This window comes from Dasypus novemcinctus, chromosome 22, assembly GCF_030445035.2.
Source record: "Dasypus novemcinctus isolate mDasNov1 chromosome 22, mDasNov1.1.hap2, whole genome shotgun sequence".
NCBI classification, from domain to species: domain Eukaryota; kingdom Metazoa; phylum Chordata; class Mammalia; order Cingulata; family Dasypodidae; genus Dasypus; species Dasypus novemcinctus.
This window is the reverse complement of record NC_080694.1, coordinates 73,874,302-73,996,197: the sequence shown is the minus strand read 5'-3', so window position 1 is coordinate 73,996,197 and position 121,896 is coordinate 73,874,302. Positions and strand designations below refer to the sequence as shown.

The 121,896-nt window shown below is 46.1% G+C and overlaps 1 protein-coding gene and 2 long non-coding RNA genes across 3 annotated transcripts; 1 reads left to right on the top strand and 2 right to left on the bottom strand.

Moving 5' to 3' along the window:
* Nucleotides 1-9,476: 9,476 nt before the first annotated feature.
* Nucleotides 9,477-12,469, bottom strand: LOC101422917 (patr class I histocompatibility antigen, A-126 alpha chain-like). Its single transcript, XM_058285478.2, has 8 exons — nt 12,319-12,469; nt 11,904-12,173; nt 11,309-11,584; nt 10,912-11,187; nt 10,690-10,797; nt 10,271-10,303; nt 10,067-10,114; nt 9,477-9,903 (listed from the first exon to the last, which is right to left on the bottom strand). Exons 1-8 carry the CDS (start codon nt 12,380-12,382, stop codon nt 9,899-9,901), a joined length of 1,080 nt encoding a protein of 359 aa, XP_058141461.1. The 5' UTR covers nt 12,383-12,469; the 3' UTR covers nt 9,477-9,898.
* A 1,855-nt stretch (nt 12,470-14,324) lies between these two features.
* Nucleotides 14,325-72,348, bottom strand: LOC101440916 (uncharacterized). Its single transcript, XR_011647116.1, has 3 exons — nt 72,178-72,348; nt 46,508-46,602; nt 14,325-16,214 (listed from the first exon to the last, which is right to left on the bottom strand). It is a non-coding gene; the product is annotated as an uncharacterized lncRNA (long non-coding RNA).
* Nucleotides 16,150-18,194, top strand: LOC131275374 (uncharacterized). Its single transcript, XR_009182825.2, has 3 exons — nt 16,150-16,284; nt 16,879-17,080; nt 17,642-18,194. It is a non-coding gene; the product is annotated as an uncharacterized lncRNA (long non-coding RNA).
* Nucleotides 72,349-121,896: the final 49,548 nt, after the last annotated feature.

Here is a 121,896-nt window from a genome sequence, read left to right as displayed (position 1 = left end):
CCACAGCAGAAGAGGACAAAGAAACAAGACGCAGCAAATAGACACAGAGAACAGACAACCGGGGGGGGGGGGGGAATTAAATAAATAAATAAATCTTAAAAAAAAACAGGAGAGAATTTTATATCTTTAGCATTTCTAGGAACTCTTCAATCTTAACTGATGGCACGAGAGGTTTTTAAAATCTTGATTACTATTCACACCTTTTATAGGCACAACTGAGGTTAAGCTCAGAAGGCTGTTTCTAAAAGGAAGTTAGTTGGAGTTTGAGGTTTATTTTCTCATTTCTTTAAGGAGACATGGCATGAGGTTTCTGGGCCTCAGATCTACCTGTTCTCTTTTCTTACGCTGGTTTAACTGGAATTCAGGGTCCTATACAGAGGCTGCTCTCAGCTCTACTGTTGCCACATGGACCAGCAGTAGGTAGAATTTCCTGATTCCTGAGAAGAGACTCCTGTGGGGAGTTTACTGGTGGGCTAGAGACCATGCCCATTATTCTAGGAAGAACAAAGAAGCACCTTTTTAGTTGACTTAGCTGGCATCCCAGAATCCTAGTTGACTAAAACATTCACCACTCCACATAATCTGGAGGTGATGCTCTGTCCCCGTGTTCTGAGAATTTCAATTTTCAGAGCCTGCTGGCTGACAGGCATGCCTGTGGGCTGGGGGATATGTGATACTTCCTCTGGTGGTCAGATCAGTGCACCAAAGCCAAGTTGGTGGGAGACAAGCAGTGGCCCCAAATCAAAGCCCCTGAGATGTCCATCTCTCAGGGGATATTTGGCTGCTGTCTGAGTGGATGGGCCCAAGGAATGGGAGCCATTCAGTTTCCTGCTCTGGATCTCGGCACCCCTGACCATTTCAGCATCTGAGACTGGCTGTGCTGTGACCCAAACAGAAGTTCCTGAGTTAAATCTCAGGAAACATTTGGCTGCTCTCTGATTCCCACCACCCCAGGGAATCACAGAGGCCCTGCCATCGGACATTCCCAGGGCTGCATTCTGGACTTGGAAGACAGGCTGAATAGATTTCAACCTGAGGCTGCCAAGCTGAATAGTGCCTCTTCCTCAAATATTGCTCCTTCCTCAATATTGCTCTGTCCTTTGAGAAGGGGTAAGAAACTTCTTCCTATTCTTAGTGCTTCTTAAAGCTATCCTGGTTTTATGATTTTACTGTCTGGTAGTTTCCCAGTTAAGCCATCCTTCAAGAGGTCATTAAGTGGTTAGAGTTTAATTGTCCTAGCTAACAGCCTTGGGGACCTGAGGCAATAGCTTCCTTGCTAGCAAAGGTATTTTCCCATTTTCACAGTTTTTAAGACTTTACAAAGCATCCTAACCCAAACCTGTAAAGAGAAATTCAGTAGCAAGCAGTAGGAGGGTAGAAAATGGATTCAGGTTAGATCAGGGGTATCCTGGCCTGTGGCCCCCTGGGGAAGGGAACTCCCATGGGATCCATTGTGGCTCCACCTGCTGCCTTCCCACCTCATCCCCCAGGTAGCTGGCTGTGGTTGGACAGGAAAGCTGCTTGCAAAGGCAGGGACCTGCTGGGAGGGGCAAGTCCCACAGGCTTTCTGCCATTGCCACACTGTCCCTGAGGGGAGAGGCTGGAGAAGGCAGCAGCAGGCAGGCCCAAGGGCAAAGACCCCAGCTGCTAAAAGGGCTTGAATAGGAAGTTTGTAGGGCCTGGAGCTCTCCTGGGGAACCTCCCTCTTGGCAGAGCTGTGATTTAAGCCACTGCCCTATCACCCAGCCATCCTGGCTGGGGTCAGATCTCACAAGCCTGGGCCCACGCATGGATGTGGAGAATTCCTGTGCCCTGGCCCCTTGCCTCCCAGAATTACATCCTTTGGGGGCTTGTAGGTGAACCCATGTAAAATGGAGAGCCAAAGGAAGGCATTAAAAGAGTTGTAGGCCATAGTTTTGGTTATGCTGCAGAAATGAATTTCAAGAACACATCAGGTGAGTTAGGCCAGTAATTTATTTAGGTAGGGAGGGCAGAGAAATGGGAGAAAATATCAGATCAGGGGTTCCAGGTAGAGAGGAAGGGGCTGAAAAGTGATAAAGAGGGCTGTTTTACAGGCTACAGTTTCCCATTATAGGTTATAAATCCCCAGGTTTACTTGCGCGGTGATCCAGGAGGGGGAGAAGGCAGCCAGAGTTGGGGTCCAGAGGCAAGAGAGTGAACTCAGGCCTGGCACCACTCTTTGAACTGTTAATTATCCACCCCTTTGCTAATGGAAGGGGAGGAGCTCCAGCTGCTCACCATTCTGATTGCTTATTATTCCCATCTCTCTCCCAGGAGGGCCCAATGATAATGTCCTTGGGGGAATATCCCGGGCTTCTCCTGGCTTCCAGAGGAGGTCTTCTTCTGAGAGGCAGAACCTTGCGGAGGGCCTTCTAGCAGACATCTTGAGGGTTATTGATGTCTTGTGGACTCTCTGCCAGGTTCCAGATCCATCTATTGATTCCCTACCTTACTGGCCTGCTTCAATAAGAGGAGCTTTCTCACCAAGTCAGCTACTGTGGATCCTGGTGTGTTCCCATGTGGAGAAGCAAGATGGCGCCCATCTCTGTGAAGTTCCCTGCCTTCCCCTCCAGAATCTCCTGTCCCCTGGAGCTCAGCTGTGAGTGACCAGGCACAGGACTTGTCTCCTTCCAGGCCTCCTTTATTGTTCTCCACTCTTCTGCTCCCTTCCCAAGGTCAGCTATTCTCTCAGGCACCCAGCAGCTCCTCTCCTCCTGAGCTGCTCCCTGGACCAGCCTCTTGGGGGCTTTGTACTTAAGGAATCCTTACTCTCACATTGCAGAATCAAGTGCCTGCTCCCTTTATTCTCCAAGTCTCCTTTTACATCAGACCCAGTAAGAGGGCGGAGACTCAATGTGAATCACGCCCCCTGATGTAATCCAGTCAAATGGGTCTCACACCCACAGGAATGGGTGCGTTTAAAACCTAATATTTCTCTTTTTGGGATTCTTAATGATTTCCACAGGAATGGCTAGTTTAAAACAATATTTCTCTTTTTGGTATTCATAAAATGATTTCAAACTGCCACAGTGGGCATCCCTGTCTTGTGCCTAATCTTAGGGGAAACTTTCCTATCTCTTGACATTGAATGTGATGCTGCCTGTGAGTTTTTCATATTGTGCCCTTAAGCATGTTGAAGAAGTTTCCTTCTATTGCTAGTTCTGTGTACTTTCATTAAGAACGGATGTTGCTCAAGTGATTTGTCTCCTGCCTACCTTATGGGAGGACCCGGGTTCAATCTCTGGGCCTCCTGGGGAAACAAAAAAGAGCGTGCCTGTGCAGTGAGCTAGTGCCCATGCAACCGCCTGTGTGAGTGCCTGCACAGCCAGCCAGTGCCCATACAAGTGGGTCACACAGTAAGATGATGACACAACAAAGGAGAAATGAAGGGGAGAGTCAAGGCAAGGTGCAACAGAGTCCAGGAACTGAGGTGACACAGGTGACAGGGAACCTCTCTCCACATCAGAGGTCCACAGGATCGAATCCCGGTGAATCCTTGAGAAGAAAAACAGGAAAAGAAGATAAAAAGAGAAATAGATACAGAAGATCACACAGAGAATGGACACAGACAGCAAAAACCAGCAGCGAGTGGGAAGCGGAGGGGAAGGGAGAACAGGAGGGGAGGGGGCAGGAGGGGGAGGGAAGGGAAAAACAACAAAAAAGAAGGGATGCTGGATTTTTTTTCAATTGCTTTTTCTGCATTATTTGTGATGATCATTGTTCTATTAATGTGACAAAATACTTTCATCAGTTGGTCCTTATTTTGAACCACTCTTGTATGGTAAGTGCCATTAGGTGGTATTTCAGAATTCTAGTGGGGACAATTAACAACAGAAATTATATACAGGTAGATAGATGTACATACCACACACAAACACACTTCCTGTCCATCCAAAAGGCTTCTCAAAAATTACTTCTAATTCAGTATTGACAACAATGACTTCTCTCTTTTTGTTGATCAAACACAGGGGTTCTTAACCCTTTTTTCCCACAGACCCCTTTGCCAGTCAGGGGAAAACCATGGACCCCTTACTAAGTCCACACTATCCTGTGTGTTATTTAATAAATATACCACACCTGCACCAACACATCCCCACAAGAATAATGTTTTTTTTTTTTTACAAGCTCATGGACCCCCTTTTAAGAACCCCTTATCTACAAGATCCTTTACAGTATAATTTTAGGAATAATGATTTTCCAATCCATGAGCAAGGTCTATCCCTCATATTTTCAGGTCTGCTTTTATTTCCCTTTGCAATGTGTTGCAATTGTCAGTCTAAAGGATTTTCATCCTTTTCATTAAATTTATTTCCAAATACACTTTTCCAATTTTAAATAAAGATTTTTAAATATTAGAATAATTTTTAGTTTACAAAAAAGTTGATTAGATAATACAGGCAGCTGCAGTTATCCTTCACCCAGTTTCCCTGTAGTTAGTACTTACACAAGCATTGTAATTTGTTACCACTAAGAAATAATGATTAGTTTATTATAATTGTTGAAACTACAGGCTTTATTTGTATTTCACCAGTTTTTCCACAAATGGCATTTACTTTTTCTGTTCCAGGATCCAATGCAAGATACCACATGGTGTTAGATAAGGATTTTACAATATTTGTAAGTGTTGATAAATATTTATAAGTGGAAGATATTTAAAATTTCATTTTATGGTTGTCATCATTATTGTATAGTAATAGCTTTAATATTTATGTAATAACCTTCCATCCTGTGGCCTTGATGAATTCATTTCTTTATTCTGATAATTTGTGGAGATTTTTTAATGGTTTTCTCTCGTATACAATCATGCTGGTTGCAAATAATGGCAGTTTTACTTCTTCCTTTACTATCTATAAGTCTTTCATTTCATTTCTTGCCTTCTTGCATTGTTAGTACACCAGTTTGATATGGTTATGAATTCCAAAATTAGATATCAGATTATGGCTGTAATCTGATCTGTACCTGGGTTGATTGAGTCATGATTAGGGTGTTGAGTCCCCACCCCTTGGAAGGTGGGGACTTACAAATGAAAGGCACAGCAAAGAACAGGGTTGAGGATTTCTGATGTTGGAGTTTGATGTTGGAGTTTGATCCTGAAGACTTAAGCTGGAGCCCTGGCAAGTAAGCTCACAGAGGAAAGAGAGGCAAGACCCAGGAAGAGAGGGACCTTGAACTCAGAGAAAAGCAGGCCCCAGGAAAGGAGGAACCCAGGAAGCCTGAACCATCGCAGACATCAGCAGCCATCTTGCTCCAAATAGACTTCAGTGAGGGAAGTAACTTATGCTTTATGGCCTGGTATCTGTAAGCTTCTACCCCAAATAAATAACCTTTTATAAACACCAGCCAATTTCTGGTATTTTGCATCAGCACCTCTTTGGGTGGCTAATACCCTTAGGATGTCCAGAATGAAGTTAAAAAAATGGTGTGAGTGGACTTCTCTAACTGGTTGATCTTAGGAAGAAAGGGTTCAGCCTGTCATCATTGAGTATGATGTTAGCATAGGCTTTCACTGATGCCTGGATCCACTAAAGGAATCTGCTTTCTATTCCTAGTTTGCTCAGAGGGTTTGTCTTGAAAAGGAATTGCATTTTGGCAAGTGCTTTTCCTGCATCTGCAGTATTGGTGACATGGTGTTTGTGCTTTATTCTATTTAATTTGGAGAACAGAGATAAGTTGCAGATATTAAACCACCTTTGCATTCCCAGCTAGTCCAATTTGGCATGATCTACAATACTCTTTATGTATTTTTGCATTTGGTTTGCTCCCTCTTGTTTCGTTTGGATTTTTAAGCCCAGGATCATGAGGGACAGTGTTCTGCACTTCTCTTTCCTTGTGATGTTTTGCCTGGTTTTGAATGAGGGCAACGCTGGACTGGAACAGGAATTGGTAATTGTTCCTCCTTTAATATGCAAGAGGGTTTGCATAGAAATGATACTATTTCTTCATTATGTGTTTGATACAATTCAGGAATGAGAACTTCTGGGCCTGGAGTTTATTCTATGGGAAGGGTTTCAAATACTAATTCAATTTCTACAACTGATACAGGTATAAGCAAAATTTTCTCTTTCTTCATTTGTAATTTGTGTTTTTCAAGGAAACTGTTCATTTCATCTAGGTTGAGAAGTCTATTGACATGTTCCCTTGTCCTTATACTTTCTAAAGACACTGTATAGATAACCTTTCTTTCATTCCCGATATTGGTAGTTTGTGTCTTTTTTAACTTGATCAGTCTAAACACAGGTTTAAAAAAATGTACTGGTATTTCCCCATCAAACAAGTTTTGTGAATCATTCTTGTTCTCTATGTTCTATTTTCCTGATTTTTGGTCTTAAATTTATTATTTCCCTCCTGCTGTTTGCTTTGGACAACTGTAGAACTTACCTCTTTTGTAATCCTCATCTTAGCCAATAAATCCTCATCCTATCTGTTCTCCAGTGTCTGAAAAATATTGTTTTTTCTATTTATTTGAATTTGAAGTTGTATATGGCAGGTTGCTCTTTCTACATCATAATCCCAAGCACAATTCCCAACTGAGTATCTAATTCAATTTATGATATTTTTTAACTTCTGAGAAGTATATCTGGTTCTTTCAAAAATCAGCTAGGTCATTTTTAGTTTCCCATGTTCTGCAGGAATAGTCAAGGTAAGCGTTTTCTCTTTACACTAAATAATTTGGGTTATGTTATACTCTACATCTCATAATTCCAACATCGAAGTTTTCTGAGCCTCTGTTTTTGATCTATTCTTTCTCATTATTGATCATGTTGATTTTTTTCTATTTCATTTATCTATTTCTTGCTCTGAGCTCCAAATCTTCTTTTTGAAATCATGTAAAATCTTTGACACAGAGGTCAAACATGGAATTCTCTGGAGGCTCTTGTTGCCTTCTTCCAATTTTCAGATCACCACCAATCCAGGATATTGCAGGCTAAATCCATAGCTTGAAGTTACTTTGTTCCACAGGTGAGGCACATCTGGACAACAAACCACAGGGGGTCTGGCTGGTGGTTATAATTCCTTAAAAACTGTTGCTTCCCCCTTCCCACCACTCAGCCCCCACCCTTGGCTAAAAGGCACATTTCCTCAGAACACTCTTCTTTGGGGGAGAAGACAGATTCCTTACTCCGAGGCTATGAACCTTTGGGTTCCTAGATTTCCAGGGTGGTGGACTGACTGACTCTTTCACTCCCCACAAGAACAAGGTTTGGAATCAGCTCCTGTCTACTTCAGCATGTGAACCCAGGAAATTAATGATACAATTTTCAGATTTGACTCATGATCACAGGATGAATGCAATTTCTCTTTAGATGTCTCTCCATGTGGATATTTTAGGCTGAATGATTACTCTTTTTCTATAATGCTAATTAGATGCTCTTGTATTTTACCTATTATTTTTAGTTCTCTGCAGTGGAAGAGAAAGCCTTATAAGTGTACCTACGTTATAACTCAAAATGGAATCGCTTAACTACCCATTGACTCCTTCCTGGCACTGGACACCAGGGCAGGTGCGGGAACACGGTCCATCTCCACCAGCGCTCCTCAGTGTGGTCAGGGGCCAGCGCTGCTCTGTGGACCATTTACCAGCCACAGTGAGATCCAGATGGAAACTGAGCCTGAGAGCAACAAGGAGCCTCCACCTTATCGCGTCCCAGAGTGGAGACATGCGAGCAATGGAGGAGCGTTTACATCGTGTCCTTGGGTCTGCTGAAAAGGTTGCTGACCAGCTGGTCATGACCAACCTGGAGTAGCTCAGTGTCTAAACCTGGGGGGTGAATTAGACTCTTATGGGGTCACATAAAAACTAAAGGTTTGGTCCCTCTCCACAGAAACGTTCACGTACAAAGAAATATAAAATGTATATGAAATCCCAGTGCACACGTGATCCTTGAATTCTTAGAGATCTGGGTATTTTTAATCCTACTATGAGAAGAAGACAGGGAGAGATCTTTTCAGAAATCACTTATCCATCCAGCAATGCCCCTCTTATTATTCGTGAAGATAATCTGACATAGAAAAAAAGGTGAGATCATAACAGACTTTAAGGGAATGAGTGGAAAGATGTTGTTTATTAGTCACCCACTTGTCTAACCAAACCTGAGTGCCCACAATGTACCACATTAACTTCCATTAAGAAATAGAGTCACATAGCAACAATTCAGAGCTTTAATTTATGGAGAACTTTGAACCACTTTATAAATCCCCACCTGGCTATACCCCATCGTAGAGAAAGCGCATTCATTTCCCAACACACCCTCATAACTGATGATAGATTTCCTCCTTTTCTTTCCAGAAAGGACTTTATTACATGGTTTAGGCTCCACGTGGGGCACTACGCTCATCACTAGAGAACAAGCTTCACTTGAGCCAGGACGGCCTGAGGGGCTCATGATGAAGCTCTCGGGCTTCTCCCCAGACCCCCGTCTCAGGACATGGGGCGAGAGCCCAGAAGGCACATTCCACCACCCCAGGGAGCTGGAGCACAGACACGGGGCCTCCCTGGTCTGGTTCTTGCTGTAAAGATGGACCTGAAACCCAGCAGCTCAGCACCCCCTTGTTATGGACACAGAACCTCGTGCTCCCCCAGACCTTCTGGACCCTTGTGGGGTGTCAGGAGGTTCCTGTGCAGAGAAGTTGGGGCTCCCTGGTCCACGTGTCTTCCAGACATGGTGCCAGAGCTATGCGGTCACTCGAGTGTGGTCCTTGGATCACTGAGCTCCACTCCGGCCTCCTGCCCTCCCAGAACCACAGGCCACCCCTGCCCATCATGTCGCACTGCCCGGTTCCTTGCCTGGGAAGACCTTCCAAGACATCCTCAGGGACACGCCCCTCATGACCTTCAAGCTGTCCTCAAAGGTCAAAACCTCAGTGAGGCCCACACTGACCCCCAAGTTCACACAGCACCTTCCCTGCACCGAGGACAGAGATTTCAGCTGTTTTTAGTTCACAAATGTTCCCCAGAAGCTAAAAGGGGCGTCCTGCACAGTCCTCCACCAGCACCAGGTGCAGGAGTGGTCAGTGAGGACCCCCCAGGGCCTTTCCTAACACAGCTGTGGTCTCCTGGCAGCCACGGCACAACCTCCACTCAGGTGACACTGAGGCACCAGGACTGTCCTCAGAAGTGCTGCTCTCCCCCCTCCCCTCCACCCCCATGACTACAGCACAATTTCAACTCCCCCAAGACAAGAGCAATCCAGGCTAAGACCCCACTGCCCACCTGTGGGTCTACACTAGGGTCTGCTCTACACATCCATGGGCTTGGGCTGCAGCCAGCATTGGGGTCAGGGGAGCTGGGTAAGGGCAGAGAGGAGGGCAGGCGGCAGAGAAGGACCAAACCTCCAGGAATTAAAGTCAAAACATCGATCCTCCTCAGTGTGAAGCCCAAGTGGACAGAGCACCGACTGGACACAGCCCTGTCCACCTTGCTTCCTCAGTTAACATTTAGCACAGTATACAAAAAATTCTGGAAGGTTCTCAGTTCTTTTTATTTCCTCTTTTTTAAGAATCTTCCTTTCCCTCAATTGAATCCTTGATCCCACCTAATAGCAAGAATTTGTAAAAGCAAAATCATCCCAGGTTCTCATTCTCAAGGGAAGCAGGAAGGGGCAGCTCCGGGCACCATGAAGTAAGACAGGGCTGTGGACGCTCCACACCCAGCTCTCCTGAGCAGGACGGTCGGTCGGGGCAGGGAACACAGGTCAGTGTGGGAGACGTGGGGGCAGGGGCGAGCTACCTCCCCATCCTCCAGGATACAACAGAAATGCAGATACACAGATGCCAGCTGAGGAAGGAAAGTCTTCACACCCAAAAGAAGGGGGTCTTGAGGTCACACGAGGGGTACGAACAGCTCTGGAATCTCTCTGTCCCCCACGAGGCAGCTTTGTCACGCTACAGAAGAAAACAATCAAGAGCACGTTCAGGTCGTCTCTGTAAATGCTGACGTCGTGACCAGCCCTCCACAGTCCTCATGTCCACATCCAAGGAATCCCCAGGACCCAGGCATGTCCTCTCGGCCCATCCCCTCTCCCCTTTCCGGCCCCCAGGGTCTCACCTTTAGAAGCCTCGAGAGACACATCAGAGCCCTGGGCACTGTCACTGGCTGGAGAGGAACAAACACAGGGTCTGGTCAGAGCCACAGGGAGATGTGAGTCAAGGAGTGACGGGGTGGGCTGCCCCGTGGGCTCCGTCTACACTCCCCAAAGCCTCAAGTCAGCCTTGACCCTCCACACCGCCTCCCCCTCCATCCCCCACTTACAAGCAGCCTGAGCGTAGCTCCCTCCTGTTCCACCTGTGGAAAAACAACTAGTGAGAGCAGGACATGAGGTCCTGAGAACTAGTCCTGGACCCAGGGAAGATACCAGAACCGTGACTGCAGACCTGGGGCAGGATCAGGAAACACGAGGTGGGGGATGTGTGGGCTGGACCTTCTGCCCTCCTGGAGGTCTGTCCTCAGCAGCCCCTTCCCTCTGACTGCTGGGAACAGGGGCCTCCACGTCATCACTGGGGACATTGTCCTACTCTCATAGGTTTATAAAGTAAGTGTGGTAACAGGCCCAGACTGGAGGGGCACGTGTGTGAGGAGGGGCTTCACGGCACCAGGAAGGGGCAGGGCACATGGCTACCTGGGCTGGAAACCCCCCTGGACAAGGAACCTCAGACCTGCCCCTTCCCTACCTGAGCTCTTCCTCCTCCACATCAGAACTGCAGCCACCACGGACACTCCAAGGATGACCAGGGCAGCCACGATTCCCACGATGAGGATGGGGGGCTGGGAAGGCGGCTCTGAGAAGGGGGGAAGGTCAGCGGCCCTGACCCCAGGCTCAGCCCTGACCATGCTGGCGCAGCTCAGAAGGGCTCCTGCTTCCCTAGAAGAGGCCCCCACCTCGTCCCACTTACCCCATCTCAGGGTGAGGGGCTCGGGAAGTCCCTCGTGCTGCACGTGGCACGTGTATCTCTCTTCCTCCCCAGAAGGCACCACCACAGCCGCCCACTTCTGGAAGGTTCCGTCCCCCGCAGGCCTGGTCTCCACAAACTCCATGTCCTGGGTCTGGTCCTCCCCGTCCCGCTGCCAGGTCAGCGTGATCTCCGCGGGGTAAAAGCCCAGGGCCCAGCACCTCAGGGTGACCCCTCGGTCAGGGATGGGGTGGCGGGTCACGTGTGAACTTGGGGGGTCTGCGGGAAGGTCAGAAACTTCAGGAACTTTCCATTTCTCTCCTGGCCATTCTAGCAGCGCTCATGGGACCACCAGGAATGGACAGGACATCTGGGGTTGGGGCGCACCGCCCCCCTGTACCTGTGCGCAGCAGCGTCTCCTTCCCGCTCTCCAGGTGTCTCTGCAGGTACTCCACGCACTGCCCCTCCAGGTAGGCTCTGCGCTGCTCTGCCACACCCCCCTCCTCCCACTTGCGCTGGGTGATCTGCGCCGCCGTGTCCGCCGCCGTCCAGGAGCGCAGGTCCTCGTTGAGGGCGATGTAGTCGGCGCCGTCGTAGGCGTATTGACGGTACCCGCGGAGGAGGCGCCCGTCGGGGCCCACGTCGCAGCCAGACATGCTCTGGAGGGTGTGAGACCCTGGCCCCGCCCCCGCGGTCAGCCCCGCCCACAGGCCCCGCCCACGACCATCGCACTTGGCCCCGCCCCGCGTTAGCCCCGCCCACCCCCACCCCGCGGCTCCCCCCCCCCCAGCCCCCGCTCTCGGGCTAGTTCTGCCCCCCCCTCCCGCCCGCCCCCGCGGTGATTGGTCTAAACTGAAAACGAAACCGAGGAAAAGCCCCTCCCGGGTGGGGTCCCGGGTCCCGCGGCCTCGGGGTGCAGTGGGGACCGAGCCTCGGGCGACCCCGGCCCGTCCTGGGGGTCCCGGTCGTGCGCGGACCCCGGGCCCGGGGCTCACCCGCCGCGCTCTGGTTGTAGTAGCCGCGCAGGTTGCTCAGGCTCCGTCGGTAAAACTGCGCGTTGCCCTTGGAGATCCGCGTCTCCCGCTCCCAGTACTCGGGCCCCTCCTGCTCCACCCACGGCGCCCGCGGCTCCATCCCCCGGCTCTCCGCGTCGCTGTCGAACCGCACGAACTGCGTGTCGTCCACGTAGCCCACGGTGATGTAGTGGGGGTCCCCGCGCTCGGGCCGCGACACGGAGGTCTGGAAATACCTGAGGGAGTGGGGGCCTGGGGAGACGGGGGGGCGGGGGTCGGCGTGGGGATCGTGGGGGTCAGTGGGGGGACGCGGCTTCGGGGGTCCTACCCCCCAGGTCCCCCCACCCCCTCCGGGGCAGCCCCCCACCCCGACCCCCCACCCCGCCCCCGCACTCACCCGCCCGGGTCGGGGTCAGGGCCAGGGCCCCCGAGAGCAGCAGGAGGAGGGTCCCCGGCGCCATGGCCGGACCCCGGGTCTGGGGGAACCTGAGTCCGGGCGGGGCGGGGCGGGCCCTGGATGGGCCGCGGGGCCGCGATTGGCTTCCCCAGAACCGGGCCCGCAATGGGAGGCCGCCCGGGCCCGCGTCACGAGTGTCGGGGCAGAAGGGCCCGACTCGGGTTGGGAGAAGAAGTGAAACTGCGGGGACCGGGGACTCCCCCTCGGCCTCCCCCCCACACGCCAGCCTCGGGGGACCCTGAGAGCGAGACCGGGTCCTGGACTGCCCGACCCCTCCCCTGCCCCGAGCACTGTCACCCCGTCAGTGAGACCTGGTCCTGACTTCACAGCTGACAAGTTAGAGAGATGTGGGTGACCTCTACTGGTACCGACCATGCTAGAAATTAAAATGGAATTAAAATACTAATTCCTGTAGATGAGTATTTATACCAAAACTCATGACACGTTGATAACTAATTCGAAAAGAAAACAACGTAATAAAAGAGTGGATCAATTTACAATTTGGCAAATCTTTCTCAGCAGTCTCAATAGAGCACCCCTGGACTTCCGTATCACATTCAATCTGGTATTTGAGTTTGAACAAAAATTCAGCCTCAGATATAGATGTTGGAAAAGAGAGGAGTATTTTTAATAGCCTTTTCAGGTGAGCATTGACATTCACTTTTGATACTACACTAAAAGCACACAAGTGTAGTTGCACTTGTAGGTGAGTTGCAGTCTGAAATCATTGTTGAATATTTCATCTTATGACATGGAAATCCTCAGATTTGTCTTTGCACATTAAATGGATTTTGTACTAATGCATGAAAATTTTAAAGTAGCACATTGGCCCACTGGGTTAAATAGATCTTTCAGTGTTCACACATTTCTGTATATATTGCTAAAAGTCACACTTCTAAAATGAACACAGATCCCACCAGAAAATGTGTGTGTATTGGAAAGCTGTCAAGCTTAGGGTGATGGATACCAGTTTTCCAAAATTCTCATTTTCTCTTGAGAGCTTACATTTTATCATTGGCTCAAGCCACAGGGATAAAATATTTCAGATCACATTTCTGATAGAGGATTTCTGCCCAGAATACATAAAGAACTCTTAAAACTCAACAGTCCTCTCATATGGTAGGCAGGAGCTCAATTGCTTGAGCCATATCTGCTTCCTCTAAGAAGTTCTTTAAATTATTCTCAGCACCCTTCTCAGGTGCACCATGGTGTTCCCATAGGGACTCTCACAGCAAGTGCTGTAGGTGAAAAGGGCTGTAATTCAGCCAAGACACTGAAGCAACTTCATCTTTGCCACCAGAAAGCCTGGGTCCAAGTGTAGGTTCCATCATTGTGGTTTCTGTTTTTGTTTGACTCAATCTATACAAAATGTAAATACAAATGAGTTAGATGGAAACTGAGGGAAGCAGATGTGGCTCAAGTGATTGGGCTTCTGTCTACCCTAATGGAGTACCTGGTTCAGTCCCTGGGACCTCCTGATCAAGGTGTGCCCATGTGGTAAACCAGGTAAGCCACGCAGCAAGATGATGATGCAACTAAAGAGACAAAAGGAAGAGTCAAGGGGAGATGCAGCAGTAACCAGGAACTGAGGTGATGCAAGTGACAGGGAACCTCTCTCCACATTGGAGGTCCCCAAGATCGACTCCTGGTGAATCCTAGAGGAGAAAAATGAGAAAAGAAGACAAAAAGAGAAATAGATACAGAAGATCACACAGTGAATGGACACAGACAGCAAAGTAGCAGGGTGGGGGACAGGGGAGGAAAAAGAAACCAATAGATGCTAGGTCTCTCTTGGAAAGGGTAGGGAGATTGTGTGGCGATTATTAAGGGTTAGGTTTTTTGTTTTTCATTTATTATTATTTTTATTAAAGTAATGAAAACACCCAAATATTGACTCAAGTGATGAAAGCACAACAATGTGTGATTATGCCAAGTACCACTGATTGTACACTTTGGAAGGATTGCTTTATTAATATGTATCAATAAAATTGACTGTAAAAACTTTGAAAAAACTCCACAATAAGAAAATGACCCAATTTTTAACTGGGCTAAAGTCTGAACAGACACCTCAGAAAAGAAGATACACAGGTGGCAAATAAGCACCTAAAACACGCTCAGCGTCACTGTCATTAGGGAAGAGCAGATGAAACCACCACGAGATGCCCTGCACACACCTGTTAGAATGGCTACAATAAAATAAAATACACTGGTGGGTTCATTTCCTATTACCAGTGGAACAAATTTTCACACCTTTGGTGGCTTTATTTTATTTATTTACTTCCCCCCTGTTTGGTGTTTGTGCTTGCTGTCTGCTCTGTGTGTCAGTTCGTTTTGTGCTTGTCTGTTTTTTTAGGAGGCACCAGGAACTGAACCCAGGACTTCCCATGTGGGAGGGAAGTGCCCAATGACTTGAGCCACCTCTGCTCCCCATTTGGTGGCTTTAAACAAGAGAAATTTATGTTCTTGCAATTATGGAGGCCAGAAACCCAAAATCAACGTCCCTGGTTGGAATCAAGCTGTCAGCCAGGCCTGGCTCCCTCTGGAGGCTCCAGCAGAGAGAACCTGTGTCTTGCCTCTTCCATTTCTGGTGGATGCAGCTCTCCTTGGCTTCTGGCTGCATTGCTCTAACCTTAAGGCCAACATCGTCAGATCTCTGCTCCGTCTTCTCGTCACCTTCTCCTCTGGGTGTGGTAACATCTCCCCCTCCTTCCCTGTTCTGAGATCCATGTGATCACTCCTGGGGCCCATGGGGATAATCCTGGCTAATCTCCATCTCTACATCAATTACAGATGCAAAGACCCCTTTTGCCATAGAAAGTAATATTCACAGGGTCCAGGGATTAGGATGTGGAGGTCACTGGTGGGTTGGGAGGTGATTTTCAGTCTGTCACGAGTGGTGACACCTGCACTGACAAGAACGTGGGGCCCAGGAACCCACACTCCCTGCTGGTAGGAAGGCCAAAGGGTGCAGCCACCACGGAGGCATTTGGTGGGTTCTGAAAAGCTAAGCATGGACTTAACTTACGACCCAGCAATGCCTCTCCCCGGTGTTGCTCATCTAATTTAAAAACATATTTATTGGCCATTACAAGATGCATCTATTTCTAAAAAAAAAAACCATATATTTAGGTAAAAACATGTACAGAAATGTTCAAAGCAGCTGAATTATTAATTTCCCAAACTTTAAGCAACCCCGTGTCCTTCTGCATGTGAGTGGATTAAACAGCGGGTGGTTGGGGAGCTGGTGTCACTCAGTGGGTTGAGCACCTGCTTCCCACGGCGGAGGTTCTGGGTTCAGTCCACGGTACCTGGTAAAAGAATTGGTGGCAGTGCATTGATCCACAGTACACAGCACTACTCAGCAATCAGGAGGAATGAGCTGTTAATACAGGCAACTACATGGATCAATTGGAAATGCACATTGCTAGTGAAGGAAGCCACTCTGGGAAGGCTCCACAGTGTCTGGTTCCATCTTCATGAAATTCTGGGAAGGTAAGACTGTAGATGCTGAGAGCAGATCCCTGGTTGCCAAGACCTTGGGGAGGGGAAGTGTTGTTTAGGTGAAGCCAAGGGATTATAGGGCCCTGGCCCTACTCTGTGTGGTACTGTAGGGTGGATACATGACACCACCCAAGTATCTAATTCCATAAACCTTACAGCACAAAGAATAACACTTAAGTGTACAAACATTAAAAAACCTTCCCAGCAGGCAGGGAGCCCCAGGATGTCTGCAGACGGTGGCAGAAGGATCCAGCTGTATCACAGGTGCAGGGCAGGAGCTCACTGAAGGAGGGGGAGGAGCTGCTGGACTGAGGACCTTTGGAGCTGGCTGGAAACTGTAAGAGGGAAGACAAAAGCAACTATGCACAAGCACTGACTGTAGCTGGTAAAGTTCTTTCTCATGAGGTAGGGGCAAACCTGAAATCACTGTCTGTATGTATGAGGACAGAATAATGAATATTAATATATCTTAGGTGGAGTGAGCCAAATTTCTCACAGTAGGATTGGGAGGTTACAGATTTGCAAAGGGGAAATTAAAAATGAAATACATGATATGGGATTAGAGTGGGAGACATGGAATCAATGTGTGTTTATCATAATACACTTTAGTATAAATATTAATGTATGTGTATATATATATGTATGATAGATGTGTTACACGTGCACTGGTATACACACACATTTCCTAGTTCTCCCTGCTGAGGGCCTAGAAGCAATGATGCCCCAACAGCAATGAGCAAACCAGTGCCTAGACCTCAATTTCTAATACCATTGTCTCAAAGCTGAACCAAGGCTCCTTGCAGAAAAGGCTGAATCTAGGGCTGGGGGAGGAAATATATAAGATGAGTCTGGAGCATGTGGGATGCAAGAAGATGAGTATTGCCCAAAACATAAAACCATGGGGACATGTCAGAAGGACTCAGGAGCTACTACTAGGAATATATTCAGATAAACTGAAAGCAAGGACATGAACAGCTATTTGCACTCTGATATTCACAGCAGCTTTATTCACAATTGCTAAAAGATGGAAACAACCTAAGTGTCCTGAACTGATGAATGGATAAACAACAAGTGGAATATTCACACAATGGAGTATTTCTCAGCTGTAAGAAGAAATCAACTGGGGAAGCACAAGACAAATGGAGGAAGCTTGAGGATATTACGTTGAGTGAAATAAGCCAGACACACAAGGATGACTATTGTAAGGTCTCACTAATATTAACTAAATATAATGATTAGAATAATGGATTTGCACTCTGAAGTGTAGATTGGTGGGAGATGTAATGTGGGATTAAAAGGGGTGAAGATGTTGGATGTATGTCAATTGTTTAATAAGGTCCAACATAAGTATGTGGTAATGGCTGGACTTGATGGTAACATACTATAGTGACTGTTACACTGCTGATTTAGGAATGTGATTGTGGCTGAAACCAGTAGTCTAGGAAGATTCATGTTAGTTGGAGGACAGCTGGAAGATAATATGGGGAACATATAACAATGATGTTGGGAATAGGTGAGGATTGTGGTTAATAATACAAATACAGAAATGTTCATCTACAACAGGGTGTTAAGTATGTGGGGATACATGAGAAAATATAATTAATACAATTTATGGGATATAGTTAACAACATTGTAAGGTTTTTGTAACAAAAGCAAAATTGGTACCATATTAATTCTATTAAAGGTAAGAAAAGGAATATGGGATTTGGTTTTGTGAGATATGAAAATGATTAAATAATTTTATTTTTCCTCTTTTTTCAGAATTATACAGAGGCCTTGACTACATCATTTAAGTAATGTGTGTTTCTGTGTGTCTGTCTGAACACTAGAGGAGCACCTGACCTAGCAGTTCCAATTAGGTAGAGAGGGGAGAAGAGATATGATGTGGGTGCATTTTCAGGATTTGGAGTTGTCCTGGGTGGTACTGAAGGGACAGATGCTGGACATTGTGTGTTCTGCCACAGTCCACTGTGTGGACTGCGGGAGAGTGTAGACTACAATGTAGACTACTGTCCATGTGGTTCAGCAGTGCTCCAAAATGTGTTCACCAGGTGCAGTGAATGTGCCACAATGATGGAAGAGGTGGTTGATATGGGAGGAATGGGTTGAGAGGGATGGGGGGTGTATGGGGACTTCATATTTTTTTAATGTAACATTTAAAAAGGAATAAAGAAGAAAAAAAAAGTTGGGGTGAAAATGTGCCTGAAAAAGAATTTTTAAGGGGTAGTTTTCCCGTGATTTGTTGAGTTACCTTTTTCTGTTCTTTTATTTTTGTAAATTTGAAATAAAATTGTTAATAAACAAATTTTTAAAAGATGCTGTGAACATTATTGAAAAGTCACCAAAGATTTAGAACATTACACAGACTTAGTTGATAAAGAAGTGGCAGGTATAAGAAAATGAGTCCAGCTTTGAAAGAAGTTCTACTCTGTGTAAAGCACTATCAAACAGCATCGCATGCTACAGAGATACCTTTAGTGAAAGAAAGTCAATGAATGTGGCCAACTTCCTTGTCTTACTTGAAGAAATCCCCACAGCCCCCCGCCCTTCAGCAGCCTCCACTTGATCAGCAGCCGTCACCATCGCGACAGGACCCTGTACCAGCAAAAGAAGGCTGAGGGCTCAGGAAGTGGTAGCATTTTTTAGCAATAAAGCATTTTTAATTAAGGTATGTACATTGTTTTTTAGACATAAAGCCATTTATTGCACCCTTGCTAGACTATAGTATAGTGTAAGTATAAGTTCTATAATGTCTCAAAACCAAAAAGTCTGAGTGTCTCATTTTATTGCAACTTTCTCTTTACTGCCGTGGCCTGGAATTGAACCCCCCCCCCCCATCTCCGAGGTGCACCTGTGCTGCCGTACCTGTGGACGGGATAACGTTGGGGAAACTTTTCACTACATCCATAGTGTCCTCTTGGCAACCTCCAGGAAAGACCCTCTCTCCAGTGTCAGTAAGGCGTTACCAGGTTTCTTGTGACTAACTCTAACCTGTATATTTTGGGTATTTTCACTAACTTTCCTCTTTGCATTGGATCCCAGGAAACTCAGAGCCAAGTTCAGGGATCCTCTGGAGTTAGAGGGTGAAAGGTTATGGCAATATGTGGCTGCTAAACATATTCCTGTTTCACTTTGTGTTTTTCTGGCTTTACTTTCACTTCAGGCCAATTTAGACTCTTACTTAATTTTGAAACTCTTGTTCTGTGTGGTTTTTGTTGTTGTTACTTAGAGTCCCTCTGGGATGAGATAGGGTAAAAATAAATAATAACCCCTCACCCTGCCAGTCCTGTCTTGGGGTGGAATCAGGCCAGGGTCTTGGGGAGAGGCTGGAGAGAGAGTGGGGTGACAGGCCTTAGAGGGGTGGGGCAGGCCATGATGCAGGGCTGGGGACTGTTCCCAAAGCACTTGGACCTGGGATATGCCACATTTTGTAGTTTTCAAAATAAACTTAACATTGGCAAAAAGTATTTAAATGTAAATTTATAGCCTGAAATTGATAATAAAGGACAAATAGAAACAACTTACACCAATATACTTGATAACTGAGACAAAATGGACAATTTCCTTTAAAGAGACAAACGATCAAAACTGAATCAAAAATAGGAAATGTGGAATAGCCATGTATCAATTAAAGAAATTAAATTCATAATCAGAAATGATCCCACAAAGGAAACTGCAGGCTCAAGTGAATTACTGTTGAATTCTACCATACATTTAAGCAAGAATTTATATTACTACTGTGATAATTCTTAGATGAAATAGAGAAGGAGAAAAAGACTTTCCAAATCATTTTGTGGGGCATTACCAAAATCTGAGAATGGTATCAAAAGAAGATTGTGGTGGTGAAGTTCATGGGTCAACTGGGCCAGGCTGTGGTGTCCACTTGTTTGGTCAAGCAGGCACTGGCCTGATTGTTACTGTGAGGACATTTCATGGATTTAAGTCATCAGTACATTGATGGCATCTGTGGCTGCTGACATCTACAATCAGCTGAGGATTTTGCCTTCAACAATGACAGACGTCTCATCAAATCATTCAAGGCCTTAAAAGGAGAAGTGATGGTGTCAGCAGGCAGAAGAGGGAATTTCCATCTCTAATTCTGCCAGCTTCTCCTGGGAAATTCACGGAAAACCTTCACTGGAGCTCCCAGTTTGCAGCCTGCCCTTTGGAATTTGGCATTTGGACTTGCCCATCCCTACAGTCACGTGAGACAACTTCTATAAAAATCCATTTCCATAGAGAACACTTAGTAATACAAACACTTTATAGCAATATCTCTCAGGAGCCCTTTTCAAAAAGAAGCAAATTGAATCCAAAATAACTTTAAAATGATAAGACATCATGACCAAGGAAGTTTTATCCCTGATGCAAGTAGGGACGAATACATGAAAAGTAATCTAATTTATCATTTAACAGAATAAAGTACAATAACAATAAGACCAACTCCATGTAGAAAAAGCATTTTAAAAGTGAACATTCTTTGATAATAAATTTCTCAGTACACTAGGAATATAAGGCAACTTCTCCAAGGTGATAAAGGGCATCTGTGAAAAATCTACAGGTATCAGCATATTTTATCACACAAGCCTAAACACTTTCTAAGATCAAGAACAAGGAAAGACTGTGCAATCGTGCCACTATTACTACACAATATACTGTCAAGCAAAGGAAATAACAGATATACAGTTTATAAAACAGAAGAGAAAGTGTCTCATTTTGCAGGTGACAGGATTGTGTGACAGCAAATCCTTTAGGAAAAAATGTTCCTAGATTAGTGAGCATAGCAAGATTGAAGGTTTCAAGGACAATATACAAAAGTCACTTTTATTTCTACACACAAAGTGAAATTAGGAAAATGAAAATTAGAAGTTCAATTTACAATAGCATAATAATAAAATGACTATATCAATTTACAGAAAGCATGCAAGATCTCTACACTGAAATCCAAAAGTACTGCAGAAGGAAAGAAGTAAATCGTAAATAAATGTGGAGAAATACCATGTCAAGAAATGGAATATTGATTATTAAGGTATCAGATCTCCCCAAATTGGCTTATTGATTAAATACAATTCCAATCAAAATCATGGCAGGCTTCTGAAAAGAAATTGACAAGCTGATACTACAATTTATATGGAAGCACAAAGGACTTTGAATAGCCAAAATGTTTTTTAAAAAAAATACCTATTTCAACTTTAAAAATAAAATAACAGGAAAAGGAAGCTCAACAAGTTATGGAAGCATTGCTCCTAAAAAGTTCTGTCCAGGCACTTTTATCTCATCAGATTCCAGCTTCTCACTCAGTTGTTCCTCTAGTGTTCAGAAAGATACACAGATGAAACAGATTAGTTAAATGCCTTAAATGTTTTTAAGAAGAAATGTGGAGGATCCACGGAGCAGATCTGAAAACTTTCTAGGAGCTCCAGTAGCAGCTCAGGGCAGTGTAGGCCAATGAACATAATAAAGAGCAGAAATAGAACCACAGGTGCACGTGCTCATGAAAACGGCTTCCCCTAACCCAGTGGGGAAAGGACAGTCTCTTCAACAAATGGTGGAAAGTTTCAAATACGGTTTTGACACAAGGAGCTGGCGGGGGTGAGGCCGAGGGGACCTGGACAGCTAAGGCCCCGGAAGGAGAGACGACTCGGGACGCCCGGCTCCTGCGCTCAGCCTGGGGGAAGGTCCACCTTGGTGTGGGGGTGGTGGGCAGGTGCCTGGTCCGGGGTCTGGGGAGGCGGGAGGGTCAGCCCTCGGGTTCGTGGGGTGCGTGGGCAGAGCCTGGGCGGGTCTTACCGCCCACCTCCCCGCCGACCACGAGGGTCTCCAGTCCCCAGGCCGCGTCCTGCCCTCCGCCCTCCAGGACCCGCATCTCTGGGGCCTCCAGCTGCGAGGCCGCCTCCCCGCACCCAGCCCGGGTCGCACCAGCTCAGCTGATCAGGAGCTGAAGAAACGCCTGCAGGTGGCCAAGGGCTCTGACCACAGGCTGCCCAGGGCTGGGGAGAAAGCGGTGAGAGGGGAGACCCTGGGGCGCCTGGAACCAGGGGCCTCGGCCTCCAGGAGCCACACAGCCGCGCTCGCCCCTCCCTCGGGTCCTTGATTTCCCCACCCAGTCTCAGGAAGGCTCTGGTGAGGGGACCCCTCAACCACTTCCCGTCCCTCACCCTGACTTCTCCTTCTATTCCTGGGTGTGTTTGGATTATACCATTTCTGCGAAACAGAAAAATACTAAACAATTAATACTTATAACCAAGTACAGGGTAACACCTGAGTAGTTACAATCCAGGTGAGAATAGAGACCTCCACCCCGCCCTGCCCAGAAGCCCCCTCTGCCTCTCACTGAGAAGACCCTGTCCCTCCCCTCTGGCTCCTTCCCATCCACTGTTTTCTCCTCCATCCCCCATTCCTCCCTGTTTCCTCCCTCTCTTCTCAGGAGCCCCCCTTATTCCTAGGCCAATGCCAGGGGGGCTCATCCTCCCTCTTCCCCCAGATCCTAGAGTTGGGGAATCACGGATGGATTCCTGGAGGAGGCGCCCTGGAAGCAGCAGCAGGAACCAGCGTCAGGGCCGTGCGCATCCAAGGACCTCTCCTAGGAGACGGGGGGACTGGTGCTGGGGAACCCTAGTTTGGGGTCCACCTTGGACCCGGGAACTAGAGGCAATGGTCTGGAGATCGTGCTCTGCCCTGAGGCCAGAGTCCACGGTCACCCCCAGAGAGGAAACGCCTACGTCAGCGTGGTCGCACAGACCCTGCCCTGGATCGGGGGCGCCCCATGATGTGCAGACACGTGCCCGGATGCTGGGGGCGCAGGGAGACCCCGGGGAGGTCTCCCCTGAGGGCAAAGGGGGGCGCGAGTCTGTCCTCCGCCCGGTGGCCACGCGGGGGCGCCGCCGCGCTCTCTAGGATTCTGACGTGAGGAGGGGTCGGGCTTGAGTGGGGCAGAGCTGGGGGAACTGGGGGCTCAGCACTGATGGGAAAGGGGCTGAACCTGCCTTCTGAGCATCCCTGGAACCCACCAGAGTCAGACTCCGGGGGGCGCAGGGAGGGGGCGAGGAGGGGCGCTCAGCAGCCCTTGTGCTCCTTGAGGTTTCCATCTCTTCCAGAGCCCCCGCCCAGCCCGCTTGGAGCAGCCCCTGGGAGCACTGGAGAGAAGATACTTTTCATCTACTCTGTTCCTTTTCAGTGGGATGTTGTTTTTTTCTAATAAACTTTTTTTTGGTCTTTATTTATTTTTTTAATATTACGTTAAACAAATATGAGGTCCCCATATACCTCCCACCCCCCTCACCCCCACTCCTCCCCCCATAACAACAACCTCCTCCATCATTGTGAGACAGTCATTGCATTTGGTGAATACATCTCTGAGCACTGCTGCACCTCATGGTCAATGGTCCACACCATAGCCCACACTCTCCCACAGTCCACACAGTGGGCCATGGGAGGACTTACAATGTCCGGTAACTGTCCCTGCAGCACCACCCAGGACAACTCCAATTCTTGAAAACGCCCCCACATCTCATCTCTTCCTCCCACTCCCTACCCCCAGCAGCCACTATGGCCATTTTCTCCACACCAATGCCACATTTTCTTTGATTACTAATCACAAGAGTTCATGAATAGAATATCAGTAAGTCTACTCTAATCCATACTCTATTCCTCCATCCTGTGGAGCTTGGAATGTTTGTGTCCACTCCACATCTATACCAAGAGGGGGCTTAGATTCCACATGGATGCTGGATGCAATCCTCCTGCTTTCAGTTGTAGGCACTCTTGGCTCCATGGTGTGGTGGTTGACTTTCTTCACCTCCATGTTAGCTGAGTGGGGTAAGTCCAATAAACCAGAGTATAGGAGCTGAAGTTTGTTGAGGCTCAGGGCCTGGCTATCACATGGTCAGTCCAGAGATTCAGGTCCCCTGGGTATACATTAAATCCCAGCACCAACTACAGTTCCAGTAAAAGTAACAGGAGAGGAAATGTGTGTGTATACCAGTGCACATGTAACACATCTATAATACATGTATATATACACACATACATTAATATTTATACTAAGTTGTAATGTGGTAATCATGAGTTGATTCCATGTCTCCAACTCTAATCCCATATCGTGTATTTCATTATGGCTTTCCCCTTTGCAAGTCTGTAACTTCCAATTCTACTGTGAGAAATTTGGCTCTTTCCACCTATGATATATTAATATTTACTTATTTATCAGTTCTCATACACATGGACAGTGATTTCAGAATTGTTAGCCCCTACGTTATAAGAAAAACTTTGCCAACTACAGTCAGTGCTACACACACATTTCCTAGTTCTCCCTGATGAGGGCCTAGAGCAATGATGCCCCAATAACAATGAGCAAACCCAGTGCCTAGACCTCAATTTCTAATACCATTGTCTCAAAACTGGTATTCTATTCATGAACTATTGTAATTAGTAATCGAAGAAAATGTGGCATTGGTGTGGAGAAAGTGATGGTGGCTGCTGGGTGTGGGGAGTGGGAGGAAGAGATGAGATGTGGATGCATTTTCAGGACTTGGAGTTGTCCTGGGTGGTGCTGCAGGGACAGTTACCGGACATTGTATGTCCTCCCATGGCCCACTGCATGGAACATGGGAGAGTGTGGGCTATGATGTGGACCCATTGACCATGAGGTGCAGCGTTGCTCAGAGATGTATTCGCCAAATGCAATGAATGTCTCATGATGATGGAGGAGATTGTTGCTATGGGGGGAGGAGTAGGGTGAAGGAGTGGGGGGTATATGGGGACCTCATATTTCTTGAATGTAATAGTAAAAAAATAAATAAAGACAAAAAAACTGAACCAAGGCTCCTTGCAGAAAAGGCTGAATCTAGGGCTGGGGGAGGAAATATGTATGAGTCTGGAGCATGTGGGAGTGCATGAAGGTGAGTATTGCCCAAAATGTAAAACCATGGGGACATGTCAGAAGGACTCAAGAGCCACCTGGAAGGACTCTGTGACCAAAACTGGAACCATTTGAGCAACAAAATAAATAGCAGAGAATTGGATTATAGGCAAAAGTACAAAATTCATATCCACGAGCCTGTAAATGACTGTATAAATAATTAACGATGGCAAGAATAGAGAAATCTCCTAAAACCAGAATTCCCCATGATTTAGGTAGATGCTCCCCCCTTTCTGAGTTGAGCATAATCCCCACCCCTTAGTGTGGATGCACAGAAGACGTCCTTCCAAGGAGGACAATGGAAGGGGACGTGAACAGTAACTTCAGCTGGACAATCCCAGAAAATGCTGCCTTGTCCAGGACACCCAGCTCACATCACCAGAGATGAATCAGGGTCACACCACATCCTCTTCTTATGCTGTTGAGAAGTGGCATCTCCACGGCCCCTTCCCTAAAATCCCACAGCCCTGGTCTAACCATGAGAAAAACTTCAACCAAACTCAAATCCAGAGGCAGTCTACACACCCTGACCAAGATGCCTCAAAACTGTCAGTTACCAAAAACAAGGGAAGTCTGAAAAACAGTCATAGCTAGAGGAGCTGAAGGAGACCTGATGGGACTAAATGTGATGCGGTGCCTTGGATGGGATCCTGCACAGGGAGAGGACCTGGGGTGAAGGTAATGAAATCCACATGGACTTCAGGTTAGTTACTAATAGCGCATCAATATCGCTTCATGGGAGGAGCAAAGAGCCAGGAATTAAGATCTTGACAGAGTGAAACGGAGTTGCCTCTGAGCACTCTCAACACCTTCTCCGTTTTTCTGTAGATGTAAAAGTATTCTAAGATTAAAAGTTTATGAGAAAAAAACAGCAACGTCCCACTGAAAAGGAACAGAGTAGATAAAAGTATCTTCTCTCCGGTGCCCCCAGGGGCTGCTCCAAGCCGGCTGGGCGGGGGCTCTGGAAGAGATGGAAACCTCAAGGAGCACAAGGGCTGCTGAGCGCCCCTCCTCGCCCCCTCCCTGCTCCACCCGGAGTCTGACTCCAGTGGGTTCCAGGGATGCTCAGAAGGCAGCTTCACCCCCTTTCCCATCAGTGCTGAACCCCCAGGTCCCCCAGCTCTGCCCCCCTCCACCCCGACCCCTCCTCACGTCAGAATCCTAGAGAGCGCGGCGGCGCCCCCGCGTGGCCACCGGGCGGAGGACAGAAGACCCGCGCTCCCCTTTGCCCTCAGGGGAGCCCTCCCCGGGGTCTCCCTGCGCCCCCAGCATCCGGGCACGTGTCTGCACATCAGGGGGCACCCACGATCCAGGGCAGGGTCTGTGTGACCACGCTGACGTAGACGATTCCTCCCTGGGGGTGACCATGGACTCTGGCCTCAGGGCACAGCACGATCTCCAGACCATTGCCTCTGGTTCCCAGGTCCAAGGTGGACCACAAGCTAGGGTCCCCCAGCACCAGTCCCCCGTCTCCTAGGAGAGGTCCTTGGACGCCCACGGCCCTGACGCTTGTTCCTGCTGCTGCTTCCAGGCATGAGGGCGCCTCCTCCAGGAATCCACCTGTGATTCCCCAACTCTAGGATCTGGGGGAAGAGGGAGGATGAGCCCCCCTGGAATTGGCCTAGGAACAAGGGGGGCTCCTGAGAGGAGAAGAGAGGGAGGAAATAGGGAGGACTCAGGGATGGAAGGGACAACAGTGGTTGGGAAGGAGCCAGAGGGGAGGGGCAGCCTCGTGGACACAGTGAGGGGAGGGACGGGGTCTTCTCAGTGAGAGGCAGAGGGGGCTTCTGGCCAGGGCGGGGTGGAGGTCTCTATTCTCACCTGGATGGTAACTACTCAGGTGTTACCAGGTACTTGGAGGGCGGAGGGCAGGACGCGGCCTGGGGGCTGGAGACCCTCGTGGACGGCGGGGAGGTGGGCGATGAGACCCGCCCAGGCTCTGCCCACGCACTCCACGAACCCGAGGGCTGACCCTCCCGCCTCCCCAGACCCCCGACCAGGCACCTGCCCACCACCCCCACACCAAGGTGGACCTTCCCCAGGCTGCGCGCAGGAGCCCGGCGTCCCGGGTCGTTTCTCTTCGGGGGCCTTAGCTGTCCAGGTCCCCTCGGCCTCGCCCCCGCCAGCTCCTTCTGTCAAAACCGTATTTGACACTTTCCACCATTTGTTGAACAGACGGTCCTTTCCTCACTGGATTAGGAGCTTGTGCCTGTGGTTCTATTTCTGCTCTTTATTATGTTCATTGGCCTACACTGCCCTGAGCTGCTACTGGAGCTCGTGGAAAGTTTTCAGATCTGCTCCGTGGATCCTCCACATTTCTTTTTAAAAACATTTTAAGGCATTTAACTAATCTGTTTCATCTGTGTATCTTTCTGAACACTAGAGGAACAACTGAGTGAGAAGCTGGAATCTGATGAGATAAAAGTTCCTTGACAACTTTTTAGGAGTAATGCTTCCATAAATTGTTGAGCTCCCTTTTCCTGTTATTTTATTTTATTTTTTAAGTCTAAATAGGTATTTTAAAAAAAAAAACGTCTTGGCTATACAAAGTCCTTTGTGCTTCTGTACAGATTGTACGATCAGCTTGTCAATTTCTTTTTAGAAGCCTGCCATGATTTTGATTGGAATTGTATTTAATCAATAAGCCAATTTGGGGAGATCTGATACCTTAATAATCAATATTCCATTTCTTGACATGGTATTTCTCCACATTTATTTAGGATTTACTTCTTTCCTTCTGCAGTACTTTTGGATTTCAGTGTAGAGGGCTTGCACATTTTCTGTAAATTGATACATAGTCATTTTATTATTATGCTATTGTAAACTGAACTTCTAATTTTCATTTTCCTAATTTTACATTGTGTATAGAAATAAAAGTGACTTTTGTATATTGTCCTTGAAACCTGCAATCTTGCTATACTCACTAGTCTAGGAACATTTTTTACTATAGGATTTCCTGTTACACGTTCCTGTCATCTGCAAAATGAGACACTTTCTCTTCTGTTTTATAATCTGTATGTCTGTTATTTCCTTTGCTTGACAGTATATTGTATAATAATAGTGGCACAATTGCGCAGCCTTTCCTTGTTCTTGATTTTAGAAAGTGTTTAGGCTTGTGTGATAAAATATGCTGATACCTGTAGATCTTTCACAGATGCCCTTTATCACCTTGGAGAAGTTGCCTTACATTTCTAGTTTACTGAGAAATTTATTATCAAAGAATGTTCACTTTAAAATCCTTTTTCTCCATGGAGTTGGTCTTATTGTTATTCTGCTTTATTCTGTTAAATGATAAATTAGATTACTTTTCATGTATTCGTCCCTACTCGCATCAGGGATAAAATTTCCTTGGTCATGATGTCTTATCATTTTAAAATTATTTTGATTCAATTTGCTTCTTTTTGAAAAGGGCTCCTGAGAGATATTGCTATAAAGTGTTTGTATTACTAAGTGTTCTCTATTGAAATGGATTTTTATAAGAGTTGTCTCACATGACTGTAGGGATGGGCAAGTCCAAATTCCAAATTCCAAAGGGCAGGCTGCGAGCTGGGAGCTCCAGTGAAGGTTTTCTATGAATTTCCAGGAGAAGCTGGCTGAAGTAGAGATGGAGATTCCCTCTTCTGCCTCTGACACCATCACTTCTCCTTTTAAGGCCTTGAATGACTTGATGACACATCTCTCATTGTTGAAGGCAAAATCCTCAGCTGATTGTAGATGTCATCAGCCATAGATGCCATCAATGTCCTGATGACTTAAATCCATGAAATGTTCTCACAGTAACAATCAGGCCAGTGCCTGCTTGACCAAACAAGTGGACACCACAGCCTGGCCCAGTTGACCCATGAACTTCACCACCACCAGTTTTCTTTTGATACCATTCTCGGATTTTGGTAATGCCCCACAAAATGACTTGGAAAGTCTATTCCTCCTCTATTTTATCTAAGAATTCTCACAGTCATGATATAAATTCTTGCTTAAACTTATGGTAGAATTCAACAGTAAGTTATTTGAGCCTGGAGTTTCCTTTGTGGGATCATTTCTCATTATGAATTTAATTTCTTTAATTGATACATGGCTATTCCACATTTCCTATTCTTGATTCAGTTTTGATCATTTGTCTCTTTAAAGGAAACTGTCCATTTTGTCTCAGTTATCAAGTATATTGGTGTAAGTTGTTTCTATTTGTCCTTTATTATCAATTTCAGGCTATAAATTTACACTTAAATACTTTTTGCCAATGTTAAGTTTATTTTGAAAACTACAAAATGTGGCATTTCCCAGGTCCAGGTGCTCTGGGAACAGTCCCCAGCCCTGCTCCATGGCCTGCCCCACCCCTCTAAGGCCTGTCACCCCATCTCTCTCGATCCTCTCTCCAAGTCCCTGGCCTGATTCCACCCCAAGACAGGACTGGCAGGGTGAGGGGTTATTATTTATTTTTACCCCATCTCATCCCAGAGGGACTCTAAGTAACAACAACAAAAACCACACAGAACAGGATTTTCAAAATTAAATAAGAGACTAAATTGGCCTGAAGTGAAAGTAAAGCCAGAAAAACACAAAGTGAAACAGGAATATGTTTAGCAGCCACATATTGCCATAACCTTTCACCCTCTAACTCCAGAGGATCCCTGAACTTGGCTCTGAGTTTCCTGGGATCCAATGCAAAGAGGAAAGTTAGTGAAAATACCCAAAATATGCAGGTTAGAGTTATTCACAAGAAACCTGGTAACGCCTTACTGACACTGGAGAGAGGGTCTTTCCTGGAGGTCGCCAAGAGGACACCATGGATGTAGTGAAAAGTTTCCCCAATGTTATCCCGTCCACAGGTACGACAGCACAGGTGCACCTCGGAGATGAGGGGGGGGTTTCAATTCCAGGCCACGGCAGTAAAGAGAAAGTTGCAATAAAATGAGACACTCAGATTTTTTGGTTTTGAGGGTATATAGAACTTATACTTACACTATACTATAGTCTAACAAGGGTGCAATAAATGGCTTTCTGTCTAAACATCAATGTGCATACCTTAATTAAAAATGCTTTATTGCTAAAAAGTGCTACCGCTCCCTGAGCGCTCAGCCTTCTTTTGCTGGTGGAGGGTCCTGCCTCAGTGTTGACGGCTGCTGATCAGGTGGAGGCTGCTGAAGGGTGGGGGCTGCGAGGATTTCTTCAAGTAAGACAACAAGGAAGTTGGCCACATTCATTGACTTTCTTTCACTAAAGGTAACTCTGTAGCATGCGATGCTGTTTGATAGCAGTTTACACAGAGTAGAACTTCTTTCAAAGCTGGGCTCATTTTCTTATACCTGCCACTTCTTTAACAACTAAGTCTGTGTAGTATTCTAAATCTTTGGTGACTTTTCAATAATGTTCACAGCATCTTTTAAAAATTTGTTTATTAACAATTTTATTTCAAATTCACAAAAATAAAAGAACAGAAAAAGGCAACTCAACAAATCACGGAAAAACTACCCCTTAGAAATTCTTTTTCAGGCACATTTTCCCTCCAACCTTTTTTTCTTCTTCTTTATTTTCTTTTAAATGTTACATTAAAAAAATATGAGGTCCCCATATACCCCCCACCCCCTCAACCCACTCCTCCCACATCAACCACCTCTTCCCTCATTGTGGCACATTCACTGCACCTGGTGAACACATTTTGGAGCACCGCTGAACCACATGGACAGTGGTCTACATTGTAGTCTACACTCTCCCGCAGTCCACACAGTGGGCCATGGCAGGACACACAATGTCCAGCATCTGTCCCTGCAGTACCACCCAGGAGAACTCCAAATCCTGAAAATGCACCCACATCATATCTCTTCTTCCCTCTCTCACCTAACTGCAACTGCTAGGTCAGGTGTTCCTCTAGTGCTCAGACAGACACACAGATAAACACACATTACTTAAATGATATAGTCAAGGCCTCTGTATTATTCTGAAGAAGGAGGAAGAATAAAATTATTTCATCATTTTCATATCTCACAAAACCAAATCCCATATTCCTTTTCTTACTTTTAATAGAATTAATATGGTACCAACTTTGCTTTTGTTACAAAAACATTACAATGTTGTTAACTACATCCCATAAATTGTATTAACTATATTTTCTCATGTGTCCCCACATACTTAACACCCTGTTGTAGATGAACATTCCTGTATTTGTATTATTAACCACAACCCTCATCTACTTCCAAAATCATTGTTATATGTTCCCCATATTATCTTCCAGCTGTCCTCCAACTAACATGAATCTTCCTAGACTACCGGTTTCAGCCACAATCACATCCCTAAATCAGCAGTGCAACATTCACTATAGTATGTTACCATCAAGTCCAACCATTACCACATACTTAGGTTGGATCTTATTAAACAATCTACATACATCCAACATCTTCACCCCTTTTAATCCCACATTACATCTCCCACCAATCTACACTTCACAGGGCAAATCCATTATTCTAGTCATTATATTTAGTTAATTTTAGTGAGACCTTACAATAGTCATCCTTGTGTGTCTGGCTTATTTCACTCAACGTAATATCCTCAAGGTTCCTCCATGTTGTCATGTGCTTCCCCAGCTGATTTCTTCTTACAGCTGAGAAATATTCCATTGTGTGAATATTCCACTTGTTGTTCATCCATTCATCAGTTCAGAACACTTAGGTTGTTTCCATCTTTTAGCAATTGTGAATAAAGCTGCTATGAATATCAGAGTGCAAATAGCTGTTCATGTCCTTGCTTTTAGTTTATCTGAATATATATCCCTAGTAGCGGGATTGCTGTATCATATGGCAGTTCTACATTTAGTCTCCTGAGGAACCATCAGATCATCTTCCACAGAGGTTGCACCATTTTACAGTCCCACCAACAGTGAAGGAGTGTTCCTACCTCTCCACATCTTCTCCAGCACTTGACATTTTCTGTTCTTTTAAGAGTATTCATTCTTGGGAAGCGGACTTGGCCCAGTGGTCAGGGTGTCCATCTACCACATGGGAGGTCCCCGGTTCAAACCCCAGGCCTCCTTGACCTATGTGGAGCTGGCCCACATGCAGTGCTGATGTGCACAAGGAGTGTTGATGCGCGCAAGGATGGTGATGCGCACAAGGAGTGCCGTGCCATGCAGGGGTGTCCCCGTGTAGGGGAGCCCCACGCTCAAGGAGTGCATCCCACAAGGAGAACCGCCGAGCACGAAAGAAAGTTCAGCCTGCCCAGGAAGAGTGGCCATTCTGTATGGTGAGAGATGATATCTCATGGTAGTTTTGATGTGAATTTCCCTAATAACTAACTATATGAACTTCCTTTCATATGTCTTTTGGTCTTTTGTATTTCCACTTTGGGTAAAGTCTGTTGATATGTTTTGCCCATTTTTAAATAGGGTGGCTGGTCATGTCGTTAAGATGTAGAATCTCTTTATATAACATGGACAGCAGTCCCTTATCAGATATATGGTGTCCAAAGACTTTTCCCCATTGAGTTAGCTGCCTTTAACTTTCTTGCCAAAGTCTTTTGAAGAACAAAAGTATATAATTTTAAAGATGTTCCATTTATCTATTTTTTCTTTTTTCTTTTTTTTTATTTCTCTGCCCTTCTCCCCCACCCCACGACCCCAGTAGTATGTTCTCTGTGTTCATTCACTGCATGTTCTTTTGTCCGCTTCTGTTGTTGTCAGCGGCATGGGAATCTGAGTTTCTTTTTGTTGTGTCATCATTGTTGTGTCAGCTCTCTGTGTGTGCGGCTCCATTCCTGGGCAGGCTGAACTTTCTGTCACCTTGGGCGGCTCTCCTTATGGGGTGCACTCCTTGCGCGTGGGGCTCCCCTACTCAGGGGACACCCCTGCATGGTGCGGCACTCCTTGCATGCATCAGCACTGTGCTTGGGCCAGCTCCACACGGGTCAAGGAGGCCCAGGGTTTGAATTGTGGACCTCCCATGTGGAAGACGGATGCCCTATCCATTGGGCCAAGTCTGCTTCTCTATTTTTTCTTTTGTTGCTCCTACTTTGGGAGTAAGATCTATGAAACCACAGCCAAACACAAGATCTTGAAGATGTTTCCCTATGTTTTCTTCTAAAAGTTTTAGGGTTCTAGTTTTTATATTTAGGTCCTTGATCCACTTTAAATAAATTTAAATAAGCTGTGAGATAAGGGTCCTCTTTCTTTCTTTCTTTGAGATATGGATGTCCAGTTCTCCCAGCACCATTTTTGAACAGGCTATTCTGACCCAGCTGAGTGGGTTGACAGCCTTGTCAAAGATCACTGAACCAAAGATGGGAGGGCCTCTTCTGAACTCTAGATTTGGTTCCATTGGTCAGTCTCTCTATCTGTATGCTAGTACCATGTTGTTTTTACCCCTGTAGCTAGACAATATGCTTTAAAGGCTGGAAGTGAGTGTCCTCCCACTTCATTCTTTCTAAAAAAAATTTAGCTATTAAGGGACCCTGACTCTTCCAGATAAATTTGATAATTGGTTTTTCAAACTCTACTAAGAAGGATATTTGAATTTTTATCAGGATGGTATTAAATCTGTAGATCAGTTTGGGTAGAATTGACATCTTAATGATATTTCGTCTTCCAACCCATGTGTACATAAATATCCTTCCATTTATTTAGATTGTTGTTGGTTTCTTTTACCATTGTTTTATGGGTTTCTGAATACAGGTCCTTTATGTCCTTGACTACATTTATTACCACTTGACTCTTCTTTTTTTTTTCCCTATTTGGTTCTTTCAGTTGCTATTGTAAATGTAATTTTTTTCTGACTTCCTCCTGAGATTGCTCATGAATAATGCATAGAAACATTATTGATTTTTGCATATTAATTTGTATCCCATCACATCGCAGATATTGTCTATAAGTTCTATTAGTTTTGTTGGGGATTTTGGGGATTTTCTAAGTGTAGGATCATATCAGTGAATAATGAAATTTATACTTCTTCCTTTCCTACTTGGGTGAATTGTGTTTGTTTGTTTTCTTACCTAATTGCTCTAGCTAGAGCTTATTTTACACAATTGAATACCAGGGGAAGAGTGGGCATCCTTGTCTTTTTTCCAATCTCAGTGGGGAAGCTTTCATCTTTCATCATTAAGTTAGCTGGAGGGACCCCAGGGGACATGGCTGCACCTGGCCGTGTGGGAGTTCACTCTTACGGGGCTTGAGCTCCAGGCTCAGAGGACTCTCCACATGGAGCCAGCCCCGTGGCTGCCCTATGGACCCCACAGTGCAGTGAAGAACCCCACCTAAGGAAACCCCTTCTGGCTGCAGGCAGGTGCTTCTGCCCCAGGATGCACCTGAGCCATGGACTGATGAAGACCCTGAACTTGGTCCAGGGAAGGGAGGGAAGGGAAGGACATCCCACAGGCGTGCCCCTTCTTCTTGAGAAAGGGAGGCACAGAGGAGCCCAGCTCTGCAGGAATGTCCCCTGGGGTTGAGGGCACTGCCCGCTGCCTGCCTCTCAGAGCTGGCTCATCCTCTGGTCACCAGGTCTTGAGAGGCTTCCCCAGAAACATCTTGGTGTTTAACTCTGCCTCCCCCCACAGTCAGACTCCCCCAGCTCTCTCTGGGTGCTCCCGGGATGCTCCCTCCTGCATTCTCACCCCTTCCATCACCCTCCTGAGAGGCAGAGCTCATCCTGCTGCTCAGAGCCCCTTCACGGATCCACCCTGCCCAAAGGCGTCCTGTGTCCCAGGAGCTGCTCACACAGGCTTTGCGGGTGGGCTGCTGCCTTCCCTTCCGTCCCCTCTGCAGCCCCCTCCCCAAGGCACCTGGTCCAGCCAGGCTGAGCTGCACCTGCTTTCCTGAACTGTCCTTCTCTTTCCTCCTTCTGAGGCTGCCCGCAGGCAAGCCCTTCCTCCAGAATGCTCTCCTCCCCTTCTCTTGTCCAGCTGAGATGATCTCTCAAGGCCAGTTTACATGCTTTGTGCAGGGAACATATAGCTCGGTGGTTGAGCACCTGCTTCATGTGTGAGGTCCTGGGTTCAATCCCTGTTACCTCCTAAAAATAAATAAATGCTTTGTGCTACCTAAAACCCTTGCCCTCCTGCTTCTGCCTCTCTGTGCACAGCTCAGTGTCTGCATCTTGATCATGGGACGCCCCCTTCCTAGATGGTGCTCTCTTTAGGGACAACAATAGGCCTTTACACCTTCACACCCCAGCCCCTAACAGTGTGTCCATCCACAACAAACACCTGTACCTGTGAGTTGAGGTGCTAATTCCACCTCCTCTCTCTGCCCCTCTGTCTCCCCACAGGAATATCTCAGGAGTCACTGGAATCTCTGAGCATGGAGGGAGTTGAGATGAGGACACGGAGTGCCGCCAGCCCAGGAGCTCCAGGTGCTCTGGTGAAGGCTGCTCCCCTGCCCCTCCTTCATGTCCTCTCCACGGCCTGGGGAGGCTGCTCTCTGGTGTCTGTCCAGGGCTGGAAGGAAAGGCAGATGCTCCTCACTCACTCCCCATCTGCACAGAGGCATTTGGATTCCAGGTTGTGGAGTCAGAGCGACAGAGCAGAAGTGGTTCTGAATCCTCTAGTCCAAGATTGAATTTTTGGATCAGCCATTTTTACAGAGCAGAAAACCGAGGTTCAGGGTGTGGTGCTTGGAGGCCAGGGCCAAGACCACGCTCCTGCAAAATTACCAGCGCTCAGGTCCTTGGGTCTCAGGCCATGGCACTCCAGCCTGCCTGAGGGCACCACCTTGGGGGGGCTCAGGCTGAAGGCTCAGCTGGTGCCTGGACTCTAGTCCTGGCCACGAGGCCGACTGAGCACCGCGGGCTCAGGACGTGGCATGTCTGGACCCTCAGCCTCTGGTTTTCAGGCTACAAAGTCATCCAGGGGAAAACCAAAGTGAGGGGATTCCTGGTACTTGATCAGGAGAGAGTCTTGGGACAGGAAGATCTCCCCAGCTCCCCTCAGCTCCCATCAGAGCTCACCCCATAGGGGGAGATGTGGCCAAGACCAGCCACATGCTCTTCTGCTCAGTTTGTTGATGCTAATCCCACCCCCCTTCAGCTTCACTCCCTCTTTAAAAATGACAATAATCAGCCCACTTTCCCCTGCCAAGGCTTCATAGGGTTAGGACGTTATTACAGACATGGAAGGATTTTTTAGGTCCATATGGCTCTGGGAGCCTCATGTGGCATCATTATGGAATCTCTGGATAAGACGCCCTCCTCGTGGTCAGCTCATCCTGAGACCAGCCGCTGCTACCACGGTGCTATTTGGGGAAGCCCTGGAAGTAGTTACTCCATGTCTCTCTCTTGTTCTTTTTCTTTCTTTTTATTACAGCAGTTGAAGGTTCACAGAAAAACCAGGCAGGGTCCCCATACACTGCCCCACCCCCACATGCATCTTTCTCTATTAATGTTCTGCAGTAGTGAGGTGGCTTTGGTGTCACTGAGGAACCAGCATCTCCATAATCATATCAGTCACTATAGTCCATAGTTTACAATACAGTTCAATCTTTGTGGTCTACAATTTTATTGTGTTTTATTTTCCTTTTTTAAGGTTTTATTGTGGCAACATTTATACAGCATAAAACCTTCTATTTTAACCACTTTCAATTCATGGTATTTATTGCACCACAAGGTTGTGCTGGCATCACTCCCACACTTTACTAAAACTCTTCATCACCCGTCCCCTTATCAATAGTGAATGTTTAGGTGACCCTCCTGGAGCCCAGCGCTGTGAGCCCCTCCCTAAGCATGTCTGTCCTTCTACCCCTCACAGGACCCGATCCCGCCCGGCTGCTCAGCTCAGGGCTCTGGCCACGGAAGCCCGGGCTCTCTGCTGAGCCAGTCAGGGGGCGGGGCTCACGCCTGAGCTGCACACGCCTTCCTCGGGAGTCTGGCCTGCGCCTCCCTGGTCGGAGCCCCTGCCCGGTCCAGGCTGCCCTCCGCCTGTCTTCAACCCTGCCGCAGGCCTCTGTGGCCTGCAGGTGGCCCTGAACGTGGCTGACCCTGCTTCGCTCTCCCTTTGGAGAGCCTCTCTGCCTGGCTGGCCACACATGCCTCTACTGCCCCCTCCCCACAGACTCCCCTCAAGGCTGGAACCTCCGACCTCCCCACCAGCTCTGAGCAAGCACGCGGCAGACTGCCTTGGTTCTCTTACTTAAACCCTGGGGCCTGGCCCAAGTGGACCCTGCACAGCACCAGGAGCTGGGGCCTTGGAGCCTTCCCGCGCTCCCCGCCGGTTCTCAGCCCGCAGCCAGGGCCTTCCTTCCGAGCCCGCGGCTTCCCGCCACAATCAGGGACCATGCCCTGACTCACTTAACCTTTAATATTATCACCCACCCTCTTAGCTCTCCCTGGGAAAACAGGAGCGGAGGTGGATGTCAGAGAAGGAAACTTTCATCCAGGAAACCACGCACTTGTGGGCAGAGAACTGCTCAGGCTGCAGGGCCTGCACCAAGGCGGCCCCTCCAGCCCTGCTCTGTTAGAAAGAAATCTTTCTTTGGAAGAAATTAAGGCTCATCCGATTATGGAGAAGAAAATAAATTATTCTCAATATTGCAAGAAGTGGCGCACAACTAGGAAACATGGCTAGTGCTCTGAACAAAGAAAATGGCACAATTTATACCCCTAAGCCTAGCACGCAAACCTTTCCTCTGTTTCTGCATAGACTGGATACTTCAGAAGTTACAGCCTATCCGAGAAGATCTAACTTTCCCACACAAAAGTTTGTGATTAAGCGCTACCCCCATCACTTCCAACCATTTTAGTTTTTACCTGCTCCCCTTTGTCAAATAAGGAATGGAATTTAGTGCTGAATTGGTATTGACTTAGCTCTTTCTTGGGCATCTTTTTTATTGTTTATAGGACTGGCTTAAGCTGGTTTCCTTTGTTGCTGTTTAACCCGGGAGTGGGAGACTGAGGCAGTAGCCTGCCAGGTTACATTAATCAATATTTTCTTCCTTTATGTGAAAACTAAACTAATCTTTGTTTTTTTAAAATTCTTTTTAGTTTCCACATTTCTGTTCTTCAAAAATTTTTAAGTGCTATCTCATACTCTTCATCATAAGAATCTCCTTCTTTAAGGGGGTACAGATTGTTTTGCCTACACTGTATGGGCATTTGTTTGGTTAGGGCAGTTTCAATGAGTCTTTGACCTAGCCCTCGGGCACATGGAATGATACAGCATCCAACTGTGGTAAGCACCCCAGCTGAGATAATGAGGGAAGTTAAGATGGACAGTGCAACCCCTTTCCAGTTTCCAAACCAATTTTCAAGCCATCCTGTGAGTGAATTACTAATGCCAGAATTCTCTGCTAGTTCCTCAGATAGGGCTGTTGGGCCTCGTAAAGCTTTAGTGATAGTTCCATCAGGGGCAGTGTTATTGGGAATGAATGTACAGCAGCTACCTCCAATCATAACACAGACTCCCCCTTTCTCAGCTAGCATCATAGCTAAGGCCATTCTATTTTCCCATGCCATTCTGCTAGTAGCATCTAATTGTTCTGCAATTCCCTTAACTGCATTCCTGGTGTAATTAATAAATCTCTGTTGGTTATAATAGATATAATTAATCCAGTCTACATTTTTATGAATGGTGACCCACCAGAACAAGAATGGCTCAAACCCAGCTGCTACCTGATTTCTAGCCTTAAACTCATCTGGGACTCCTCAGGGAATTCCTATATTGTCTAAATAGATCTTCTCATTAAAAGAACCATGAAAACTTCTTTTTTCTCTCCCTCCCTGGGATGATATTCTCACTTCTTTTTCAAATGGCAAGGTGAATGGGATAGCCAATTGGACCAGAACACAGGTTCCGCCCCACCTCTCAGGCAGTATTGGTCAGAGAACACCCTTTCCACAGCACCACCACAGGTCTGCTTGAGGTCTGACCAAACTGGAGAAATTGTCAGTATGATCACTGCTTACATTCCACACTTGTGTACACGAGGCCACAGTTCCAAGGTCCTGGAATCCTTTCTCCTGTCTAGAGAGACAAGCAGAGTGATTCCCTGGGCCCAGACAGGAGGCAGGTATGGCCTTGATGTTTCCATTTTTGACTGGTGGGAAGAGAGAGGACAACGTACTACAATTTTCACCAGGAGTAGCATTTTGAAAGAGGAGTATCATGCACTTAAACTCCTTTTCATGCTTTTCCATACTGAGCAGAAAGGGTGCAATATGAGCTTTGGGCGGCCTGTTGCACAAGCATAACATTTGCTTTTGTTTAGACTCTGGACTGTATATTTGATTCATTCTACCCAGGCATTTGTGTCCCCATATCCTGTCTCTATTTCTATGGTTTGCCTTAAATCTTCTGCCTTAAGTATCCTGACTGCTTTGGGATTATTTTGAATTGGGGAACTGGCCTTTGGTGGGTTTTCCTGTGGTATTTCTGAAGGGTTAGCTGGAGAGGGCATTGTGGATGTCATATCTACAGGGGAAGGAAGGACTCAGATACGGAACCTCCCCAGAGGATCTTTACCTGTAACATCTGCTCCCATTCCATAGACTCTATTGACCACTTGGTCCCTGCCACTGCTCCTAGTTTCTAATTTGTCTGCTTTCTTAATAGTTATTACTACTGGATTGCACTGAGGACTTTTACAATCTGGTGGGGTATTACATTTATAAAAGGTTATCTTACCCTTTAATGGCCTTGAACTTGGTGAGACCCATCCCATATTCACGGTCCATCCCTTATCCTGGGTAGTCCAACATACATCATCCCAGGAGGGGCAAGGAAGGGTTCGACTGTAGCCACTCCCCACTGGCTCTGGGCATAGGGATTTATTTTCCCTGCTCAGCCATCACTGGTGCTCTAAATTCCCACAGTCTATTACTTGGCAGGCATCAAACTGCACCATCTGGGACTCCAGACCTTCAGTCACATTTATAACTGATTTGATGGGGCTAGTTGCTTCTTAGGATTGAAACATCAAGGCTAGTAAGATTATTTTCACTTGTAACTTAATCTGAATTTCTCCTTTGGTATTCTGATAGGACTAGGGCCATTGTTAATTAGGACAATACACAGCTCAACCCCCTACCCCCACCCCAGTTATTGTTTTTTCAGTGTAATCTTTAAGGGATCTGGGGCTGAAATTATTTTCTAAGACTCAGATGAAGTTCTTGGGTACTTATCATCCAGTTCAAGTACTGGTCCCTTTACTCAAGTGTAATGAGTCCAACCTTTTTCTGCCATTCGGACTGCTGTTTCAGTTGTCAGCAAGACTTGATAAGGCCCTTCCCAGGTCGGTTGGAGTTTGGACTCTCCACGACTTGACTCGGATGGTGCTGCCAGGTTAGTGTTGGTGGACTGCAAATTCAAGAGGCAGAATCTGAGCCAGCAAACCCCGATGTCTGAGGGATGACAAAGTAGAAGACAGGGCCAGTATGTAATTTTGAAGAAAGAAATTCTCCGACTCAAAGGAGGGGAGTTCTCCAGACTTCCCAGGGAAGAGCAGACCAAAAAGCATTTCATAAGGAGAAATTCCCAGTTCCATCCTAGGGGCAGTTCGGATTCTTAACAGACCTATAAGTAAACATTTAACACATGGTAATTTGGTTTCTAAGACCAACTTAGAGAGATTTTTTTTTTAAGGTTTGGTTCATTCTTTTCACTTTCCCTGAGGATGGTGGGTGCCGGGGTGTATGGAAGTGCCATGTGACACCTAGACCCTGCATGATATTTTGCAACACTCTGGATGTAAACTGACCGCCATTGTCTGAATCTATGTTTTCAACTAACCCGTTGCAGGGAATGATTTGTTCAAGGGTAATTTTTGAAGTCCCTGATGCTGTAGCTGAAGCAAGAGGGTATGCTTCTACCCACCCTGTCAGGTGATCCACAATAATCAGAACATACTTTAATCAACCTACAGGAGACATTTCAGTATAATCAACCTGAATGCCCTGGAATGGTCTGAGGCCAGGCTCCCTCCCCCCGGCACTTGCATTCTTAAAACTTTCTTATTAGCTTTCTGACAGATTATGCACCATTCACTTATTTGTTTGGCTATAGTATAAAGGCCCATACACCCAAAATGCTTGAGAACCAGGTCACACATGGCTTGCACTCCCCAGTGACTCCCTTGGTGCAAAACCACTAGTACCTCCCTCATTATTTGCTTATTCAACATCTGCCTGCCCTCTAGGAGGAGCCACTTCCCTTGGCTATCTAAAGTTGCCCTCAGTTGTTCTAGTTCTTTTACTTCCTTTTCAGAGAATGCAGGGATTCTAATTTCTTTGGGGATGGAGGGTTACAGGACCATTACTTCCAGATGGGAACAGAGGGATGCCTCTTTGGCCTTTTCATCCGCCAATCTGTTGCCTTTTGCTTCAAAAGTGTGACACTTCTGATGCCCATTTTTATGTACCACGGATATTTCCCTTGGTAAGAGCAGACTGGCTAACACTTGTTTTACCAGTTCCACATGGACTAATTTCTTCCCTTTACTATTGATCAATCCCTTTTCTTCCCAAATTTTTCCAAAGATGGGGACCACACCAAAGGCATATTTAGACTCTGTGTAGACTTACTATCTTTTTCCTCTAACAATTTAAGGGCTTGATTTAATGCATAGAGCTCACAAGTTTGAGCTGACCAATCATTGGGCAGTTGGCCAGCTTCTTTCATCTCACAAGTTAGTCCATCAACAACAGCATAGCCATTATGTCTTTTTCCTTCCAGGACCCTAGAAGACCCATCTATAAACAAATTTTCCCCCGAATGTAAGGGAAGATCCCCTAAGTCAGGCCGGACTCGGGCTTGGTATTCAATCAAGTCTAGACAATCATGTTCAGGAGTTTCTACTTGGCTGGTACCTTTCCAAAGGAAAGAAACTGGGTTCAGACTATGATTAATTGTCAGTATTAAATCATTTTTTTCCATTAGAATCAGCTCATATTTTGGAATTCAGAAATCTGTTAACTATCTTCCTGCTCTTTGAGACAAAATAGTCCTGACCTGATGAGGGGTGCTAACAACTAAGGCCCCTCCAAAGGTCAGTCTCCTGCTTTCTTCTACTAAGAGAGCAGTTGCTGCCACGGACTGAACACAGCCTGGCCATCCCCTGGAGACAGGGTCCGGGATTCTGGAACGAAAGGCCATGGGCTTCCTTTGGCTTCCCCAGATCTGGGTTAGGACTACCAAGGCTGTTCCCTCATCTGCTGTCACAAACAGATGGAAAAGTTTCTCGAGGGAGGGAAGGGCTAGAACAGGGGCTTGCACCAATGCCTGTTTGAGCCTCTCTAAGGCCTTTATTTCCTCCTCCTTCCATGGTAACTTGTCAGGCTCCTCCTCCAACAGATTTGGTATAACCCTTTGGTTTGGGATGCATAAGAATCTATCCATAATCTATAATATCCCACTAATCCCAAAAATCTTCTTAGTTCTCTTTTTGCCCAGGGAAGAGGTAATTTAGTAATGGCCTGAATTCTTTCTGGAGTTATCTTCCTCCTTCCCTCACTAATGAGATGACCCAGGTATTTGACTTCCTTTTCTACAAATTGTAGCTTACTTTTTGACACTCAGCCCTTGATCCCCCAGGAAATTCAATAAGCTCTTTGTAGTTCAGACCACTATCTGCCTTTCTTCACCTGATAATAGAGTATCATGTACATATTGTAAAAGGGAAATTTCAGGTCCGACTGCAAATTTCTCCAGTACTTTTTCCAGGTCCTGCCCAAAGAGGTTGGGAAATTCTGTGAAGCCTTGGGGTAAAACTGTCTACCTATACTGCTGTTTTCTTCCTGTAGAGGGATCCTCCCACTCAAAGGCAAACAAGTGTCTACTCTTTGGATCAAGGGGACAGGCCCAAAAGGAATCTTTTAGATCTATTACACTAAACCATTTATGATGGCAGGGGATCTTAAGGAGAGTGTATGGATTTGGGGCTACTGTGTGTTGAACCTGAATGATTTGATTAATGGCCCTTAGATCCTGTACCAACCTTTAACTACCGTCTGATTTCTGAACAGGCAAGATAGCAAAATTGAAGGGAGACATGCAGGGCTCCATCGAAGGAGGCCTTCAATGATGGACTGAAGTCCCTGCCTCCCCTTAAGGGGAATGGGATATTGTCTTTGACAAATAATTTCCCCTTCCTTTTTCAATTTGATTTTAATAGGGCATACCTGCAAACCCCCTCTATTACCTTCTCTTACCCACACTTCCTCTCTGATATCTTTTTCATCTTCTTCAGTGAGCATGGCTAAGACTACTTCTATCTGCCCATCCCTTACTTCCAAATCCAAACCCATGAATACTATTAAGTCCCTTCCCAACAAGTTAGTTCTGTCTTCTGGGATGTACAACAAAGGGCTTACAATTTGATTGTCTGACCAAAAAATACTAGTGGGAGAAAGAATGGGGACCTCAAATCCTTCTCCTTTTACCCCTGAGACTGTAAGGGAACTTCCAGAGAATTTGGTTCCTCTGGGGGAGATGAGTCACAGAGGATGGGGCTGCACCAGTGTCCACTAGAAATGTAATTTCTTCCTGATATGGGCCCACCCTTAGATTTACTAAAGGCTCCAGGCGGGCTTTAGAAGTGAGGAGCCTCAGACCCCCCTAATCCTCAAAATTCATGAGGGGAATTTCCTCTCTTTCTTTAAACTCAGGCATTCCCTTTTGAAATGTCCAGGCCTCCCACAGTGATAGCACCCTGCAGAGCCTTGCATCCTTGCATTCTCCTTCTCCCCTTATCTAAATAAGCCCATTTCCCATCTTTATCTTACCTCTTCCTGTGCCTCCCTGAATAACCTTTGCTTTCTGTTTCTGTTTTTCCTCCTCTCTCCTTACAAACACTTTCTGGGACTCTCTTAGTAACTCTTCTAATGGCTTATCCATCCATCCTTCTATTTTCTGAATCTTCTTCTGAGTGTCAGGCCAAGACCCTTTCACATAGCTGACTTTTAACATTCCCAGAGCAACAGGATCATCAGGGTCCATCCCTGATATTTTCTCACTTGGTCCCTCTATCATTGAGGTAAGCAGAGGGAATTTCATCCTTCTCCTGGGCTACTTCAAAGGTCTTACTCAAGTTTTTTGATTTGGGTATGGCCAATTTGATCCCCTTTATAATGAGGTCTCTAAGATCTTTCATTTGTGTTCTGTCCCCCAGGTCATTATTATCCCAATTAGGGTCTGTGTTTGGGAACTTCTGTTCTGCTGCCATTACCCCCTGTCCAGGTGGATGCTGCCTTTCCCACTCCTTCATAGCTGCCCTCTGCACCATTCCTTTTTCTTCCCCCATAAAGAGAATATTCAGTATGGACGTAAGTTCAGGCCAGGGTATAAACTAGGACCTAGGAATTGATCTACTTGTTCAGCCAGCCCTACTGGATCTTTCATTAGAGATTTCATCTCCTTTTTGAAGTTCCTTACTTCAGTAATTGTCAGTGGGGCATTTACATAGCCAATCTTCCCTGGCCCCATTGGTACTTCTCTCAGTGGATACAAAGGCTCAATGGAGTTTTGTTCTTTCACTCTCTTTTCCTCAGAGACAATTTTGTATATCTTTCTTACACTGTTCCAATTCTTTCCTCAGCTGTTGGTGGGTTGTAACTGGTGGGGCTGTTGGCCCTGCTTGATTCTCTGGCTCCCCAGGGTTTACAATGGGTTCTATTGGGTCCTCCAAGTCTAATGGCCCTTCTCCTGGGAGGGGGGGCATAAGGAGGAGGGAGATTAGACAGGAGGTCCCAGGGTTTAGTTTCTACAGCTTTTGTTTCTGCAGTCTTAGTTTCTGCAGCCTTAGTTTCTGCAAGCTTAGTCTTGAGACCTGGATTTTCAGCTTTCATAGAATTGAAAGTGGCCCTCCTTCCCTTTAACCAGCACATGGCATATCAGCCTCTTCTTTGGAGAAGGATGTTTTTCCATTAACATACAGTACAAGGTCAGCACAAAGCCAATCTTCATCTGCCCCATATTTTGGCCAGAAAACATCAGGCAGTAAAGCACTTTCTTTGGTCCAGATACAACAGCAGTATTTAATCATTTTCTGCTTGTCTTTTCCTTTGGTCCCATCATTATCGGTCCAATGCCTTAACATTCTCCCTAGTGGACTATCTGGAGGAATGTCTCTGTGGGATCCTACAGATATCCCCTTCCCCTTTTTCCCAGTCAACTGACTGCCTCTATTTCCCATTCTGAATCTTTTCTGGATCTCTTTCTTTTGAATAATTTGCTTTGTCCGTATCTGGCCCTTTCCCTCACCGGAGAAGGGAAATGTGAATTGGGACTCTGCATTCACTTCACACTGTATGTCACACGTCTCATGCACACACAGTGAATCTCAGACTGATCAGAATTCCTGACCACCAAGGTAATACTTAACAGCCCTTGTTCTTACCTTGGCCCATGCATGGAGTCACCTGGTCAACAAGAGGCAGATTTTCCCTTCCCTTTTTCTCATCCACAATCAGCAGATCTAAGTGTCTGTTCTTGGGCCTCCTGGCTGCCAGAGGCAAGGCCCCCTCCGGTGGAGTCCAAGACTGCTTAAACTGGGAAACGGACTTTGACCCAGTGGTTAGGGCGTCCGTCTACCACATGGGAGGTCTGCGGTTCAAGCCCCGGGCCTCCTTGACCTGTGTGGAGCTGGTCCATGCGCAGTGCTGATGCGCGCAAGAAGTACTGTGCTACACAGGGGTGTCCCCCGCGTAGGGGAGCCCCACGCGCAAGGAGTGCACCCATAAGGAGAGCCGCCCAGCGCGAAGGAGGGAGCAGCCTGCCGAGGAATGGCGCCGCCCACACTTCCCGTGCCGCTGATGACAACAGAAGCGGACAAAGAAACAAGATGCAGCAAAAAGACAGAAAACAGACAACGGGGGAGGGGAATTAAATAAATAAAAATAAATCTTAAAAAAAAAAAAAGACTGCTTAAACAGTGGGGCGCACCTCCCTGTCATCCACCCCAGGGGTCCACTCTCTGAAGCCTCAGAATCCCAGACAAGCCCCCAAAGCTGTTAGGAAGAAATCTTCTTCTGGAAGAAAATAAGGCTCACCTGATTGTGGAGAAGAAAAGAATTTATTCTCAATCTTGCAAGAAGGGGCGCACAATCAGAAAACATGGCTGGTGCCCCAAACAAAGAAAATGACACAATTTATACCCCTAAGCCTAGCACGCAAGCCCTTAGAAGCCCTGTTTCTCCTTAGATTGGATACTTCAGAAGTTACAGCCTATCCGAGAAGATCTAACTTTCCCACGCAAAATTTGTGATTAACCTCTTATCCCAACACATTTGAACCATTTCAGATTTTACCTGCTCCCCTTTGTCAAATAAGGAATGGAATTTAGTGCTGATTTGGTATTAACTTAGCTCTTTCTTGGACAACTTTTTTACTGCCTATAGGACTGGCTTAAGCTGGTTTCCTTTGTTGCTATTTAACCCGGGAGTGGGAGACTGAGGCAGTAGGCTGCCAGGTTACATTAATCAATATTTTCTTCCTTTATGTGAAAACTAAACTAATCTTTTTTTCTTACAGCTCAGACCCCGGAGCACCTCCTTGATGCTGCCCCTGATCCCTGGCTGGTGCACCCCTCTGCACTGCCCTGCGGGAAGCGCCTCCCAGCAGCAGTCCCTGGCTCATGTGCCCCGCCCCCTTCCCTGGCTCCCTGGCTCATGCGCTCCGCCCTCCCTGCCCCCATCGTTGGCTCCTTGGCTTCTGTGCCCAGCTGTCCCTGTCTCCCTGGCTCCTGCACCCCGCTGCCCCTGGCCTCCTGGCCCATGCGCCCCTTACTTGGTCTCCCTAACCTCACTTACCAGGCCACCAGGATTTCAGTGTCTCCTTTGGCCTGGAGGCCCTGAATTTTGTCCCTGTCTCTCCTTAGTGACCTGAGGTGGTTCAGGATTTTCTCCTGTGGAAAGACAAGCAGCGGGTCAGTGGGTGCTCCGGGCGGGGCTAGACACCTTGGGGGGTGCAGGGCTGAGCCCCTCAGGACAGAGTGGGCTCACCGTGTGCGGCTGGGCAGCCTTGTCCACTAGGACAGCCGGTGCCCCTGTGACTCCCAGCACAGAACGCAGAGCAGCTGGCTGTCATCCTCGCAGTAGTGCAGCTTCTCCCGGTGCCTGCGCACAGCTTCATGTCCTGCTGTTCCGGGGCAGCTTCTCCTGGCCACTGGCCATTGTCCACCCTCAGCCACTGGATGTTCCCCACCAGGCTGGCCAGCTGCCACATGGGCTGGTCGGTCTCCTTCTTAAAGGGCTTCTTGCAAAGCGGACAGATGGGTGGCCCCCCTGCCGCTGGGCAGATGTCCGCAGCACAGCTGGGGCAGAAAACATGACCACAGTTAATGGTCATGGGGTCCCGCAGGTAATCGAGGCAGATGGAGCAGGTCACCTCCTCCTCCAGGCTCTGCAGGGGGGCTGTCGTGGCCATGGCACTAGAACCACAGAGGGGTCTCCATTCTCATGTGGGGACTTCTCCTTGGAGGCCCGAGTAAGGGGTCAAGAGCAGCAGGACAAAGGGGTGGAGCAGGCAGCCCGTGCATAGCTGCCAGTTCTGGCCGTCCACCCACCCAACCTTCCATTTACCCACCCATCCACCCATCTACACATCCATCCATCCATCCATCCATCCACCCATCCATCCATTCACCCATCCACACATTCACACACCCATCATTCCTTATCAGCTCCTGCAAGTCTCACATGGCGTCATTTTACTGATCATCTAGTACAACCCCTCATTTTACAGATGAGGAAACTGAGAACAGAGAGGCAGCTTGGTGGTGGGCAGGGCTGGAAAGCAAAGCCTTCCCCACTCACTTGCTGGAAAGCTGCTCCAACACACCCATTCTGATAGAGGAAGACATTAATCACTATCTGCTGAAAATTCATAATAAAACTCGTGTCTGCAATGTCTGCTGTGTAAGATGCCCCTGTGGGTGTGCAATGCACAGACAAGGAGCACAGCATTCAGGAGGGTGTTGGTGGAAACGAGAGCCTTCTGCTGGTGGGTCTAGGTCTCCGGCTTCAAGGACAAGGACCGACAGGAGAGGAACCCAGCGTTCCAGCTCTGGTGTCCCCATTTGGGCACTTCTTTGGACTTGGCTTACTCTCCTAGGATGCCAGAGACCACCTGACCTCAACCGGCCTTAGCAGACACATGACCAGCTGGCCTGGTGGCCTGGCTCCTCAGTTGTGCACAGGGCGAACCTGTCTGGCTAAACCATGAGGAAAGAAAGTGTGGGGGGAATCCTCTGTGCTGTTGAGAGCCAGCCCTTAGGGGGTGCCCAGAGGACTTAGAGAGCAGAGGGCTCAGTGCCCAGAGGACTTGGGGAGCACAGGACTCAGCACCTGGGGGACTGAGGGAGCACAGGGATCAGCACCCAGAAGACTTAGGGAGCACAGGACTCAGGACCCAGGAGACTCAGGGAGCACAGGGTTAAGTGCCCAGAGGACTTAGGGGCCATGGGGCTCAGTACCAAGGGACTGAAGGGGCACAGGGCTCAGTGATGAGAGAACTTAGGGAGTACAGAGCTCAACTCTGAGAGGATTTGGGGAGCACGGGGCTCAGTGCTGAGATGACCTGGCTCCTGTTTACCCTGGCAGCCAGGCCCAGCTCCTGTCTAAGTTTGAGCCTCAGCACATCCAAACCCACACAGGCAGGTGGCACCAGCTCCACCTGACAACAGAGTCATTTAAGTACTGTGAGCCTCAGTTTATCTACCCATGAAGTGCACAGAGCATGATACTTACCTCCAAGAGTTTCTAAGAAGGTTGAATGAAAGAATGACATTGAAAGTACTAAGCAATACATGGGAGGAAGTTCACCTGGTTATACATATAAGGCATATAAATTTTATTCAAATGTTCATGGGGCATCATCACAGGGGTGGAGATTCACATAGTAATCAAAAGAATATCAAATTCCCATCTGGGGGAACTCTGCCACATTTGATATTGGAACAAGAAGAATGCTTCAAGTACAGGACAATGACCTGTGAAGGAGGATCGTCCATTGAAGGACCCTTGATATTGATGACTATTCTTATAAGCCTTTGCTCTTGAAATTGAAACTTAACCTAGTGACATAGGGGGCCTAAGAGTTATCTACTGGAAGCCACCTTGTTGCTCAAATGTGGCCTCACTCTAAGCCAAAATCAATATATAAAAGCAATAACTTCCCCCCAGCATGGGACATGACTCCTGGGAATGAGCCTCCTTGGCACTGAGGGATTGCTATCAAGTACCAACCAGCAGTGCATCTGGGGGGGGGTGGGGGTGGGGAGAAAGACCTTGACCAAAAGGGGAAAATGCTGAAGACAAATGAGTTAGTAAGTGAGTCAGGAAACCATCCCAGAGGTAATGCTTATGCATATCTCAATAGGATCTCATTGACAGCCAAAGTAGATACTACCCCATATAGAAAAGCTCCTCAGGGATATGGAGACATCCAGACACTGTCGTCAGGGCAGGTAGCTCAGGAAATTGGCCCCTTGCCAGTGGGCCCTAATCTGGTATTTATGCTCCCCAATGTGGCAGAGTTAGACTCAGCAGTGGTTTCCCTATGCATGACTCTTTTGTCCTTCTATTTGAACCTAAAATCAGCAAGAGACTGAAATCTTTGGAGCATCCATGTGCCAGCTGAGCCCTGAATCTCAACAGAGTTGTAACACTTACTCTCCAGTTCAATGAACTCACCCATGACAACTAATAGGAAGGAGATGATGGACAAACAGCATACCAAGGAACCGAGAGCGCAAGCAAGAGTCCCAGCAATCAGATGTATGGGGTCGAAGCCCTTCTCAATTAATGGTGGAATGGGCATCACCATCCCAGAGTCCTCAGGATTTGGAAACAAACTATGGACTAAAATAAACTTACTAGTATTCTACTATAGACTTATTGAGATTCTAGCATAGGAAGAAATATCATTGTTGTGGAGGCAGTGACCTTTGGATGTTCTGGGGATACAGACAGGAAAAACACAGGTGTAATGGGGGGGCACATTTTCAGGACTTGAATGGGACAGAGTGTAAACTACAACGTAAACTATAATCCATGCTTAGTGGCAATTCTCCAAAATGTATTTATCAATTGCAATGAATGTACCACACTCATAAAAAATGTTGGCGATGTGGGAAAATGTGGGAGGGGTGAGAAGCAGGGCATATGGGAATCCACTATATATTCTCTTTAACATTTATCTAATCGAAGTATTTTTTGGAAAATAAGAAAAATGGGGGAAATATCTTATAGGAAATAAAAAGATCATAAGATGAAAAAAAATGCAGTTACTTTGCTTAGATATTACACTTTATCCACCTTAGACATTACATTATTGTTTAAAATATTTCAGTGATATTCCTATTATTTTTTAGCACCTCAAACATTTAGATTTTAAGTTGTCATATGTTTATGCTGTATGTTCAAACATCTAAACCACATACCAACACACACGTAACCCACAATGACGCATGTGCTCATGTGAAAAATTGCATAATACTAACATGCATGGCACACACACTCCTGAATATTATTCTAAATGTTTTATTCATTTGAATTTACTTGTTTGTAGTATATAGTAAAAAATTATTTTCTTCTTCATTCATGCCTGTCTATACCAACCCAAATTAAATATATTTACATACATGCTTATGTGTGACTGAGTATAAATGCTTTCATCCTCAATATGATTATAAAGTGGTGTTCATTTTATGGCTTTGTGTTCATTTTCCTACTTGTGCCAATACTATGCATTCTAATAATACTATTGGTGACATTAATAAATTTCATAAAGAATGAAACAAATGTTATTTAATTTGATTTTGTAAATATAAGCATGAATTAATTTTCTTTTTTGTAATTACTGGTATGAGCTTTGAACTAAAGTTAACCAATTTATTTTCCAGATAGAGAAAAAAGGAAAAGAGAAGAAAGTAGTAAGCTTCGCCTGGAGCAGAGCGGAATCTGGAGAGAACCCAGAACTGTTTCCCAAATCCAGAGGTGCTCAGACCCGAGAGAGAGCAGGGGCGGAGGCTGCAGGGGCAGAGGCCGGGGCAGCCCAGGGCTAAGGGGACCAGCCCCGCGGGCGCGGATGGAGCTGTTGTGCCGAGAGCCCCGGAGGCCGCCGGAGCAGGCGGGAGGACAGCGACAGGCGCAGGGCGTCCAGAGGCCGGGGGAGGCCACGGGGCACAGCAGCGTCGGCCGTTACTGACGTTATTGGTTAGGGACGAGGAGCGTCCTTCCCGCACAGCTCGATGGCCTCGGCATAATTTAACAGTGTTGTTAATGACCCAGATATAAACCCAGGCTTTTTTTTTAAGGAGGTATGGAGGATCGAACCCGGGACCTCCTGCAAGGCAGGTGCTCAACCGCTGAGCTACACCCACTCCACTCCCCCAGTCTTTTTTTTTTTTTCTTCAAGTTTTGTAAAAAGGATGCGAGGGAGGAAAAGGGAGAAAAAACCTCAACAAACCAAAAGAAAAGACAAAAACCACATTGTAGGAAAAACGAAATGAACCAGGTTAACCACAGCTGTGTCGCTCCAACGAGAAAACAGAGTTCACCCGCGGGCCATGGCAGGCACAGTCAGAGGGCGCCCACCACGCAGCAGCCCCCGGGGCGCCCCAGCGCACGCAGCCCACGCCCCCCACGCCCACGCGCAGACCCCCTGCCCGCCCGGGCGCCGCTGCCACCAGCCGGGTCCTCCTCTAGTGTAACAGGGCACCAGGAGGCCTGGTCCAGCCTTCCGCCTCCTCGGCACAGAGCGGAGGTGGAGCGAGTCCATCTTCCCTTTTCCTCTTTGTCTCCAGGATCCTCTGGTGACTGGACAATGGGCGCAGGTTCCTCTGAGCCCGCCGGGACCGTCGTGGTGGCAGACGGAGAGTGTGCAGTGTCCAGGGGACTTGAGGTCGCTCCTGGACGGCCCGTCGCCTTCAGCGGCAGAAGCAGCGGGTGCCCGAGGGCTGCCGGGGTGCAGGGGCTCACGCTGCCCGCTGGCCGGTCGGGGAGGGCGTGAGGGGCAGGTCTGCTGGCTCTGGCGGGTGGTCGTGGTCAGCGGGAGGTCGGCCTGCACCCCCGCTCCTGGAGGCCGCTGAGTTCCGTCCTGCTCTTGGCCAGGCCAGCTGGGCCTCGGCTCCTTCAAGGGGTCCTCCTGGAGGTCCAGCTGGGCCTCGGCTCCTTCACGGGGTCCTCCTGGAGGTCAGCTGGGCCCTGGCTCCTTCACGGGGTCCTCCTGGAGGTCAGCTGGGCCTCGGCTCCTTCACGGGGTCCTCCTGGAGGTCCGGCCGGGCCTCGGCTCCTTCACGGGGTCCTCCTGGAGGTCCGGCCGGGCCTCGGCTCCTTCACGGGGTCCTCCTGGAGGTCCGGCCGGGCCTCGGCTCCTTCACGGGGTCCTCCTGGAGGTCCGGCCGGGCCTCGGCTCCTTCACGGGGTCCTCCTGGAGGTCCCGCTGGGCCTCGGCTCCTTCGCGGGGTCCTCCTGGAGGTCCAGCTGGGAGCGCAGCCGTGGCGAGGTCCGTGGCCCCGTTGGCTGGCACTGCAGCGCCCACTTCTCCGGCTCCAGCAGGTCCTCGGCCAGCGCCTTGACCGCGGCCTCACTCTCCCGGGGCTGCTCTGGTTGTGGATGGATCCGGAGCTGCCCCGCGCTCTCCAGGTGCGCACAGCTGCTGGCCGGGCTCACCAGGTCTGTCCTCCGGCCTTCGAGCCTTCCCCGGCGATCGTGGCCCGTGAAGCTTCTCGGGCCCTGGCTGGCTCCTCTCCCTCGGGGTGGCGGGACCTTGAGCTCAGGGCCGAGAGCGCCTCGGGGGACTTGCCGCCCGCGACTGCTCCTGTCTTTCCTCAACATCTTCACCTGCCGAGAAGGTGGATTCCTGCTGGGCCTGACTCTTCCTCCCGCAGCAGCGCGGGCTGGCCGTGGTCACCGTCCACTGGAATGGGGACCCCAGCGCGGACCGATCGTGGGGTCCCGCCGCCTCCTCCCACAGCCCGTAGGCGGCGGCTCGCCCTGCGCCGGGAGCTGGCGGAGGCGCTGCTGGAGCCCGAGTGGGCCGCCCGCTTGCCGCGTGCCGGGGCGCTGCCCGCGCGGACTCCGACTGGGGGGCCGGTCACAGCCCCCAGGGCCACCGCCGCCTCGGGGCGCAGCCGAGCGCGGGGCTCAGGGCGGGACCAGGCTCTCAGCGCCGCAGGACGCCGGCAGTCCACGGCCACGCAGCGAGGAATGTGTCTGCGGAGCCTCCACGCGGGAACGACCCCCAAATTTTTTCTGCTCTTGTTTTATTTTCTTTAATTTTTTTTTTTGTTTAATTCTTAGGATCTTCAACTTTAGTTCCTCCAGTCTTGATAAGACCCAAAGAGAGAACAAAATAGGACTTTAATAGCTCTTGGAGGAGCTAATGTGATAATATCTAAAAGTGTTTTATCACTTTAGTGAAAGCATGGCACCAACTAAGGGGTGATTGTACTGCTGAGAATGAAGTCCAGCTGGGAGCACCAAGGTATTCAAACAGATGAGTAAAAGGCATAAAGGGTGTGAAAAGAACAGGCAGGTACAAAGCTCAAATGTTAGGATAAAGGTATTCAAACACGTGAGTAAAAGGCATAAAGAAAAGAACAGGCAGGTACAAAGCTCAAATGTTAGGATAAAGGACTTTAACTGCAAATGACAATAAACACCTGGTAGAAACCCTGGAATTGCCTGGTCCACCTCCCTGCTTTTACTATGGAGGAAACGAGCACAGCCCAGGCTCCTGCCAGCTGGAGCAGCGTGTGTGGAGAGAGGACAGGGAGGGGCTGGGCGAGCCTGTGGGCTGGGCATCCCCCCACCACCTGGCCCTGCTGAGGCTGGGGCTTTAATTCCACAGCAATTGACAGGAAGGATAAGAGGTCTATGAGAGGCCCAGCTACAGCTCTCCTCCCACACGACACCTGCCACCCCAGGAGCCCCTGCACTTGGGGACGTCCACGTCCCAGGCTCTGTGTGGAAGGAGCTCTAAAACCTGCCACCCACCCACCTCTGCCCTTAGAGACGTCCACGTCCCAGGCTCTGTGTGGAAGGAGCTCTAAAACCTGCCACCAGGAGCACTGGGGGAAGACAGTCGTGGACTGACAGGCAGGCCTGAGTGCTCTCACTAAAACAACAGAGAAAGAACCAAACCTGCCCGGGGGACCTGCTTGGGGGTCAGCAGATGAGGACAGTGCTCCACAACTCCCAGGATGGGGAGGAACAGAGAGACGAAGACGTGGAAAAGACAAACGTGAGTTACTGGGCCCCAGATGCAGCTGGGAAGGGCTCCCCTCCACCCCAAGATATTAAGGGGTAGAGCCCCTGTCTCACTGTAGCCGACTCAGAGGGAACAGACATCTTCCTCCCTAGCAGCTGTTTCAAGGGAAAAGGGATGAGAGGCCGGGGCGCTTTTCTTCAGTGAATTTGGCCAGCAGAGCCCGCTTTGAATCTGGAGATTCCACACAGGACACAGGAAAGCAGGGACTAAAACTCTTGAGGGGAAAGGCGAGCTGACTAGCGCCATCTGCTGGCCCCTCTGGAAACTGCATGGCAAAAACTGTGCTCTCCGTATCCAACCCCAGGGAGAAAAATCTGCACCTCACTAGTGAGTCCCTGGTCCGATTTTAAAACCTCAAGCTGGCCTATTTTAAATACTGAGAATATGTTGAAACAAATATAAAAGAAGACCTATGGTTTTGTATGATCTATGTATCTTAAAAAATAATAAAAACATTAAAAGATAAAAATAAAGAGCTTTGGGGGAAAAATAGACAAAAGAGAGATAATAGCCAGCAGTGTAAAGATACCAACATATTCAGATGCCTAAACATCAGAAAAAATTAAAAGCTATGCTAGAAAACAGAAAGAGATGGCCAGAGAGAACAATCCAAATATCCTAAAGATATACTGAATTTAATACAATTAATCAGTGATAATCACACAGCTCTCCTAAATCACTTCAAAGAATTTAAAGAAAATATGACTAAAGAAATAAGGATATTAAGAAGACACTGGGGGCACATAAAGAACAATTTGAAAGTCTGCAAAGAAAAGTTACAAACATTATGGGATTGAACATTATGAGATTGAAAATACATTTGAGGCACATAAGAGCAGATTTGAATTGCCTGAAGACAAAATTAGTGATTTCAAAGACAGAACATCTGAAATGGAAAAGACAGGAAAACAGAAAGAAAAGAGAATGGAAAAAATGGAACAGAGTATCAGGGAATTAAATGACAATGAAAAACACACAAATATTTGCATTATTGGTGTCGCAGAAGTAGAAGAGAATGGAAAAGGGGCAGAAATAATATTTGAGGAAATAATGACTGAGGACTTCCCAACCCTTATGAAGGACATAAATATCAATATCCAAGAAGAACAAAGCAGGCAAACAGAATGAATCTCAATAGATCTACCCCCCAGACAATTACTATTTGGAGTGATGAATATCAGAAATAAAGAGAAGATTCTGAAAGCAGCAAAAGAAAAGCATCTCATGCAAATCCCCTATATATTTGATGTATCTTTTCTGTAAGCTAAGACCTCTTTAAAAATAAAGTATAAAAAAATCCCCCCCAAAAGACATCACATACTAGGGAAACTCAATAAGATTAAGTGCCATCCTCTCATCAGAAACCACAGAGGAGAGAAGAAAGTGGTATGAAGTATTTAAGGCACTGAAAGAAAAAAACTGCCAGCCAAAAATTCTGTATTCAGCGAAGTTGTCCTCAAAAAATGAGGGTGAGTTCAAAGTCTTCACAAACAAAAATGGATAGAATATGTTACCAGAAGACCAGCTTTGCAAGAGATACTAAAGGGGGTGCTATAGCCTGAAAGTAAAAAACAAGAGTGAGAGATTTGGAGAAGAGTTTATCAAATCCCAATGAAGGAAAATGCACAGCATGAATTATTTGAATCTTTTTTTTTTTTTTTTTTTTTGATAATCATTTAAAGTTTTAGACACAGGAACATTTACTCTGGAGAAACAGAGTAAAACTCCTGTTTGTAAGATAAGTCTTTCAGATGAAGCACATGAATGTAAATGGTAGCATTATTATGTAGTATTTGGAGTATGTTTGATAAGTTATCATTTATACATAAGATTAGAATTCTGAGCGTGTTTTTTATATATAAGTTTAATACAGATACATGGATGGATACATTTTTAAAAACACAACTTGAAAAGCCATTTCAGAATAGAAAATAACTTGGTCAATGTTATTAAAATCTTGACTCATTGACCTTTGTTTTATGATAAAGGAAATAAGTGATTGCTTTCACTCCTGAAAATATACTGTTCTTACTATTCACTGTTTTGCCTGCTTATGTAGAGTATGTTTGTCAGAAGGGCCAAATACTTTTAACATTCATTTTGCTTCAAAGTTGTGGCTTTGTTATATGTGGAATCTTTGAAACTTCAGTCAAACATGCATACAAACGTGAACATTCTAAAGTTTCTCCTAATTCTGATTTGTGCTTAAGTTTTTGGCTTTAAGGAAGTGATAACAATGTAGTTGACAACTTCAGGGTTTGTTAGATGTGTGAAGCACTGATAAATGTCACAGTGATGGTTTTTTTTTTTTAGATTATTATTGTAGGCAGGTTAGTCCTTACCATAAGTGAGTAATTTTTTAAACTGTGGACTTTAAAATTAATTTTTCTTGATGTGGGCTATGGGTGGGAGGCTGTTTGTCTCTTCTTAGTTAACCTAAGCTGTCTGTGACTTGTGGGTGTGAGACGGTAAGAGGCTGCAGCACTGCCCTTGGTGACCATGGCAACGACTCCAGTCCCAGGAGGCAATTTAGCCATGCAAACTCTATAAACTTTAAATATTCAGGGAAAATGCAAACCAAATGTGCTAAAAGCTTATCTAGAATGTATGAAGCCCATGTTAAAGCTTACCTAGGATGTGGAATTAATTCAAGTCTATTGAGCAATGAAACAAAGAACCGTTTGGCCCTTCTTCTGTATAAAAGGAATTCAAAAATCTTGTTCGGTGTTTGGATTTTGGAATTAGAAGCTCCGAGCCTGGCCTGTCATAAATAAATCATTTTTCCTTCCCAAAATTATTCCTGAGTCCTGGCCTTACTATATGCAAATAATTGAACCCCTTGACTTCTACAACATTCTATTATCTTTTTTTAAAGATACAAAGATCACACAAAATATTACATTAAAAAATATGAGGTTCCATATACCCCACTCCTCACACCACTCCTCCCATATCAACAACGTCTTTCATTAGTGTGGTGCATTCACTGCATTTGATGAATACATTTTGGAGCACTGCTACACAGCATAGATTATAGTTTACTTTGTAGTTTAGACTCTCCCAGTCCATTAAGTGGATTATGGCAGGATATATAATGTCCTGTTTCTGTCCCTGAAATATCATTCAGGGACAAATCCAAGTCCCAAAAATGCCCCCATATTGTTGTAGAAGTCGAGAGAGGTTTAATTATTTGTATATAGAAAGGCCAGGACTCAGGAATGATTTTGAGAAGGAAAAAATGATTTAATGATGGCTGGCCAGACTAGGGAGCTTTCTGTTTTAAACTGGAGCCCCATACAAGATTTTTAAGTTCCTTTTATACAGGTTGGGGAGTCAAATGGTGCTTTTATGAAAGAAAATGACTTTCATTGTTAGTTAAATGTTTGCCTGAGTACCAGATAATTTTTTTTTTAAGATTTATTTTATGTATTTATTTCCCCTCCCTCCCACACCCCCCAGTTGTCTGTTCTCTGCTGCATGTTCTTCTTTTTCCCTGCTTCTGTTGTTGTCAGTGGCATGGGAATCTGTGTTTCTTTTTGTTGCATCATCTTGTTGGGCCAGCTCCCCATGTGTGCAGTGTTATTCCTGGGCAGGCTGCACTTTCTTTTGCACTGGGTGGCCCCCTCCTTACGGGGGGCACTCCTTGCATGTGGGACTCCCCTATGTGGGGACACCCCTGAGTGGCAGGGCACTCCTTGTGCGCATCAGCACTGCACATGGGCCAGCTGCTCATGGGTCAAGGAGGCCAAGGGTTTGATCTGCGGACCTCCCATGCGGTAGACAGATGCCCTAACCACTGGGCCAAGTCTGCTTCCCCAGATAAGTTTTGAATTAACATATCACCCACATTTTAGGTAAGCTTGAATTAGCATCTTGCCCATTCCATCTGGATGCTACTTTGAATATACATTCAGTTTTACATCCTTTTTGAACATTCAAAGCCTATAGTGTTTAATCACTTAACTGGATTTCTCGAGACTAGGCATACTTGGATACAAAATTAGATGATTTTGAATTTATGCACACACTATATTATATTTCCCATTCGAGGCCAAGCCCAAGTTCCCTTAAGTTTCAGCATCACCACCATCAGAGTTTCCCTGGACTGACTGGTATGTATATAGAGTTTGCATTGCTAAATGGCCTCCCGTGACCGGAGTCACTGAAGGGCAGGGCTGCAGCCTCTTACCCACACCCACAAGTCAGGACAGACAGCTTAGGTTAAGGTTATCTCCAAAGAGACAAAGAGCCTCCCACCCATAGCCCACATCACACCACGATGGAAATTTTCTTCATTTTTAGCTGTGGGAATGATCATAACTACAGAATAAAGTTTTTTATATTTTGTTTTTAATTGTATAATTTTTGGTAATTTTGACAGTTCAATAGGTGACTCATTATTAGCAAGCAAGCTCATTTTTGCTACACAGTAGAGTACAGGAGAATAGTAAGTTGGCTGAGCCTGGCACCGATTGACCAGCTACCTGTGAGCCACTGGGGGCCCATTGTTTTTTAGCTAAGATCGCGACCTTATTTTATAGACATGTTTATTAACTATTTAGAAAATGAAGTTACCAGGAATTTAACATGTTTAATACACTCTTGTACCTGACCCAGAATAGAAAAGATAGCATTATAATTATTAGGCATATATTTAGTATAGGATAAAAGTACAGCACTTAATATTAATTAATGTATTACTTAATGCATAAGGATTCTGAGTTGCAATTAATATTTTTAAGTTTCAGGTTTGTAATACTTTTCATGTCATCTCTCCATAATGCCAATTGTATTTTAAGTTTTACTTATGGTGTCCTGGTAATCATGCCTCCACTTAGCATATTCTTTACACAGTGAGCAAGTCGCGGCATCGTTGATCATAGAGTTTCCAGTATTCTACCAGCCTGGTGCATAGTACTCTCTGGCACTATGGAACAGTGCCAGTCTGGAGGTGATATCCATTGTATGCTTGGCTGTACCGAGCCATCATTGGCTGCTTGCAGGAGCTTCAAACTGATATAGGGACTGATATAGCAAACATTTTTATTTGAGGGGTTAGTGACCAACCTAGCCAATAACTCACATGGAAAGGCAACCTGTAATGTACTCAAGGCCTGGTTTGAATGCACAACAGAGTTTGACAATGTTAAAGGTTATTTCTTGTTTAACATATGTTAAACATTTTAATGCAACACATCATATATCAAATGACTTTGTTTATTTATACAATCTTACCATGAAGATAATGGTAGGTATTTTACTTTAGTAATAGAGGGGGAAAAAACTATTTTTTATTGGTAAAATGAAAATGGAAGATTCCCAAAAGAATCAAGATAACTTTTTATTACTGTTTACTTAAATATGCACTTTGTAGTTGCCATTTGACAGATTTTATTATCATGGAGTTATTCTTTGCCACCAATAGCAATCCAGGTTTTTAGTTAACAATGACTTTTAGAACTAGAACCATTTAAATGTTTTTAGTTTGGAAGAAGTTATTACAAACTTTTTATAATTGACTACAACTACATAGACAAGTTAACGTGCATTTAAATAAAATTATTAAATTATAATTACCAACCAAAGAACTTTATTTAAGAGTGCATATTTATAATTTTTAGCTTAATTTCATTAACATGAACTTACAGTTTTTATTACTCCAAAGATTTTGTACATATGTTAATTTATTTAATGGGTAATTTATAAACTAAGAGAGATTATGTTGTAGAATTTGAGAGAGGTTCAATTATTTGCGTATAGAAAGGCCAGGACTCAGGAATGATTTTGAGAAGGAAAATGCGACGGCTTGCTCGGTCGGTAGAGGTGGGGTCTGGCTGCGGACGAGGGGTCAGTCCAGCTCTGGACGAGGGGTCGGTCCCGCTTGGGATGAGGGGTCGGTCCCACTTGGGACAAGGGGTCGGTCCGGCAGCAGACGAGGGATCGGTCTCACAAGGGGTTGCGCAGTTCAGCTGACGGGGTCGCCCAGCGAAGCCGGCGATGAAGGGGTCGCCCGGAGAAGCAGGCGATGAACTGGGGACAAGGGAGGCCAGGCCCTTGTCGGGGGCTCTCAGGACTGGAGGGCGCACGGCAGAAGAACTACCTCGGAGACAAGGTAAACATGCAAGTCCACTTTATTGAGGGAGAGGCAACAGTTTTATAGGGGCTGGGGAAGGCTGATTGGTCGAAGCCACACCCTGTTCTGATTGGTTGCCGGCGAAAGGTCAGTGGGCGGTACTGGATGGGGGAGGGGTGGTGGTTAGGGATTGGCTGTCGCTGTTGATGGGGGAAGGGGCAGGGTTTAGGGATTGGTGGCTGCTGTTGCTGGGGTGGAGGGCAGACTTGAGTTTCCCGCCCATGCCTGGCTGTTGCTGCTGTCGGGGGGAGGGAAAAGGGCAGACTGGATTTTTCTGCCCACACCTGGCTGTTGCTGCTGTCGGGGGAGGGGAAAAGGGCAGACTGGAATTTTCCGGCCTGCGCATCGTGTGGCGCTATTTGGGAGGAGGGGCGGCCACGGAAGCATGGCTGCTGAGAAGGGGAGACCCGAGGGCACTCTGCGCCCATGCCGAGCTTCCTTCAGGGGTGGCGGTGGGCCCGACCAACCACCCTATTACAGGGGCAGCAGTTTGGAATAGGCCTACCGCGGCCGCCGCTCCCCTCCAGGTCAGCAAACCACACTTCAGCCCGAGGGGTGACCGCAGGAAAAATGGCTTATTGATGGCGGGCCAGACTCAGGAGCTTTCTGTTTCAAACCCAAGACTGGAACAAGATTTTTGAGTTCCTTTTATACAGAGAGGAAAGGCCAAATGTTCCTTTTGTTTCAGTTCTTAATAGGTTTGAATTACAATATATCTTCCACATCCTAGGTAAGCTTTTAGCATGGACTTTACACATTCTAGATAAGCTTTTAGCACATTTGGTTTGCATTTTCCCTGAATATTTAAAGTTTATAGAGTTTGCATTGCTAAACTGTTTCTCCCAGACTGGAGTCATTGCCATGGTCACCAAGGGCAGGACTGCAGTCTCTTACCATCCCACAGCCACAAGTCACAGACAGCTTAGGTTATCTACAAAGAGGTGAAGAGCCTCCCACCCATAGCCCACATCAGTTACACCCAAGCTAAATAAAATTGAAACCATTATAGTTTATGCAAGGATTTTTTTTACAGGAAGCTAACCTCTTTTCTTTGTTTAAATTCTGGAACTGCAAATGATTTTTAAGAGCATACTGACTACCAGGTTCTGAAACACATTACAATTACATAATTTGTTTAATCATAATCCAAGAAAGATCTTTCCATAGTTTTTATGGGCTTTTTTTTACTTACTGAAATTTGGCAACAAACCACTGACCACCCTTATTTTAAGGCTGTCAAAAGGTTTAAACTGGGAAATTACAGGACAAACTAATTCTTAATTCCCAATCCTAGTGATGTGGGCTATGGGTGGGAGGCTCTTTGTCTCCTTGGAGATCACCTAAGCTGTTTGTCCTGAAACTTGTGGGTGTGGGGCAGTAAGAGGCTACAGCCTGCCCTTGGTGACCATGGCAATGATTCCAGTCCCAGGAGGCAATTTAGCAATGCAAACTCTATACATGCCAGTCAGTCCAGGGAAACTCTGATGGTGGTGATGCCGAGGCTTAAGGGAACTTGGACTTGGCCTCGAATAGGAAATATAATATAGCCTGTGCATAAATTCAAAATCATCTAATTCTGTGTCCGAGTGTGCCTAGTCTCTAGAAATCCAGTTAAGTGATATGGGCTTTGAATGTTCAGAAAACCTATCCAGTACTCAAGCAAAGACTTAACTAACAAAGAAAGTTTTCTTTGATAAAAGCACCATTTAACTCCCCACCCTGTATAAAAGGAAATTGAAAATCTTGTTCGAGGCTCGGGTTTGAAACAGAAAGCTCCAGAGTCCGGCCGGCGATCAATAAACCATTTTTCCTTCTCAAAATCATTCCTGAGTCCTGGCCTTTCTATATGCAAATAATTGAACTTCTCAAATTCTACAACACTAGTAGATAGGTTTAATCTGCCACACCTAGTCCCACCCTCAAAGCTCTCAAGTAAAGAGAAGGCCCTTTTCCGATAATGTTTATAATCAGATTTTAATATGACCTTTCCATCCTGCTTAGCTTAATTTGGACTCCAGGAATATTTATTCACATATATAACTGCATATTTAACTTTTGACAATTTGAATAAAGCTCTTTTAAGAATTTTTATTAGTTAATTTGATATTATTATCCTGATGCATGAAGATGTACACTGAGGAAACAGGCAGATACAAATAGAGCTGGACAAAGAAACACAACTCATTGATGTTACTTATAAATTGTATTATTTTATATACCATTCAGTTTAATTTAGGTTTTAGAAATATATATTACTTATGTAACTATATACTTAACCCCAGCAATTTGAGCAATAGGCAGACATGAATAGTTTGACACAGAAACACAACTTAGTTACTTAAAACTTTCAATTTTTTATAAAACAAGTGTGACTGCAAAATAATTCAAGATTTTTAAAGTTTTTTTTTTATTTGCACTATAACCATGCAGTTTTGCACAAGAATTTTGTTTTTTAACTAATGGCTTATAGCCACAATGTTTTCAATGCTTTAATACTGTTAGAAGTTTGCAATAATTAACAAGCTGTACCTCAGTTTCCCCTGATATCACTGGGAAAAAGGTAAACCCCCTCCCTCATGTCTGAGGGCAGCACTTTCCCACAGGTTGAAAAAGGAACCCTGTAGATATAGGAGCAAAGGGAGATAGAGATCTTCACCATCTGCACGTGCCTGCAGAGGGAGATGGAGATCTTTACTACCTCTACCAAATCATCATTATTTACAAACCCACTAAAACCCTACAGATCAAAAGAAACATTTGCCCCTGCAGCATTCCAAGAAGCCATAGACTCCCTCAACCCCCTCCCACTACCTCACTTGGACCCTCAACACCCCTCCCACTATCATTTCCCCACCTAGGAAAGTTCTGTCTAAATTCAAGTCCCCCCTTCCATGAGTGGGCTGAAGTCTCTCTTCAGACGCCCACCATGCTGGTGGGGGAGCTGAAGCCTGTTCTTCAGACCCCTCCATTGGGAGAGCTTCTCAATAAATTCTTTGCTTATGGTCAATCAGTCTCCATGTCCCAGTAAGTGCCATATTTTCTCCAACAAATACAATTTTCCTTTGTTTCAGAACCTTATATTTTACTTTGAATTCCATGAGAGAAAGCAGGGTTACTAATAACAATAGGTCAGGAGAAGGGATGTCTCACACTGGCTTTTTTCAGCACTATAGGGGCAGAAGCTGTTATGAAATAACCATAAGCAAAGGCAAGGGGTGAGGGTAGGCTGGGCTTGAAGTGACCATAAATGAAGGTAAGGTTAGTTTAAAATTTACACTTACAGTAATAGGTTCAGGCTAAATCCACCTAGTTATAATTTCAGCTATTATCCTTCTGCTGTTTTATAATATAAAGGCATCAATAAGTGATCTTAACTCTTAGTTACAGTTTTTATTAAGTTTTTTATTAACCTTAAGGTGAATTGGATACCTTTATTAATTAAGTTACAAGAATTGTATTTGTAACAATCCTGTGAAGTTCTGCCTCTTTCTAGCAAGGGAACAAATTTTTATCTGTGAGTTACACATTTAATTTATCAGCAAGAGAGTACTGGCATTTAAAGATTCATTTTTAAGCTACCTTTCATAGTGAATTTTTAGGAGCCAGCAACTGACAAAAGTCAAACACAGATTTTAACGTAGAGGTTTATCTCTTTTTTTTCCTGCAGTTTCACAACCCTGAAGTTTCCAGTCAGACCATTAAAAAGGCTATTAAGTGATTAGATGTCTATTGTTTTTAAGCAATAGCCTCCTTTTTTTAGACACATTTACAGCTTTAAAATATTTTGAAGCATTTTTACAGAGTCTCACAGAGAGAGATTCGGAAAAGCAGAACCTGGGCAGAATGCAAATTTATTTTGGCCTTTGACACCTTAGGGAATAAATTGCATTTATTTTGATCCTGTTCTGCATTTCCTTTACCTCCCCCCTTCCAGGCAGTCAGGTGCACAGTGATCAAATAGGAATGCGGCTTATGAATAGAAGGCATGGACTCACTTGAAAGGGGCAAGCCACTCCCCCCTTTCCAGCTTTCTGCCAAAATGGGCCAAAAGAACTTATTTAAATTCAGTGTCCTTCCCAGGACCCAACTACCCTGACTGCCCCAAAAAACCCAGGTGTGTGGCACGGACACAGATGGCCCCCAACCCCGGGCAAAGGGGCAGACCAGAGATGAGATAGCAGAGCATGCACAAACATCCAGACTTCTCAGTTTTGCCCCAAAATCAATTTACCCACTTGCCAATGGCAAGGGAGGGTTCCAGCTCAACCAAATTCCACCACTTTACATAACTGCACAACTCCAACACCAGCATTTAGCTGACACAGACAAAAGCACAGAAGTTATTAATCTGACCCACAAGTTCTCTCTATATTTTTTCAGCACGACTGCCCCCACAGCCATCACAAACCTTAGAAAGAAAGAACACTTAACATTAACATCTGATATAAAGTGAATTCATTCACAATTCTGCACCATAACAAAAGATTCCAGTTAGATTTTTTTCACTGTTTAACTTTACACTTAGACCAAGCCTCACCAGAAAAGCCTATTCATTTTCCTATAATCAAGTTTTCCAAAACCCAAACCAATTTCCAAGATGTTCGGACTTGAACCTATAAACATCCTTTCTCATCATAATTAAGTCTTCACTCTTTTAGCAGAGACAAGACCAGTACCAGATTCCAACATGCAGTTAGACAAACCCAAAACACCAGACTTCTCCCCCTTTTTCTCCTTTTTTCAGACCTAAAGAGAATGGCTTTCCCCCAAATTTCTGGGGGTACTGTGGTTCTCTCAAGAGGTGATCAGCCTCCCAGGATCATGCTCCCCCAGGGAGTCCTACCTTTTTCCATGCTTGGAGTTCTTTTTCATTCCCAGAATTTTCTTTCAGGCCTTCCATTGCCCTTGATTTTTGACAGGAAGATTCCAGTGGAGCCCACATCTTTTCTAGATTAAATTTAATCCAGGGGTACCCAGATTAGGGTTCACCTGAGTCCTCCTGGCTTCCTTGGGGATCTGGAAGGGGTAGCAAAATGCTACAGTTTTTGGCCTTCATTTGCAATCCCGGGAGAGCCTCCCAAAATGTTGTAGAAGTTGAGAGAGGTTCAATTATTTGCATATAGAAAGGCCAGAACTCAGGAATGATTTTGAGAAGGAAAAAATGTTTTACTGATGGCTGGCTGGTCTTGGGAGCATTCTGTTCCAAACCTGAGCCCCAAAAAAGAGTTTTAAGTTACTTTTATACAGGGTGGGTAGCCAAATGGTGCTTTTTTGAAAGAAAATGACTTTCTTTGTTAGTTAAGTGTTTGCCTGAGTACCAGATAGGTTTTGAATGAACATATCACCCACATTTTAGGTGAGCTTGAATTAGCATCTCACCCACATTCAGTCTGGATGCTACTTTAAATACACATTCAGTTTTACATCCTCTTTGAACATTCAAAGCCTATAGGGTTTATGTCACTTAACTGGATTTCTAGAGACTAGGCACACTTGGATACAGAATTAGATCATGTTGAATTTATGCACAGGCTGTATTATATTTCCTATTCAAGGCCAAGTCCAAGTTCCCTTAAGTTTTGGCATCACCACCATCAAAGTTTCCCTGGACTGACTGGTTTGTATATAGAGTTTGCACTGTTAAATTGTCTCCTGGAACTGGCATCGCTGCCATGGTCACCAAGGGCAGGGCTGCAGCCTCTCACTGTCCCACACCCACAGGTCAGGACACATATAGACTAGGTTAACTTACAAAGAGACGAACAGCCTCCCATGCTTAGTCCACATCAACATCACACCTCTTTTTCTGTCTCCCTGCCTTCAACAACTTCCAGGGCCACTGTCTCCACATCGGTGATTTAATTTCTTCCATTGCTAGAGTCACAATAATTCTATAGTAGAATACCAGTAAGTCCACTCTAATCTATATTTTATTCCTCCATCTTGAGGACCCTGGGATGGCGATACTCACTCCACCTCTAAATTGAGAGGGGCTTAGATGCCACTTGGCTGATGGATGGGATTTTCCTGTTTGCAGTTGTAGACTCTCTTGATTTCCTGGTATGTTGGTTAACCATCCTCACCTCCTTGTTGGCTGACCTGGGTAAGTTCAACAAACTGGAGAGTAGGTGTTGCAACTCTGCTGAGGTTCAGGGCCCAGCTGGCACATGAACAGTCCAGAGATTCAAGTTTCCAGAGCATCCACCTACCCCAATACCAACCACAAATTTAGTAAAAGTGACAGAAGGGGCATGTGTAGAGAAGTCACATCTGGGTTCAACTCCGTCATACTCAGGAGCACAAATTCCAAAATAGGATCCTCTGAGAAGGCACCAAGCTCCAAGTCATCTGCCATGACTGCAGGTCCTGAGTGTCTCCACAGTCCTCAGGAGTACCACTACCTGGGGTTGTATCTACTTTGGCTGTCTCTAAGATCCTGCTGAGATGTGCATAAGCATGACCCCTCTAATGACTTCCTGACTCACTTTGAAGTCTCTTGGCCATATAAACTCATTTGTCTTTACTATTTCCCCCTTTTATTCAAGGTCTTTTTGTAGTTGCATCACCAGCTGCTGATGGTAGTAATCCCTCGGGGCCAGGGAGGCTCTTCCCCGGGAGTCATGTCCCATAGTGGGGGGAAGGTAATGCATTTATAGGTTGAGTTTGGCTTAGAGAGTGGTCATATTTGAGCAACATGGAGGCTCTCAGGAGGTAACTCTTAGGCACCCTGCAGCTCTAGGGCTAGTTGAAAGTTCAAGCACACAGGCTCATAAAAATAGTCACCAATATCAAGGGCCCATCATGGGACAAATTTGCATTTTTTAATGAGCAGATTTTATGGGCACATCATAATAAATTGTACTGCTACATTTTTTTTTTAAAAAGGGAAGATGTGCAAGAGAGAGGAGGGTGCACAGGAATCCCTCATAATTTCAATGTAACTTTTCTGTAATCTAAAACCTCTTTAAAAATAAAGTTTATTCCCTTCTTGATATAGAGGGGGACTGGACATAGCCATCCCAGGTCCACAAGATGGAGGAATAGAGTATGGATTAGAGTGGACGTACTGGTGTTCTACTGGGGAATTATTGTGATTAGTAAGGTAAGAAATTGTAGTAGTGATGTGGCGAGGGTGGCCCTGGTGACTGCTGATGGTTGGGAAAGGGAAGAAGAGATAGGGTGTGGGGGCATTTTCAGGATTTGGAGTTGTCCTAGGTGGTACTGCAAGGATGGATGCTGGATGTTGTGTGTCCTGTCGTGCCCCACTGGTTGGACTGGGGGAAAGTGTGGACTACAATGTGGACCACTGTCCATGTGCTGCAGTGGTTCTCTGGAATGTATTCGCCGGGTGCAGTGGATGTGCCACAATGATGGAAGAGTTTGTTGATGTGGGAGGGGTGGCATGGGTGGGGTGAGGGGTATATGAGGACCTCATATTATTTGAATGTAACATTTAAAAGAAAATAAAGAAAAAAATAAAGTTTATTATATTAAAAAAAAAAAAACAACAACCTGCGCCCAGCAGCCACCTCTCCACTTAGCAAAGATATCCACATCCAAGGCTCTATTTCAAAAGACCTTTAAAACCTGCCACCAGCAGCCACCTCTGCACTTAGGACAGATGTCCACATCCCAGGCTCCATGTTAGGCTTCAAAGGATCTTTGAAACCCCTGAAACTGGATAAAAATGAGCGGATATGGACTAAATGAGTAAAACTGGGGATTAAAAAAGGCCAGTTAGGTGTAGACGGGACAACAGAATTAGCATCACCATTCTATTAAGACAAGGACCCCAGTGGATGCTAAACCATTAGGTGAAAGTGCTGGGACGGTCAGCCCCATGATGCCAGAGCACCCTGCTCCCCCCAGACCGCCTCCTGAGCTCTCTGTGAAGGGCAAGAGCTGGTGGTCTCCAGCTTACAAGGAGCCAAATCCAGCCCCCCTGGCAGAGGGGCAAACCAGCACACGCTTCCAGCGTGATGCCACATGAAGCACATGCCCTCACCTTTGAAATATTCTTGCCAAAAATGTTTGACCTGATGAATCTACTCAAACCTCTAGACCTGACTTCCAGTTTATAGATAATATGAAGGATAAAGAATGACCTAAACCATGCTCTGAAGAAAAGTCAGATAAATCCAGAATATGGGACATTCCACAAGACAGCTATTAGTCTTTTGAAAAGTCTGTGTCATGAAAAAAAAAAAAAAGGTTGTTCTTGATTTAAGGACTAAACAGAAATAATAACCAACCATGATGTGTGAACTTTAGATACTGGTTTTAAAAAATAAAAGCAATAAAAATAGTTTCGGATAATTGGAATTTGAAACTAGACTGGCTATTGGGCATATGAAGAAATGATTGGTTTTCCTAGGTGTGATAATGGCAGTAGGGTTATGTATGAGAGTGCTATGGACTTTAGGGATGAAGTACCATGACTATAACTTATTTTCAAGTGCTTAAGAAAAATATAAAATAAAAACTTATAAAACTTTTCTGAGGAGAGGGTCTCTATTTTCGACGACGATCTTAAAGTTTGTGACCACTGAAGATGGTTAAAAATCACTAAATGGAAAATGTCATGCTTGATGCCATGTAGAAGCTCGATATGTATGTGTCAAAGAGTGAAGAGGTCACAGGGAGCTGAAGACAAGGTTACCTGTCCAGCACAGTTCACTTTTGGCTGGACAAAGAAACATTTCCAAGTCCAACCCCACACCCTGGCTGTACAGATCCCATCTGGACCGTATTTCAGCTCGCATCACTGTGGTATTGCTGCAAACACCCACAGCCCACCGTGTACATCCACAAGTGGAACATCTCGCTTCAAGCCTGGTCTCTGTAAATGGCAGCAGGTGATTCTAGGTGATCAAGAGTTGTTGAGGGAGAGGCGAGGGCTAGCCCGGTGGCGCCTACACCTGCCAGCGCCCACACCTGCTGGGTGCCCACGCCTGCCTGGTGCCTCCACTGCACACTTAGGACACTTGCTGCTCAAGGGCACCTGCTGAGAGGCGGGAGTCTGAGGCCGCACCTGAGCCCTCCAGCACACCTGCTCCTCCACCAGGCCCACTGCAAAATGGCACAAGCTCCTGCGAGGCCGTGGCGTGGCAGGGCTGCTAAGCGGCGAGCACTGCCCACAGGAAAGGGGCACCCGTCTCAGGTGACGCTGACCACGGCGCCGCCCTCTGACGGCGACGCGGCCTTCTGGACAGCGGTTTTTCTTCTCCGGGATGGAGGCTCTCAGGGTCTAACTGCTCCTCCCCAGGGACGGCTTTCGCTGGGATCCCCTCCAGCTCCCCAGGCCCTCCCGTGACTGCTGACCTCAAGCTCCAGCACGTCGGATTATCAGCAGTTCTTACAATCTCCCTTCTCGATTATCCCTGCCTTTCAGGTCGCTCCTCCCTCTTCCTCACCCGAATGAGAATCCCGAATTCCCCTGAGGACGGGAGTTTCCTGGGTCAGGGGTCTCGCCTCGCTCCAGCGTAGGGGTCTTCTGTCCTCGCCTAACGCGGAGCCGCCTGCGATCCTGCAGACCAGGAGCTCTCCAGGGTCCTGGCGCCTCCACAGCAGAACCGGGGCCGCCCCTGAACTGCGCGTTTCCTCACCCCCGCCTGCCCCGACAGGGCGCTGACGAGGAGCACCTCATGGGCGCAGCCCACAGCGCGGCGAGCGACACTCACTGGCCTCAGGAGTGGACGCCGGGCGCGGTCCTTGGCTGCGGGAATCGCGGTGCGCGGCCAACGCGGGCCAGGAAGGTGCCGCTGTGAGGCCGCGTGGACCCTGCCCAGCTCCAGAGCAGCGCCCGGCCCTGCCGCTCCCTCGGCGCTGTGTCCCCCAGGACAGGCCTCCCTGCCTCCTGCGGCCTCGGGCCCCTGGACGTGGCCTCTGCAGCCCCGGGGTTTGAGCGGGACCACCCAGGCTCTCCTGCTGCCCCAAAGCACTCAGCCTGGCCCTGTGTGAGTCCTGTGAAAGTGAGTTTTCTTCATCTGAAACAGGCCGTTCTCCTGGGGAGGCACCTAAAGCCTGGGGAGGCCAGAACTCAGGGCACAGGCAGGTGGTCTGGAGATGGCCAGTCCTGTCGGGCGGCCAGGCCTTAGGACCCTGGGTGAGTCTGTGGTGACGGGCAGCAGGCAGGACACAGGGCCCCGGGGCTGCTGCTGTGCATTCCTGCAGGGCCCTTTCCCGCAAGGCTGGCCTCCTGGAGCTCTACAGAGAACGCAGCCACGCAAACCCTGCCCGCCCAGTGGCCACGCTGGTGACACTCCAACAGGGGCAAGTCCCAGGCAGGCGGGCCTGGACGCAGCAGCTGTCCCCATCCTGGAGCCGGCCCTCTGGATGCCGCTCTTGGGAAGCCAACAGCCCTGTCTTGCGCCTGGGCCTCTGTCCAGTGTGGACCATGGACCAGGCCCTCCTGCCCCTAAGGGCTCCCCAGAGTCGTCCAGCGCTCAGCACAGAGGAAGGAGCCTTGTTACAACCCGACCACATGGTCACCAGTTTAGTCACAGCCTGAGCGACGGAGGAGATGTCGGGTGCGGGGGATTGGGCTTGTGCACTCTTAGAACGCTCCAGCTATGGACAGAGTAGACTTACTCATCCAGTAACAGAAGAACATGCACCACTGACATGCGGGCAGGGGACCCCGGAGGGAAGAAGAGGGGTAACGGGGCATTTGGGGGCCCTGGCCTTGTCCTGCAGGACACTGCAATGGCAGATACAGGCTGTTGCTTGTTTTGTCAAACCTGTAAAAAGCTCTCCAGGGGATTCTAGTGTGAATCTAAAACAGTTCTAAAAAATAACGCCTATTTTTTAAAAAATGACCTTCTGGGAGTTACTGCTTAGTGGGTACAGAGTTTCTGTTTGGGGTGCTAGGAAAGTGTGGTAATGGGTGGTGGTGATGGCAGCACAACTTTGCAAGTGTAATTAAGACCACTGAATTGTGTACTTGAAAGTAGACAAAATGGGAAATTATTTTTAATTGTCTTCTTTTAAAAAGATACATAGATCACAAAAAATGTTACATTAAAAAATATGAGGTTCCCATATACCCCACACACCACCCCTCACCTCCCACATCAACAACCTCTTTCATCATTGTGGCACATTCATTCCATTTGGTGAATATATTTTGGAGCACTGCTGCCCTGCATGGATAAGAGTTTACATTGTAGTTTACACTCCCCCAGTACATTCAGTGGGTTATGGCAGGATAAATAATGTTCAGCATCTGATCCTGCAATATCATTTAGGACAACTCCAAGTCCAGAAAACGCCCCCACATCCCATCTCTTCTTCCCTCTCCCTGCCCTCAGCAACTACCGCAGCCACTGTCCACACACCAGTGACACACTTTCTTCCATTGCTAGAGTCACAATAGTTCTATAGTAGAACACCAGTAAGTCCAGTCTAGTCCATATTTTATTCCTCCATCCTGCGGACCCTGAGATGGTGTTGTATATGTTACTACAATATAAAATGTTAAAAGTGATCCTCTCAAATGAAAGAAAAAACAGACAACAAAAAAACATTTTAGGGATTATGATTTTAACAGTTAACCGGGAGCCTGACACATTGTTCCTGGAATGAACTAATTACATTTCCCCCTTTTTTGAAGTAGACACGGAAACCGCTCTAGTGTCAAAACCGGGAATGCAGTGGGAATTTGGAAGTGTTTATGTCACAGTTACCCAAAGACACATTTACGGAGAAAACGAGCAGGGAGTGCGCCCGGAGCACTAAAGGAGGGGTGAGCGCGCCGCCCGAGTACAGGCGGCCAAACCGGTTTATTCAGGGGAAAAATGGGGGAGGGGGGTGGGAGGGGGGGAGGAAGCCGGCTCTGCTGCCCGCCCGGGACCGTCGAGCCCCCGCTCCGCACCCCGGCCCCGCGGGCTTCTGCTGTCAGCGAGGAGGGGCTGGGCCGGGGAGGGCGCGGGACGCCGCGCGGGGGGCGCGCGGGGGGTCGGGTCCAGGCCGGGGGCGGCGCAGCCCCGTGAGCCCCGCGAGCCCCGCCGCCTGGCCCCGGCGGTGGGCGAGGCTGTGGCCCCGCCGCGTTCCCCGCCGCGCGCCCCCACTCACCGCGAGCCCCGCGCGGGGTCGGTGCGTCCCGCGAAGCTCCGCTCCCGGCCCTCCGCGAGATTCTCCCCGGCAGCCCCGGGACTGCCGCCGCCCACCCCACCCTCAGGCCGGGACCCGCGCCCCCACCTCCCTGATCCCCGGGAACGCCCGGCGCGGAGGGGCGGGGGCGGCGCGGGGCGAGGAGGCCGCACGCGCGAGCTCGGCGCGGGGCGGGGCGGGGCTGCGGGGTCCGCGCGGGGGCTGTGGGTGCGCGCCCCTCCCTCCGCCCTGGGCTTGCTAAATTTAGCAGCATCTTTGCCGTGTAGTAATTTTTTATAACCTGACGGTCTCGCCAGCTCTCCTTTCAGAGGAATGTTCCTACGCAGTTTTTATAAGTTTTATAGGTTTTAGTTGGCATTGCCTTAAATTTGTCGATTCCTTAAGAATCGTGATGTTGCGGGCTTATTTATTCAACTCGAAAAGTAGCAGGATAAATCATTAAGCATTTTCCTTTATGTTTCTGAACCAGTTCTGAAGTCGTCTGTAAACCTCTATCGAGGAAAGCTGTCCATTTTATAAGGTTGGTTTTTTGGTATTTGGTCCTTGTAATTTGAAAGGAAAGTCTTTGCTGAGCTTGTACATTTACTCATACATCCTTTCAGCTAATTTCCTGACACTTTCAGGATGCACAATCATGTGGATATTGTCAGGTTTACTGATCAGCACCATTTTTTCCTCATAAAATATAAATGATGACATTTATTCTTTTCTGGGTTTTGGGAAACTATTTGTTCTGTAAGGAGCTTGCTTTTGGAAAGTTGGTTTTTTTGTGACTATAGCAGGACAAGTTATCTTTTTTTGTCTGTCGACGAAGTTTTCTTTTATTTTCATTATTTATCAACATTTTTAATGAGGTGAAATGCCCATAAGAGTAGCCATTTCTAGTGAGCAGGTCAGTGGCACAGACCTGTCAGCCAGCCCTCTCTTGGTTCATCTTTTACACATCTGTAGTAAGCTCTTTGCAAATCACCCTCAACATCTTTTATGACAACTTAAAGCCGTTTTATATCATTTTTTACTGTGAAATCACATGTTCTCTGATGTCTGACAGGATCACGAGCTTTTAAAAAATATTCATTAAGACAAAATGTCTTGGATTATTCCCTGTATTTGTTTGTCTTTTTTCCCCTAAGGAATAGTTTTGACAGAAAAAGAGTATAGAATTTAGCTTTTTAATTCTAATGAGTACTTTATTTACACTATATGCCCCCACAAAACATTATTTCAATTTAAAAAAGTGGGTGGAAAATGAGCTTTTAGAAGCAGAGGTCTTTTCCCTGTTTACCTAAATATTATAAATGCTACATCTCGGTTATCTTTGCTTGTCTGTTGCATTTACGTTGATTTTCTCTTCTCATTTATTCAGCATCTTTAGCTGAATGTACACGATTTATTAAAATTGAAACTACCTCAGTGATAAGAATGTGGCTTTTTTTAAGAGAGCTTTGCACTAGCTCTGGTTTTGACAGGCAGGAATAGACAGAGGCCTTTCCTGCAGTGGGAAGCTAAGGAGCAGCGAGGACGCGGGGCCGCGTGGTGTGCTCAGGACACAGCAAGCAGCCTGCATGGGTGTGCTCAGGACACAGCAAGCAGCCTGTGTGGGTGTGCTCAGGAAACAGCAAGCAGCCCACGTGACCTGACAGTGAGGGCAGCAGGGTGGGGAGAGAGCACTGGGATGTACCTTAGGGTTAGGTCTCCAGCAGCCTTGGATGCTGGGTTAGGGGTTAACAGAGGAGCCATTTTGAAGAGAAGAGAGGATGATAAAAGAGGAAATAAACTGAGCACTCAAGCTGGATGGAAGGAGGGATGGTGGGTCCAGGGAGAGAAACACTGAGATGAGGGGGAGGGGCCTGCCAAAGAAGGAGAGGGGGTAGCCTTTATTTCCTCAGATTGATCTTGAGCTGCCCATAGGGCAGGAGGAGCTCCATAATCTCAGCTGGAAATGCAGGATTGGCTGCTAGAAAGGAATTATGGTAAACTGAGGCCACCAGTGTGGAAAACTAAGGACACATGTGAAGCTAAAAGAGGGTTAAGAAAACAGCCCTGGAAAGGCTCCCACCAACTGGAAAAATGAAGATGCAGGGGAGCAGCAGTGGGAGGACAAGTTCGGGAAGCAGGATGTGGGGGAGACTGAGGGGAGAATTCATCAAAGAAGAGGAGACCTGAGAAGTTGCCACCAGACTTCAGTATGAGAGATCACGGACGACCTTGGAGAAAGAGGTTTCAAAAGATAGATGAGAAACAAGACTTAGGCGTAAAGGGGAGGTGAGAACCAGAGGACAACTTGGAAAGGATGACTCCTTGGAGAAGGTCGAGAGCGGACACGAGAGAAGGGAATAGACAGAAAAGGTAGCAAGGGGCTGATGTAGCTCTGTGACTGAACACCTGCTTCCCATGTACGAGGTCCTGGGATCAATCTCTGGTACCTCCTCAAAACAAAACAAAGAAATGAAAAACCCACTCTCATTGGGAAGTGGATGCAGCTCAGTGGTTGAGCACCTGCTTCCCATGTACAAGGTCCTGGGTTCAAACCCCAGTACCTTCTTTTAAAAAGTCGCAAGGTGAAGGCTTTTTGTTTGTTTCAGCATGGGGAGGCCTCGGCTTTTGTGCTCACAGAAACAATCCCCCCAGCCTGCCTCCTTCAACGGGAAGCACTGTGTGAAGTCCCTAACTTCCTGATGACAGCAGGTCTCTTCTTCCAGCTTCAGCTTTTTCTTTGCCTTCGTTGACCTCTCAGTCATTGCTTGACCTTGAAGCATCAACAGAATCTCAGGGCCAGACAGCATTTTCAGAGTCGTCTTCTCCAGCTCTCACCCTCTACCTGTAAATCTCCAGGGGAATCTTCTCTCTTGGAAACATTTGAAGAGTTTGGAGAGGGAACAAGGAAACCCCCAACATCAAAAGCATCCCCCAAAACTGCCCAGAGAAGTACCACCACCTGCCAAACCTCAAACACTTTGTCTAATTTTAACCTCAGGTAGGAAGGATTTAGTTAACCGAACACACACTTCAGTTGATAGCACTTCCCTGTCTTTGGTCCATAAATGCCTTTCTTTTTAAGCTTACTTGTTCCATTTTATCACCATCTCCCACAGCATTTTCCTCCTCTTCCCCACAAAAAATCATTCTAAAGTCTTTGTTGTATTTTTGTTTGTAGATGTGTTGGTAAGATAAATACTGCCATACTGGGTGTATACCTAATTTACAAATGGTCTTATATTATAGCCTCATTCTATTTCTTGCCTTCCCACTTCGCACCACCATTATAAGTCAATCCATTTTTGTGTCCTACAGTCCACTGTTTCTGACGCTGCACAGCTCATAATGGGGTGTACCTCAATTTACTTATTCATTTCTACTAGCAGACCTCACATGACACCAGCCTCTGCTCCCCTAAGCAATGCTGTGCTGTGCAGCACCCCTGAGGACCTACGGGAGGATCCCCTGGAATATTTGTGCAGAAACAGAACCACTGGTCCCAGAAGAAAGGGTAGTTGGTATGGACCTAGAAAGGCTGAGCCAGGGACATCTTAGCAGTGCCCACCTGTTTCCCCCACCCTGGGCATCACTGGGACACCTTACCAGTGCCCACCTGCTCCCCCCACACTGGGCATCACAGGGACACCTTACCAGTGCCCACCTGTTTCCCCCACACTGGGCATCACTAGGACACCTTACCAGTGCCCACCTGCTCCCCCCACACTGGGCATCACTGGGACACCTTACCAGTGCCCACCTGCTTCCCCCACACTGGGCATCACAGGGACATCTTTCCAGGGCCCACCTGCTTCCCCCACAATGTACATCACCAGCTGTCTGACTCCACAACTGGATGGTGTCACATAATATTCCATTGCTGTATAATTTCCGTTCCTCTAACCATGAATGGGTTTGGGCATAGATTCAGGTGCTCTTTAGCCTTATATGTTCTCTCTTCTCTGAAATGACTCTTCATATCTCTTGCAAATATTTCTCTTGTGTTCCTATAGTACTCTTACTGCTTTCTAGGTTTTCCTTTTTATATTCTACTTGTCAATATCTCGTTGATTTTTGGATATTGTCAACATCTCCTGATCTGTCTTTTCTCTGTTAATTTTGTCCTTGGTTTTATCCCTAAACAGAAGTACTTGATTTAGATCAAATCCAAAGATTCCCTCATGGTTTAAGATAGATTTCCCTACACCCAGGTCACAAATGTATTGTCTAATGATGTTTTCTATTAACTTTATAGTTTTGCCTTTATGCCCAAATCTGGAGTGTCCCTTCACTTATAGCTCTAGATAGGGATCCAGCTATATTTTTCTCTATTTGTAAGCCAGTTTTCTCATCGCCATCTTCTAGAGTTGGTTCCTTCCCTGTTGACTTACAGGCTACCTTTTCTTTTAAAATTCCATTATAAACACAGGTCTGCCCTTGAGCTCTTTCCTCTCTCAATTTCAGTTTGGTCTTGCACATGCCATACTGTTTTTATTACTATGGCTTTGCATGACTTTTTTCATGGTAGACAAGTACATTTTATTACAAATTAAACAAGGGATTACAGAGGTTTCTGGAGTCTTTTGTTGACTGCCTCCCCTTCTTTTACTTTGATTCTGGTGATATCATAACCAGCTTTTATTATTTTTGCTTCCCTCGGGGTTTATCAAAAACCTGCAAGCAAATTACTTAGGAACTGAAATAATTCAGTATCAAAAACCTGCAAGCAAATTACTTAGGAACTGAAATAATTCAGTATATCCTTAGCTTTGGGAAGCATGACTTGCCCAGATGCTGATTTAAGTCTTAGAGTGAGGACATGCCTGCCTGGCCTGTGGTTTGCTCTAAGGAAGGCCTCTGCTTGTCCATCCAGCCTGGCCAGGGAGGCGCCGAGCCAGAGGCTTGCAGTGTGCTCCACGTCAGCTCTCTCCACTCTGGCTTCTTCTGTTCATGTAAAATGAGGACTGTCGGGACCTCAGCACACGACTCTTAGGTGCTGGAAGAAAAGTGCCCTGAAGTCGATCTGAAATGATTCTGTTACTATCTATTACTTTGTGAAGCCAGAGTTTTACTTTTTTCAAGTACGTATGTAGTTAAAGCTTTTTCTGAATATCACTGATTTCCGCATATTACCTATTAAATAAATCCTCCTGCTCCTTAGCTCACACATGATGCTTTAGGCTGCCTATGTTTAGACAATGTACTTTAGCCTCAGCCTTGGCTTGGACCCATCAGGCTTCCTGGGCTCCCCCAGCGACTGCCAGTCTGGTAACCAGCGTGTCTGTGTCCAGGAACGCCTCACCCGCCGGAGCAAGAAGCTCAGGAAGGAGCTCAGGGCTCAAGATGAGGAGAAGCTGCAGGGTGCACAGGTGTGTTGGGGTCCTGGGGTGGACTCTGTGAGTGAGTCAGGGCCCTCCATTCCCATTCTCATGCTGCCCGTGGAGCAGCCCAATGGGTGGAAACTCCAAGAGGCTGGAGGCTGGGCTCAGGGCTCAGTTCAGAGTTTGCTAATGACCTCGAGTAAGGAAGCTGGCTGATCTTCATGTGATTCAAATGTTAAATGAAAACCACCTTCTCTACCTGGCCTGGGAGAAGGTGGTCCTACATTTGTAATGTGCACCTGGCCTGGGGTCTGTGGATGTTCCAGAAGGAGAGGGCTCCTGCATTTGTGAGGTGCACCTGTTTCTGCACTGCCTGTGGCAGGCAGAGGTGACACCTTGAGGGAAGGGGGTTCAGGAGCTCGCTTCTCATTCAGAGCATGCAGACACTGAGGGGCCAGGGGAGCCCTCCTCTGTACTTTCAGGAGGAGCGAGGGACCCGCAGTGGGGAAGCTGGGTTGGAGAGGCTGTACCGGGCTGGGTGCCTGCAGGACCCGACCTCTCCACAGCAGCCGGGCCAGCTGGAGGACATGCCGACAGAGTCGCTGAGAGTCCAGGCCATCTTCAGGGCCATGGAATGGTGCAGCAGACTGGTCGTTGATCTGCAGAGGATGGCCAAGGACATTGACGCTGGCATGCTGAAGGTGTGTGTCCCACCAGGCACCTCCCCGGAGTGGGCAGCCTGCCTGTGATGCCCCCAGCTCCTCCCCTTTGACCCATGGTGGTGCCTGTCCAATGCAAGTACACACTCCTGCAGCAGATTGGGGTGCACAAGAGGCCTGCTTTCCTCTCTGTTCTCAAGGGGTGTTGGGGAGGGAACGTGGAGGTACCTGGAGCCTGGAAACAGAATGTGATTTTCACTCTTCCTCTCCTAGGAGGCCAGTGACTTGCTCAACAGGTAGGATCCCTTCTACATCCCCACATGTGCAGACACATACACCTGTGCTTTAGCAAGGTCGAGGGAATCCCCTGCTCAGTATTTTTTTATCTTCATGGAAGAGTCAACAGACCATACTGATGGATTTCTTTCCTTCTAGGAGTATTTGACACAAATTACAGCCACTGATCCTGGGTTGTAGAAGAAATCCGTGGGTCACTTGTTCAGCCATCCTCAGCTGCTCTGACCAGTCCACCCTCACCTCAGGCTTACCTCAGCCTCCACTCTCTCCTTCCTTCAGCTTATCCAGGCCCATTGGTCTACCTGGTGCATGTCCACCTGCCATCTCGTGGGCATGTCCACCTCCCTTGTCCTCACAGCCGCTGCCTGATGCCTGACCCTCTGACACTGGACAATGGCCACAGCCTCCTGGAACCAGGCTCACGTGTGGTTCTCACTGCTGAGGTCAGGGTGTCTGATCTCCAGCACATTTGTAAGATGTCTATTTGTCTGTGAACTGCTGGGAGCACACACCTCTCACAATCTCCTATGAAAATAGGAGCTCCCAGATATCCAGAAGGAGCTCACCAGTGGAGATGCCTTCAACACATATTGGGAGGAAAGTTCCTTCTGAGCACTCCACCACCCGTCATCTGTACCTCTCAGTCGGCACTTATTTATCACTGTGGACAGACTCCAGGTGCCCCAGGTCCTTGCCTCCAGGTGCCCATCCCCTTGCATCACCTTCTCTCCTCGAGTGTGGGAAGAACCTGTGACCTTCTCTAGCCAAGAGAATATGTTAAAGATGATGGCATGTCAATCCTTTGATTAGGTTACATTAATGACAAAGGTGATGGCTGTCACTCTGGTGATTGTGTTGCATTATGTCAGCCTTCTCCTTGCTGGCAGAAACACTCTGTGACTCTCGCTGGCTTAATGAAGCAAGTGCCCATGTGGCAAGTCCTGGGCAGCAAGGAGTCATGGGCAGCCTCCAGCCTACAAGAATCATAAGGAAATGTGAGCTCAGATGAGATGCTCCAGCTGGACCTCCAGATGAGAACCCTGACCGGCCAGCCTCTTGTCTGTACCAGGGAGAGGACTCAGCTCAGTCATGCCCAGACTTTCCATCCACATGACCATGATACTGCAATGCCTGTTATTCTAAGCTGCTTGTTTGTGGTAATTTTTCCATAGCAACGTATAATGAATACAATGGTATATAAGTTATGTATGCATATATCATATTTCTTTGGACAAACAGTGACTATACCTGAACTTTGGGCCCCCAAAGTCTAGGACAGTACCTTGTTCATAGTTGGTGTCCAATAAAATGTATTAAATGGTTGCATAAATCTTTCTGAACTTTCATGTTTAAGGAGGGCAGTTGTTCTTGCACAGCCAGTCAACTAATGTTTATTGAACCCTTGCTGATATACACCAATATCATCCTAGTCACTGAGCAACATGAAGAAGATGTGGCCACAAGGAGGCAATGAACTGTGGTGCAAAGAACAACACTGGAGTCAGAGAGGTTAAAATCCCACTTCTGACACCCAATACCTCTGTGGCCTCAGGCAAGTTGCTTAGCCTCTCTGAACCTCAGTGTTACTCCCTTTAAAATGGAGGTCATGCTACCTGAGACCTGGACTTGGTGTAAGAATTCAATGTTATCATCTACGTTGGTGCCTGCTGCAATGTCTAACAGATTGAGAACATTCAAATATGTTCATTCCTTCTTTTTGTCTCTCCATCAGAAGCATGTGATTCCCTAGCTTCAGGGTGATACAAATACATAAACATAAATAAGGAATGGGCTAAGAACTGTGACCCAACAGTAAAGAATGTGCAGGTGCCTGGGGTCTTCTTCCCACCGACATTGAGGACTGTTGGCTGGAGTCTGGTGGTGGAAGGATGTGCTTGAAAGCCATGCCTGCAGGACAGACAGCTGTGTCAAAACCTTCCCATTAATGGAATAGAGTACTTCTGAGATTTCATGGTTCTCTTTGGGAGAGCAGGCTACTCCATGGCCAGGCACTGTTGTCTCAGAATGCTTTGATCACTCACGAGTACAAGATTGGCAAGAGTTCTGAGATTCAGAATCCCTTAAAAGGGGCAGCCCCAAAACTGCTGATTGAAGTCCTACCCTGAGGTGGTGTTTTTTTTTTTTACTCAGGTGGTGTTTCTTTTTTTACCCTGAGAGAGGACGCTTCACCCAGGTGTGTTTCCAATTTGGACTCTGGTGGGTTGTTGACTTCCCTGACTTGTGAGAGACCAGGTGCTGGGTGTTCCCCCAGTTTGGTGAGTGTTTTTAAAAATACTCTCTCTCTTTCTCTTGTAGTATCTAATTGGTTTATTGCATTCTATTGTAAGCAATCAATATTCTGGTTATTTGATTATTTATTAATGTTCGATCATCTACATATTGACTCTCAAATAAATTGCTTGTTTTTGGTGAGGGTACATCTACTTTCATTTTCCCTCTGTGTTATCTAATTAACCAATTTCTCTTCATTATATTATTACCCAACTACTGTAATTGCTTGATCTAAATTCTTACAAGTATTATCCACTTAGCTAAATAAAGCTGTCTTCTAGTTAGTATTCTATTTTATTGCCTCTTTCTTCACAGAACACAGGGTCAGGAAACACTTACAGGATAAGAGTGATTGGTAAAACTGAATGGGAACTCCAAGGAGAAAAGTGAAGGGGTCTGAGAAAATCACCTCCTATTCGAGATGGGGTTCACCAGGTGGGAAAGGGGGAGCATCTCAAGTCAGGATAACCATGCAAAGGAAAGAGAAGAACAGGACTAAGCTGCATGTTTGTAATGAGTGTGGTTAGTCCGGAAGGTTCAGGAATGGAGAAAAGAGGAGATGGGCTGAGGGTTAGACAGGTGGCTCTAGGACACAGGGAGCATTGAAGGATTTGAGTCAGGAGTGAAGCTAGAAGTTGTCGATTAAAGAAAGCAGGGAGGATGGGCAGGATGGCCTGAGGGCAGAGAGCTGGGAGGTTGGAGGGAGGTGGAGAAAGAAAAAGCCTGTTGCAGATGCTCAGAAGAAGCCAGTGGTTACTAAGCAGAAAGCGTCAGGTCTCACAGGTACATGAGACCCAAGTCTAAGAAGATATCAGCTAAGGCATCATACAGGGCAGCCTAACCACAGACCAGGTGGATGAGACTATGGGGTGGCCTGCCAAGAAAGAGCCCATCAAGGAGGGATAATGATAATCCTGGAAATTAAAAATGCAGCTATGAGCACTGCATCCTTAATCAGTAGGGAGGGAAGAAGAGGGTGGGAGCTGCTCATGGCAGTGACCTGAGCAGAGCCCTCCCCAGCTGCTGAGTGACCACATGGCAGTTCAGCCTCTGCAGTGTCCTTGGGCCTCCAGAGGCAGCACTACATAGACTGGGGCCAAGCCACTGAATTCATCTGCTCATCTGGGCCAGGTACTCAATCTCCACATGGCCAGTTCCTTCACGCATAAAACGGGGATCCACACAAGAGTACCTACCCTATTGTGCTGTTGTCAAGATTAAGTAGGTTAATATATAATACATGTATTATGCATCTGGCTTAATATTATCACCACTCTATGAATCTCTGGTCCTTCCAATGGGACCTGGCTGTGTCCCACTCCCTGCTCTCTCCATAGTCTCCCACCAGGCCTGCCTAAATGTTGGGAAATTCTATTTTCCTTATTTCCATGTCTGTTCTGATAATAAACTTACCCATTATTTAAACTAACCAAAGGGGGTTTCTGTTCTTTGAAGTGGAAGGACCATTGCAGCATAAGCTGTGGAAAAAGTTGGATGAAACGTGTGGATGTCAGTGCTGGAAAAAGAGATTGGACCTCTGGGGTGGCCATTAAACCTGGAGTCCAGCTGTGTGGCCAGCAGAGCAGGGGGTTCTCAAGGTGCTTTCTCTTTAAGTTACTGTGTTTCAGGGCCTGTCCACTTCCTCTGCTCCAGGGGAACACTCCAAGGACCAAGTAAACATCAAGGAAGTTAGCCCAGGGGGAATCCAACAGGATTCCTTTCCCTCACCAGCTATTTAGTTCTCAGTGTAAAAGGCTAAATGATTTTTCTGAACCCACATCCCTCATGGGGTGTGGGACCCACTTGAGTCCTCATTTCCAAACAAAGTTGTGCAGTTCCTTGGTGAAGAGCTCTGAGTCACACAAGGATTAAAGTCTATAGGCTAAAATGTAAACTATAATGTAAACCATAATGTAACTAAAAATTTAGAAAATTGTACAGTCTAAAATATAAAGTATAATGTAACTCCTCCTCCAAAAATAAAACACACCAAAAAACCCTAACTTACGGTCTGGGCTAAGCAAATAACTTAAACTCAGCTTCTCAACTTAAAATGAGGGTGATATTGATATCTACTTCATAGTGTTACCAAGATCCAATGACATGAGGCATTTAATAAGCACATAAAACCTGATGAGTATTAAAATGATGGCGAAAGCAGTGAGATGATGATGGTGATGATGGTGGTGATGATGATGGTGGTGATGTTATTGATAGTGGTGAGATGATGAAGAATTCAGGGTTTTGAATCTGGATACATAAGGACCAGGGAACTCTTGGGTTGTTGTGAGCCGTAAAGTCCTCCAGCAGCCTAGAATCTTCATGCCCATTTATTTTGGGCCTAACAATCATTTTTTTTTTTTTTTTTTTAAAGATTTATTTATTTATTTAATTTCCCCCCCTCCCCCGATTGTCTGTTCTTTGTGTCTATTTGCTGCGTCCTGTTTCTTTGTCGGCTTCTTTTGTCGTCAGCGGCACGGGAAGTGTGGGCGGCGCCATTCCTGGGCAGGCTGCTCTTTCTTTTCACGCTGGGCGGCTTTCCTCACGGGCGCACTCCTTGCGCGTGGGGCTCCCCCACGCGGGGGACACCCTTGCGTGGCACGGCACTCCTTGCGCACATCAGCACTGCGCATGGCCAGCTCCACACGGGTCAAGGAGGCCCGGGGTTTGAACCGCGGACCTACCATATGGTAGACGGACGCCCTAACCACTGGGCCAAAGTCCATTTCCCCTAACAATCATTTTTAAAAACCCAACTAAACCCAATAAAATGAACAGAAAAATTCCATCCACTTTTTGGTGAAATCACAGTGTGGGGCTTTGGATCTGTTTTATCATTTTATAGGAGCTTATGTGTATCTATACTTTTGGAAGAGACACTTCACATAAGATACTGAACACTCCCTGGGAAAACAATCCAGCCCACCTCCCACCACTTCCTGGCTCCTGTACTATGTTCTTCTCTACTTGTCGATGAGCATCAATAGAACAACTTTTTAGATGAATTCAGGCCTTGGCCTCAGCATGCAAGAGGAGCTGATAGGATACTTCAGTTTATGTCTGAGGAGAGTGAATAACAGTAGTCAAAGGTTGTCCATGAAGGATATGTCATAGTGTTAAAGAGATCAACCAGGAACTAAAATATAAAACATGCCCACTCAACTTCAAATAAGACAATGTTTTTATTTTGCTTAGGAATTAAAATTTCACTTTGGGACTGATATCATTTTCCAAATTCTAGGCAGAATTCTGCCAAGCATCAGCCCCAGGCAGGAAGATTTCTAGAAGTCCCCAAGTACCCAGCTTCTTCACACCACACGTGGCCACAGCCACTTTTCCTGAATGCCACCTGGCTGCCTGTCTTCCCAGAGCTCTCCACTCCAAGTCCACTCACCTCCAAATCCCTTATTTTTTCCTTTCTTCCACACTGTCCTCTAGGTTTCACTTCCTGTCCAGCTCCAGAACAGTCTCAACTCTTTGAGCTCTAGGTCACAGGCTATCCAATCCATTCCCCTGCCTCCCCCTAGGTTACTCTACCCCAAGCACAGGTGTGCGAGGTGCTACTACAGCTCCACAGCAGAGCTACCTGTGACTCACTCTTCTCTTTCCTTGGCCTCTGATGGTGACCAATGTATCAGAGGCAGATTATCCTGAGGAAATGTGAGTGGACCTACTCAGAGGAGGGGCTGGGTAGATTAAGTGGCCACCACCCTGGGGTTATGGTTTGTGGCTGTGCCTCCCCTGCACCCCTCCCCTCAATGCCTTCATCCTCAGCTCAGACATGATCCCACCTGGAAGAGGGGGCTGAAGGGTGCCAAGTGGCAGCACCCCTGGAGATGATGGGGCTCTGTTCTCCTGAGGATGATGGAGGTGACCCAGTGCTCCAGGTCAGCCCCTACCACACCCAGCACGCTGTGCTCTAATGTCCTTCTTATACTGTGTCTTCTGGGAGGTCCTTCAGAGGTAGGGCAGTTTCTACTCTTTGACTTTGCACATCCCTGCTGGCCGCCATTCTGCTCGGTGCATGGTGGGCACACAGGACATGCTTCTCAAGGGTGTGAGGAATTAATCCCAGGACTCTGGAAGAAACCAAGATGAGCAGCGGGGGACCTTGCATAGATCACAGCCCATGGTGACAAGCCAGGTCTGGACCTCGTTCCTCTTGCTGAGAAGCCACTTCTGTAGCTCCTGGGAGGCAGTGAGGGGGCCAGGAGCAGGCCAAGGTCCTGGTTTCCAGCACTTTCTGTTTTCACATGTAGGGACACAGAAATGAGGCATCTGGGAGTTCTTCAAGATGCCTCCAGCCTCATCTGGCCGCCACGTTCTAAATGGAAGTGCCAGTTCCCACAGGGGCTACTTCCACAAGGACGGGGCCCAGTGTCCACTGCTGGGCACTGCTGGGGGGTCATCCATGGCTGCACTGAGGATGGGATAGGGTATGTAAAGGGTCACAGGTGACTATGTCCTTGATGTGACAATGCCGTGTGTATGGCAATCGCTAGGCATCTGTGGTCATCTTTGTGGGAAAAAAGAAGAGAGAAGCTCTCTTTTTACCTTATTAGAATGCTTCTGATATCCTAGGAGAGAGAGAGCAGGGCTTCAGGTGTCACCACTCCCACTTGCCTTACAACTAGAAAAGACAAACTCCACACTGCTAGACCACTGTCCTGGCCCTGGGCGAGGAGAGGTCACCCAATCCCTGGAGGCTCCAGGTGTCAGGGGTTACTGAACTTCCGGGACACGGGGTCCACCCCTTCTTTACAGACCCAGGGAGCATGACCTGCACCTGCTGGTGAGAAGTAAAGGCTCACCCTCAGGTCACATTTCCTCAGTGCAGAGTGCTGCCCTAAACCACACTGCCCTCCTGGTGCCTTGTTGGATCCCAGAATCTTTCCCCCAGTGCGAGAAAGTGAAATATACCAGGATAAACTTCCCAGCTGGTGGAGAGGACACTGAGGTTATGGAAAATAGTTTGCACTGGAAACACTGCCTGCCACTTGTTTGCACAGTACTTGACACTTTCCAAAGTGCTACTTTCACTTCCATTTTATAGCTGGAGCCTCCTATTTTAGGGATGGTGGGATGGAAAGATAGAGGCCAAAGAGGAAAACAGCAGAGGGCTCTTAGAGAAGCATGGACTGGAATTCAATCCTGCTGGCCCTGTGGTCCCTCTTCCCCTAGGGGTGCAGAGGGGCTTGAGTAAAGGAGGGATGGCTTAGGAAAGGAAAATGTGCAGGAGCTCCTAGAGCAGGAGGGCACAGGGAGGGACAGTCTTCCAGGCTGACCATCAGGAGCTTTGCTGTCTGCCTCTCCTTCTCCTCCAGCTGTGCAATCAGGGGCTGAACTTGCAGATCTCCCCAGGGGCCAGGTGGTCGACCTCTTCCTGATGCTGCAGGATGCCCCAGTGTGCTCTCGCCCCATTTCAGGGAGGCCATGGGCCCTGATGGAGGGGAGGGCAGGGAAGGTTGACCCACCAGGAGGATGTGGAGTCTCTGACTCTCTCTTGCCCAGATTCCTTGAATCTCCTCTCTCCTTTCTTAGCCTCTCAAGACACTTTTGAATTTGTTCCTGGGGAGAAGGAACATGAAATATTTAAGGTATCATTTGTTGGAGGCTGTCATCTCCCCCCACCCTCTGTGTGACCAGGAAGGAACCACCGCCATAGCTGACCCTGCCTGGACCTCACTCCTCCTGGACGGCGTGTGCTCTTTGGTCCTGTTCTTCCTGATCTGTGCCCCAAGAATGTCCATCAAGCCTGCCCTGATAAGGGACCATCAGAGGCCAGGACTCAGTTTCCACTCGAGCTTTCCTTTCTCCAGGGGAACATCCTAATTTGTGTCTTTGGTAAGTGACATTGGGGATCTGTCCTGAGCTTCTGAACCTATGATCTGCCTTATCTGAAATTATTCCAAGTTTATGCTCATGTCCCAAAGGGAGCGAGTCCAAGTAACAGCCCTCCCTTAGACGAATCAATCATCTGCGTGTGATTCTGGAGTGAGAAGAACTCGGGTAATGCCACAGCCATCAATGAAATGCTTTATCAACTATCAGCTCTAGAAATAGAGTTAGGGACATAAATAGATACACACCCATTAACACCCATATATGTGTAATTTCAGAACTACACATAGAACTAACAAAGTGCAAGTTAACTATTAACACATCCGCACACTCCTAGACAACCGTTTGTCCTAAAGCACAAATCCTGACCCAGACCCCCGCAGCCCACCTCCCTGACACGTGCGCAGACACCACACTCACACTTCATTCATCCGCTCATTCAACGAGCGCATATTCATGTCCTACTGTGTGTCACGCACGAGGAAGCAACACAGAACACCCAGGAAAACCCAAAGCAGACACACAGCCCCACCCCTGGGGGGAGGCCCCCTGTCCCACCCCGTAGGGCCCCCGCGGCCTCCAGGCGGCGCCCGCGGTGCGCACGGTGCTCTCGCGCCTCCCCGCACAGCTGCGCCGCGTCGTCCTCGCACAAGTGGAGCTTCTCGCGTGCTCCGCCGCACGGCCTGCTCCTCGGGGCCCGGCGCGGGCAGCAGCCGCAGGCGCTCGAGGCGCCACCACGCCGGGAGCTGCCAGGTGGGCGGGAGGCGCCCGGGGCCGAGGGGCTCCCTGCAGAGCGGGCGGCTGCGGGGCGCGTCGGGGCCGCCCGCGGGCTCGCAGTAGCGGGCAGGGCAGCCGCGGCAGGAGTCGTGGCCGCAGGCGATGGTGACCGGCTCCCCGAGCGCCCTGGCAGATGGGACAGGGGACCTCCTGGGCCAGGCTGCTCACGGAGGGGCCGCGGCCATGCGGGCGCCGGGGGGGCCCGATTCCAGCCGGTCCTCGGGCTGGCCCTGCACGCTCGGCTGCGGGGTGAGGGCCGGCGGGCTGAGGAGCCGGCCACGCGCTCACAGGCTGGGCCTGCGCAGGCAGGGCACACCGCACACAGGGTCGCCTCCGCGCACTCACGCACACTCACATGGAGCGCACACAACACACTCGCACACTCGCGCACTCACGCACATGATCGCACTACACACTTGAACACACACACTCAGGCACTCGCGCACAGGGGAGGCCTCCACGTGCATCTCTGGTGGCCGCCGTCCCCTCGCCCGCGTTCTGAAAGGAGTCACACACCTGCCACCAGTGGAGACGAGCAAGAGCAGAGGAGGGTGAGGACGGGGGACCCGCATCCCAGGGCGGCGTCAGGCCCTCTGCGCCCCCACCCCTGACGGGTCACCGTTCCTTCCCATCCCCCACAGACACTCACAGAGGAGGAAGTGCTGGGCTCTCGCTGCCCACGGTGGAGGGAAATCGCTCTTCTCTGGGGGGCGGAGGGGACGAGGCCACCCCAGGCTCCTGGCAATGCCACCGGCTGTCTCCAGGGAGACTGGTGTATCAGCCAGCCCAGGGCCACCAGCCAGCGGGCAGGGGGCCTGGGGACCCAGAGAAGACGCTGTGCCCGGCTGTGCAGGCTCAGATGGCCCCCCCGAGGTGTCCCACAGGCCCCCGCAGCCCCCACACTGTGCCCTGCTGGGGAGGAGGGAGAAGAGCAGAAACGCCAGCATCTGTCTATGTGATTCTGCACCTCAGGATAGGAGCCCTGCAGCATTTTCTCTTAGTTATTCCTCCTGCTGCTCTGCAGTGTCCGGGCACTTAGGCTCTTCGTTTTATAAATGAGGTTTTTTAGCTTGCCCAAGTTTACACAAGTGGGAAGGTGGAGGGACCGTAATTGGCAGGGAGGTCTGTGGGTCTCCAGAGCAGGGCTGCTGACAGAAATAGGATGCAAGCCACGTGTGAGATGTAAATTTTTCTAGTAGCCACAGTGTAAAATTTAAAAAGAAATGGGTGAACTTAAATTTTTAAATTTAAAATTTTTATTTAATTCTTTTAAAAAGATACATAGATCATAAAATATGTTACTTAAAGAATATAAGCGGTTTCTATATACCCCACTCCCACCCCCACCCCCCACTCCTGCCGCATCAACGACCTCTCTCATCATTGCGGCACACTCATTGCATTTGGTGAATACATTTGGAGCACTGCTATACCACATGGATTATAGTTTACATTGTAGTTTACCCTCTCCCCCAGGTCATTCAGTGGGTTGTGGCAGGTATTTAATGTCCAGCATCTGTCCCTGCAGTATCATTGAGGACAACTCCAAGTCCCGAAAATGCCCCGACATCACTCCTCTTCATCTCATCCCCTGCCTTCAACAGCTCCCGTGACCACTGTCTCAACATCAATGCTACGATTTCTTCCATTGCTAGAATCACAATAGTTCTATAGTAGAATACCAGGAAGTCCACTCTAATCCATATTTTATTCCTCCATCCTGTGGACCCTGGAATGGTGATGTCCACTACAGCTCTAAATAGAGAGGGGGCTTAGATCCCACATAGCTGATGGATGCGATTTTCCTGCTTGCAGTTGTAGACACTTTTGGTTCCCTGGTGGTGGTTGACCATCTTCACCTCCCTGTTAGCTGACCTGGGTAAGTCCAACGAACTGGAGAGTAGGAGCTACAACTCTGCTGAGACTCAGGGTCCAGCCGGCACATAGACAGTCCAGAGATTACAGTCTCCTGAGTGTACACCAACCCCAGCACCAACCACAGGTTCAGTAAAAGTGACAGAAGAGGCATGTGTAGAAAGGTCACATCTGAGTCCAACTCCATCACACTCAGGAGCACGAATTCCAAAGTAGGGCCCAGTGGCAAGGCACTGAACTCTAGAGCCATCTGTCATGACTGTAGAACCTGTATGTCTCTGTAGCCATGAATTTAATTTTAACAATATATTTTATTTAACCCAAAATATCCATAATGTCATCTCTACATATGGTCAGTATAAAATATTAATGTGATATTCACATTCTTTCTCATTTGTGCTAAGTCTTTGAAATCCAGGACACATCTCAACTCGGACCTGCCACATTTCCATGCCCTAGAATGGGACAGGAAGTCCAGAGCCTGCGTTCCTGGGGGAGGGGGCAGAACGCAGGGTGGGAGGGGGGCTGATGTGCTCAGCACTCTGAGTGAAAGGGGAAGGCAGGGCGCTGGGCTGGTCCACGGGAATGGAAGGAGGCCGGTTCTCCCCCAGGTGCAGGCAGGAGACCAGGAACCTGGCGTCTGACCGTCCTCCAGGTCTGTCCCAGCCTTGCTGCTCTCTGCTCTGTGGCCTGGAACAGTCACCCGGCCTCTCAGTTTGCATCACCTTCTCTGTAAAATGACGGTAATGACACCTGGCCATGAGCTGTTGCCAGAATCAGAATATACGAAAATACTAAGCCCTGGATGAACGTGGCCAGATTTGTTTATTCTTTTCTGACTGACTTTTCTATTTTTTTTCCCCACATGAATGAATGGCATGAAGGTCTCTCACCAACTCTGGAGATGGGGACGTGGAAAGCAGGGCGGGGGCGCGATGCGCAGTCCCTCCATCGCCCACACGCCCCTGACGGAGCCCCCACCCCTCGTCCCCGGAAGCCCCTCGCCTGCCGCTGCCCTGGGCTCGCCCTGGGCGCCCCGTCTTGAAGTCCACGCTCTGCTGCCCACGCAGACAGGAAGGGCGGCCCCTCCCAGCTCTCCCCCTGCGCGGCAGGGATTCCAGGAAGTCCCACCTCCCTCGGCCTCAGGCTCTTCTCCTCGCCCAGGGCCGGAAGGGCCTGACGAGCCTGGCGAGGAGCGGGCACTGGGTGCTGCCACTCGAGGTGCCGGGAGTGTGACACGCAGCTGGCGGGGCCCAGGCGGCTCCCCCGGCCTTGCCACCCTGCTCTCGCCTCTTCCTCTCCTTTGGCTCCTTTGAAAGTGACTCGGTTTAAGGAAAGGGGGTTCCTGTGCAGGGGAGGGAGCCCGAGGCTGAGGGGCCTGGGAAGGCGCCGCCATCCCGCGACGCCCCCACCACGGTAGGCCGGGAGGGGGCACCTGCCCTGCCTGGGCCCCGGGGGAGGCAGTGACTCCCGAGCACACACCTGCTGCCGCCCTGCCTCCCCCGCCCAGGTGGGGCAGCACCCAGCAGGCCCTGCCCTGCCCGCTCTGCAAGAACGAGGGGCGCACGCACAGGGTCCCTGGTCCCAGGCCCCTGGAGGAGTCGCGCTGGGAGGAACCTGGCGAGGACATCTATATCTGTGAGAACGACAGGCTCGTGGGTGAGCACTTCAGGGAGAGCCCCCTCCAGGTGCACAGCGTGGGCTCCCCCGTGAGAGGGAAGCTGAAGAGGCTGGAGCCGCTGGGCACCCGCCTACCACATGGGAGGTCCTGGTACCTCCTAAATAAGAGGAGCAAGACAGCAAGATGACACGAGGAGATGACGCAGAGAAGAGACACAGTGAGGAAACACAAGGAGGGACACTACAAGCAATAGCACGGGTGGCTCAAGGGATTGGGCCCCTTCTTCCCACATGGGAGGTCCCGGGTTCCAATCCCAGTGGGTTCTAAAAAGAAGACAAGTGGGGGAGAAATAAATAAGATGAATTTTTTAAAAAATAAATCTTTATAAAAAGGGGGTCCATGCAACCCTGCAGGGTGGGAAGCCTGGCTTCCCCTGGCCTGTGAGGGGCACACAGCAGGGTGGGCACATGATGAAGGGCCTCAGCTTCTACCCCAGGGGACCCCGAGCTCGAGGAGCCCCAGGGGATGTGGCTGCCCCTGGCTCTGTGGGAGCTCACTCTTAGGGGTCTTGAGCTCTAGCCTCAGAGGACTCTCCACAGGGAGCCAGCCCCGTGGCTGCCCTGTGGACCCCCCAGTGCAGTGAAGAATTGGCCTTGCTGCTGGCAGAACCCCACCCAAGAAGGAACCCCCTGCTGGCTGTGGGCAGGTGCACCTGGCCCCCAGGATCCACCTGAGCCATGGACTGACCACGACCCTGAACTGAGAGGTCCAGGGAAAGGAGAGAAGGGAAGGGCATCCCACAGGTGCACCCCTTTTTCTTGAGAAAGGGAGGAGCAGAGAAGCCCAGCACGGCAGGAATGTCCCCTGGGGTTGAGGCACTGCCCGCTGCCTGCCTCTCAGAGCTGGCTCATCCTCCAGTCACCAGGTCTTGAAGAGGCTTCCCCAGAAACAATTGGTGTTTAACTCTGCCTTCCCCACAGCCAGGCCTCCCCAGCCCTCACCAGACTTGGGGTGCTCTCAGGATGCTCCCTCCTGTGTTCTCACCCCTTCCATCTCCCCCTCCTGTGCCTTCCACTATCCCAGAGTGACTTGAGACCCTGTGCCAGACCCTTTCCAGGATCTGGTGATTCCACCAGGAATTTAGTCCAGGATCTTGTTTTTGAAACCTAAATTTTGAGTGAAGAACTGTATTTAAAACCATGTGTTTTGGTGTTTAGCTGGATTTTCTTTGCCTCCTGCAGACCTAGAGCCCCTCCCTGGAGTGAGCGCCATCTTCCCTCTAAACTCTGATCTCCTGGATGTGTCTCTCTGGTGCTCTCTCCTCCCTCTTTCATCTCTCCCTTCTTCACAGCCCTGTAGACTCTGGACCAGGTTTCTCTACCCACTGGCCTCATCCTTACAGACAGTCTCCTGGAAGCACCAAGAATTTCATGGGTCTCAGGTGCCTTGCTTCAGAAAGAAAAACTCAGAGGGGTTTTTCTTCCCCTATTTTGAATGTTGGTCAATTACATTTCAGTAGTGATTGGTTTGTAACTGAGAGTTAAACATTAACAAATGGTTAGGATCACTGAGTCATTATTAGAGATGACTTTGTACTTTCCAATGTATTGTGGAAGAGCCAAAAGTGAACATCTGAAATTACTGGAACTTGCTGAACTGGAGCCCAGATGCCTTGATTTTTTGATACTGGTGGTAAAACTCTGTAACATTTATCTTGTGACTGTAGAAACCTGGTGACTGGCCCCCATTTGTAACCCCCTTGGCTTGTTTTCCAACTTTAAAGTCTTACGATCACTGGACAGCCTCCTAATGTTTATTAGTGATGGCACTTGAGTACCTCAGGACTACCCCACCCCAATTCCTAAACTCTTACTAGATGGGCCTTGATTAAACCAAATTGGCCACCTGACATGGCAGTGGTTTCTGTGACTAGACATGTGGTCAATCTGCACATGCTCAGTAATTAGTCATCTCAACTTCCTCATTCATTAGCATAAAACTGCCTGTCTTTGGGTATTATAAAACAATTATAACTACTGCAGTTAGGAGGGACAGATTCTAGGCCCCTAGACCCTCCCACCTCCTTGCTTTGCACTTGACAATAAACTCTTCCTCTCTTTGAAACCTGGTGTCTCAGGAATGGGTTATGGGAACACACTGGGCAGAGAGCTCACCACTATTGTTCCATAACAGTTTCTTCAGAAAATTGGGCTATTGAAGAAAGTAGCAGTTTCCCCCACCCCCAGCTAATTTCCAGTTGTATGGAATATGAAAAGGTAAAAGAATATGGGTTTGTAGGGCCTAATTGTAAGGCCCCTGGTTCTAGACTGGAAGATTGAGGGCTCAGGTTTACCTGCAGTTACTGCCTTCCTTCTGTGCCCTTCCTAATCCAGGTTCAGAAGCTCTAGCAGCTTCTGGATTTCACTGCCAGCAGCTGAGAGTCTCATGTGCTCAAGTTTGCTTTTTCTGTGAGACCCTCAATGGAAGAGAATAACATCCTCAGTCAAAGAGCCACTCAGTGCCTACAGGGGCTGGCTCTGGTGAGACTGAGCAACAGGCAGCCTCTTTCTGCCTTTGTAGCTTCCCTCCAACCTACAATGATGGTCTGTAAATTTACCTTTTTACCAAATACAGATCCTGCTTCCCTTAATAATTCTGCTGCTAAAACAGTAGCAGAGGTAGTGCCGTCACCAGCATCATCATTGAGTCTTGACTTATCAACTAAGACATCAGTGGCTGGGTTGTGAACATACACGTTATTTTGTTGGGTTTTTTTTGTTTTGTTTTTTGTTTAGAATAACTACAACATCGTCATTTACCATATGACAGGCAATGTTTCTGCTGCTTAAAAATTCTGTCCTTGGCCCCTAGAGACTCTTTCCTAAGTCTGTAATGATAATGGCACCAATAAAATAAGGCAGACGAGCTGTCTCTGCTCTCTCTTCACCAGCTCCTCCTGGAAGTCATCAACAGGTGCAAGGAAAAGGGATGTGGGAGGACTGGCAGGGAGAAAAGGGGACACTGGAAACTCCTTCTCTTGGGCTGAGGCCGGGCCAAGGATCTAAGACAAGGTCTCCAGGGGTTCTGCACGCCCCCGCTTCCCACCCTGGTGCCTGAGGACCAGGAGGTTTCCCTGCCAGGAAACTTCCCACCTGAAAAGACAAGGCTCCAAATGCTGGAGTCCAAGGGCAGTCAGGGGAAAGTTCATTTCTTTGTTTTCCCTAAATAGAAATAAGTTCCTATTCTCCCAAATCCTATGGACCCTTTCCAACCTACTCTCCATTCTCCAGGGACGTCCTCCTCCTAAACCACTAAACAGTCCACATCTCCTGGTCAGACTCTGCACAATTTCAGATTCTATCACAGTGGCTAGCTGAAATCTACAGGAGGATACCTGTAAGAATATTTTATCATATTGTTTTCAAAAATCTGCTTTTATTTTCATCCTCATTTTGTGAACCCAAATAAGGAATCAGGCAGGTACTTAAAATCCAAAAATCAGGGAAGCCAGCCTCCTTCTACATCTCCAGAAGCCCAGACACCTGGAGGCTTTCCATAATGGATGGCCCCTCTCTCTCCCTCTCCAGATCTCTGTCACCTTCTACCACTGCCCACAGGCGTCCCTAGAGCCCATCTGGAAGCCGCGCACTTGCCTTGTGAGGGATCCACCTCCCCTGACTGTGCTTTTACTGGATGGAGGAGCAGGTGCTCCACGCGCCATCGCTGCGTGGCGACCACACTGTCCACGGCCACAGCCCCCTTCAGACTCCTCTGAGCCTAGAGGAAGGAGAGCGGAGCGTACAGGGGCCCACTGTAAGTGTCAGGAAGAGTTTCTTCAGGAGAAATTTGGGTTTCTGCACAGTTCTGAGAGATACAAATACGAGGATCAAACAAACTGAGCTGCGGCGTTTCAAGACACCTACGAGGACAGCCCTTCCCACGGCGCTCACGCGCAGACCTGCGGAAGGATCGCGCTTCTCCGCTCAGCGCAACTCCCCCCACCACGTCCACGCTCGGAAATCGGGAAACACTCGCAGCTCCCTCGGTAGCCCCCAAGGCCAGCAGCTCCTAAGCCGGAAACAAAAACTCACCCTCACCGCGCCCCCAAAGTTCCCCACAATGTGTCTAGCCTCGAGGGGAGCAGCGAGGCGCTCTGGGGCCAAGACTGCCTTGGGCAAAACGGGCTGGACCTTTCCTGGGCAGTCCTCCTTGCCTTAGGAGGAAGCGCCTGGACTCCGGCCCCCTCAAACCCTAACTTCCTGAGGCCGTTTTCCTGCCCTCCCCCTCGCTCGCTTTCTCTCCTCTCCACCCGCCTCTGTCCTCTGCTGTGGGCGCTTCTCCCTTCCCCTCCCTCCTCCTGTTCTTGAGTGAAGCTCAGCGCACTCCAGGCCCAGCTTCCCCTCGGTTTACTCTGTGTGTTGAGATTCTCCTCTAGCTGATATTTTTATTCTCCGTGTCACTTTCTAATTTCCTTCCGCCCTGTACCCCGCGCAGCATTTCCCCAGCACAGGCTGAAGCACGGCCGAGTGGAGGCGAGCTGCGCAGCTGGGGGAGAGAAAGTGGATGAATGCTCGGACCTGGCGCGGGGCTGAGAGAATCTGCGAGGATCTCAAGTGTTTTTGGAGGAAATCATCCAAAAACGTAAATCAGAGTCCACAGTCGCACCAAATTTGGGGTAAAGGCCGAAAGCCATGTCTTCCAGGTACCCAGGGACTTCCAAGGGGACCTGATTAAGCATCTTAGGTACGATCGCCTCATTACTTTCTTCTGTTAAATTGAGGAATAAAATATAGTTTGGAGGGTCAGGAACCCGAGGATATAGTGAGTTTTTCCTTAGGTTAGTTGAATTTCGGGTTCCCTGACCAGGCTTCTGTTTGCAGTTGTTGCTGGCTGTTGCACAGTTTTGGCTTTTTCTTTTCTTTTTTCTTCCCTTTGTTACCAAACATGCCAAGCATTTGAGATATTACATAGAATCTGTTTTTGCATACTGCATTGGCATTGGTTTATCATAAAATGGAAAGCCTTGCCACTTCTCAAAACATTTGTGTACCAGCCCAGCTCCTTAAATATATCCAAAGCCTGCCCCTCCTCTTCAGTCTTTTTTAACCTGCTCACTGCAAGACTTTATATAATTTTATTTATTTATTTATTTATTTATTTATTTTTAATATTATATTAAGAAATATGAGGTCCCCATATACCCCCCACCCCCCTCACCCCACTCCTCACCCCATAAAAACAATCGCCTCCATCATCATGAGACATTCATTGCATTTGGTGAATACATCTCTGAGCACTGCTGCACCTCGTGGTCAATGGTCCACATCATAGCCCACACTCTCCTACATTCCACCCAGTGGGACATGGGAGGACATATAATGTCCGGTAACTGTCCCTGCAGCACCACCCAGGACAACTCGAACCCCTGAAAATGCCCCCACATCTCATCTCTTCCTTCCACTCCCTGCCCCCAGCAGGCACCATGGCCACTTTCTCCCCACCAATGCCACATTTTCTTCGATTACTTATCACAATAGTTCATGAATAGAATATCAGTAAGTCCACTCTATTCCTCCATCCTGTGGACCTTGGCATGGTTGTGTCCACTCCCATCTATATCAAGAGGGGGCTTAGATTCCACGTGGATGCTGGATGCAATCCTCCTGCTTGCAGTTGTAGGCACTCTTGGCTCCCTGGTGTGGTGGTTGACCTTCTTCACCTCCATGTTAGCTGAGTGGGGTAAGTCCAATTTCTTCACAGTCTTCAAAGCTGCAATATCTACCACAGCCAAGCTGAAAAAGTAGGGCACACAGGGATCCTAACAATTCCTTTTTAATTTTGCCATTCCCATTGATATAAACTGTATGGTTAGGTCTGATATCTATGTTTTGGTTTGAATTTTCCAAATAACGTGCAGCCTTTGCCATCTCTCCTGTGGGCTGAAAGCCAGAAAGGGGTGGGCATCCTCTTTTGTGAAGTGCATGTTTGCTCTTTGCTCTTTTTGATTGAATTTTCAGACTTTTTCACTGTTTTCTATAAGTATTCCTCACATCTACCATTTAAGGATCCTTTGTCAAACATATGTATTGAAACATCTTGTCCTACCTAGACTGTGACTCATCTTGTTTTCTATGTGTGGGGCTCAAAATATTTTATAAAGAGAGGGAAGAAAAATGGGGGAGAGGAAAAGGGTGAAGACATAAGAAAAGCTGCATCTGGAGATCCTTCCAGGGGCTTGTGGAAAATGCCTCAGGTAGTGTGCTGGGAGCAAACCTTGGAGCAGGCTAATGGGGTGGAATATTTTAGGAGCAGAGAGGCTGTTGTCTGGTCTATGATACCTGTACAGGGCAGCATGTCAAGAGGATACAGTGCAGAGAGGCGGGGCAAGATGGCATCTGAGTGAGTGCACCTCATAATCTCTCCTGTAAAGAAGTGGCTGAGTAAGGTCAGAGTCCTGCTGAACTGGGCTCTGTTTCAGGGGCTTGCAGGGCAGGGGGTGTCTGGACATCAATTTGGTGAGACAGGGACAGAAGAGATTCTTGCAAGAGGTAGAATTTTGGGTTTCTGACATGGAAGTCAGAAGTTGTGGGCAGGACACCTCCCCCTAGGGCTGGCGGACCAGCTGCGGCGATCTCTGAAAACTTTGTTGTGTTGTGGTGTTCCCAAGCCCTGTGTTAACCAAATGTGTGGTTCTCAGGTCTGTGTTCCCTAAACCCTGGTGGCCCACGCTCCAGAGACTCACAAACCTTGAGTCTGCAATATCACAGACTTCCCATTCCCAAATCCACCATGCCCTGAGGTCTGTCTGAGGTTCTTGATTACCCTAACACTCTGCTTTTTTTTCCTCCATGAGCTTGGAGGAGTGTACCAGCTGACATGGGGAGAGTGGGAAGAAAGGAGAGGTGAATCTGCTGAGAAAGCCCAATTTACCTAAATGTACTGGAATAGGCAACTTGGCCTGGAAGAAGGTGGAGTCAGAAAATCAATTAGACCTCCCTCAGCACACCTAAGGGGGAAGGACTGTAGGAGGTGCTATCCAAGCTTCCAATAGCATATTTGGGGTTTCTGGTGAGGTGTAGGTGCTCTCACGCTGGAAATAAAGAGTCATAGTCTTCTGTGTTGAGTTCAACAAGGACACACTTGAATCTCCTATGGGATCTCTCAGGCAGCTTTCCTGCTGCCCTGGGAGAGAGAGAACCGAGGAAGGGAGAAAGGGGGAAGGTCAGATCACTAAGCATTTTATTTAACTGCAAAGAGGATACCTAGCTTGAAACCGTGGTTCTTTTTTTTTTGTCTTGGTTGCTAATATTGCATTGTCTCCTGGTCTTTTCTCCCATTTTATCCCCCAAGGTCCTCTTTCATTTATTTAGTTTTTTTTTTCTCTTTTTCTTTTTCTTGATTGCTCCCCCCCCTTTTCTTTGCCCCCCCCCATTATCTCGTCTCTTTTTTTTTCTCTCTTTTTCTTCTTTTTTATTTTCTTTTCTTTATATAATAGGTGCTTCAGGGAGCACTTCACATTTTCTGTGTTCCCTCACCCTCCATTTCCTCTTTTATGTGTGCATTGATTTTGGTCACCTACACTATCCCTTTTCCCCTACATTTTTCTATCCTCCATCATCTACTGTTTCTCTTACATTCCACTTCCATTTCTTTGGCCCCCAAATTGTCTGACTTTTTATTTCTAATACCTTTGTTCTGTTTTCTTTTATCCACTGTTGCTATTATTGTCTTTTTTTTTCTCTTTCCCTCTCTAATGAAAACACTGGCCTTCTTATTTCATACTATATTTCTCCCCATATTCAGTTGACTGTCTTAATACAGGTACTCTACTTACGGCTACAACTCTACACAACTTAGATGAGTCTAATATCCATTCTTCTAGATCTCACATTGTTGCTCTGTTAACATTTATTACCAATATTACTTTATACATTTTCTTTTCTTACTTATTTTGCTTTCCCTGCCCTAATATTTTCCTTCAAAGTGAACTTAGCCAGCAACAAGAAAATAGAGTAAGAAGAAAAAAATGACAAAGAGAAGACATAACACTTACACATGAACAACAACTAATTAATCCCCAAAACTAGACAAAGAAGCTAAGGAACTGTTTAAACCCGTCAAGATAAAATGATGACCAGAGAGCAACAAAAAACTACAAACCAAACCAATAATCAGAAAACATGGCCTAATCTAATGAACAAAGTAAAAATCAGGAAGAGGAGCAGAACATCAGACAAGTAATTAAAGATCTTGAAACATATCTTAGGGACCAACTTAATGAAGTAAAGGAAGAGATTAACAATATGAAGAAAACACTTGGAGAGAATACAGAAGAAATTGCAGTCATACACAAAAAGATAACCAATATGATGGTGATGAACACCACAGTTCAAGAAATCAGAAATACACTCTCAGCAAATAGCAGCAGATTAGAAGAAGCAGAGGAGAGAATTAGTGATATGGAAGACAGTACATATGAAATCAAACAGATAGTAGAACTGATCGATAAAAAGATAGGAAAAATCCAGCAGGGACTTAGGGACCTGAATGACAATGCAAAACACACAAACATGCATATTATAGGCATCCCAGAAGAAGAGAAGGGAAAGGGGACAGAAGGTGTGTTGGAGGAAATAATGGCTGAACCCATCCCAAATCTACTTATGGAGATGGATGTACATGTCCAGGAAGCAAAACACACCCAAACACCATAAATCCCAAGAGGCCCACCCCAAGACATATACTTGTCAAATTATCCAATGCTCAAGACAAAGAAAATTCTAAAAGCATCAAGAGAAAAGAGAACCATCACATACAAGGGAGGCTCCATAAGATTAAGTGCTGGGAAACGGACTTTGGCCCAGTGGTTAGGGCGTCCGTCTACCATATGGGAGGTCCGCGGTTCAAACCCCGGGCCTCCTTGACCCGTGTGGAGCTGGCCATGCACAGTGCTGATGCACGCAAGGAGTGCCGTGCCACGCAAGGGTGTCCCCCGCGTGGGGGAGCCCCACGCGCAAGGAGTGCGCCCGTGAGGAAAGCCGCCCAGCGTGAAAAGAAAGAGCAGCCTGCCCAGGAATGGCGCCGCCCACACTTCCCGTGCCACTGACGACAACAGAAGCGGACAAAGAAACAAGACGCAGCAAATAGACATCAAGAACAGAATACCAGGGGAGGGGGGGAAATTAAATAAATAAATAAATCTTAAAAAAAAAAAAAGATTAAGTGCTGATTTCTCATCTGAAATTATGGAGGCAAAAAGGCAGTGGTATGACATAGTCAAGGTACTAAAAGAAAAAAATTTCCAACCAAGAATACTCTACCCAGCTAACTAGAATTCAAAAATGATGGAATGTTCAAAATATTCACAGATAAACAGAAATTAAAAGAGTATGCCAACAAGAACCCTGCCCTTCAAGAAATACTAAAGGGAGTTCTGCAGGAAGAAAGAAAAAAACAGGAGAGGCAGAGTTGGAGGAGAGTATAAGAACAACAAAAAAGGCAAAAAGAGAAGGAAACAATCAAACAAAATATGACAAACACAAGTCCAAACAAAATATGGCTAACATAAATAATTCCTTAAAACTAATAACACTGAATGTCAATGGATTAAACTCACCTGTCAAAAGATTCAGACTGGAAGATTGGATAAGGAAATATGACCCATCTGTATGCTGTCTACAAGAAACACATCTTACACCCAGGGATTCAAGGAGGTTGAAAGTGAATGACTGGAAAACAATATTACAAGTAAACAATAACCAAAAAAGGTCAGGAGTAGCTATATTAATATCAGACAAAATAGACTTTAAATGCAAATTAAGTGTGAGAGACAAAGATGGATACTACATATTAGTGAAAGAAATAATCTTTCAACAAGAACAAACAATCATAAATAGTTATGCTCCTAACAAGGGTGCCTCCAAATACATGAGGCAAACACTGGAAAAAATTAGTGAAAGAATAGATGCCTCTAGAATTATAGTGGGGGATTTTAATACAGTACTATCAACTTGGGACAGAACATCACAAAAGAGAATCAATAAAGAAACAAAAACTCTGAACAGTATATTAGAGGAGCTGGACCTAATAGACATATATAGATCATTACACCTGAATACAGCAGGATATACATTTTTCTCAAGTGGACATGGATCATTCTCCAAGATAGATCATATGCTAGGCTACAAAGAAAGGCTCAATTAATTCAGAAAGATTGAAATCATACAGTATATTTCCTCTGACCATAGTGGAGTGCAGGTGGAAATCTGCAAGGGCCAGAGGCCCAGATTTCACACCAAGATATGGAAATTAAACAGCACACTCATAGAAAAACACTACTTCAAAGAGGAAATCTCAATAGAAATTAATAACTACCTGAACTTAAAGAAAATGATAACACAACATACCAAAACTTATGAGATGCAGTAAAAGCAGTACTGAGAGGGAAATTTATACCCATAAATTCAAACATCAAAAAAGAAGAAAGAGCAAAAATTGAAGAACTAACTGCACATTTGGAGGAATTAGTAAAAAACAACAACAAAGTAAGCCCACAGGAAGAAGGAAGAAAGAAATAATAAAGATAAGAGCAGAACTAAATGAAATAGAAAATAAGAAAGCACGTGAAAAGATAAACAAAACCAAGAGCTGGTTCCTTGAGAAGATCAATAAAATTGACAAATCCTTAGATAGACTTACAAAGAGAAAAAGAGAGAAGATGCAAATACACAAAATAAAAAAGGAGAAAGGAGATATCACCAATGACCCCACAGAAATAAACACTATCATAAAAGGATACTTTGAAAAACTATATTCCAACAAAAATGACAATTTCGAGGAAATGGACAAATTCCTAGAAACACATAAGCAGCCTATATTGATGAAAGAAGAAATTGATGATCTCAACAAACCAATCACAAGTAAAGAGATAGAACCAGTCATTAAAAACCTCCCAACTAAGAAGATCCCAGAGCCAGACAGCTTCACAGATGATTTCTACAAAACATTCCAGGAAGACCTAATCAAAACAGAAGGAACATTGCCTAATTCATTCTATGATGCCAACATTACCCTGGTACCAAAGCCAAACAAAGACACCACAAAAAAGGAATATTACAGACCAATTTCTCTAATGAACCTAGATGCCAAAATCCTGAACAAAATACTTGCTAATGATATTCAACAACATATTAAATGAATTATACACCATGACCAAGTGGGAGTCCTTCTGGGTGTGCAAGGATTGTTCAACACAAGAAAATCCATCAATGTAATACACCATATAAACAGAGTGAAGGAAATAAAATCACATGATTATATCTATAGATGCAGAAAAATCATTTGACAAAATACAGCACCCTTTCTTGATAAAAACACTGCAAAAGATTGAAATACAAAGAAATTTTCTGAACATGATAAAGAATATATATGAAAAACCCACAGCCAACATCATTTACAATGGTGAAATCCTAAAATCTTTCCCTTTAAGATCAGGAACAAGACAAGGATGTCCACTATCACCTCTTCTACTTAACATTGTCTTAGAAGTACTTGCTCGAGCATGGAGGCAAGAATAAGATATAAAACGTATTCAAATTGGAAAGGAAGAAGTCAAAATTTCATTATTTGCAGATGACATGATCCTATGCATAGAAAACCCTGAGGAGTTTACAACAAAGCTTCTAGAACTCATAAGTGAGTTTAGTAAAGTCACAGGTTATAAGATCAATGCACAAAATCAGTAGCATTTCTGTACACCTATAATGAGCAAGCTCAGAAGGAAATCAAGAAAGAAATAGCATTTACAATAGTAAATTTAAAAATCAAATACCTAGGAATAAATTTAACTAAAGATGTAAAAAACTTACACACAGAGAACTACACAGCACTGTTCAAGGAAATCAAAGAAGACCTAAATAAATGGAAGAATATTCCCTGTTCATGGATAGGAAGCCTAAATAGTATTAAGATGTCTACCCTACCAAAACTAATCTACACATTTAAAGCAATCCCAATAAAAATCAACACAGCATTCTTTAATGAACTAGAAAAAGTAGCTATGAAATTTATTTGGAAGGGAAAGAGGCCTCGAATAGACAAAGACATATTGAAAAAGAAAAATGAAATTGGAGAAATCACACTACCTGACTCTAAACATACTACAAAGCTACAGTAGTTAAAACAGCATGGTATTGGCACTAGGAGAGACACACAGACCAATGGAACCAAATTGAGAGTTCTGATATAGATCCTCATATATATAGTCATATAATATTCAATAAAGCCCCCAAACCCTCTCAACTGGGAGAGAATGGCCTATTCAACAAATGGTGCCTGGAGAACTGGATATCCATATGTAAAAGAATTAAAGAGGATTACCATCTCACACCTTATACAAAAATCAACTCAAGATTGATCAAGGACCTAAATATAAGAGCTAAGACCATAAAGACTTTGGAAAGCAGTGTAAGGAAGCATCTACAGGACCTTGTAATAGGAAAGGGCTTTATGAACTTCACACCAAAAGCATGAGCAGCAAAAGCACAAAAAGAACAGTTAGATAAATGGGACTTCCTCAAAATTAAAGCCTTCTGCACCTCGAAGGAGTTTGTTGAGGAAGTGAAAAGAGAGCCCACACAATGGGAGAAAATATTTGATAACCATATATCGGATAGGAGACTTATAACCTGCATATATAAAGAACACCTATATCTTGAAAATAAAAAGACAAACAACCCATTTAAAAACTGGGAAAAAGATTTAAACAGACACTTCTCCAAAGAAGAAATACAAATGGCTAAAAAGCACCTGAAAAATGCTCCAAATCTCTAGCTATCAGGGAAATACAAATCAAAACTACAATGAGACACCATCTTACTCCCGTAAGATTGGCAGCTATGAAAAAAAGAGAAGACTACAAGTGCTGGAGAGGTTGTGGAGGAATGGGAACACTCATCCACTGCTGGTGGGAATGCAGAAGGATCCAGCCATTCTGGAGGAAATTTTGGCAGTTTCTCAAAAAACTAGCTATAGATTTTCCATATGACCCAGCAATTCCACTGCTGGGTATATACACAGTAGAACTGAAAACAAGGACACAAACCGATATATGCACACCAATGTTCATAGCAGCATTGTTCACTATTGCCAAAAGTTGGAATCAACCCAAATACCCATCAACAGATGAATGAATAAATAAAATGTGGTACATACATACAATGGAACATTACTCAGCTTTAAGAACAAATACACTACAAACACACGTGAGAACATGAATGTATCTTAAGAACCTTATGTTGAGTGAAGCAACCCAGGCATTGAAGGACAAATACTACATGACCTCAATGATATGAAATAAGTAAAACAAGTTGCCTCAGAGAGCTAGAGACTGGATGATAGGCTTAAAGGAAATTGGGGGGTAGAAGAAGGATGTAAGCTGACACCTACATGGGTGAAACCTATGATAAGCTGGAGGTAAGTATTTGTACAAGGAAGGGATAAAATGGGGGTATAGGGTTACCTTTAGGTGAGGCTTTGTGGGCTTGAGGGGGCTAGGGATGGGAGGATGGATAATATTGCCCAAGAAATTAGGGGGAGGGTGGGGGGATATATGAATATAGGAGATTGTCTGATATTTGGTTGAGAGTATAATATTGAGAAAACTTTTTTAAAAATATAATAAGGAAGCTAACCTGTTTAAGATGCTTAAAGGGGAGAATCTGACACAGGACAGGCTTCTAGTGAGTGTGTGAGTGCCCATTTTGCCATAGCTGGTTATATTATTGGATAGAGACCTATATAATGAGAGTGAAGGTATATCCACATCCTGGGGAGTTCTGATGTTCTCAAATAGAGGGAAATGTATCTCTCTAGAGAAATGGTGGCTCCCAATGCATTAGGGCAGTTGAGCTTGTCAAGCCCTCAACATTGTTGCAAGTATCTCTGAACATGGCCCTTCAAGCAATGAAGATTGACCATCACTGCAGGCCCTGAGGGGAGGGGGAAAGAGGTATTGAATAGATGGAATCTATGTAACTGTGTGGGCAATAGAAGTGTTCCACAAGATTACACCACGATGGATATAAGACATGTTAAATTACAAAAAAAATGTATAGGGGCTGATAGGCTAAAATGTAAATCATAATGTAAAACATAAGATAACTAAAAATGTAGAAAATTGTATAGTCTAAATTATAAACCACAATGTAAACCCAAATGTTACCTTGTTTGAAAGCTACTGTCCCAATATATGTACATCAGTTTCAGTAAATATAGTATGAATATGTAAAAAGATTATTGCTGTGGAAGGGAAAAGGGTTTTATGTTGAATATGTGGGAGTACTGTATTTTGTATATATGAATTACTGTGATCTAAAACTTTTGTGAAGATTAGCTTAATAATTAGAAAATAAAAAGATGGACATAGACACTGAGGAAAAAATGGAAGAAATTGCCTTGCCAATTTGCATACAGGGCAACACTTATTGCAGTGGTGGAAGGCAAACCATCAAAAACAAAGCATTTGCATTTTTAAATTTTTTGATACCCCTATTTATTTTTACCTTAATTTTTCTAAATTAATATGTATTCTATATCTAAGCTTTAAACTCATCACTATATTCCATTTACTAATAATGGAACCTGGCAATATATTGGGCTTCATTTTTTAAGAAGTTTTGGATCACAGAGAGGTTCAACAATGGCAGGTGAGGAATACTGGTGTGGGATGTTATTGACAGGGGACATATGATTGGCAGGGAGTTCTCCAGGGCATATATGCAGGGTACTTAAAAATGTTTGGATATTTTCATAGTGGTTACAATTAAAAACAACTGAGGGAGTGCTGAGTTCCTAGCCAGGGGAGCTCTATCACAGTCCCTAAAGTAACAGCAACAATCCCCCAAGTGCAATGGCAAAGACCAAAAAAGAAGGAAGGTCCAACAATGAGCCCTTGATATTAATGACTATGCTTGTAAGCCTGTGCACCTGAAATAAGAACAAGGCCTCGGGCTGCAGGGTGCCTAAAAGTTACCTCCTGACAGCCTCCATGTTGCTTAAATGTGGCCAGCCTCAAAGCCAAACTCAGCATGTAAATGTGTTGCCTTCCCCCCAGTGTGGGACATGACTCCCGGGGATGAGCCTCCCTGGTGCCGAGGGATCACTACTCAGTACCAGATGATGATGTAACTAGAAAATGACCTTGAATAAAAGGGTCAACTTGGAACAGCAGAATATCTCAGTCTACATATAATACCAGGAGTTAAAAGTGCTTTTTGACCTGAATCAAAGGGGGAAATGGAAAGGACAAATGAGTTTATATGACTGTGAGTCTCCAAAAAGAGCCAGGAGGTTATCAGAGGGGTCGCCCTTATGGACACCTCAGCAGAGACCCAGAGACAGATAAAGTAGATACAACCTCAGGTATTGTTTCTTCTGGGGGATACAGAGATCCATAGGTTCTATGGTCATGGCAGATGGAGTTCAGTGCCATGTCAGTAGACCCTACTTTTCAGTTTGTGTTTCTTTGTGATGGAGCTGGACTCAGATGTGATCTTTGTTCACAAGCCTCTCCTTTTACTTTTACCTGATCTGTAGTTAGTGCTGGGGTTTAGTGTATACCCAGGGAACCTGATCTCTGGACTGACCAAGTGATAGCCAGGCCCTGAGCCTCAACAGACTTGCAACTTCTACACTCTGGTTTATTGGACTTGCCCCACTCAGATAACATGGAGGTGAAGAAGGTCAACCACCACACCAGGGAGCCAAGAATGCCTACAACTGAAAACAGGAGAATTGCATCCAGCATCCAATCTAAGCCCCCTCTTGATAGAGATGTGGAGTGGACACAACCATTCTAAGGTCCACAGGAATGAGGAATATAGTGTGGATTAGAGTGGACTTACTGATATTCCATTCATGAACTATTGTGATTAGTAATCAAAGAAAATGTGGCACTGGTGTGGAGCAAGTGGCCATGGTGGCTGCTGGGGGTAGGGAGTGGGAGGAAGAGAGTTGATGTGGGGGTGTTTTGGGGAGTTGGAGTTGTCCTGTGTGGTGCTGCAGGGACCGTTACCAGACATTTTATGTCCTCCCATGGCCCACTGGGTGGACTGTGGGAGAGTGTGGGCTATGGTTTGGACCACTGACCACGAGGTGCAGAGGTGCTCAAGATGTATTCACCAAGTGCAATGAATGTCTCATGATGATGGAGGACGTTGTTGTTATGGGGGGAGGAGTGGGGTGAGTGGGGTTGGGGGGTATTTGGGGACCTCATATTCTTTTAATGTAACATCAAAATATAATAAAGACCAAAAAAAGACTTAACAAAGCATCCTCAGACAAACCTGCAAAGAGAAATTCAGTAGCAAGCAGTAGGAAGGTAGAACATGGATTCAGGTTAGATCAGGGGTATTCTGGCCTGTGATGCCCCTGGGGAAGGAACTCCCATGTGATCCATTGTGGCTCTGCTGCTGCCTTCCCACTTCATCCCCCAGATTGCTGGCTGTGGGTGGATAGGAAAGCTACTTGCAAATGTATGGACCTGCTGGGAGGGGCAAGTCCCACAGGCTTTCTGCCATTGCCACCCTGCCCCTGAGGGGAGAGGGTTGGAGAAGGCAACAGCAGGGGGGCCCAAGGGCAAAGACCCCAGCTGCTTAAAGGGCTTGAAAAAGAAGATTTGCAAGGCCTGTTGCTCTGACGGGGAACCTCCATCTTGGCAGGGCTGTGATTTAAGCCACTGCCCTATCACCCAGCCACCCTGGCTGGGACCAGATCTCACAAGCCTGGGCCCACAGCATGGATGCAGAGAATTCCTGTGCCCTGGCCCCTTCCCTCCCAGGATTGCATCCTTTGGGGGCTTGTAGGTGAACCCATATAAAATGGAGAACCAAAGGAAGGCATTAAAATCGTTGTAGGCCATAGTTACAGTCACCAAAAACTCCTGGTTGGCTGGCCAAATATGTTACTGGATTTTATTTAGGTTCTTTGACTATGCTGCAGAAATGAATTTCAAGAACACATCACATGAGTTAGGGCAGTAATTTATTTAGGTAGGGAGGGAAGAGAAATGGGAGAAAATAACAGATCAGGGGTTCCAGGTAGAGAGGAAGGCACTGAAAAGTGATGAAGAGGGCAGGTTTACAGGCTATGATTTCCCATTATAGGTTATAAATCCCCAGGTTTACTTGTGTGGTGATCCAAGGCAGTGAGAAGGCAGCCAGAGTCGGGGTCTAGAGGAAAGAGAGTGAACTCAGGTGTGGCACCACTCTTTGAACTATTATCCCACCCCTTCGCTAATGGAAGTGGAAGAGTTCTAGCTGTTCACCATTTTGATTGCTTATTTCTCCCATCTATCTCCCAGGAGGGACCAATGATAAAGTTCTTGGGCTACCTGCATAGAAGATTAAACCTGAAATGAAGAGATGGGGTCTCCTGCAACTTCTGATGATGGTGATCATAAGTAATGAGGAAGCTGCCAGTAATTACACTTATTGGGCCTATATACAAACCCCCCATTACTTAGAGTGTTACTCTGGAAAGGTCCATTCTTTCATATATATCTGAATAAGACCCATATATTCCCTGGACCAATTGATGATCAATTGCCAATTAAATCCTATGAGGAAGGACAAAGAATCTATAATCTTGTATTACCATTTGATTATCGACCCTTATGCATTGATAATCATCCTTCCTGTATATATGTTAAAAATCGGGCCATAATTATCTTCAAAAATAATAATACTCAGTTTATTGTGACTTTATTTCCCTCTTACAATTTAACCATGACCAAAAATCTTACTTATGATTGTCCGCAAAAAGGCAGTAGGGATAAAGAAAGATGGCAAGAGTGCCGTATGGGAAGAGGATCTGTCGTTTTTAATGATTCCTATGGAATAGTGTGGGAGAGTGCCCCATGGGGAGTCCCTCTCCATATAATGGCAAATTTATTTGGCATGGTCTAAATAGTAAAGGACAACAAAAAATAATTTTTACTAAAAATAATAGTGATTAGAAATATATAGGAAAATGGATATCTACTCCATGGTGTAATGTTACATCTATACATATTCAAAGGAACTTATGGAAAGTTTTTCTAGGAATAGCTCCTACTATAGAATGGATTGGGAATAATAGTAAGGGTCAATATCTGCATTTAAATCAAATTCATCATCTTCAGGCATGTGTAAGAGATCCTTATGTGTTTATGGTTGGAAAATTAATTATAACCAAGAATGCTCTATTTTATAAAAGTGGGGCTTTGCATACCTGTTTGTCTGAGAACATTTTACAGAATGGAGATTTCATTACAATGGCTCAAAGGCAGTGGGGAGTGTGGATTCCAGTGTGACTGAACCAAATTTGGCAATCATCACGTGAGAGTCAACTGCTGTTCCATATGGCTCGAGAAATCCTGAAGCGCTCGAAGTGATTTGTGGGACTACTAATAGCTGGCATATTAGGATTGATTGGTGTCACTGCAGCTGCCGCTACAGCTACCGTGGCCTTGCATGAGACGGTGCAGACTCAACAATACATGCATGAATGGCATAAGAATGCTAGTGACTTATGGCATAGTCAAGAACATATTGATGGAGAATTAAACAGTAGAGTTAATGATCTAGAATCAGCAATTTAACGTCTTGGAGATAAAGTATATAACTTAAATCTACTTAGGGGATTGAAATGTGATTGGAATGAAGATAACTTTTGTATTACTCCACTTGCTTATAATAATTCTATGTTTCATTAGGAAAAGATTAAAAATCATTTGATAGGTCATAAAGGTAATATGTCATTAGAAATAGAAGAATTACAAAAAAGAATATTAGAAATATCTCATAATCAAGTTGATGTAGCTGATGATAAAGATATCTTTAATGATTTAATTTCTCATTTTAATAAGTTTAATCCAGTAGATTGGTGGAAGGCTCAACATTTTTTATCAGCATTAAGAATAGGATTTTGTGTAATAATCTTGTTGCTCATTGTTGTTGCTTGCTTGGGACAAGAGAAGTCTGTTGAAGACTGCACCATGTTGATGTGATGGGACAAGTTAATAATTTGGTACTTGCTAAAACCCTGACATAATTCTCCATGGTCAGAGTGCTTGGCTGGTAGTCAATGACAGGTAAGACTCTCAAAGGAGGGCAACCTAAGACAGGCACAGCCACCCTGACTAAAACAAAAAGGGGGAAATGTGGGAAACAAAGGCATGCTGTTTCCATGGTAGCAAGTTACTTTCTGACCACTGGGTCATGCTGTCCCTGGAGATGTACATGCAGGTGGCTAATCTCTCTGGGAAACATAACATTCCAGCAGAACCCAGACTTGATATCTCAAGTAACCTGGGCAACAAGATTTATGAGTATACTTGTTTCAATAACATAATAGAACATCTTGGGCTTTGGTTACTATCTTATCCACTGTGCACTGTGTTTTCATTAATGAAGTTATGGTAATAGTTAGCTAGGATAGTTGCTGGTTCTCAGGGTTGCTTGGGGTATATAAAGAAGCCCCTGATATTAATAAATTTGTCTGATGAGCTTGAGGAATCAATGCTTTCAGATCCCCTGATCCCGATCTCTCTTTGTCTTTCATTCCCAATACCCTTTGGGTCCGCGACTCCAACACTGGCTGACAAAGATCTCAGACACTGATGTCCGCGGCCCCTTTCCATGGGTGCTCGACCCGCCACGTGAGGGGCTGCGTCCCCAAGAGGCTGCTGAAGCCGGCTATCTCGAAGTCCATCTGCACAACTTCATTGAGGAAACTGCTGTTTCTGCCACGCAGTGCGCCAGGCGCTGGCACACGACCGCCGCGGGGGCCTGCGTGCCGCTGCCCAGCTCCTGGTGGTGTCACACCGCCGCGGCTCGCGGGTCTGTGCACTCAAAGCCGTCACCCCCTTCCTCACCTCGGCTCTCGGGCCGACTCGGGTCGAGTCGGTCCTGCAGGATGTGGGCCCACAGCTTCCAGCCGACGGGGCCCGGGGGGGCTGGAGGGTGGAGTCCGGTCCTGCGGCACGGCCTTCTCCACGGGGAAGGGCCCGTAGCTGCGTTCACGACGGGCGGCTGCGGGGCCTTGAGGGCGAAGAGGACGCCACCCTGCACCGCGGGCTCGAGTTCCGGGCCGCCCCCGGGCCGGTCTCCTTCAGGAGGAAGTAGGTCATGGGCAGGAACGGGGGCAGCGACGACGGCCTCTGCGTGCTGTCGGGGACCCCGCCGCCCTCGACCACTCTGCGGAGCAGCGCGCCCGGCAGCAGGCTCAGCGCCCCGCACAGCGGCGCCGCCCGCCTCGGGGCCGCGCCCTCGGAGCGCAGCCTCGTCCCGGCCGCTCATGCTGCCCGCGCGCCCGCGGCCTCCGCCGGCAGCCCCAGGCCCGGCCAACCCCGGCAGCCAGACGCGCGGGCCCGGCCGGCCGCTCCGTGCCCGGCCGCCCCCCGGCCGCCCCCCGGCCGCCCCATGCCCGGGCCGACCCGGCAGCCAGACGCGCGGGCCCCGCCGGCCGCTCCGTGCCCGGCCGCCCCCCGGCCGCCCCCCGGCCGCCCCATGCCCGGGCCGACCCGGCAGCCAGACGCGCGGGCCCGGCCGGCCGCTCCGTGCCCGGCCGCCCCCCGGCCGCCCCCCGGCCGCCCCATGCCCGGGCCGACCCGGCAGCCAGACGCGCGGGCCCCGCCGGCCGCTCCGTGCCCGGCCGCCCCCCGGCCGCCCCCCGGCCGCCCCATGCCCGGGCCGACCCGGCAGCCAGACGCGCGGGCCCCGCGCCGCCACGCCGTCCGCGCCCCGCCCCTGCCGGCTCCGCTCCGGGGCGGCTGCGCTCCAGACCCCTAAACTGTAAGCTTTTAAACTAGTAAATCTCCACTGTAAAAATCAACCCATTTCTGGTATAGTACCTTGGCAACCTTTAGCAAACTAAAACAGGGGTGAATTCTACCCTCCCCCCAACATGAAATCTCAAAAGTGCATGCACCTGAAAACAGAGCTTCAAAACACATGAAGCAAAACCTGATAGAACTGAAATGAGTTAAGATTGTGTTGGAGGGAGGCAGGTGTAGCTGCGACTGCTTCACATGTATGGGGTCCCAGTTTCAGTCCCCAGTACCTCCTAAAACCAACCAACAAAACAAAACAGAAACCCGAAGATCATATTGGAGACCTCAACATTTCTTTCTCAAAAATTGATTAAAAATAATTTAAAAAACTAGACAGAAAACCAGCAAGGAGAAAGAAGATCTGAATACTGCTATGAATTCATTTGACCTAATATTGATAAAATGCTTTACCCAACAAAAGCAGAATAAACATTCTTTTCAAGTACATGTGGAACATTCATATAAAGAGACTTTATTCCAAGCCATAAAACAAACCTTAGCAAATTTAAAAGAAAAAAAAAATTACCCAAAGCAAGTCCTTGGACCACAGTGACATTAAACTAGAAATAAATAATGGAAAAATATTCAGAAAATCCAAATATTTGGAAATTAAACAACACATTTCTAAATAAACCCACTGTAGCAGTTTGATATGGTTATGAATTCCAAAAATAGACATTGGATTATGCTTGTAATCTGATCTGTACCTGGGCATGATTCAGTTATGATTAGAGCATTGAGTCCCCACCAAGGGGTGGGACTCACAGATAAAAGGCATGGCAAAGTACAGAGTTGAGGGTTTCTGATGGAGTTTTGATGTTGGAGTTGATGCTGAAGACTTAAGCTAGAGCCCCAGGAAGTAAGCTCACAGAAGAAGGAGAAGCCAACCCCAGGAAGAAAGGAAACCTGAACCCATAGAATAGCAAGCCCCAGGAACATAAGAACCCAGGAAGCCTGAACCCTCACAGACATCAGCAGCCATCTTGCTCCAAATACTCTTTGGTAAGAGAAGTAACTTATGCTTTATGGCCTGGTATCTGTAACCTCCTACCCTGAACAAATACCCTTTATAAAAACCAACCAATTTCTGATACCTTGCATCAGTACTCCTTTGGTTGACTAATACACCCACCATATATAAAGGCCATAGATTAAAGAGGAAACCATAAGGGACATTAGAAAATATTTTGAAAAGAAGAAAAAGAAAAACAACCTGTCTAAACTTGTGGAATGCAGGTAAAACAGTCTTAAAGGAAGATTTATAGCATTAAACACATGTATTAGACAAAAAGAAATGTCTCTAACCAGTTATATAAGGTTTCATCTGAGCAAACAACAGTCAGAGAGGGAAAGGAGCAAATTAAACTGTAGGAAAATACAGATGAAAGCAGAAACCAACAAAGTTGAAAATAGGAAAACAATAGAGAATATCAAGGAAACCAAAAAACAGTTCTTCAAAAAGATCAATAAAATGGATAAACCTCTAGCCAGTATGACTGAGGAAAAAAAGAGAGAAGACAAGATGCAAATAATGGTAACAAAAGAGGGGACATCAATGAAGACCCTATAGACATTGAAAATATAATAAGAGACTGCTAGGAACAGTTCTATGCTCATATATTTGACAAATTAGATGAAATGGAACAATTCCTTTAAGATAGCCAAAGACTGGGAAGCAGATTTGGCTCAACTGATAGAGCATCTGCCTACCCCATGGGAGGCCCAGGGTTCAAACCCAGGGCCTCTGATTCATGTGGTGAGCTGGCCCATGCACAGTGCTGATGTGTGCAAGGAGTACCATGCCACGCAGTGGTGTCCCTCACATAATGGAGCCCCCCACAAAAGGAGTGCACCCTGTAAAGGAGAGCTGTCCCATATGAAAAAAGCACAGCCCACCCAGCAGTGGCACTGCACACATGGAGAGCTGATGCAGCAAGACAATGCAACAAAAAGAGACACAGATTGCTGGTGCCGTTGACAATTATCCAAGCAGAGACAGAAGAACACAGACAGTGAATAGACACAGAGAGAAGACAATGGGGGTGGGGGGAAGGGGAGAGAAATAAATGAAATAAATAAATCTTAAAAAGAAAAAAAAATGATAGCCAAAGACTAATTAATGATCAAAGACTAACTGATCTTACTCCTCCCCCCCCCCAAAAGGAGAACAAAGCAAGGCTATCCATTCATACCACTTCTTTTCAATCTCAAATTAGACATCCTAATTAGTGCCACAAGACATAAATAAATACCTATTTCAAAGATTCTACAAAAACTATATCAAACCAACAAATGAATTTAACAAAGTCATAAGACACAAGGTCTATATACAATAATTCATTATATTTTTAAATATACAAATGAACAATTGGAAATTGAATTTTAAAATAGCATTACCTTTACAATAATACCATAAAATATGAAATAGGCATGAATCTTACAAAATATGTAAAAGATCTATATTCTGAAAACGAAACACAAGATGGTGAAAAAAATCAAAGACCTAAACAAATGATGAGATATACTATCTTCATGGATTAGAGAATTCAGTATTATTAAGATGTTAATTCTCTCCAGACTGTTCTATAGATTAAATGAAATTTCTACCAAAATCCCAGCAGGATTTTTCTAAAACTTGACAAACTCTTTCTAAAATATTTATGGAAAGGCAGTAAATCCAGAAATAGACCCATGCACATATATACAGTCAACTGATTTTCAACTAAAGACTCAATAGAAAAAGGATAATCTTTTTAACAAATGATACTGGAACAATTGCATTTTACATTAAAAAAAACTCAACCTGCTCCTTACATTATTCACAAACCTTAGCACAAAATGGATCATAGACCTAAATGTAAAACCCAAAACTATAAAACTCCTAGAAGAAAACATAGATGCATATCTTTATGATCCCAGGTTAGGCAAATATATTTAGATATTATACCAAAATCTCTCCCTTATAATGTTTTCCTAACATTGATAAATTGGACTTCATCAAAATTAAGAACTGTTCTTAAAAATATGGGCAAATTGATTGCATTGATTGGATCTGCCCACAACATGGAAATAAACTGGATTTTCAGAATATTGTCTTTCTTTGTAATGTTCAAGGCATTGGTCTTTAAAGCCAACCTATTTTACTCATTAAAACACAATATACTTTATTCATTAAAATATATATATATATATGGACAAAGACTTGAATAGACACTGGACACAAGATTTCAAAAAGCATATAGATGGCATATGAGCACATAAAAATGCTCAATATCATTAGTTATTAGAGAAATATATAAGTGAAAACTACAATGAGATATCCTACATCTATTAAAATGGCTAAAATTATCAAACAAACAAAGGATACAGCAACCTGATGATACCAAGGACTGGTGAGGATGTGGAGCAGCTGGGACTCCCATACAATGCAAATGGAAATTAAAAATAGCTCAGCCTCTCAGGAAAACAGTTTGGCAGTTTCTTGTAAAGTTAAACATCCTCTTCCCAATTCCAGTCCTAGGCATTTGCCCAGTGAAATGAACACAAGCGTTTCTAGCTGCATACTGGGAAACAGTCTAAGGGACACCCATGTGATGGAATACTATCAGCAACAAAAAGGAACAACTGTGGATACACTCCACAACATGAATGAATCTCAAATGTATTATACTAAGTGGAATGAGCCAAATGGAAAAGACCATATGATTCCAGTTTTGACATTCTTGCCAAGGGAAAGCAAAAGTGAGGGAACACAGATCAATGGCTACTAGGGGCTGGGAGTGGACATGACAAAGCAGCATGCAGGAATTTTGGGGGCTGATGGTGTTAGGCCCCAAAGCTGGACCTTTGAGGATAACCAGAGATGTAGAGAAAAAAAATTTTAACACAAGAGTTAGGCAGAACTTACATTTGTTATGTCCTCAGGCAGGAGCCAAGGTCAGTCTAAAGCAACCCAGACCCATCTCCCCATGCTGCGGTTTCACTCTTGCTTAAATACTTAAGTTACTACTTGGCAATTTATTTGGTTCATAGTAATGCAATCATATGGTATTTGTCCTTTTGTGTCTGGCTTGCTTTGCTCAACATAATGTCCTCCAAGTTCATTAATATTATCAAATGCTTTACACCACAGTTGTTTATCCATTCATCTGTTGGACACCTGGGTTGTTCCCAACTTTTGGCAGTCATGAATAACGCTGCTATGAAGATCGGTGTGCAGATGTTCTTAGTTCTTCTGGATATATACCCAGTAGTGGTATTGCAGGGCCACTTGGCAAATCTATATTCAGTTTCTTTAGGAATTGCCAAACAGTCCTCCACAGTGGCTGTACCATTCTGCATTCCCACCAACCAACACTGAAGAAGTGTTCCTATTCTCTCTGCATCCTCTCCAACACTTGTAGTTTTCTGTCTTTTTAAAAGTGGACATTCTGATAGGTGTGAAATGATATCTCATTGTAGTTTTGATTTGCATTTCCTTAATCATTAGTGATGTTGAGCATTTCTTCATGTTTTTTTTTTTTGCCATTTGTATTTCATTTTTGGACAAATGTCTATGCAGGTTTTTTGCCCATTTTTTCATTGGGTAGTCTGTCTTTTTTTTAAGATTTATTTTTATTTCTTTCTCTACCCCTTCCATTGTCTGCTCTCTGTGTCCATTCACTGTGTGTTCTTCTGTGTATGCTTGTGTTCTCATTAGGCAGCTCTGGGAACTAATCCTGGACGCTTCTGGAGTGGGAGAGAGGTGATTGTTCTTTTGTGACACCTCAGCTCCTTGCTCTGCTGTGTCTCTTATTCTCTCTCCTCTGTGTCTCTTTTTGTTGTGTCATCTTGCTGCACCAGCTCTCCACATGGGCTAGCACTCCTGCATGGGGAAGTACTCCTGTTCGGGGCAGTACTCTGTGCAGGCCAACATTCCATGCAGGCCAGCACACTGCATGGGCCAGCACACCACACGGGAAGCTTGAATTTACCAGGAGGCCCTAGATATTGAACCCTGGGCCTCCTATATGGTAGTCAGGAGCCCAATTGCTTGAGCCACATCCACTTCCCTCATCTGTCTTTTTATTGTTGAATTGTAATATATCTTTATATATCCTGGATATTAAACCCTTAGCTGACATGTAATTTCCAAATATTTTCTCCCATTGAGTTGGCTGCCTTCTCATCCTTTTGACAAAGTCCTGGGAGGTGCAAAAATGTTTAATTTTGAGGTGGTCCCTTTTATCTGTGTTTTCTTTTGTTGCACATGCTTTGGGTATAAGGTCCAAGAAACCACCACCTACCACAAGGTCTCCTTGTTCTCCTACATTTTCTTCTAGTAGTTTTATGGTCCTGGCTTTTATATTTAGGTCTTTGAACCATTTTGAGTTGATTCTTGCCTTGGGAGTGAGATAGGGTCCGCTTTCATTCTTTCAATTATAGATATCCAATTCCCCCAGAACCATTTGTTGAAGATATTGTTTTGTCCCATTAACATGGGCTTGGTAGGTTTGTCAGAAACCAATGGACTGAATAGGTAGGGGTTTATTTAGGTATTCTCAATTCTGTTCCACTGATCAATGCATCTATCTTTATGCCAGTACCATGCTGCTTTGACCACTGTAGCTTTGTAATATGTTTCAAGGTCAGGCAGTGAAATTCCTCCCATGGCTCTTCTTTTTGAGAATGCTTTTGGTTATTTGGGTGCACTTTCCCTTCCAAATGAATTTGATAATTACCTTTTCTATTTCTGTAAAGTAGGCTGTTGGAATTTTGATTGGTATTGAAATGAATCTATAAATCAGTTTGGGTAAGATTGACATCTTCATGATACTTATTCTTCCAATCCATGAACACAGAATGTCTTTCCACTTGTTTAGGTCTTTTAAAATTTCTTTTACCATTGTTTTGTATTTTTCTGCATATAGGTCCTATGCTTCTTTAGTTAAGTTAATTCCTAGTATTTGAGTCTTTTTGTTGCTATTGTAAATGGAATTTTCTCCCTGATTTCCTCCTCAGATTGTTCAGTATTAGTGTACAAAAACATTACTGATTTTTACATGTTAATCTTGTGTCCTGCCACTTTGCTGAACTCATTTATTAGCTTAAGTAGCTTTGTTGTGGATACTTCAGAATCTTCTAAATACAGAATCATGTCATCAGCAAACAGTGAGAGTTTTACTTCCTCTTTTCCTATTTGGATGCTGTATTAGTCAGTCAGAGGGGTGCTGCTGCAAAATACCAGAAATCGGTTGGCTTTTATAAAGGTATTTATTTTGAGGTAGAAACTTACAGTACTCCAGACCATAAAGCATAAGTTACTTCCCTCACCAAAGTCTATTTTCATGTGTTGGGGCAAGATGGCTGCTGATATCTGCCAGGGCTCAATCTTCCTGGGTTCCTCTCTTCCTGGGTCTTGTTTCTCTCTGGGCTCAGCTCCTCTGGTATCTCCACAAGGCCAGCTGTAGACTATCAGATGAATGGCTTGTTTCTCTTCCTGTGGCCTTTTCTTTTTCCTCATGACCAAGCACCTCTGTGTGCTTGCTTCCCAGGGCTTCAGCTCAAAAACTCCTGCCTTACTTCTTTGCTGTGCAGTTTCTCTGTGAGTCCCTGCCCAAGAAGGGACTTTGGCCCAATCATATCCTTAATCATTATTTAATCAAGTAAAAGGAAAACTTCTGAATCCAGTGCACTCAAATATGCCCAGTAGAAAAGACCATTTTGCAAACATAATCCAATATTTCTTTTTGAAATTCATCAATAATATCAAACTGCTACAGATGCCTATACATTTTTTTCTTGTCTAATTGCCCTAGCTAGAACTTGTAGTGCAATATTGAATAACAACAGTGAGAGTGGGCATCCTTGTCTTGTTTCAGATCTTAGAGGGAAAGCTTTCAACCTTTCCCCATTGAGTATGAGATTGGCTGTGGGTTTTCATATATGCCTTTTATCAGATTGAGGAATTTTCCTTCTATTCCTAACTTTTGAGGAGCTTTTATCGAAAAAGTATACTGAATTTTGTCAAATGCCTTTTCTGCATTAGTTGAGATGATCATCTGGGTTTTTTTCTTCAGTTTGTTTATGTTGTGTATTATGTGATTGATTTTCTTATATTGAACCAGGCTTGCATGCCAGGAATAAATCCCACTTGGTCATGATGAATGTCTTTTGATATGCTGTTGGATTTGATTTGCAAGTATTACATTGAGAATTTTTGCATCTATGTTCATTAAAGAGATAGGTCTGTAATTTTCTTTTCTTGCAGTATCTTATCTGGCTTTGGTATTAGGGTGATTTTGGCTTCATAAAATATGTTGGATAATTTTCTCTCCTCTTCAATTTTTTGGAAGAGTTTAAAGAGGATTGGTGTTAATTCTTTTTGAAATGCTTGGTAGAATTCACCTGTGAAGCCATCTGGTCCTGGAATTTCCTTTGCTGGGAGATTTTTGGTGATGCATTCAATCTCTTTAAATGTGATTTGTTTGTTGAGTTCTTGTATTTCTTGTAACATCAGTGTAGGTTGTGTGTTTCTAGGAATTTGTCCATTTCATCTAATTTGTCTAGTTTGTTGGCATACAATCTCTCACAATACCCTCTTATGATCCTTTTTATTTATGTGGGGTGAGTTGTAACTTTCCCCTTTCATTTCTGAATGTATTTATTTGCACCTCCTCTCTTTCTTTCTTTCTTAGTGTAGCTAGAGGTTTGTCAATTTTATTGATCTTCTAAAAGAACCAACTTTTGGCTCTGCTGATTTTCTGTTTTTTGCTTTGTTGTTGTTCTCAATTTCATTTATTTCTGCTCTAATATTTATTATTTCTGTCCTTCCACTTGTTTTGGGATTGGTTTGCTGTTCTTTTTCTAGTTTCTGTAGTTGTTCAGTTAATTTTTTGAATTTAGCTCTTTCTTTTTTAATATAGGCACTTAGGGCTATAAATTTTCTTCTCAAGACTGCCTTCACTTAATCAAATAAGTTTTAATAGATTGTGTTCTCATTTTCATTTGTCTCAATATATTTACAGATTTCACTTGCAATTTTTTTCTTTGATGACTAAGAGTATGTTGTTGTTCAGACTCCACACATTCGAGAATACTTTTTTCCTATTATTGATTTCCAGTTTCATTCCATTATGAGCTGGGAAGGTGCTTGTATAATTTCAGTCTTATATTTATCAAGAGTTGCATTGTGTCTTAATGTGATCTATCCTGGAGAAAGATTCATGGGCACTTGAGAAGAATGTATAACCTGCTGAGTTTGGATTCACTGTTCTGTATATGTCTATTAGGTCTAGATTGTTTATCATATTGTTCATGTTCTCTGTTTCTTTGTTGATCTTGGGTCCAGTTGTTCTAGCTAATGATCTGAATGGGGTGTTAAAGTCTCCATCTATTATTGTACAGATGTCTATTTCTCCCTTCAGTTTTGTCAGAGTTTGTCTCATGTATTTTGGGGCACCCTTGTGAGGTGCATAGATATTTATGACTATTTTATCTTCCTGGTGGATTGTCCCTTTTATTAATGCATAATGGCCTTCTGTATCTCTTATAACCTTTTTGCACAAAATTCTGTTTTGTCTGATATTAGTATAGCTACCCCTGCTCTTTTTTGGTTACTATTTGCTTTGAGTATCTTTTTCTAACCTTTTACTTTCAGAGAGCTTGTATCCCTAGGTCTATGGGTTTCTTGTAAGCAGCATATGGATGGCTCATGTTTTTTTATCCATGCAGTCAACCTGTATCTTTTGATTGGGTAGTTTAATCCATTCACATTCAGTGACACTACTGTAAATGCATTATTTACTTCTACCATTTTATTCTTTGGTTTTCTTAGGTCATACCATATTTTTGTCTGTCTTTTTACTCTTTTGGTTATCCTTTCTCTATTCTTTCTTCTATACTCTCCTACAGGCCTCTCTTTCCCGTCTTTTTATTTCAGGTTCTAAGGCTTTCTTTAAAATTTTCTGCAAAGGTGGATTCTTTTCTGCGAACTCTCTTAGTGTCTGTTTGTGAATATTTCATACTCACCTTCATATTTGAAGGGCAATTTTTCTGGATAAAGAATTCTCAGTTGGCAGTTTTTCTCTTTCAGTGTACTAATTGTATCACACCATTGTCTTCTTGCCTCCATTGTTTCTGAAGAGAAATCTGTGGTGAGTCTTATTGGACATCTTTTGTATGTGATACTTTGCTTCTCCCTTGCTACTCTGAGAATTTTCTCTTTATCTTTGATGTCAATGGTGGCTCAAGAAGAAATGAAAAAATCTGCAGACTGGGGTTCAGGGGATCAGAACAAATGCTACTGACAAGTTTATTGTACAAAGTCATAGTATTTGTACAATTCCAAACAATGCTCTTTAAACTAAAAAGGGCCTTGCAAAGCTATAATTAAAAACTTGTCAAACACTACACACATTGACCTTAACATGTACCCATACAATGAGGAACAAGAAGCCACAGTCTCCTTTCACTGACTTCTTTCTGAGCCATTTATTTCCATGCCAAACTGCACACATTTCTATTTAAAGTAGTCATGTCAAATATCCCAGCATGCCTTATGCTGGCTAATACTTCAATATGTCCCCCTTTTATTTTATAGCAATGTAACTGTGCCTGTCTTAGGTTGTCTTCCTCTGAAGATCTTAACCATCATTGACTACCAGTTAAGCACCTGCTCTGGGGGGTTGTTGTTGTCTTAATATGGCTTGAGATGCAGAATGTCGTTCCATATGATGTTTTGCCACCAACCAAGATTTCCATACTATTAGTATCACTAAGAATAGTAAACAGTACATGATAAGGTCATGAAATGTAGGAATCCATTGTTTCCACCAAGAGACAGGATTTAATGATTTTAATTCTTTAATCATTTCATTCCACATATCTGATGTTTGTATCTCTAAATTCGATTGAGACATTACTAGAGCTTTCTGTTGCAGTGCCTGAATTTGCTGAGTTTTATTAGAATGTTGATAGCCTAACAAATGTTTTCTAATACTATTCCATTCCTCTGAATCATTCCACTTTAAAGGAGTAACACAAAAAGAACTTTGATTATAATCACATTTTAAAGCTAATTGCATTTGCATATTATGTACTGTATCCCCAATATGCATTGCAGCATTTTCCAGATCTTTACCAGTGTTGGATAATTCACAACACTCTTTCCCT

Excerpts from the sequence above, each read along its gene's own strand:
- LOC101422917 (XM_058285478.2), bottom strand. The coding sequence starts at position 12,382 with ATGGCGCCGGGGACCCTCCTCCTGCTGCTCTCGGGGGCCCTGGCCCTG. Across the intron at positions 12,174-12,318 it reads CCTGACCCCGACCCGGGCGG|GCCCCCACTCCCTCAGGTAT; the intron begins GTGAGTGCGGGG and ends CCGTCTCCCCAG. Across the intron at positions 10,115-10,270 it reads GAGCTACGCTCAGGCTGCTT|CCAGTGACAGTGCCCAGGGC; the intron begins GTAAGTGGGGGA and ends GTTCCTCTCCAG.